This window comes from Sceloporus occidentalis, unplaced genomic scaffold, assembly GCF_023333645.1.
Source record: "Sceloporus occidentalis isolate IW3139 unplaced genomic scaffold, rSceOcc1.0.p SCAF_2, whole genome shotgun sequence".
NCBI classification, from domain to species: Eukaryota; Metazoa; Chordata; class Lepidosauria; order Squamata; family Phrynosomatidae; genus Sceloporus; species Sceloporus occidentalis.
In genome coordinates this window covers 267,408,621-267,523,906 of record NW_028316982.1, presented here as the reverse complement: position 1 = coordinate 267,523,906, position 115,286 = coordinate 267,408,621, and the positions used below count along the sequence as shown (strand labels likewise).

The window sequence follows — 115,286 nt, the reverse complement described above, 5'->3', positions numbered from 1 at the left end:
TCCATCTTCAACATGGTAAATCAGAGATGAGAAACTATAGAAGGCTAGGGACCCACATTAGCGTCTTAGGTAGGGATGCCATATCCTGCCTGCAGGCAGGGCAATCCCACTTTTGGCGGTCCTGGCCCGGTCCCGGTCCGGTTCCCCACCAAAAGCGGGACTGCCCCGCCCACGGCCACCCACCTCCTCCTCCTCCGCCCCCACGTGCGCCCTGTGTATGGCCGCGGCTGCTCATGCAGCCGGCTGGCCATTCACTTCCACCTCCTCCTCCGCGTGCGCCCTGCTTATGGCCGCTTCTGCGCGACCGTGCTGGGTGCTTGCCTTGGCCCCCATCAGCAGGCAGCTCGGGCGGAGGCAGAGGAGGAGGAGGCGGAGGGCCCACCCGAGCTGCCTGTATAGCCCTGCGTGCAGGCGTGCAAGCAGGGGCGAGTGTGCGCTGCCGCCGGCCGGGGCCAAGGCAAGCACCCAGCACAGTCGCGCAGAAGCGCACGAGGTGGAGGTAGAGATGCCTGCCTGCCTTGGCACGCTCCCCGTCCGTGCGCACCAGCAGCAGGCAGGCAGCCACCCACCTCCTCTTCTGCCTCCGCCTCGCACGCTTCTGTGCGACCGCGCTGGGTGCTTGCCTTGGCCCCGGCCGGCGGCAGCGCACACTTGTCCCTGCTTGCGCGCCTGCGCGCAGGGCTATACAGGCAGAGGAGGAGGAGGAGGAGGAGATGACTGCCTGGCTGCCGCTGGAGTGTGCAGAGGAGGAGCGTGCCAAGGTGGAGGAGGAGGATGAGGGATGAAGGAGGAGGAAGGAGAGGAGGAAGGAGGAGGGATGAAGGAGGAGGAAGGAGAGGAGGAGGGATGAAGGAGGAAGAAGAGGAGGAGGAAGAAGGAGGAATTAGGAGGAAGAAGAGGAGGAGGGAGGAAGGAGGAGGGATGAAGGAGGAGGGAGAGGAGGAGGAAGGAGGAGGGATGAAGGAGGAAGAAGAGGAGGAGGGAGGAAGAAGAGGAGGAAGAGGATTTCCATTCCATTTGTACAGGTTTGCTTTGTTTTAACAATGATACTGGTGATGATGATGATGGTGGTGGTGGTGGTGGTATTGATATCAGCAAGCCTCTGAGGTGATTTTTACAAACTCATGCGCAGTGAAGAAAAACCACAGTCCCTTGACCAAGTACACACTTCTGAGAAGTACAGTTGAACCCGAGGGCAAATCACTTCTTGTGAGACCACCTTGACATGTTCAATATGCATAGCCATGTAAACCCATGTTCAGTGTGAAACCCAAAGAGTTTGGTTATGCAATAAACCTCTGAAATATGCAAGAGATGGCCATGTTAAGTAAAGCCATGTTCAATGCCCAAATGTGCTGTTTGGAATGGGGGGAAGGGGTGTTTGGCCAGAAAGGGAAGTACATTTCTGCCATCTGTCTAGGAATAATGCCAAAATGCCCTCCATTTTGATCATGCCTAAGAAACATGCATTTATATTAACGTATTTTTAAAAAATATCAATTTTTTCGTGTGTCCTCCATTAAAAAAAAAATATATGTCCTACATTTGAGAAATTTGTCCTACATTTGTTTTTTGGAGGTCCTGACTTATGGCAACCCTAGTCTTAGGGGACTTTAAACGGCTGAACCTGCTCCAGCTTGGAGTGCTATGGATGAAAAAATATTGTTTGCCCCTGAATGCTACTAGAAAGTACGGGGGGGGGGGGGGGTTCACCATACTTTGGGTTTCAAAGAAAGGCCTCTCCTGGCCCAGGATACTCACAAAATGTGGTGGAAATGAACCCCATGCCCCCAGTGGACATTATGGAGCATTTGGGGACAAAACAGGGCCCAAAACCCCTGGTGGCCTCCAAACATAGTGGGAAAAATTGCATTAAAAATAAAGCCCTTGGGGGACATGGGGGACTACAAAAAGCCCCCCCCCCCCCCGCGGCAATGTGTGGCTGTGGGTCTCACTTTGCCAACCTTGTGGTAAACAAAGCCTTCAAACTAGGACTCCAAGCCAGCCGCATATGAGAAAGGCCTAACCGAAGACTGAGTCTAAATTACTCTTTACCAGCCGTGGTGACTTCCATAAGTACTGCATTACAACTCCCATCAACCCAAATCAGAGTCAAAACCCTGTACACCTGTAGACAAGATGGAACAGTACTGTGCAGAACTAATTTTCAACCTTTGATCCTCTAGATATTTTGGTGTTCAGTTCTCAGAATCTGCAGTTAGCATAGCCAATGGTCAAGGAGATGAAATCCTCAACGTTTGGAGGACCAAAGTAGAAGACCACTGATCTATATTATACTGGTTCCCTTTCCCTTATTTAGACACAGAGAGTTGCTGTAATCTAATGACCAGTGATCAATTAACTACTTCAAGACCTAGATACGTAATTTTTAAATGAAAGTATAGCTGCTTAGACTGCTATCTACCCTAAACATCTACTATCCCAAACCAAAGCAATGAAGTAGCTTAATCTATTCTCTGTCCCTATATGAATGAATATAGGACAAGCACTGCAGGCATCTTCAAAGTGTCTTCAGAAATATATACAGTCCAGTATCTGGTAGTTACTACAGCCATCCCTCCTTATCCACAGATTTTTTATCCACAGATTCAAACATCCATGGCTTGAGAATACTTTAAAAATATAGAAATTCCAAAAAGCAAAGCTTGATTTTGCCGTTTTATATGAGGGACACTATTTAGTATGCTGCTGTATTTAATGGGACTTGAGCATCCATGGATTTTGGTATCCAAGGGGGTCCTGGCACCAAACTGCAGAGGATACCAAGGGCCCACTGTAGTTTGTAGATAAGTAGTAACAAATAACAGATGGTTAGTCAATCATCACTCAAGATATACAAGTCAGATTTTTTCCAGACTGAACTGAGACACTGATCAAGATGGGTATATGACTAGACAGCAGTATGGATAAAAATAATTTTAAAAATTACTGCAAAAAACCAACAACCTATAGTACAGAACTGTCACATAAGAGGACAAATGTGACTGGAAAAGGCAGCACATAAGCAACATACCCAAGACTGAGGAAGAAACAGTAATGGACCATTCAACCCTAACAGGACCCTTCTTGCTGGATTGTAAAAATTCAACTTGTTCAGTGACCATTTAGGCTCTACCGTATCTAATCTTCCAACAAATTAGCCTCCTGAAGCACAGCAGTAATAATTGTCATTGCACATCAAGAACAAGAGTAGATTGTCTGAATCCATTAAGGAAGATGCATGTCGCTCCTCTCTCCCTTCACCACCACCAAGACAAAAGCACTACAAAATGAAGAGAAATATGTGTCATGCTTCCCCTCCTATCATGGCTAGCTAATCCAGGAGAAAGGAGAGCTGTCTAGAAGCTGTCAAGACTAGCAGTGTCACTGAAAACTGGCATTAACAGAGGAGAAATTACTAAAGGGACATCAGGGGTAGCACATATGTCATTCCCCTCCTGCTCCCAAATTTAGACATGTCTCTTCCTTAATGGATTCAGACAATCTACTCTTGTTCTTGAGAGAAAAACAAGAAATTTCCCCCTGAAATCATCCTGAGTTTGAGAGATGTGACATGAGGTCTGGATGAGGGTCCAGTGACAATTAATTTTTGGCTGGCCAGCAAGACATACCTCTAAGGCAGCAATTCCCAGACTTTGGTCCTCCAGAGTTTTGGACTTCAACTCCCAGAATTCCTGACTGTTGACCAAGTTTGCTGGGGCTTCGGGAAGCTGAAGTCCAAAACACCTGGAGGACTAAAGTTTGGGAATCACTGCAAGTCTAGGATCTTGTAAAAGAATGCAATTTGACACCACTAGAATGTATTTTTCTGCTTAGGCTGCATCCACACTGCCATGGCTCAATGCTATGGGATTCTGGGATTTGTAGTTTTTTGAGACATTTAGCCTTCTCTGTCAGAGAGCTATGGTGCCTCAACAAGATACAAATCCCAGAATTCCACAGCACTGAGCCATGGCAGTGTCAAATTATATTATTTCTGAAGTGCAGATCTAGGCTGCATCCACATTGCAGAAATAATCCAATCTGACACCACTTGAACTGCCATGGCTCAATCCTATGGAATTGTAGTTTGTTGTGGCACCAGAGCTCTCTGACAGAGAAGGCGAAATGTCTCACAAAACTACAATTCCCAGAATTCCCAACATTGAGCCATGGCAGTTAAAGTAGGGTCAAATTGGATCATTTCTTCAACGTAGATGCAACTGCAGCCTAAAAGCCCCTCTAACAGCTGAGGAAGAAAAAAATACTAATACAGGTTGAGTAATTGTCTACATAGGTGATTGAGACAGTGACATCTTTCTTTTCTGATGGTTCAATATACACAAACTTTATTTCATGCACAAAATTATTAAAAATATTCAAACTATGTGTATAAGGGATATGTGAAATATAAATTAATTTCATGTTTAGACTTGGGTCCCACCTCCAAGATATCTTGATGTATATGCAAATATTCCAAAATCTGGAGAAAAACCTTGGAATTTGCAGTTTTATAAAGTCTTTAGCCTTCTCTACCAAAGATGCTGATGCTTCACAAAACTGCAAATCCCAGGATTCTGTAAGATGAAACCATGGTAGTTAATGCGGTGCCAAACGGCATTATTTTTGCAGTGTAAGTGCACCGTAAGGCTTGCATAGACTGTATTTTCTCCACTAATTTCAAACATTTGATCCAGGGGGGGAAAGGAAAGTATTTATTTTATGCATTTGTAAAAAAGAAATAGTTTCTTCTCAACAAAATAGATCTCAAATTCTGTTAATTATATATATATATCTTTCTTTAATTAAAAACAGCACCCTGTAAATACAAAACCAACACAAAAAGAGAAAGCCAGGCTAGAACCTTTGCCCTTGATGGATTATTAGCACTTTTTATGTATAAAGAGTGTGGTGGTCTTGTTTTTAATTGGGAACATTCAAAAGTAAAATTCTTCACTGTTGCCTGAAGTGGCACAGTCCGTTCTGTCCGCTTATTCTGTTAGCGGTATAGAGTTGGCCCAATTCACCAGCATGCAGAAGTAGAATAGTTTCCAGTGCCTACCAACCTGCACATATTTAGTGTGATTCAATGTGTATGCCCCACTTGAGAGCATTTCTAATATGAAATGTGCTGACATTAATTATCTATAACTGGAATATATACAAATATATATTTTTGCACCTTTAAACTTTGATGCTTTTGTTTCACTGATGCATGGGATGGGTGTGACTAAGGTAAGAAAACAATGAAATCATTGTTAACAAGATAGTCCCAGGTAACAATTTGCTTAAAACCCTTAATACAACATAATGGCCTGTTTTGATGAAGTGTTTGAAGAAACAAAGGAACAGCTCTTGGAAGACAGACCTTGATGCATTTGTATAATGCTTTTACCAGCTGAATGGTGGAAATGGAGGTTGCCAACAGAGATGGAGGGAGGTTTCTTTGGGCTTTAGCAATTAGGATCAGTGATTTTTCTGAGATGGCCATGAAGGGAGATCTGTTGTATAGTGCCGGCATTCACCAGAGCTGAAATCAGTTGGGCACTTAAAGTGCTTATTGTTTGAAAAATTTTCCTGCTACAGTTAATATGCCTTGCCACCATTTAGAAGTCAATCTATTCCTGCTTTAGGAGTATATCACACGGAACTTTTGGGTGGTTTTGTAGCTCAGTTCCAGCTCACTTCCGAAGTGATTGCACTTCCAACGATGCGGTTTCACCTCATAAAGGGACTGTTTTATCAGACACCATTGATTTCTATGGGAGCCCCTTGCGAATTGCTTCAGCAGCATTTCTGAAGTCACCCCTCATTTTGGTTAAAACGGAAAAAAAGTGACTCCAGAGAATTCGCTTCCTGGCTGCCTTCGAATGCACTGCGATTTGGTCTGGTGTGGAAAAGCACTCCGATGCCACCCCCCTTGGCCCCTGCCTCCTGCTTCGTCTGTCATTCCCCTCCTCCTCCTTCATGCCATCCCCTCCTCTCTGCCAACCAGCCGATCCCATCATCCCCTGCGTCCTCCTAGACCCCGATCTGCTCCACTCCTTCAGCCTCCCACCAATCTCATCATCCCTGCCTTCTCCTAGACCCCCATCTGCTCCTCTCCTTCACCATGACACCTAACCCATCATCCCCTGACTGCTCCTGCATCCCCATCTCGCCCCCTCTCCACCTAACCCATCATCCCCTGACTGCTCCTGCATCCTGATCCTGGCCCCAGCAACCCCCAGCCACCTATCCCATCATCCCCTGCCTTCTTCTAGACCCCGATGAAGGATGACAGCTAAGGAGGGGGCAGGGAAGGAGGACAGCATCCAGAGCCCCACCGAGCATGTGCAAGGGGGCCAATTCGAAGCGTTGACCCCTCACAGTATGCTCTGGTGTGGTAATACAATGTGCACTCACTCCCCTTTGCTTGAGTCCGCATCACGTAACTTGCTTGGAATCGAACTGACCTCTCTTCTCCCTCACTACAGAAGGACAACAGAAAGGTAACCAGGTGTGGAAAAACATGACGTTTTAACCTCAATCTGAATTGCTAGAGAGGAGTGACTCTGGATCTGGTGTGGAAAAACATCACGCTTTGCATTGCTAGAACAGGAGTGACTGCGGATCTAAGCTGCAAACCCCCCTCTCCCCCATGTGTGATAAGGTCCTTACATATCATTGCAACTCTTCCATTTGTTGTAGCGGAAAAGCACTCCTTCCACACTTGCCCTGGATGCTGGCCCATACTGCTAAATGGCTAGACTTGAATGCAGTGCTATATTCATACTTCCAGCCTATTCCACTGGCCTTTCCTTCATCATCTTTCCCTTCTCCAGGGATACTGACACATTCCCAGAGAAATCTATAGACCAGTCAAGTTCACTCACTGTGAGATACTGAAAGGTTGGAAGAGTTTCTGTAAAAGGCAACCAGAGCAGTTCCCTTTCAAGAAGAGGGTATACTATTTGGTTGTTTGGGTTTAGGAGACAAGTGGGACATGATACTGATTTATAAACTCCTACTTCATCTATCAAATTTGGTTTCTCATACTTCATCTATCATCTAAGAAATGTGGGGATGGCCAATAACTTAAATGGTTTTGAAAGGATGGTGACTTTTTTGTGAATGGCATGATCAATGGCTAGTTTATTGTGATGCTTCCCGTTGCATGTCAAACACAAGATGTTTCATGAGAAGTGTAATTTAGGCCGGTGCATTAAAAACCACAGCCTTGTAAATCAAAGGAGACATCTACTGGCAACAAGTGTTGGTGGACAGATCTCTTCATATTTTCTCCTCACAGGTCTGCACTGAAATGCTTACTGTATGTTTTAATTTTTCTTTCAAAATCATGGCTAAATCACAATACAGTCAAAGTTCAGAAGAAAAGAACAAAGTAACTCCTGTGGGATGAAAGCACTAATTGGATAAAAAAAAGTTTGTTCCATGATTATTATTAAGAGTGGTAGATCAATTATCTTCTTGCAAAATAATTTTTGATATAATTTTTAATTTTTTAATTAATTGTACATAATTTTTCTTAACACGACAATGCAAATTACGTATTTTAATTTTCTACTCTAGTCCACTAACCTTCCCTGACGGGGCACCTCAACTGTGGAATTCCTTCCCAAGGGAAGTCAAGCTGGTTCCTTCCCTACTGAAATTCCTATAGCTTGCCAAAAGCCCATATTGTTTGGCACAATCTTTGGTCCTTAATAACAGTTTCAGGATTGGCTTCAGACAGTGTTTTCATTCGTTCTCAAGGAACGCTTGCTTTCTGAAACATTTTTAAAATGATTTTGATCTGTTTTTAACCAATCTTTAATAAAAAAAATTTAAATCCTGGCAGAGTGAGAGTACCAATAATAGTACCAGAAATACACCAAGGTTTGTTTTCATCATCTGGTAGTTCCCCTTTTCTGGCCCCAGCTTTGAACTCCATCAAACCAACTAATTCGTAACATGGTTGTTAACGTTCTTTGCTTCCATAGTCATCACGGGTTTAAATATATCACGATTTTCCTGCTCTAATCATTATATACACAGAGCTCAAGCTATCCTTAGCTTTTAGCTTCAGACATTTCAGAGTAGCCTGTACCAAGAGGACATTTACCAAGATGGAGGAGGCAAAAAACCTAGAAAAATCATGATTTGTGTAGATACTCCCTATGTTAGGTGTGTCTTTTGGCCAATGAGAAAATGGCGGCTGGAAAAAATATCCACCACCTCCGCATGTTATGTTGGCCCCTGGAAATCTGACATATTTATTCATCTGTGACTTGACACAGGCAATACTGCCACTGCTGGTGATTTCATACTTTGTTGTTGCCTGTTGTTTTCTTGGCAAGTTTCTTCATGGCCATTCTCTGAGGCTGAGAGAGTATGACTTGCCCAAGGTCACCCTGCGGGGTTCAAGGCCTGCTCTCCAGTGTCGTAGTCCAATGCTGAATCCACTACACAAACTGGCTCTCGATTTCATACTAGCTCAGCAAAAAGAAAACAGTCACAACAATGCTGCAAATCATCAACCTGAGTTTTCTAAATCCTGCATTGCAACAGGGATTTTAGAGGGAAAATAAACATCACATGTATTGTAGAGCTATTAAGTGAATGTAATGGTTTGAGTGTTACACTAGGATCTGGGAGTCCTTGGTTCAAATATCAGTTTGGTCATGGAAACCCATGGGGGAATCTTGGGCAGGTCATACACTCTCAGCCTAAGAGGAAGAAAACGGCAAACCCCTGAGTAACTCTTGCCAAAAAACTCTATCACAAGGTTACCATAAGTCAGAGTCAACCTGAAGGCACATAATAGTAACCACGAAGTACCATAACAGTATTCTGACCTATGAGACAAATGCTGATTACAATAAATATTTTAAAGTTATAATACAGTCAGCCCGCCCCAATGCAGATGGCCTCACCCCATTCACCCAAAGAGCAAATGGGATCCAGCTGTTTTTGGCATCCACATGGGGGGGGACCAAACCCCCACGGATACAACACACCCACTGTAGTATGATGGGTTGGGGGAAAATTTTTGACTCATTCTTGTAACTGTCAAGAAACCAACCTTGCCATGAAAACCCCATGACAGGTTCACATTAGGGGTGCCCTGAGTCAGAAATAACTTGAAGGTACACATCACCAAATCCTAGAGCTGACCCTAGTCTTGAAAAAGGAACTTCTGTGGTTTTGGTGCTAGGTGTCCTTAAAGTTGGTGGGTGGTTATGTAACCTTTCCATGTTATGTGTAGTTTGCTATATTCCTTACTTTGTGCATGTGGTTCTTACACTTACACTAACACACTCAAGAGTTTTAATGTATAATGCAACCAGAAAGTCCATTGCTGGTCTGTGACTTCAAGTCATTTCTGATTTATGGCAACCCTAAGGCAAACCTATCACAGGGTTTTCTGGAACTGAGAGTGGGTTTCCATGGGTGAGCGGTGAATCAAACCCTGATCTTCAGTCATAGTCCAATGTTCAAACCACTATACCATCCTGGTTCTCCAGTCCTACTTGCCTGAAAAGCCCTCAGAGCAAATATCCTTCTACAAGAGAGATGATATTCTGAGACTGATAAGAAACACGGCAAGAAGAACATGGGGAGATGGCAAGATAAGATCTTCCCAACACACTACCTACCTACCTATTGGTGTCTCTGTATTATAAACTGCCATCAGGCAGCATCTTCAACAAGAAAGGTTGCCCTATCCTCCACTGCACCAGATACGCTGGAAGGAAGTGCTGTATAGGTTTCACTCAGGATGTGGGGACTGAATCAGCAAAAACTTACTGTATCTGACTAGAAAACTGGCATCTACAAATGTGTTCTCTGATCTGATGGTGGCTTGTGGGGAAATCCCAAGTACAAATGATGATTTTTTAAAATTTATTTAGGTATTTATATCCCGCCCTTCAGCCCTAATGGCTATCAGGGCGGCTTACATTTATTATTATTTTTTAACCAGACAGTTCCCTGCCCGCAGGCTTACAATCTAAAAGACAGGACACAAAAGGAGAAGGGAATGGTGAGGGGGGGAGGGGTTCAGGTCCAGCATTCCTCTCTCCCTCTGAGGCCTGGACCAAGGCAGATGGACCGGAGGGAGGGCTCTGCTTCTTCCAGGCAGGCCTGGTGGCTGAAGGGAGGGCTGGTCTTCTTTAAGGAAGGCAGTTGGAGCTTGCCTGCCTCTCTCTCCCCTTCAAGATGGTGGCTGAAGGGAGGGCTGGTCTTCTTTGAAGAAGGCAGTTGGAGCTTGCCTGCCTCTCTCTCCCCTTCCCGATGGTGGCTGAAGGGAGGGCTGGTCTTCTTTGAAGAAGGCAGTTGGAGCTCGCCTGCCTCTCTCTCCAATTATTATCTCTGATAATCCATCAGGTTGCCAAGGTCTACTTCCATTTGTTTTGCACCACAGTGGTGCAACTATTATACTTCATTCTGTGGAGACAAGAGGTTATCTGTGATCTGAGAGTGTTTGGGGAAATATCCCATGTAAAATAAAATCATGTAAAATGTGCAACGATCCATTTATTGGTGGTGGAGGGGGAAAAACAGAGTCTGGATTCTGTTCCTGTTAATCTGGTGGTGTTTTGCAGTGTTCTTGGTCACACGGGGGGAGGAAGGGGCCAAAACCACAAACACTGGTTCTGTCTACCCCTGACAATTACTCTGCCTGATCTTGATCATCCCACCCTTTGCCCCAACCACTGAAATGAGCACCAGCTACCACTTGCCATCCCACAAGACCTGGTCACTGCTATGTGAGAAAAACTCATCAAATGTTCCTTTGGCAAAGTTTCACAACTAAAATTTATTATTATTTATTATTCAGTAAAGCTATATACAGTGGCCCTCACCTTACACAGGGGATCCATTTTTGCGCGTAAGGCAAAAACACGTATGCCGCAGGCACGCACACCGTTCATTTTATTACAGCGTGGCTTCAGTGTAAGCATGGCACAGGCACACTGTATTTTAAGTTTCATAAAGTTAACATGTCTTTCCGAATTGTGGCTCTACCACCCCTAAAAACGCTTCCTATCATGGAGCAGAGTGAAACAATCCGCTTCAGGTAATATCATGCAGGGGACAGATAAAGGCTGTATCTGCACTGCCACTAACTGCCATGACTCAATGCTATGAGATTCTGGGATATATATATGATATTTAGCCTTCTCTGTCAGAGAGCGCTGGTGCCAGACTACAGATCCCGGAATCCCACAAGATGGAGCCATGGTTTTGTCCACAGGCAGCAAAACATCTTCAGATAGCATTGAATGAAAAGTGCAATTCCCCAACTCAGAACGGAAATAGATCTCCTTCTAGCAGTGCAAGTGACAATTTTGTTTTAACCTATGTCTCAAACAAATTTCAAAACAGAAAGAGCTACACTACAATTAAACATAAAACCAATGACATCACCAAGATATAACAGTAAAACATCAAGAATCCAGTTTAATTGTCTACGTCATGGACATCAAAAAGATTTCTAGGGCATTCTTTTATTAGTAGTGGAAAATAACATTAAATTTATTTATCACGGTTGTCACAATTTATTGGTTGACATTCAAGTCTTCACGCAATAGCAAACAAATACACAAACATTAAAAAAGCAGTAGTGGGAACAAATATATTTTGCACCTCCTCGAGAAGGTTGAAAGAGAAGTGCAATTGCAGTTCTCAGGGCAAACCCAAGGAACAGCCTTTAGGAAACTAATGGAAAGGCCTTCCTCTTCACTATCAGAGTCCGTGCTTTGGATGGAATTTTGAATTTTGAACAAGGAAATTGCAGCCGACACAGGGAAAGTGTGGAAGTAAAGGTGCACTCTGAAAATTATGGTGTGATTATGACAATTGCTCTTTAATACTTTTTTCCACTTGAAGTTCTATGAAAATAAAATAATGATGCAAAGGAAAGTAGCCCCAGAGAGTCACAATCACTAGGCGCACCAGGAATGGAGAGGTACGATTCCCCTCTCCACCAGGACACCCCCAAAGTACCCAGACTCTTAAAAAGAAACATTGGGAGGGAGGAAAAATACTCTCATATCATCACAAACTGCAAAAGTACAAACTGTAAAACATTACGTCACATCCAGGTCTCTAAAAACACCCCACTGGGGAGACCAGAGGCAAAAATTACACTCCCCCACACACTTGAAATACAGTTGTCCTTGTTCTACACTGTCTGAATAGATGGCTCGAGATTATAGGTCTCCTTAACTTAGGGTGATGGAAATGTCATGACGTATACGTTTCAAGTAAGTTGACACTGTCAGGACGCCCTTGCGGCACAGTGGTTAAATGCCACTACTGCAGCCACTCACTCACAACCACAAGGTTGTGAGTTTGATTCCAGCCATGGGCTCCAGGGTTGACTCAACCTGGCATCCTTCCAAGGTCATTAAAATTAGTACCCAGCTTGTTGGAGGCAACTAGCTTAAATGATGTAAACCACTTAGAAACTGCTTAGTTCAGTATGAAGTGGTGCAGCAATGTAGCTGCTATTGCTATTGTCACAGTTCAAATGCTCTGTGCAGCAAGGGAGAGAGATCATCAGGCTTCACAGGTTTAATATCAATTAATTTAAAAAATGAACATAAACTATAAGGGTACTTTTCACGGAACAGAAAATATTCAATAATGTTAGGTACAGTGGGCCCTTCCCTTACGTGGAGAATCATTTCCAGACACCCCCTCCCCCCGCATTAGGCAAAAACCGTGTATGTTCAAGCCCCATTGAAAACAGTGGGGCTCATACATGCAGTGTGACATGTCACAGGCACACTCACCGTTCTTTTTAATACAGCACGGCTTCAGCGTAAGCTGAAATCTGCGTATGGTGCACCTGCATATGGCATGGGCGCACTGTATTTACATTATTTAGAAAACCGAAACACACAAACCTAGGTCAAACACTGTGCAACTGCTAGCATTCTTCCCAGCTCTCTCTGCAGTGCTAAAAACCCGGCACTGGAAAATTTCCAGCCCTGTGTGGCAGGTTTTTAAGGCACAAAGGGGGCTGCAGGAGAAAGTAGGATCAGCCCCTTCCTGTCTCCCGCAGCAGAAGTATCCTGTTGGATCCTACCTATAATTAAATAGCAGAGTTATAAAATTGCTATAGTATAAAATATGCAATTGAGAGAAGTTTTTTTCTTGTCGGAGTTTCTTTCGAAATAACTTTATTTTCATTATAAATTATTTATATATCAGTGTAACACAGCACATTATGAAAGAATGCCCTCCCATTAAAGCAGGTTTTAGAAAGAGAACCAGTCCTGTTTTGATGGTGAAATATAAAGCGTATTCAAGCAGAACATGGCTTCGCCATTCAAGACAAAATCATTATAAGCAATTGGAAAACCCAAATTGTTCTATTTCCAGAGATTCTTAAAGGTGTAGAACTATTTAGGATACTTATTAGTCTAGGCCCATACAATGGCTTTAGTACAAGAGCTCTTTGCTACCCTTTTGATTAAATTCCAAACACCCCTTTGCAGCCATTTCCTACATCTTGGTGGAAACATCTAAGGCTTGTCCAAGAGCAGTAATATAAAACCAGTGAGCAGAAGTAGTCTGCATGTCAAACAAAGGGCCTGATTTAAACATCAACTCAGCCATGAAGCTGTTGCGCAGGTAAAGTATGCAAGAATCACACATGTCACCTTAAGCTCATGGGAGAAAGTAAAGGTTTTTTTGTTGGTTTGTTTTAAACAGATTTAAAGCAATTTGAGTTCTCAACACCTAGCTTAGCCAGTTCTAAAACTTCAAATACTAATAGTACAAAACTCTTAGATTTCTCTCTCTTCATTTGTCAAAGGACCACATCAGGAATCACTGCAAGCAATAAAAGAAACTATTCAGGAGAAGAGAACCACTTTGTCCCTTGATGGGAACCTGATTTTGTATAGGCACATCTCCATTTAAAAGGCCCCTGACAATGAAGCTCCTTTTGACAACGAAGCTCCACCTGTACCCTACTCTTCATCTTCATCTTTTGTCTAGCTCAGTGGTTCCCAACCTTTTATGTGCTCCACACCCCCAGGAAATGTTTGATTAATGTTCACATCCTCTATAAAAGTTGTCACATTTGAAGATGCAGAAGTCTAATTTTTAATTTTTAAACCACAAATCGAACCACATGCAATGCTACAAGGGAAGAAATTTAACTTTTAAAAAATGAGCTTTTAATTCCGTGCATAAACTGCACATCTAAGCTGAGCAATTAAATTCTAATTTATTCAGAAAAAAACTGAGCGATGGCTCATGACTCATCATTCCAGGACACAAGCCGCTCTTTGTCGTTCCCCCTGATATTCTCTCTTGCAACCCCTGGGAAACCCCTGGTTTAGCTGGAAGTTGTGCAGGGTGACACTGGACTTTATCACACAGGAGGAAAGTGCCCTCCTCCTGTCATTAAATCGCAGTACTCACAAGATCAGGGGGAAGATTATTACACTCCTGCACACTTATCCCATTCTTGTCCCATCTGTAAACAGTAACGGAAGCATCATTTGGTATTAATGGAAACTCCCATTTTCTGTAGGAATCTTAAGTACTGCAGTGTGACTCTATGGTCAACCTCTGGCAGAGCTGCACTGGAGGACCTAGACATTCTCAAAAGAACATATAAATGAAACCCGTAAATAATCAAATCTGCAAAAGTCAAAGCCACAAAGGTAGGGAGCCAACTATATTGAAGAAAGTCAAGGAAGAAATTGCAAAGGCAGGTTTACAGTTGATGAACACATAGAAATAAATATTTTTTTTATACCTTGGCTCAATCATTAATCAAAATGGAGACTGCCATCAAGGAATCAAAAGGCTAGCATTTGGGAAAGAAAGCTATGCAGGCACTAGACAAGATCCTGAAGTAATTTAGCAAGTTATTATCATTGAATAATAATAATAATAATAATAATAATAATAATAAATGTTATATTTATACCGCTTTTCCAGAAGATGAAAGCGGTGTACACAAAATTTAAAACCAGTTATAAACACATCATGAAATAGATAAAACCAATAACACAATATGCAATATACAAATCTAAAACAATCATTCGAAAGGGTGAGGCAGAAGGTTGATGGAATCAAAATACACAACTTCATTTTCCAGAGGGGAAGGCTTGACAGAAGAGGAAAGTTTTTAGCCTCTTTTTGAATGTTTCTAGGGGGGTGATCAGGCCAAGTTCCTCAGGAAGACTGTTCCAGATTTGTGGGGCCACTACTGAGAAGGCCATCTGGGATATAGTAACATATTTAGAAGGTGGGATTTCCAGCAAGTTCTTCCCGGTTGTTCTGAGTGTGTGGGGCAGATTATATGGGGAGATGCGGTCCCTCAAGTAACTCGGGCCCAAGCCATGTAGGGCTTTATAGGTAATAACCAACACCTCGTATTGTGCTCGGAAGCGAATAGGCAGCCAGTGCAGATCTTTCAGAATAGGTGTTATATGGTCAAACCTGGACGCACCGGTGACCAATCTGGCTGCCATATTTTGTACTAACTGAAGCTTCCGGGCTTGGTACAAGGGTTGCCCCATGTAGAGCGCATTACAGAAATCTAAGCGAGAGGTTACCAGAGCACGTACTACAGTTTCAAGGTCCCTTTGGCCCAGGTAGGGTCGCAGTTGGCGTATCAACCGAAGTTGATAGCAAGCACTTCTGACCGTCGCATCTAATTGAGATGTCAACTGCAGGGACGAATCCAGAAGTACTCCTAGACTGCGAACTTCGTCCTTCAGGGGAAGTGTGACCCCATTCAGAACAGGTGGATAAACTTCCTTCCCCGGGCCTGGGGAATCTATCACCAGTACTTCTGTTTTCTCTGGATTCAAACTGAGTTTGTTTTCCCTCATCCAGCCCATTACCGACTCCAGGCAGGCATTCAGAGGAGAGATCCCATCCTTAGTCACTGAATCAGTTGGAGACACAGAGAAGCATATTTGGGTGACATCGGCGTACTGATATCACCATGCCCCGTGTCTCCGGATGATCTCTCCCAGCGGTTTCATGTAAATGTTAAACAAAGTGGGGGACAAAATAACTCCCCGAAGGACACCAGATGTCAGTTCCCTCTTAGAGGAGCAAATGTCCCCCAACTGCATCATCTGGAATCTGCCCGAGAGGTAGGACCGGAACCACTGGAGCGCAGTGCCCCCAATGCCCAACTCCCTCAGGCATTCCAGAAGGATACTGTGGTCAATGGTATCGAAAGCCACTGAGATGTCCAAGAGCACCAACAAGGTCACACTTCCCCTGTCGATGCCCAGACAGAGATCATCGACTAAAGCAACCATGGCAGTCTCAACTCCATAACTCGCTCTGAAGCCAGTTTGAAATGGGTCCAGATAATCGGTTTCATCCAAGACAGCTTGGAGTTGGAAGGCAACCGCTCTCTTGATCACCTTACCTAAAAATGGCAATAGTGAAACCGGCTTATAGTTGTTTCTTATAATAAAGTAAGGATTGTCCCTGCCATCATACTTCCAATTTCTATGTATGGTTGTGAAAGGAGGACAGTGAAGAAAGCTAAAAAGAAGAAAATAAACTCATTTAAAATGTAGTGTTGCAGAAATGTTCTATAGATTCCATGGACTAATAAAAAGACAAAATGAATGGGTCCTAGAGCAAATCAATCCTAAACTCTCCCTAGAAGCCAAGGCGACTAAACTGAGATTACTTCAGATATATCATGAGAAGCCATGACTCACTAGAAAAGACAACAATGTAAGGACTATGGAGAACAGGGTTTGAACCCCTGCTCAGCCATGGAAACCCTCTGGGTGCAGAGAAGGCAACAGCAAAGAAGGGGGGGGGGAAAACCCACACTCCTCAGAACAAATGTTGCCAATAGAACCTCATGACAGTTTCACTTTAGCGTCATCTTTAGTCGGAAATGACTTGATGACACAAAACAAGGTAGAAATCAGTAGAAAAAGGAGAAAACTGCATTAGAGATGGATGGAGTCAATTGAAGATCTGTGGGATATAAGTAGGGCTGATGATGATAGGGTGGCTTGGAGGTCTCTCATTCATATGGTCACCAGAAGTCAAGTTGACAGCAGTTATCAACAACAAACATAGAGGAGTTCTTGGTGTGCTGAGGGAAAGTATTTATGCTTATTTGGACAGAGACAGTGAGTAGCCCAAGAATTTGTTGTTGCCAGTTTTGAAAAATGACTCAAAGCAATATGAAATAATTACAATATGTTTACCTCAAAAAAATGTAAATGCAGGCAGAAAGGGAAGAGACAACTGGTTGACTGACAAAAGAAAAGTTCATGTAAATAACAAAGATGATACACAGTTCATATAGAATTGCCCTTTGAAATAAAAACATCATCAAGTAGTCAGAAATCTAGAGAATAGATAGAATGGAAATTACAGATACACAGCCCAACAGTTAATCCCACTTTGTCTACCCTTGTTTAGCACCTATGTTGAAATCACATCTAATCAAATTAAAATAAACTGATACATATACATCCCCCTAACTTTATGCAAAGAATTAGCTTACAAATTGTGAACTGCTTAGGGAGTGCTTAAGTGCACTGATAAGCGGTAGAGAAATGTACTGCTATTGCTAATGGAGAACCTAAAAGCAGTGAAATGCTATTTACAAAATTATTGGAAATTGCAGTTATATGCCCGACAATTTATTCAAGCAATTAAAAGAACTATTTTAGGATTTGAATTATTTTGATTATCCATTTTAAAAACCCTGTCATCAAAGAAACTGGCCACTGAGAAATTTCATTCTCATGGAATGTGCCAAGAAAATCCCAGCCAACAAAAGGAAGTTCCCATAATTTAGGGGGAGAAACAGACTGTTAATTTTTGGTGCAGGAGATGTTGTGGGGAAATGTGCCCATCTTTAATAAATCCAATGATCAAGGCTGTTGTTTTTAAAAAGAAAACAGGTTTTTACTCAAAAGAAATAGTAGTGATCAGCTCAAGAAGAACATTTAAAGACAGGATTTCCTTGATTCTTCAGAATGTCTCCCAAAATAAAAAAGTAATGTACCTTCTTAATTTATTCTAAACTCCTCCAACAACTTCACTTTAAAGAAGAAAAGTTTCTTCAAGTTTGGCTGAAGTACCAATCTAAAGGGGGGCTTAACAGCAGATTCTGCTGAGATCTACAGACAACACTGACATGGGATTCCCCAAAATCAGGAGGCTTACATGGGGCTGGGCATTGCAGTATCTCAAAACAGTCAGAGCTATTCTAAGTGGTGGCCTATGGACCAGGACATGAGCTACTGAATGCCACTCCGTGGAGACTTTCCAGGAAAAAAAGATAAGTTGTAGACAATGGGCACAAAAATGTCATGTTGGGGAAAACAACCTTGCCAGTGTCCATATTGGATAGTTTTAGAAGCACTGCTTTGAAGGATGTCATCTCTGTTCATCAGCTGTGATTCCATATATGCAAGTACAGTCGGCCCTTCTTATACACAGATTTAAGCATACACGGTTTGAAAATGTTCCAAAAAAGTATAAATTTACCTTGATGTTCCATTTTTTATTAGGGACACCATTTTGCTATGTCATTATATTTAATGGGACTTGAGCATACACGGATTTTGTTATACACGGGGGATCTTGGAACCAAACCCCAGCATATAACAAGGGTCCACTGTACAGCAACAGATAATGCTCCTCTCTTGGCTACCTCCAAATGAATCATTCATATGCATTAGGAAATTAGTTAAGTGGAAGAGCTATAACCCCCCCCCACACACACACACATACACACACACAACATTCATGGAACTACAGAAATCCAAAAGTGGTATACAAACCAAAGAGAAAGCAAGTCCTTACATGGTCTGCTTTATTTTACTCAGATTTCTTTGCTCTATATCAGGGGTAGGCAACCTTTTTGAGCCGGGGGGCGGGTTGCTGTCCCTCAGACAACTGGGGGGTTGAAGCCAAAAAATACATATTTAAATAATTTAAATTTTTTTAAAATAAATAAATAAACCGGGACAAATGTAGGACAAAATTTTCAAATGGTGGACACTTTTTTTAAAAAAAAAGTGGAGGACATGCAAAAAAATTTGCTGATTTAAAAAAAATGTTAATATAAATGCATGTTTCCGAGGCATCTATAGAAAATTGCCCCCCTTGCCCCTGTGCGCGAGAGGCCAAAGGCCCTGGTGGCAATTGGAGGCAGGACCGGGCTGGGGCCGGTCCCAAGGCCTCGCCAGGCCGCATCCGGCCCGCGGGCCGCAGGTTGCCTACCCCTGCTCTATGTGATTAAAATTTACTCTGAATCTCTTAACAGTTAGGGTACAAATAACTCATTTTGAGGACCACTGAAGACCCTCACTTAAGCAGCACCTAATTGGCTCAAACCTGGAGCCACCTAGTCCAGCTTTCTTTGCAAGATCCCCAGCATCCCAAAGGTACTAGTTGTCCAACCAGAAACTGGACAGTAGTACCCTTCAGCCCCCAGGCATTTTTCAACTCTATAGTGAAAGGATACAAACCAAAGAATATACCAAGGAGAAGGGTGCTATTTCTAAAATCTGCAAAATGTAGTACAGAACCGGGGGGGGGGGGGGGGGGATGTAAGGCAGTGGTTTCCAACCTGTGGGTCAGGACCCCTTTCACAGGGGTCGCCTAATACCATCAGAAAACACATATTTGCATGTAGCTATGAAAATAATTTTATGGTTGGGGGTCACACAACATGAGGAACTGTATTAAAGGGTCGCAGCATTAGGAAGGTTGAGAACCACTGTTCTAAGGCCTCCTCACCTTTTCTACGAAACAGATAAAAAACAGGGAAAAAATGAAAAGCATACCTTCATTGGGAGGAAAAATAGACAACATTCAAGAACCACTGTAGAGACTCAAATAAGAAAGTGTGCAACCAGTGTATATATTCAGGCTCGAACATGTAAGAAAGGCATTGGAGGGAGGCTGGAATCAATAGGAAGAAACCATTCAACACAAAGCAACTGAGAGAGGAATAACCCAACAGAAGAAGGTGGGAAAGACACCCAAAACGTGCTTCGCAGAAGACTGGGTATGTGAGATGAGACACAGCTCTAGAAAGTGACGCCCTTTCACATTGTATAATTAAAATGCTATGATTCTACTTTAACTGTCATGGCAACATCCTGTGAAATCCTAGGATTTGAAGTCTGATGAGGCCCCAGAGCTCTCTGGATCCCAATTCTAAATATCTTTCCCTTAAGAGACCGTTTGGCCTAAAAATCCTAGACATCAGAATCTGTCTGAGGAAGGATCTGGCAAAACCACCTCTGAGTATTCCTTGCCTAAGAAAACCCATCAAATGCATGGGGTCTCCATAATTCAACAGACAACTTGAAGGCAGGCACACACACAAAGTGAAAGTCCCAGGATTCCACAGGATGTTGCCATGGCAGTTAAAGTGGAATCAGAGCACTACAACTGAGTAGTATAAAAGAACTACTGGTAACACTCAAGAATCTTTCTCAGCTTCCCTTGACAGTTTCCATGCTGGCCACATCTTCCATTTCTTTCATTAATTATTGCCACACTTTCCTCCTGATATGGGATCCAAAATGGCTTACAACTAGGTTAAAACAAGAACATGAAGATACAAAAAGTAAAACAAATAAACTACCATATTAAATCATCGTATTAAAACTACCATATTAAAAGTATCTAAGAACGGAAGGAAGACTTATCAAGGAGCAATTAACACAAGAGAATACTTTATTGTTAAAGGAAATTTTATTGTACTTTTTAAATTATACATGAAAATAAAGATTATATTAAAAAATAATAAAACATCAAGGAGCTTAAAAGTTATAAAAATATTTAAAAACATATCAATAAAATACAATATGCATGCACACATTAAAAGACTCACTGACTCGGGACAGACCACCCCAAAAAGGCGGCCTGCCGGCAGCCTATTTTCCTCCGAAGGGAAGCCGCAGCCGCCAAACCACACGGCTCCCCTACGGAAGAAAAAGAACCTTTTTGAGCCGCAGGGGCGGTGTAACAAGTGCACCACTGGTGCACCCGTTATGTAAGCGCCACGCAGCAACGTGCAGATGGTGTGTGGCGCTTACATAACAATGGCAGTGTGCGTGTACACAGGGCACCACCATTGTGACGCCGTCCGTATGTAGTAGGGTTAGGGACTGTGCGGTTGCCGCGCAGTCCCTAACCTTAAAATCGGCGCCGGTACGCCGCATGTTGGTGATCTGTACTGCGCCTCAGTCTCCTGTCTAAATACTAAAGTCTCTGCCTGACAAAGGAAGGAGAGCAGAACAGCTTGGCTCGTGGTGAGGCATGATGGGAATGGTAGTTCATCAGAACCTGGAGGGCTGTAGGTTCCCCACCCCTGCCACAGAAGGAAGTTCCACAACCTAGGACAGTGGTGGCTAATCTATGGCATGGGTGCCCTCCCTGGCACGCGAAGCCATTTCTGAGAGCACGCAGAGACGGGAGGGCGGGGAAGAGGAGGAACAAGTGTGAGCCTGTTCCTCCTCTTTCCCCACCCTCTCAGGTCTTCAGCTGTCTCCGAGGAAGTCCTGCCCCGGAAAGCAGAGGTCCCATCCCCGGGTGCCCCCCCCCGCAGGAATGCCTTTGAGTTTGGGCACTCAGACGCTAAAAGGTTTGCCATCCCTGGGCTAGGAGCTGCCACCAAAGCGGCCCTCACCAGATGAGCCTGTGACAATGATGGGACAAACACCTGGGGATCTTAAGACTCAGGGAGGCTCATATGGGAAGATACAGTACAGTGGTACCCCGGGATACGAATGCGCCGCCTTACGAAATTCCCGGGTTACGAAAAAAAATTATTTAAAAAAACTGTTCCACGTTACGAAAGTTTTTTCGGGTTACGAAAAAACTTTTGGTGCTTTTCGGCGCTATTTCACACCAAATCGCGGCTTTCCCCCATTAGCGCCTATGGCAATTCGGCTTGCGAAAGCCTTCCGGGTTACGAAAAGGGCAGCGGAACGAATTAATTTCGTAACCCGGGGGACCACTGTATACAAAAGAATCTTGTAGCTCCTTTGAGATTAACTGAGTAAAAGATGTTGTAGCATAAACTTTCCTAGACTTAGTCTATGCCCTCATATGCAGTCTGAGATAGAGAGATGCAGTCTTTCAGAGATGTTTTATAGACCGTGGGGCATGGGAGAAAGGGCCACTCACCAGATTATACAGCGTCAGGGTAGGGTGAAATTTGCAAAGTTCCCAACAAAAATTAGATAAAGGGGTTTAGGATTCTTTAGGGCAGGGGTAGGCAACATGCGGCCCGCGGGCCGGATGCAGCCCGGCAAGGCCTTGGGACCGGCCCCCGCCCGGTCCTGCCGCCAGAGCCTTTGGCCTCTCACGTGAGGGCGTGGGGCCTTTGGCCTATCAGGAGGAGGCGGGCAAGGCGGGGCAAGAGGCAGGCAAGGGGGGCAATTGTCTATAGAAGCCTCCGAAACATGCATTTATGTTAACTTTTTTTTAAAAATCAGCAAAATTTTTTGTGTGTCATCCATTTTGTAAAAAAGTGTCCTCCATTTGAAATTTTTGTCCTACATTTGTCCCGGTTTATTTATTTAATTGTTATTTTAAAAAATTATTTCATTATTTATTTTTTGGCTTCGGCCCCCCAGTTGTCTGAGGGTAAGCAACCCAGCCCCTGGCTCAAAAAGATTGCCTACCCCTGCCTTAGGGAAATCAGCCCTTCTTTCCAAATAGAAACAACAGCCCAACTGGAGGCAAGTGATTGAGATGCATGCCTCTTTCGCTCCTTTCCCATCTGAATTTAGCCGCAATCTTCTGGGGCAGAGACCTTTCTGCCTTTTTGTAAGGGAAGGGAGGGCAGGGAAGCTCTCATTGATCTGAAGAGCACCACAGACAACCCAAGTGCTTTCCAAACCAACAACAAATCCCCTCTCTTTTTCTCTATACACACACAGAGAGGTGAGCAACAAGGCCTACACCTTCCTGATCTGGGTGGGTGGGGAGGTATGGGGAGGAGGAGCAGGGAAAGGTAGGGGACAAAGCAAAGGAGGAGGTGGGGCCATCACAAAAACTAGATGAGGAAGAAAAGTAACAGGTGATGCCTCCCCACTCCCCTCTTTGCTCTTTAATTGGGGAAGGAGGAGGAAGAGAAGGGCCCCCCATGTCTGCTATTTATTATTATTATTATTATTATTGATTTCAGTAAGGCCTTTGACAAGGTTTCCCATGACATTCTTGCAAACAAGCTTGTAAAATGTGGGCTAGACAAAGTAACTGTTAAATGGATCTGTAATTGGTTGACCGGCCGAACCCAAAGGGTGCTCAACAATGGCTCCTTTTCATCCTGGAGAGAAGTGACCAGTGGGGTCCCACAGGGCTCTGTCCTGGGCCCAGTGCTGTTCAACATCTTTATCAATGACTTGGATGACAGAATTGGGAGCACACTTATCAAATTTGCAGATGACACCAAATTAGGAGGAATAGTTAATACTCCAGAGGACAGGACCAACATTCAAAATGATCTGAATAGACTAGAAAGCTGGGCCAAAGCTAACAAAATGAAATTCAACACAGAGAAATGTAAGGTATTGCACTTGGGGCGGAAAAATGAAATGCACAGATATAGGATGGGAGACACATTGCTGAATGAAAGTACATGTGAAAGAGATCTAGGAGTCCAAGTAGACCATAAGTTGAACATGAGTCAACTGTGATGCGGCAGCTAAAAAGGCCAATGCTATTTTAGGCTGCATCAATGGAGGTATAGTGTCTAGATCAAGAGAAGTAATAGTGCCACTGTATTCTGCTCTGGTCAGGCCCCACCTAGAATATTGTGTCCAGTTCTGGGCACCACAATTCAGAAAGGACATTGAGAAACTGGAGCCATGTGTCCAAAGGAGGGCGACTAAAATGGTGAAAGGTCTGGAAACCTTGCCCTATGAGGAACGACTCAGGGAGCTGGGGATGTTTAGCCTGGAGAAGAGAAGGCTAAGAGGTGATATGATAGCCCTGTTTAAATATTTGAAAGGATGTCATATTGAGGAGGGAGCAAGCTTGTTTTCTGCTGCTCCAGAGAACAAGACCTGGAACAATGGATGCAAGCTCCAGGAAAAGTCCCCAGCCCCAGGAAAAGCAGAGGAGGAAGAAGAGAAACACATGCCTCCATTCCCCTCTTCATAAAGCAATTCCCTTTTTATTTGGAAAAGGAAGAGACGAGAGCCCCCCCAAATAGAGTGTGCCACCATCATCACCATCATCATCATCACCATCATCATCATCACCACCACCATAATCTTGAGGTGAAGAAAAGACCCCCCCCGCCCCCCAGGAGAACTAGATGAGGAAGAAAAGCAACACATCCCCCCAAACTCCCCTCTCCCTAACAAATCCCCTTTTTATTTGGGGGAGGAGGAAGAGAGGAGAGCCCCTTATAAGATAGATAGATAGATAGATAGATAGATAGATAGATAGATAGACAGCTATGCCTATGATGAGGAAGGGGCCTCCAACTGGGGTCCGAGCGGGGCCTGGCCTCCCTCCCTCCGAGGCGAAGGGGGAGGGACCGTCGGGCAAGGAAGGCCTCTCCAGCGGGGCTCCTTCGAGGCCAGGGCCCGGGCCTCTCTGCCGAGGAGGAAGGAAGAGGCCCAGGCCAGGCTTACCCTGCTGCTGCTGCTGCTGCTGCTGCTGCTGCTGCTCCTGAGGCGCCTGCAAGACCCGCTCCAGCTCCGGGAAAGGCAGCTCCGGGAGGTCGAGGAGGGCTCCGTACCTCTCCAGGAAGGAGCAGACCACGGCGAAGTTGGGACAAGAGCCCGGGAATGGAGGGCTCCCCGACGGAGGAGCTGCAGGAGGCGGCGACGGAGGAGGAGGGGGAGGAGGAGGCTCCGCCGCCGCCGATGCAACCTCCGCCGCTGCTGCTGCCGCAGCCGCCATCTTGGAACCTGAGAGGATGGATGGATGGATAGAGAAGGAGGAGGAGCAGGGATGCAACGACGTGGAGCGCCGCAAGTGGCGCTGTGGCGCACAGCGGCGCACTATCCCGGCATGCAACGCGAAGAGGAGGCGAGATGCTCCCTCAGAGAACGGGACTGGAAAGAGGAAAGAGCGGCCCCCGCTTGGACGCTCTAGGAACACGCCTCGGTTCGCTTTGGTTGTGATTGACACAGGAACCGAACCGAAGGGAGCAAGGATAGGGAGAAGAGAGGGGCGGGATCAGGGAGGGTTCTCAACCAATCAGGGCGGAGGCTGAGAGGGGGGGGAAAGGTGTGTAATCATAATAGAGAGACAGGGAGAGCAGGGAAATGGGGGGCGATGAAAGGGGCGTGGCCACCGAAGAGGGAGGAAGGGAGGTTTGTTAGTGGGCGAGGGAGGTGTCGGTTTGTAGGCGGCGACCAATCAGAGGCGTGGAGGGGCGTGCCTTAGCGGAAAAGGAGGGATCACGCAGGTAAAGTGGGGAGAAGTAGTCAGTTGGTGTCAGCGCTCGAGGAAGGTGAGTCGGGAGGGAAGAGGAAAGGAAGCGGCGCCGTTTTTGGGGCTCAAGGGAAGGGAATGGTTTTGATCTGAGGAGAGTTAATAAGGTAAAAGAATAGTAAATTAAAACAATTAAAATAAATAAAATAATTATCTTTAAGAAATAATAAATTACAATAAATAAATCTTTTAAAAATAACGAATTAAAATAATGTTAAATTAAAACAATTAAAATAAGCAAATAAAATAATTATTTTTAAAATAATAAGTTCAAATAATATTAAATTGAAATAATATAAATAAAATTCTTTTTTAAAAATTAAAATAATATTAAAATAAAATAAATTTTAAAAAATAACGAATTAAAATAATATTAAATTAAAACAATTAAATAAAATAATTAAAATAATTGTTTTTTAAAAATAATAAAGTAAAATATCAAATTTAAATAAGTAAAATAATTCATTTTTAATAATAATAATAATAATAATGGGGGCTGAAAACAATTTCAGAGGGGAAAAAACGAATTTAATACCATAATAATATTCAAATAGAATCTATAGAGCACTTCATGGGATTAAGCCATAGATAGGGTCCGCTTCCTTTCATTTCTTTTGTCCTAACACCAAAGGAGGGCAAGGTGCTGTGAAATGTAGGACATTTGAGGAGAAATGTAGGGCATGAGCAACTAAGAGCTAAAAAACCCCACTTGTATAAATAGAAATCCCTGCTTCTTTATGCTGTGTCCGTGCTGCGGAAATAACCCAGTATGGCACCACTTTAACTGCCGTGGCTCAGTGCTGTGGAATTCTGGGAATTGTAAGGTTTTTCATTGACCGTTTTAAACATAAAAAACACAACACATTCATACACGAATATTTACACAAACGTTCTATTCTAAATCCTCCATCACAGCGAAATGACATGGCCATCTGTCAATGGGGATGCTTTGACTGAGAGTCCCTGCATGGCAGAATGGGGTTGGGCTGGGTCAGGGCCCTTCTTGGGGTCTCCTCCAACTCTAGGATGCTGTGATTCTAGCCCCAACACCCCTGTGGCCTCGTTGGGCTACAGCTCCTGGGACAAGAAGACCCAGCACAACGGTGTCCTGAGAAACTGCACTCCCAAACGTACTGTGATTTTTCAACAATGATAATGTGAGTGGCGTCAGTCTTGCGCTCTGGAAATGTAGCACCTTCACATTATTATTAAGCCTTATTTACAAATGCTGTAAATTTACACAGCACTGTACATACAAGCAGTTAAAATAGATAAAATAAACCTGCCTGTGGCTATTCTATTTTTATTCTGTAAAATAATGAAACACAATACATGTCAATACATCTTATAAGGGACACCATTTTACTAGAGCCAGCGTGGCGTAGTGGCTTGAGCGTTGGACTGTGACTCTGGAGACAGGGTTTGAATCCTGGCACAGACATGGAAACCCATTGGGTGACCTTGGGCAAGTCACACTCTCTCAGCCTCAGAAGATGGCAATAGCAAACCTCCTCTGAAGAAACTTACCAAGAAAACACATGATATGTTCGTCTTAGGGTCTCCATACATTGGGAACGACTTGAAAGGTCACAGCAACAACTTTACTATGCCGTTTTATTTAATGGTACACAACCATCCGTGGATTACAGTATCCACAGGGGGTCCTGGAACCAAGCCCAGCAAATACAAAGATGCCACTGTACTTGGTCTGTTTTGTCAGATTCATGGAGAGATGTGTCTGAGGAAGTATAATATATATGTCAGTAAAATTGATATAAGATTTGATTCATTGGTTTTGCAGCTACTTGCTTCACTGATTGCAAGTAGCTGCAAAATCAATCAATCGAATCTTCTATCAATTTGTTTTAAAAATACATAGTTTCCAAGCTGGGCTGCCGCTTGCGTCACTGATGATGCACAAATGATTGACATGCATTTTGAAGCGGTGCAAACTAGTGGGGACGACAGTCGTGCCAAGAAAGAAGCGATAATGAGAAGATCCACTTTCATAGTTGGAATGATGGACCTTTTGGAATCGGTTTACCAACACGGAGTGAAGGCAAATCACACACGGGTTTAAATGTAAGTGGGAATGAGCCCCAGTTATACCAGAGAGAAAATTGTGTGGAACTTCAGTAGCACGTTTTGACTAAGCCTCTTCAAGATGGCATGATGCGCCGTTTATAGCAAGCAAATATTTTATTAGAGTCATAGTCCTATGGCATCTTTTAAAGATTAACAGATTTACTGTAGTATACACTTTCAGAGTCCAGAGTCCGTTTCATCAGCTGCATGAAGTATTATCCACCGTTGGCAAGTGTGTGTATATAACACATATTAGCTGAAGAATGCACTCCGTACACCTGAAGAAGTAGGAAAGATGATGACCAGTCTGGAACAGTTGATAATCCAGAAAATTAACACTTCTTGTTGTGTGCCTTCAGGTCATTTCCAGTTTACAGTGATCCTAAGGTGAACTTGCCATAAGGCTTTCTTGGCATGATTTGTTCAGAAGAGGTTTGTCATTGCCTTCCCCTGAGGCTGAGAGTGTGTGACTTGGCCAAGATCACCCAGTGGGTTTCATGACCAAGCTGGAAATCAAACCCAGGGTCTCCAGAGTCATATTTAACACAAGGGAACCAAAAAGGAAGAAGAATGGAGGCAGGAGGAGAATCGAAGCAAACCACAGTTCCCTGTGAGATTCAAACTTTGATAGTGTGGGTTTGTTTAAACCAGGATTAGGCAAGTTACAAACCTCGAAATGTTTTTGTACAGAAAGTCACACTCTCTCAGCCTCAGAGGATGCACATGGCAAACCCCTTCTGAAGAAACCTGCCAAGGAAATCCCGTTATAGGGTCTCCTTAAGGTTGTCATAAGTCAGAAATGATGTAAAAGCACACAACAACAACCATTCAGGTCTAACCAACACAAACAGCAGTAAGGGATGATGTGAATTGTGTCCAACACCTCTAGGGCCACATGTCCCTCCATTTTTTTAACTATTGAGAGTTAAACCAAGATCAGCTCACCGTTTGCGGACTTGGTTTGTTCCCAATAAACAAACTATGGCGCGTTACAGACCGCCAGATTGCGGCGGTCTGCTGTCGCTGCTGGTTGCTGCGTCCGGAAACCGCAGCAGCCAAACGGAGCGGTTCCCAGACGCAGCAAAGAAGGAGCGCGAAAATCGCGCTCCTTGCAGCCCGGAAGAGACGCCGCGAGGCGCTAGTCGCGCACTCACGGCGTCACTTCCGCCACACGACATGTGGACGCAGAGAGTCCGTTACGTCAAAATGGCGGCGGCCGTGTGGAGCGGCTGCCGCCATTTGTTACGGACTCAGTCCGTGCTAGGGTTAGAGGCGTCTGAAAGAGATGCCCCTTTCTAACCCTAGCACGGACTGAGTCGGTCCTAGGGTGCCCGTTTGTAATGGGCCCCAAATTCCTATGCTTGGATATCACAGGGAACAGTGATTGGTTTAACATTAAAACTGGAAACTTGCAGGCACTTCAGTGCTGATGTGAAGCAGGATGAAGGGGATGATTTATGAGCATGAAGTTTGCTGTAGAGCAGGAGACCATAGTTCCCAATTATATCTGAACCAGTGTCAGAAAAAGAGAAGTATTTCTTTTTCTTGAGCTTAATGTACCAATTCACACTATGGGTTGTGATCCAATTTGCTTGAAGTGTAACTGACATCATTATGAAAAATCCCATACATTAATTCTGAATGGTTATGGTCTTCTTTTTTTTTCCTTTATTTTTTTTTTTTTGGGGGGGGGGTTGGTATGACACACAACATGCAAAGACATAAAAAATGTAATTCACATGAAATTTAATGCATGAAAATTGACAGGGTTGCACACAAGAGATGTTTAGGACAGCCGCACATGTGAAAGAATGCTTCATTCAACACAAAATGCACACAACATGGTCAGGAACATCACTGCTAGCCCAAAACCTGACTCACAATATCTTTTACTACGGCTGGAATCGTATTCAAATAAAAGTCTGTGAAGTAAGCCAATACTTCATAAGCTATCTGGTTCAGGAAACTGGCAACTTAAAAAATAATAATAAGCAGAGACCAGACCATATTTGTGTTCATTGGAAACAGTTGTTTATTTGGACAGGGAGCAGCACCAAACCACAAACTGCTACTTTGAGTAGTACTGAACTATGCTGATCTTCAGGGCATGTCTATAAGGTGTCTTTGTTGTTTGTTATTGTGTGCCTTCACGTCACTTCCAATTTATGGCGACCCTAAGGCAGTTGGGCCTGTCAAGGGGCTTTCTTGGCAAGAGGAGGTTTGCCATTGTCTTCTACGGAGGCTGAGAGAGCGTGACTTGCCCAAGGTCACCTAATGTTTTCATGGCTGAGGTAGGAATTGAACCCTGGTCTCCAGAGTCGTAGTCCAGCATTCAAACCACTACACCACACTGGCTCTCATAAGGCGTATACAAAACATTAATGAATTTCAGATCTAGATTTGGATCCCATCTCCCAAGATATCTCAATCTATATATACAAATATTTTTAAAAGTCCAAAACACGTCTGATCCCAAGCATTTTGGATTAGGGAGACTCAACCTGTATGTGGAATTATAGAAGGTAGCACTGCACTGATATACTCTTTTATCACACCTAAAGAGGAAACATCTGACCCTCCAGATGTTTTGGACTGCTGCTTTTGCAGTCTCTTATCATTAGCCATGTTGGATGGGGATGATAGGAGCTACAAGCGAAAATATCAGAGGTGGAAAGGTTTCCAAACTCTACATTACATAATAGCCCGCTTTTAGTACAGGATGGAGCCATGGCAGTTAAAGCAATGTCAAATGGGATTTTTAGATTGTATGCCATTGGAAGGCTTTATGTTGTTTTATGATTTTGTAAAGTGCCGTGCAAAACCTATGGCGCTTCATAAATAAAAACTTGTTGTTGTTTCTGCAATGCAGATGTAGGTTGTAACATTCATGGGGTCACCAGAAATCAAGAGACAACTTGAAGCCATATACACAGTATTCCAATCCATCTTTTTGCCTCTGATTCAAAGTGAGCACATTGTCTCCACCAGTCAATGGATGTGCCACATATACATGCCTGACTCATCATGAGCATATGGAGCCAGTCATAAGGTGTTGCTGTTAAAATAACTACATATGAATTCTTTCTGTTTATCACTATTGTTTTCCTGGTTTCAACCAGCTATTCAATAATACTCTATGAGAAAAAACAGAATCATTCTGTCCTGTTGTTGTCATCAACACACAGGATACCAAGACTATGAATAGATATATCCATTCCTCGTCCAATTCCTTACTTTCTTTTACTTCTTGCTGGTATTTAATAAAAATTTCCCCCCTTGTATGAATCCCATACAGCATCAGTTCTCTTGCTGCAATTGCTTGAAAGTATATGGAAACAAAGAGCCAGCATGATGTAGTGGTTTGAGTGTTGGACTACGACTCTGGAGATCATGGTTCGAATCCTGGTTCAACTGTGTAAACCCGCTGGGTGGCTTAGGGCAAGTCACAGTCTTTCGGCCTCAGGATGGCAGTGGCAAACCCACTCTGAAAAAACGTGCCAAGAAAACCCCATGATAGGTTCATCTTAGAGTCGGCATAAGTTGGAAATGTCTGAATTGTACCCCTTTGAGTATGCCTATTGACTCATGATAAATTTCTCTGTTGAAGGAGTAAATGTGTGTGAGGAAGACACATCCTCTGATGTCTAGTGTTGTCATTAGGGAAGTGGACTGGAGCTCTCTAGCTGAGATTTCTAAATACCACCCAAAAGTACAGATCCCAGGATTTTATTGGACTGAGCTGTGATAGGTAAAGTAGGATCAGATATTTGTGAAGATGGATTCAGAGTGCATTGTGAAAGTTGTAAAAAGAGAAATAGGCAGATTGCTGGTGGTCTGTCCTACAGAGTTAATCCTGCATCACATCCCAGAATGAAATTTCTATGGACAAATTTTCTTTCCGATTGGACTGGATAGCCCTTGTGGTCCCTTCTAACTCTATGATTCTATGAAATTGCTAGATTTGTTTCTGGCAATATAACCGCAGCACATATGTGAACACGTATAGCCACTGAATATACTGTAGTTAAGGAAGAAATAATGGGGATTATACCGTTAGTATAGTGTGAATTCGCCTTTCCATGGTGAGCTGTCATACCCAGGCAGTTATAGTTCTAGCTGTAGTTGCAGAAGCCAAATTTTAGTCACCTCTAAATTATTTTAATGAAATGTGTTATTGTTTTATCACTGTATTGTTTGATTGCTTAATTCTTTTAAACTGTACTTCACAGGTTGTTATATTGCAATAATGGCCTTGTTCCCACTATGTTTAAATCGGGATCAGGATGCAGGTTAAACAGGCATGGTTCCCACTGAAACTGATTTTAGAAATTGATTCAGAAAGGGGGGGGGCATGCTTTTTGACCATTTTTACCCATTTAACCTGTGTTAAAAAGACGCTGGTAAAATGGGGTGTTTTTTGGGCTGAATCGGTTTATTTATAAATAAATCAATTCAGCCCAAGTGGGAACCAGGTGGATTTGAATCAGATCCCTGGTTCCCACTGGCAGCCTGGCCCAGGGGGGCAGCTGGCATGGCCCGGCCTCTCCTGGCCTCAGAATCCTTACCGGCAGCTTTGGCCACTGACTGGTTTCCCTGTGCCTTTTTAAAAAGTTCCCATGGCCAGGAAGGCCGGAAGGAGGTAGCAGAGAAGCCGGAAGCCTTGCAACCTCTTTCCCGGCTTTCTCCCGGTTTCTTCTCTGCAACCTCCTAACGGCCTCCCTGACCATGGGAAATTTTTTTAAAGGTGCAGGAAAACCAGTCAGCCAAAGAAGCCGGTGAGGAGGCTGGGCTGGGGATTTGGGGGCCAGGAGAGGCCAGAGACGGGCCGGGCAATCAAGCTGCCCCCCGCCACTTGCTGATTCCTGATCCAATTCCCGAAACCAGCGCAAACATAGTGGGAACTACGGTTTTTCAGAACCGATTTCAGGAAACGGATTTTCCAGTAAGTGGGAATGTGCCCATTGTAAACTACTGTTGTTGGATTAGTACAGAATAGTCTAAATGAATAAATAAAAATTGCAAGAAGGGAGACTGTGACTAAAAGTTAGGAAGAGTTTCCAGACAGTAAGAGCTGTGAATCAGATAGCTAGTGAAAGTGGAGGGGAGACTGGATGACCACCTCTCAGGGATATGTGTCTGTGAATTCCTCCATTGGCAGTTGGACTATATGGCCCTTGGGATAGAAACATAGATGGAAGATCCATCCAGTCCAACCCCCTGCCATGCAGGAATAAACCACCCAAGCATCCCGGCAGATGGCCATCCAGCCTCTGTTTAAAGACCTCCAAAGAAGGAGACTCTACCACACTTCAAGTCAGCAGCATATTCCACTATCAAACAGTGGATGTTCTTCATAATGTTCAGGTTGGATCGCTTTTCCTGTAGCTTGAATCCATTGTTCCGTGTCCTATTCTTTGGAGCCGCAGAACACAAACTTGCTGCTTCTTCACTGTGCCATCCTTTGTTAATTTGTTATATAATTCAAACTATATTCAAGCATGGCTTTCATGTACAAGTCTATGTTTTTTAGCTTTCTTCTTGTACGACATATTTGTGAAGATCAGAGTATCTGCATGTTCAAGCTGTAATGTCATGTGCACATTATAATCTTTTGATAAATAAATACAGTGGTCTCCACATTCGGTGGGGTTAGGGGTGAGAAGACACCTCTAGGAATCTCCAGGTCCTCAGTGCAACTTTGTGGTCAACATTTGCCAGAACATGATCACAGAATCATATTGGAGGACCTACAAATGCCTAGAGAAGTTTTTTCTTTAGGAACGTATAGGTTCTCCAGCACATCTTTATTGTCAACTTCTGGAAGACCTGTGCTGGAGGACCTAGAAATTTCTAGAGGGAACATATTGATCAAAACTGCAAATAATCAAAGCCGCAAATGCGAAGTGCCAACTCTAAATAATTTGGGCACCTCTTGGAAATAAGTTGACTGTTCCAAGTGATGCACCTTTGACTTATGTAAGGGTAACTCTTCAGATACCATCTTCAAGCCACGTTCCAGACATCACAACCATGTCCAGATTGCAAATACTGTCTCTTATCGCATCTATCACCAGATAAATATGCCTTAAATTTGATGAGAGATTCATTTCCCATTTGAACAGGTCCAACTTCTAATGTATTTTAAAAATGAACCAAATTAACTAGGGCTTCAGTATGGGCTGAAGGCTGAATTCAAGACTTCTAGAAGAATGAGCAAACTGACATGTGGCCCCATGACATTCCCCAATATCCCATTCAGTATATTGAACATCCCATTCATTATTTAGTGTAAGGGATTTTTTTCACAATTTTTCAAAGCTGGGAATAGCTTTTTTTTAAAGCCCCTCCTGAGTCTAAAACAAAAAGGAGGTTGAAAATATGAATAAAGTACCCCTGCAACCCCTGGATGTGGAAAGTGTGGACATTGGAACACATAGAATCTTCACGCCAATTTTAAGCTTGCAAGGGAACAAAAATATTGCACCCAAATTCCCCCACTGTTTCCAAGACGGTATGTGGGCAGTTTATCCACATTTTTACCCCACTCCAGGTTGTTTTAGGCTCAGGAAAGGTAGCTTTTTTCCCAACAGGACCAGAGTACTGACGCGTGTATTGCTTCTTGTTGGGGAGGAAAAACATCTCTCCTGAGCTTGAAAATGGTCCAACTGTAGAGTTCAATGGGCCTGTTTAAAGTCCAAACAATATTTTACGATTGTGTTAGGGAGGTGCATGCAACCCTCTGAGATTCGGAGAGAGGCATGCGGGACCTCTTTAAGAATTGCCTGCATGTTATCTAGAGGAACTTTGCTGATTTATATTCCTGTACAGTTGCCCCTCCTAACTCATGGATCTGAGATCCGCGACCTCGAATATCTGCGGAGGGGCGACCTGTGCTATTTTCAGTGACACGCGCACCCAGGGCATGGGCACGGAGGCATGTCCCATGCAAACCTATGAGGCTTGAATGTGCACAAGCCTCTGTTTTTGCGCGTGGGGGGGTTTTCTGGAACAGATCCCCTGTGAAAACGGAAGGCCAACTGTATTATTAAATATTTATTTAGTTTATGGTATATGTTCTTATCCCTACCCCCTTTCTTTTTTTGACTACTAGACACCATACCATCCTATTTGGCAAGGACAATGCTACTTAATTCTCTGCTGTCTCACTTTTTCAGCTATTTGTAAAATGTCCCAGCTTCCCTCTCCTCCTCCTACTTTCCCCCTTTATCCTCAGGTAACTTCAGTTGCTTCAAATGGAGTTAAGAACGTAAAAGTATTTTGTACTCTGTTAACTCAGCAGGAGAAGAGAAGGTGGAATCCTGCCCTTTCCAGTAGGCTCAAGCAAAAGCAAACTACTGCAGCCCCTCCTACCTTGTCTGCTCTTCCTCACTTTTAACTTTTGTCATCTTGACCACATTCTGATGCTGCTTGTGTGTGTGTGTGTGTGTGTGTGTGTGTGTGTGTGTGTATAAAATGTATGGAGATAGATAGAGTTAGATTTAGCAATTCTCACAATTCTTGCATTATTGTTAGCAATTTTATTTTGCGGAATTTGTTTAAATGTGTATTTTGATTGAATGTGTAAATTTTGGGTCTATGGATCATAATAAATTATGACAGATTAGCTTGGCCACACATGTCCAGGTTTTCCTTTGTGAAATGTTGGAGGATATGGGACAGGATATTATTATTATTAAGTGGAATTCTGGTTTTACATTGAGGAAACCCTGCATCACCCTAGGCCCCCTCTTATAGGGACAGCAGTGGGTCATTTTATTAATCTGGTTCAGGGAGAGGATAAGTAGCCCCTTTTTTCTTCCACTGCAAGAGTTGAGACTCTTGGACATGTTCAGAGCCTGTTGCTCTTGGTTTGACATTTTGAAGCGGCATATTGAAGTCCACTCTTGGCAAGTCAAGGAAGAGTATATCTACTGCCAAGGAGCCTGCTTCTGTGCCTTACTCCAGAGCGAAGTTGAAAGGTCTGTCTTGCGTTATTTGATCCTTTGTGTAGCTGTCAGCAGGCATTCCTTATGGCTTTCCAGCAGGACAAGAAAATCTCTTAATCCAGAGATTGCTTTTATATGAATATCTGTATCTGAATAGAGAAAAAAGACAGAGGAGTGAGTGGTTTTTTGTTTTTTTTTAAAGAAGGTGTTTGTAGTTCTCTCTTTGCAAAGGATTTACTGGGAAAGGTGAACCATTTAAAAAGAACTACAAAGGTGTGTGATACACATCTCAAAAACCGAAATATTAGTTAGACCAAGGGAGGGAAACAGTGGAGTTGAGCTATTAACGGAATTGAATTCTGTGGCGTGAAAGGGCTGGAAGGCTCTTGCTGTTTGCCATTGAAGAGGAATTGTTGTTTGGGATTTAGCAACTGGGAAAGAACAGCTGGTGATTCTTGAGCAGCTGCTTACATTCAGTGGAAGTTGGTTTTGTCAAAATCAAAGGCAGAATCTGCTTGCAAACAGTGAGTATAAAGTGAGATGGATTTTATTCAGAAGAATGAGCATTTGAACTTGTCGCCTATATGGAGCTCTCTTTCTTTTTACAACCTATTCATTTACGAAGCAAAAATTGACTTCGAAACTTGCGGCCAGATATTAAATACTGTGGCCTCAATCCAGCATAAATATTTGCATGCGGAGCTATGCCATGGCAGCACTATGTAACACCAATGCAACATAGCAACATTGCACAATACATGCCACTGGCAGGGTGCCATTGCAGGATGCTCTATGTACAACTGCAGTGCAAAGTCTAGGATGCACAGTCACAATGCTTAATGTGCAACTTGGAAAGACGAGGCACAGACGAACATATTGTCTGTGCAACTCGGCTTCTGCCACTATCCACAGAATATGCCCATTGCATAATGGTGATTTTTGCAGTCTGCATGTATAATGTGCCTTATGCATGTGTTCTTAAGTGAATTCCATGCTGTGTGTGTCGATGTGTTGAGTTTTCTGTGATTCTGCTCTTCTTCCCTCTCCCAAGCTTCTGCCACACTGCAAAAATAAGGCAGTTTGACACCACTTCCACGGCGCCATCCTTTGGAATCCTGGGATTTGTAGTTTATTGTGGCATCAGAGCTTTCTGACAGAGAAGTTAAATATCTCACAAAAGTACAGATTCCATAGCACTGAGTCATGGCAGTTAAAGTGGTGTCAAATTCTTTGTTTCAGCCGTGTAGAGACACACACATGCCAGTTATCTGCATACTCATACATCCTTTGGGTCTTAATTCTTTCTCTCATATTCTCCTGAATGAAGGCCTGCATATTCACATGGGTGAAGGTTGACAAGTGTATACTGCTCCAGTTGTAGAACTCCTGTGTTATTTACCAATTCACTTCCAGGCTTGATTTCAAATGATAATGTTTGACATTACATGATCTGAGCCCAGCAGAGTCTCTTGGGGCACCTTTGGGTTTTAGATTCTGCTGATAGGGTTCAGTTTCAACTTCCATGTTCTCTGGATCGAAGTTGGTCATCTACCAGGAGCAAGGGCTTTTCTGTGGTAGCACCAGAATTATGGAGCAAGCTGCAAAATCACAGAATAAAACATGTGTCTTTGCTGAGAGGTAGGTGGACTTATTTTCATTCTGCAAAGTGCATAGGAACCAGCTCTAGATTTTGTTTGCAGAAGATCCCATATTCAAGTTCTGGGGGTTTTTCCCCCGTTATTTTTTAAAATTATTATTTACAAATCTCATTAATCCAGAGATTCCCAACCTTTGGTCCGCCAGATGTTTTGGGCTTCAGCTCTCAGAGACCCCAGCCATCTTAGTCAACAGTCAGGAATTCTGGGAGCTGAAGTCCAAAACACCTAAAGGATCCAAGTTTGGGAACCATTGCATTAACCCACCTGGTGAAGGTTCTTGTTGGAAGATGGTATAGAAATATAATTTAAAAGTGTGTGTGTGTGTGTGTGTGTGTTGTGTGCCTTCAAGTCATTTCCAATTTATGGTGACCCTATCATGGGGGGTTTTCTTTGCAAGGATTGCTCGGAAGCAGTTTACCATTGCCTTCCTCTGAGGCTGAGAGTGTGTACCTTGCCCAAGGTCACCCAGTGGGTTTCAGGGTTGAGCTGGGAATTGAACCCTGGTCTCCACAGATGTCCAACACTCAAACCACTATACCACACTTTTGCTTGCTTATACTATTTTCCAAGTCTCTCCTATTACTCTTCCTTATGAGATTTTTCTCTGTGTCTTGTACAATCATTATTATCCAGTTCATGAAACTGAACATTAAATATCCACAATTAAACTGTGACTTGTAAATGATGGATTTTAGATGTGGATTGTTTTAATGTGTGTACATTTTGCTTGGCCTTTTAGATTGATGTGTTTTAACTGATGTATTGTAATGGACGTTAGTTTGTGTGTTGTTGTTCCTCCGCCTTGATGCATGGGCAGAGGTGGATAAGAAATTATTATTATTATTATTATTATTATTATTATTATTGTGGTTGTGGTTGCTTACCATTCCTAAACCAACTCCTCTAAATATTCACATTGACCAGCTCCCTTGAGAAGATGACTCCTTTTAGAACAGCTGAGGAGGATTGAACATAAAATAAATAACTTAAGTTTTTTTGTGGGTTTCTCATGCTATGTGACCATGTTCTGGAAGAGTTTATTCCCAGCTCTTCCAGAACCCGGTCACATAGCCCGAAAAACCCACAAAAAACTATGGACACCATCCGTGAAAGCCTTTGACTTCACAAATAAACTTGGTGGCCATGATCCCTAGTGATCTTACCACTAATGTGTAAATTAATACGACTGAATCTTTCTGCTTCTGTAATGTTTTGGCTCCCAAGGATACCTCCTCTTTAAATTCTTCTCCTTTGTTCTTATCTTTCAGATATTTAACCTCCCTCTAACAATGTCTTCTCCTGAAATTGCTTCTCTTTCATGGGGCCGGATGACAGTGAAAGGTTGTTCCACGACATACAAAGACTGCAAAGTGTGGCCAGGAGGCAGCCGCACGTGGGATTGGAGAGAAACAGGAACTGATGTAAGTCTCAGATACTTATTTGTGGCCTCTGGAAAGTAATTCCTTTCCCAATAACCAAGCTATAACTCCATTACATGATAGTAGTACAGGGCGCCCGCATTATACGTGGGCGCGCTTTACGCAGACTTGAGCATATGTGCTCAAGCCGCGGGGAGTGCGTGGGGCGCAAGGGGCAGCGCGTCCCATTCAACTGAATGGGGTGCGCGCCCATGGCGCCTCGCACGCTCCCACGCCACCGCGCACGAGCCCCATGCAAATGAATGGGGCTTGAGCATAGGCAGAATTTGCCTTATGCAGGGGGGCCGGAACGGATCCCCCGCGTAAGGCAAGGGCCCACTGTAACTCAACAAGGGATAACTTCATTTGTTTTGCAGTGCAACGTTTTCAAGTTAATTGTGTAGCTATGATGAGGAGATCTCACTAAATGGTAGAGGAGGAATATCGTATGACTCAAATGCCATCTTGTCCTGATGGATGAAAGCATTCAATTTTTTAAAAAATAACATGTTTGAGAAAGAGGAAAATAAACATTTTTTTTTAAAAAAAAAATGTGTAACCGACAAATTAACTACAGGTCGAGTCTATCTTGTACAAAATACTCCAAAACCCAAAACCTATTCTATGGATGACTGAGATAGTGATACCTTTGCTTTCTGATGGTCCCATGCACACAAACTTTGGCCTGTTACAGACAGCCAAAATAAAGCTGCTTCGAGTCACAGTGGAGGTATGGTGTTTCACTGATGCATGCGTCCTAAGAGTCCAGAAGCCACACCAAAGCCACTCTCCAGTCCTTAGGGCTGGAGCGTGGCTTTGGTGTGACTTCTGGACTCTTAGGACGCATGCATCATTGAATCACCATACCTCCACTGTGACTCGAAGCAGCTTTATTTTGGCTGTCTGTAACAGGCCTTTGTTTCATGCACAAAATTACTTAAAATATTGCATACAGTTACCTTCAGGCTATGTGCATATGGTGCATGCAAAACATATTACTTTTGTGTTTAGACTTGGGTCTCTAAGATTATCTCTTCAAAATGAAAATGTAATTTTCACTCAGCTAACTCAGAGAATCTTGCCCTTCCCAGTGGTTTCATTTGCTGTTTGGTTTTCAGCCCTTCCTGAACATATTATCAGCAATTCCAGGGTTTCTCTGCTCAAAACAATAATTTTGTGTGTTCTTGCTCACTAAGGACTTTTGCCATCTTGTTGCCTTCTGACCACATTGCGCTGTTGCTCAGCCACTTGTGTCACATTTTTCATCTACGAAATGTTGGAGCGTGAGACAGCATGGCATAGCGGTTTGAGCCCTGGACTGCGACTCTCAAGACCAGGGTTCGATTCACCACTGGGCCATGGAACACAGTTGGTGACTTTGAGCAAGTCACACGCTCTCAGCCTCAGAGGATAGCAATGGCAAACTTCCTCTGAACAAGTCTTGCCAAGCAAACCCCTTAGGGTCTCCATAAGTTGGAAATGACTTGAAGGCACACAACAATAACAGCAAATGTAAACAAAGAGAAAGAGAGAGAAAAGCCATTTTGGCTCAGGCCTAGCTTCTGTGCAGAACACTCGGCTAAGTATTTTTTGATTTTCTTTCCTCCATCTCTTTCAAACAGAGATTGAAAGAGAGGGAGCGCTTTGCTTCACGCTTAGCATCTGTCCAAAGCACTCACCTGACTATTCTTTGGTTTCCATCTCCCCTCTCTTCCAGAGAGAACTGTGCTGCAGAGAAAGAGGTATTAGCCCTCATAATACCAGGGCAAGCCTTTTGTGTCGCTTGGAAATATAATCTTCTTTTTTATTCTTTCACGACATCGCTTTCTCCAGAGTGCTGCTTAGAGGCAGTGAAACTTTCCCCGGGCTAATTACTGTAATTACTGTAAACCTGAACCTTTTTCTTTTTGTCTGGGAACTGCCATGTGACTGCCATTAAAGTACATCAAGTTTTTTAGATATAGGAAAGGGGGGAAACTATCCCTCCTGTACAGGATTTTGTATGTGTGTGTTTGTGTTGGAAATTTTTTTTTTCTCCAGCCGGGTTAAACCATGTCAGTTTACTGCTTTTACAACCGGGGCATCACCTCAGACTGGTAGCAGAAAGCACTAACTCTTGCAAGGACTGCAAAAAGTCTTACCAACCCCTGCAAGATGAGCGATATGTCAGATGTGCCTGTTTTCACCTTGAGTAAAGCTGCCAATTTGCCTCCAAACCTGACATTTTAGGCTGTAGGATGGTTATGGTAAAATGCTTCTGTTGAAAAGTTAAAAATAGATAATTGCAAATGCTTGAAGTCTGTTGAGAACAGCTGCGTTCTGCGCACAGGCTTCTTGTCTGCAAAGGAGGATTGTCGGCAATACCCTATTATGCAAACGTTGTTACAAATGGCAATTTGAGTTTACAAGGAGAAACAAACAAGCTGAGAAGAGGACATCTGCTTCAGTAAGCCATCATTAGCGGCATTTTGTTCGAATAGATATGTCAGTCTAGAAACCATGTGTGCTGCTGATACTCCAAAGGAAACCAAATATACAAATGTAAAGGGGTATGTGTGTAGTTTTGTCCGGTAGAGAAAATTGCCATACAGGATGCCAACCAGTAATTTAAACCAGAGCTCATACACATCCTGAGACCCATGGAAATTACATGCTGAATCTCCATCAGCAGAGGAAAAGGCATTTGTTGTGGATAATGTGAGCAATGCTGTGAAAGAGGACATACAAAGCACAATAAGTCTCAGTATGTATCTGCAAAGCAGTCGAGGTTCACTCACATTACCTGCACTATGTGCTAGGACACTTCGAAAGTGTGCTGGGACACTTTGAAAGATTCGGACCCTGGAAAAGGAGTATTTATATGCACAGAATCAAGTGTGTTCCACACAAACAGCCATAAGCACAAATAGTCATGGAATAAAAGTAAAATAAATCCAGAGACAATAGATCTTACCTGTCTTGCATTGTGATGAATTTTCTGTGTCCCTCCTCTTATCCTTTGCTGAAAGAAATTTCAGTTTGCCCTCTTTAAGCCCTCAGATAATCAGAATATTCCACACTAGTTTCACTGCATAGTTCACTGAGAAACAGTGTGGAATTTTTGTTGTTCCAGGTTGTTAAATTAGCTGAGATAAAATTAGCCAGCGTTAAAAAAAACACCAGTGTGTTAATTTGAAGGGCTTTTGTCTATTGTAGTTCAGTATTACTGAAAAAAAGTACAGAATGCTTATAAAATATACATTACAGTATTAGCTTAATTTGTCAAAAAGGTTTATTTCTCCCCTGTCCCCCTTCCAAAATACAGCATGTCCCTGGTGTCCAGCCTGCAGATGTGGAAGAAGTCGTTCAGAAAGGTGCCAAAACATTAGTGATTGGCCGTGGCATGAGTGAGGCCTTGCAGGTAAGGTTTACCAGGTACCTTTTCCACTGGAGTTGTGAGGTTCAGACTCTAGCCAATAGCTAGGATATTTGTTTTCCACTAAGACAAGGAGGGGGAAGATGATAGTCCCTCCAGTCCATCTCCCCTGATCCAGGCCTCGGAGGTAGAGAAGAACTGCTGGACCTCATCCCCTTCCCCACCACCACTCCCTTCTCCTTTTGTGTCATGTCTTTTTAGATTGTAAGCCTGAGGGCAGGGAGCCGTCTAATTAAAAGATTGTATGTACAGCGCTGTGTAAATTTACAGCGCTTTATAAATAAAGGTTAATAATAATAATAATAATAATCAACATTATTCCAGGTTGCTATTGCATCTCTTGCTGGACAGCTGTTTGGTATGCTGCCATAAGCCCATATTTTATCTAGAATGTCAGGTATGTAGGGAAAGCCACTCCCAGGCAGCCTGTTACCTACCTTAGGCTTGGCTCAGTTAAAACCATTCTCACCTTGATCAGGATTGTGAAGGTGTTGAGAAGCTTTACCCTTACCTCCAATGAATCTGATGAAGACTAGAATCATAAAAAAGATTCTTGTGGGTTTTTCGGGCTATGTGGCCATGTTCTAGAAGAGTTTATTCTTGATGTTTCATCAGCATCTGTGGCTGGCATCTTCAGAGATTCTGGTGAAACGTCAGGAATAAACGCTTCTAGAACATGGTCACATAGACCGAAAAACCCACAAAAAATCTATGGATGCCAGCCATGAAAGCCTTTGACTTCACACTAGAATCATAAGAGTTGGAAGGGATCCTAAGAGTAATTTAACTTCCTGTCATGCAGGAATAGACAACTAAACTACTTCTGAGAAATAGCCATCCAGTCACTGTCTAAAGACCTCCTCTTAAGAAGCGTCCACTGCTCTCCAAGGCAATTTATTCCAGCTCTTACCATCAGAAAGTTCTCCTTAAGGTTTGGAGGGAATCTCTTTTCTAGCAGCCTCTTATTAAAGCCTCTTTTGCCCCATCCGCATGCACAAGTATCTCCCAAAAACCTTTGCATGTGCCGGTGTGCTCCCCGTATCCACTCTTGAGAGGGAGAGACAGGCCGCTTTTCCAAGGGATTTACAATCAAACCTTTCAGATGGTGTGAACCATAGAGACGGAAGGAATGGGAGAGGTAAAAAAGGGATTGCAAGTTTTGTCATTAACGTGAAGGACAGAGGGAGAGGAGGAAAACTGACACCATGTGACTGCCCAATATTGGAAATGCTGTGTGAACTTAGTGCACCTGAGGAGTAATGCTACAGCAATGTTTGGGGCCTTGCTGACAGGTTTTCCTCATCAATGACAAGGTACACTTAGAGGGCAAGACAGCAACGAGACTGAGATGGCATTGTGCAATACGTATTGCCGAAGGAGCTATTTTCCTACTTTAATGGCGGTTTAAAAGCTGCGTGAGATAAAGTCACAAGCATTTGTGATATTGCATCACTTCCCAGCTAACCCCTGGATAAGATGATGGAACCCAGTTGCATGAAGAGGAAAGTCTTCAGCTACCTGTGTGTTCAGATGATTAGTGGAAATTCTCCCATTTCCAGCTTGAGATACAGTGATTAAGTCTGTAGGACAGGTCCTCCCCAGTGAGTGGAATTCACTGCCATAGAGTTTTCAGATTTGCAGAATATTTTTTTACAAAAACATTGTGACCTATCAACTGGAGCCTACTTCAGAAGGTAAATGCTTGGATTTCAAGAACTCTAGGCATAGGCAGTGATTTGGGACACTAGAACTAAACTGAATTTGCAGTTCCTCCCCCTAAAATCCATGGCTAGCTACGTCAGGTTCTTTCATTTAAGCAATATAACTTACAGTGGGAGACATTTTATTGCTGATGTTCTTAAGTAATTTAGAGTCAAAAATCCCAGCCAGTTCATTGAAAACACAAGTGACATACCAGATCCAGCCTTTATTCTGTCCACCCAATGTCCTGGGATAGCCAGTTTATTACCTCCCACCTAGCTTTTTAATGCCAACTTAAAATGGTGCTATTCTAATCTGCTTTTGACCTAAGTGATAATTAGATTTTTATCTGGGCCTCTCCTATGCCCCTGTTGAAGGTTTAGTTTTGGTGGTACAGTACATTTTTATTTGTTTCAGAAGATAATATGAAATATTTTAATAGATGAAATTCCTGTGGGATGGGTAGTGTGCTAGGAGAGATCTCACTGTTTCCATGTATTTTCTCTACCTGTTTCTTCAAGGTGCCATCATCCACCGTGGACTACCTTAAAAAACATGGGATTGACGTGCTTGTTTTGCAGACAGAGAAAGCGGTGAAAGAATACAATAATCTAGCCTCCAAAGGGGTCAAAGTGGGGGGTGTCTTCCACTCCACCTGCTAGAGTATAGGGGTAGCTCCCCCATTTCCCACCCTCTTGTGCCTTTTGGTGGACGGGGAAAAACAGCTGCTTTTTATTAACACAGGAGCCTTGTCTTGCCGCTTGCCTCAATCCTTGAAAACGTTGAAGAAACAAAAACAAATAGCAGAGGTGAAAAGTGCCATAGCATCATGGAATGCAAAGGAAACAAGAGCATCTGCAGAACTAAGATATCACAAGATTAAAAGCGGGAAGGTTCCAGATGGGTCCTGCATCATATATTCATTCAGGAGCATAAGTCGCAATGGAAGAATCAATGGAATCATTGGAAGTTTGGTTGTGAGGGAAATCCAGCTAGGGAGACAGAGAATCTTGAGTTCTTTCAAACCACATTTCAAACCCCTATACATGGGTACCATCATTTCTTCCTCCCTCAAGCCCTGGACGCCCAGAAAGATGGAGGTAGTGACGAAAACACTCACACTGTTATTCACTTCTTCAAGATGGTTCTTCTCACAATTACAAGTTTTCCACTGAGGTATCTAGGACATGGAAGTCCTAGTCTAGGATTTGGAAGTTCCTAGCCAGAAAAAGATGCTCTGTGCCATCTTGGTGAGCTTCTGCTTCCACTTTCTCCTTTTCCAACATGAGGTTGTTTTTTTAAACATAGTGGACACGAAGAGACAGAAGCTGTTGGCATTTTCCATTTGGAACGTTCCACGTACTTTTTGAGCAAATGGGAAAAGTGACTACCCAATCTCCAGATCCAGCTTTCAGTGACAAAAAGAGATGGAGAAAACAGCCGATTTGAAAGTATATCAAGTAGTCTTATATTGCATCAGTGTATTTTGTCCCAGTATAAACTGCTGGCTGGCTGCCGCTGACCTCAGTTTCAGGCAGTTTTCCTAATCCCACCTGAAGATGCAAGGTGGGGTAGGGTTTGAACCAGGATCTTCTGCAAGCATCTTCTACACATCTTGCATATGGGCCAAGTAACAAACTCTCAAGTCCTAGGCAAAATGTGGCTGATTTTTTATCTTGTGACTACTTCAGTCTCTCTGGACTATCCTTTCTCTGGCTGAAAAAACAATGAATTGCTTTTCCTGGAAGCCTCCAGGAAATGAACTTTGCATTTTATGTAAGTTGTGAATATACACATCCATTTAATGTTTTTAAAGTCTATTTTTCTAAAGTGGAAAATTGCTTTTCCCTCATTTTTTTGGCACTTAGTGCACACACCTCATGCCTTTCACGGATGCCTACTCCTCCCCTAAGCTCATACTGTACAAGCCTTTAGGTAACAATAATAATAGTGTTTATTTACAGTGTCCTTTTCATTTCCCCTTACACTGAGATGTTGACTTGCATTATGCTGTCCAAGTGAGGCTCTGCCTAGATGTGGCAGTGTTACTCTTCTGCACTTTTCATCAGAGGATCTTGGTGTATTCTGCCTCCCTCCTTAGCAAAAACTGATGTCCTAATAAATCTGTTGTAAAGGTATCGTCTCTTGGTTGCTTCTGGATTTGTACTTGCTAATATAGCTTGGTGGGGTGGAGCGACTGTTGCATGCACAAACACAACCTAATGCTTTGGAGATACAGTTTAACTCCGTGTATACCACAACCAAATACCTTTCTCCATAGTTTGGAAATGACCACCATGTCATGTTGGCTCTAAAAATGCACCTGATTGCAACGTTCCCAGGACAGACCACCACAAAGATCACAATGGAGACAAGTTGGAGCAGATTCAGGGAAGGGCAAGAAGGATCGGTAGAGAACAAAACACGAGGAAAGGTTGATCAACTTTCTGAAGAGAAGACAGATGGGATGACTGGACTCTTTAAATATGTCAAGGGAAAAGGATGCAGGAGGATAGGACTGATCTAAATCGTTTTAAATTGCAACATAAGGAATTTCAATAAGAGTGGTTTGATAATGGAACCAATTACCTAGAAGGATGGTGGTGCCTCTTTCTCTGGACATCTTCAAAAGAGTTAGAGAGGTATCTGCTGGGGATGCTCTAGCTGGATCCAATGATTAGAATTGGCATCTTAACCACTGAGTCACTGCATCTCTGCAACCACTAAGCCACTGCATTATCTCTGGGATAATGTCATGAAGGAAATAAAAATCCAAGAAGTAAAACGGAGGAGTAATGAAAGGAGAGTGGCAAACAGCACTGGTTTCAGGGTGTGGGTTAAGGGGTTTCTAGGCCTTTCAAAGGTGTGATTCAGCTAGTTCTTTATGAAGTATGCAGAGCTAGTACTAAGAATTGCACAACAAATAAAACCAAGGGTACAAGCTTCCAAATGAAAGAAATACAAAAACATGCAAACTAAGGCACCTGCTCTTCAAATTATGTAATTCTTGCAATGACCAGTTAACACAATAGATAACTGAAAAGAGGACTGGTTGGTCTTTTAGTCAATGGCTGGAGCAGGCACCACCTTCCCATTTCTTCTCTGTCAGCCAGCTGGAATTGTAATTCTTGAAGGGAAACTACTGCGTCTCAAATCTCTCTTAGGCTCGTAACCCAAGGCAATGAAAACGAAGATGCCAAGATTTGAACTGGGCTGGGGAATAAGCAAGAAATGCATGCAGTCTTAATGAAGAATATGATCTCTTTTCACAGGAGATTTCCTGATGCAACCCTGCCCCCCAGCTCAGGCTGCAGAAAATCAAACATAGCAGCTCCTCCTGCTCCTTTATCCAGCTGCACCCAGCAACAAGAAAGAGAGAAGTCACATCAGACAACACAAGAGCCAGCCCGGCAAATTCTATTAAGGGTGCAGAGCCGTTTCTGGGCTCGGAGCCAAAAATGTCACCCCTTCTACTGCCAGACAAACACGCCTTGGCCTATACTGCTTATCTCTATGTGGCAGGGTCTGTAGGAGGAGCAGACAGCAAGCTGAGAAACTTGGAGATATTGCACATGCATGCCAGATACACAAATACTGAGTCGGTATTCTTACTCCATACCATTGAGAGAATTCTCTCCTCCCCTGAGCAAGAAAGCCTCCGATAAATGTTCAGTGTTAGGCTGGGTCATCTCTTGAGTAGTCTGCATTGTGGGTGTAGTCAACTCAGTGCCCCAAGCACCAGCGTTGCATGCATCTCAAATCTGTACATTCAACACACGTTTTCATACTGGCACTCATAAACAAGAATTTTAAGCAACAAATTATTTTTCCTCTACCATTTTACTGTAGAAAGCCAACACAACAAAGTGTACTCTTCTGTGCAAATTTATTTAATTTCTAACAAATGAAAATATTTTCCCCTGTTTTGGCTCCAAATGTGTAGCTTTCCACACAAAAAGAAAAGGTAGTAACAGCTGCCCTGAAAACCACGGCAGGCACATAGACACTGTCCTCCCCTAAAAACACCCAAGACTTCCTTTGTCAAGAGGGTCTCTGCTCCAAGTGTAATGTCAAGCTCCAGGGATGTACAAGGTGATCCTTTCTCTAAAATGTAGAACAGGGCAGCCAAAAATGCATAGCTGGATCCAGCTGCCATACAAGATGAAGTTCACCTGCTTAAACTAGAGCTAGACAATGGGACAAGGACCATTTTCCCACCCCACACCCACCGGGTGGGTTGCACCACGCAGTTTCAGCACACCTGAAGTGATGTGATGTCACTCCCAGCCACAATTTTGGCTTATTTTTGGACTTTTTCTTTAAAGGTTTGGAGGACTAGGGAAACCCTACTTCTGTCGTTTTGACCCATTCTGAGTGGCTTTTGGGCAACAAATTGCCCCAAATTGTTGAGGCTGGGAGGCTTCAGTCACACTTGGTGGTCCCAAGGGCTACTTGTGGTCTGCAGGCGGCACTTTGCCAACCCCTGGTGAGCTGGAATACAGATAAAGATACAGATGAAATCACCAAAATTACAGGGATAAATCAAGGAGTATGGCTTGCAGTACACCCCAAACACACTGGAAGACACACTGATGTCATGCTAAAAAGAAAAGAACCTGGAATAAATGTGTTGGTTCATAAATAAGACATGAAATTAAAAAATACCAAAAAAGAAAGTTGGGATCTGAAGAAGCCGGTGGGTAAGGAAGTGTCTCTCCTAGTTTATAAAACACAGTATCTCTTCTGATTTTTCAAATGGTGAACACAATTGATTGACAACAAGGTCAGCAAATGCCAAGTTCTTAGAATAAAAACACTGGGCCATACAGCCATCACATGGAGGGTACATATTCAAAAGTCTTGTCTGTATTCCAGAGGCAATCCATCGCCTGCAATTGTGCTTAAGGCTGTGAAAGCCCACATGAAACAATACAACACGCACTAGCATCTCAGTCCCGTGAAAAGAAACCAAGCCAGGAGATTTGGGCCTTCAGCCTGTAAAAGGACAATTTGTTGATGAAGTTGGTTACTATAGCACACATCCCTTCTCTGCTTTTCAATGTTTCATGCCAACACATAGCTTTTGACTAAGGGGAAGACCCTAACACTGTATAAAGTTGCAGATGTTGCACCATCATCTAATACTCTTAAATTCTCTTAGAGAAAACTGCTTTCTTTAAGGTGATGTGTGTGGTGTTTGGAAACATATGTCCCAATGAAGTATCACAGCATGTGTCTCCTGTTCTAGGTTTTAAGTATCTCCAATTACTTTGAGAAAGCACACCAGCAGCATAAAATATGCTGGTTCCACAACAAGGTGTCACCGTCTGGCAGGCTTGGGCATGATATAGACTTTGACGGGTTTGCTGAAAGGGATAGTTCCTTCGATGGCATTCTCAGACTGAGGGAGAAGGTCAAAGCTATCTCCCCACATGGACCGTGGAAGCCTCGTGGACGCCTTGTTTCTGTCCGAACTGTATGCCAGCAACAGCCGTACTTCAATCTGACAAGGCTCTGAAGAGGAAATAATACATGAATAGTTAGGTAGGTAGGTAGGTGGATGGAGACAGACAGACAGGGCTGAGATTCTAGATCACTGTCTACGGTTGCTTTCACACTGCAGAATTAATGCAGTTTGACACCACTTCAACTGCCATGACTCCATCCTATGGAATCCTGGGATTTGTAGTTTGTTGCAGTACCAGTGTTCTCTGAGAGAAGGCCCAATATCTCATAAAACTATGGTACAAATATCAGAATTCAACAGCACTCAGCCATGGCAGTTAAAGTGGTGTCAACTGGCACTAATTCTGCAGTGAAGATCCAGCCTAGGTTGTGTAACTTTATGCATACATAGTGATGTAGCAGAAGCACTAAAGAACCAGCCATATGAACTGTGAAGTTGCAAAACTGTTCAGTTCTACTTTCCACACACAGTAGTACACTTAAGAAAGCGTAAATCCATTACTGAATTCTACTCTCGGTCATGGGGTTGGTTTTTGTTTGTTTGTTTGCTGTTGCCAAACATCAGCTAACAAAGAATCATGAATCACAGATGCTGATGGCTGAGAGAGGTGCTGAAGTGGACCCAAAGGTTGGAAAATTGACTTTTAGACTACAACATTTCATCCAGCTACAAGCTTCATAATGCTGATTGGGGATTCAGGAGATCATAGCTGGCTGGAGGATTTTTGGGAGCTGTGGTCAGAAATGCAACTGTCCCAAACTGTGGGTAGAGGTAAATTGATAAAGATTGACCCATAGAATTATATTATTCCCAACCATGAAGGACTTCTCAGTCAACAGCAGCCTGACCCAGATGGCAACCTGACACGGGGGGGGGGGGGGGAGATACTGATAGATTTGCACAAGATTCAAAGGATGCTGTACTCATATAATAGACACTGCATCTCTTACAATCCACACACACCAGAAACTACATTGGGAGATGGCTTCTCTCCCTGTTCCTGCTCTTCCACATGTGGAGTTTGTAAGGAAAGTAACAGCATACAGAAACCAATTTTAACATTTAGGATTGATGTCTTGCAATGCATGCTTCTTTGCTACAGGTGTAAATTGTTGCTTATTTCATTCTCACATGCAAGAAGAATTATTTCAAAAGCTATGGAGTCCTACTCCATGAAGTTGGGTGGATGGGAAGACATAGGGATTCCATTGTGGCTTTAGTGAGTTTAACAATCCTCCCCTCACATTTAAACACCTTGTCAAAGTAGTAAGGTTTGCAGCAGGGGCCAAGTGCTTCATCAGTTCTCCTGGGCTTTGATTCTGTGTTTGTCATTTTATTCTGCTGATTACTTCGTAATATCTGCTGAGTATACTCCACTATATTTTACCTATTTTTTTTAATTCTGGTGCTTTAATACTGTAATTTCTGTTTGTTTTTTCCTAGTGTAAAATACTCTGGATTTTTTTTTTAAATGTTTCAAAAATAAACAAATACTTAACGTATTAAAAACTAGACCGAATAGGTTACTTTAGGGCTAGAAAAGCTTATTAAAGCATACAAAGGGGAGGGGGTTTAAACATTTCTAGTAATAACTGGCAACTTAAAAATTGGTCCTGGCAACTATTTCAGAGGGGGCTAAAGAAAGCAGGCAGCAAAAAATGCGGAGGTTGGCAGCACATGATTGGAGACCTCCTTGCAATGTTAGAATTAGTTATGAGTTGCAAAAATTAACATTAAAAAAACAAAACAACAAAATTGCTGCAAGCATTTATGGATGTTATCTGTGATTGACTGGAAAGGCTACTTATCTAGTATCTGTCACCGTATAAAATATTGTTTTCAATTTTATTTTTCCAAGGTTCCACAGCAATTTTTTAGTTGAAAAAGAACAGATACAATTCTGTAGGGCCACCAACAAACCTTTTATCCATATGATTTAAATTACCCTGTGTTAAGCCTGCAGAGCAATCTTTTCCCAGCACTTAACATGTGGTATTTTCTAAATGGCTGTCACATGTGCAGCAAGTAATATATTCATGTTGGGGAGGGGGGGATTTCAGCTACTCTCTTGCTTCATCACTGAAGAAAAAACCTACACTATAGAGGTTGGGCATTACTCAAATGCAATGTATGCTGTCCAGAGTTTCCAATACATTAAAGACAACATTTTCTTTACCTGTCCAAGCAGTATGTGAAAGGTAAACCTGAGTAATTAATCGGTGCCTTCCTGGCCCAGGGTTTCTAAAATCTGCAGGTTTTGGATGGATTATTTGCGCCTGACCATCAGGATAGAGTACCTGGAAAAGAAGAATAGTATTTGTCAGTATCAAGGGATGATGGACAGGAGCAGAATAGAGGGAAAGATCCCAGCACAATGAGACTTGAACTGGAAGGTATAAAAAAGTCAAACTGGGCAGATGTAACAGCGGGCCTGAGGAAGAGACAACAGACCTGGGAATAGTTTTTTGTGGGTTTTTCAGGCTATGTGGCCATGTTCTAGAAGAGTTTATTTCTGACATTTCACCAGCATCTGTGGCTGGCATCTATTATCAATATACTGATAGTGTTCACTCTCATTGGCGCTTTACAGACCACCGAAAAGGGCGGTCTGGAAAGCGCCTTCATTTGCAGCGCGGAGGAGCCCCAGCGGCCAAACCACGCGACTCCTCCGCACCGCAAAAAAGAAGCGGCAAAATGCAGCTTCTTGCGGCACGCTAATGACGCCGTGAGGCGCCAATGGCGCACTCGCGATGTCATTAGCACCACATGACGTGCGGACGCTAAGCGTCCGCTACATCAAGATGGCAGTGCCCATGTAGAACGGGTGCCGCCATTTAGTACGTGCCGAGTGCGTACTAGGGTTAGGGGCGTCCGAAAAGGATGCCCCTTTCTAACCCTAGTACATGCGCGGCATGCACAAAATATGAAATATGTATGAAATAATAGATTTAAAAAACACAGAGCCAGTGGAAAGTGCACCACACACAAATACACAACTGCCACACAAACTGGCTGCCCTATGATTGGATCAAAAGGATTTTAGTCATACATTAGTAAAAGAATGTGCCTCCAAGTCCCCCGTTGCCTTATGTTGCTGTTGTTGTACACCTTCAAATCATTACCAACTTATGGCAACTCTAAGGTGAACCTCTCATGGGATTGTCTTGGTGAGATGCATTCAGAGAGTATTTGCCTTTGTCTCCCTCTAAGGCTGAGTGTGTGTGACTTGCCCGAGGTCACCCAGTCAACCTCCATGGCTGAGCAGGAAGTTTACCCCTTATATCCAGAATTGTTGTCAATGCTTAAACCACTATACCACACTGACTTACGACAATCCTATAAATTTAATAGAGTTTTCTTAGGCACAGAATACTGAAGAGGTGGTTTGCCATTGCCTTACTCTGAATATAGCTTACAGTAGTCAGTCTTCCCTGGTAGTGGCTCATCCAAGCACTAACCAGTCCTACTTAGTTTCCAGGTTCAGACAAGATCTGGTGCCTTCAAGTTAATTTTAGTAATACAAGCTCTTAGGTGATTTCAATAGGTATCAGCCCCAAGAGCTAAGAGGCAACTTCCATGTTCAGAATCAGTGTATCTGTCAGTTCTAGGGAGTGGGCAGGAAGAAACAGGGAGATTATCCCATCAGGCCACTACTGCCATGCCTGGTTTATGAGTGCCCAGAGGTGTCTGGATGACCAGTGCTGGAGACAAAATGCTAGGCTAAGCAGACCCTAGGTCTGACCAGTGATTTATGTTCTTATTCATATTACCTGAACTTTCACTGTGCCCTGTGGATCCTGCACATGTTCTAGAGTTGCATCAACATCCAAGGCAACAACTAATCCTGACGTGAAGCGCAGTGGGTTATCGGATTCACCCGTTGGCTCAATAATGGTGGCACTTGCCCTGTGAATCTGGGACATGAAAGAAGCAAATCAGCATATCCTTTGTGACAAATTGACTCTCCATACATATTCCTTCCCTTTCTTTTTTGGAACTCGGGATTCATACTGCCCTTGGGAGGTTATTACTCCAGTACCAACATGTATGATCTGCAGCATGTATGAAAAAATCTCTTCCAAGTGGATCAAACCAGGATTCCTGCAGGACTCTTACACTAAAGAAAAATGCCCTTGTCTTGCAGCTTTAGTGGCAGCTTTAAGGAAGCTATTAATGAAAGGCGCCATCCATGGGAAATACAAAATAAAACAAAAAAGAGCCAAATGTTCTATTTGGTAATTGTTAGGTGTCACTACACCTAACTAGGGAATGGTAACTGCTGAGGAACAGTGTCAATTTGATGCAGAAAACTGTCCAAATATCAGAACCAAAAGCAATCAGAGTTTTTGCTTTAATTTCAATAGCTGTAAATATGATGCTGGTCTCTGGCACACTGAGGAAAAGAAAATGGCCAGTTCTCCACACCAGAAAATTTGAAAAGCAGTGGGTTTGAATATTCACAAGGCCCTTTGCCCACCAACACACAGTTTCCTCACTTCTCATTCTGTAGTGGAAATAATCCAGCCAGCAAGTTTCTCATAAATCATAATTTCCCATTTCATCTAAACTGGGAAACTGATTAGCAGCTATAGAACAAGGCAGGATATTAAACTAACTTCAAATCATGGTTTGGACTGTTCTGAAGCTAGTAAACACTGTTTCTTGGTTTAAATAAAAGAAGGAATTGTGGTTAATTAGAGATTATTCTTTTCTTGTACCACAAACGGAACAAGCAAAGGACTGCATACCTGGGCAAAAAAAGCATTTCTTACTGTGGCTTATGCAACTGAGAAACTGATCATCCAGCCATTGCTGTGAATAAAATCATCCCACTACACAAAACCTTAGATAATTATCTATTAAAAAATGATGGTATCAACAAAATCTTCTTAAAATAGTAATGAGAAAGGCCATTTAATTTGTGGAAATGACATTAATCCTGGGGTCTCGAGTTCTGGTTGGGAGGGAAATTATGGTTGCAGGTACTGCAATATAGTTGACTTACAAACAGAAATGCTGAGCTATAGAATAGCTATCCTACCAAACCAGGGCTACTGAAAAACAAGAAGCATCAGTATGCACTGCATGATGGGGGGGAATCTCAGGGGAATATAGCTGAGAGCAAATGAACACAGAAATAGCTTAATGGGGACTGAACAGGCTCAGGGTCACAGAATGCTGAATATCTGTTTGTGACATGAAGATGGGAATAAAATGGGGGCGGGGGGGGGGGGGATAAGACCCAGGAGTGGGAATCATGTGGCCCTCCAGATGCTGGACTGTAAGAGCCAGCAGCCTTAGCCAGGATAACCAATAGAGAGGAATACTGGGAGCTGAAGTCTGACAATTGGAAGGCTGCATAATCACCAACATGAAACAGAATATCCAGGAAAGAAGGCACTGCTGAACAGGGATGCAGCACACTGTAACTTCTACTAATGCTTGGCTATAGATGAATTCAGCAAATCATTTTTAATGATTTGATCATATGTATGTACAGCACTGTGTACATTTACAGTGCTATAAAAATAAACTATCATCATCATCATCATCATCATCATCATCATCATCATCATCATCATCATCTTAAAAGCAACTTTTTAAGTTTCACCAAGTCACAACAGTCTTGCTGCAACATCTGTATGAAACCAGAGTCCCAGAGTGCTTCTGAGACTAATTTCAAGAGTGCCCACCTGTGAGATACTCACCTTCTCTGGGAGAGGAAGGCTAAGGAAACTACTCTGTCGCAATGTTGTCTGTAGGATCTTGACAACTTCTGAAGGTTTGGAGGTTACCAGTCTGGGCATTAGGTCCAGGAGTTTGTCAACAAAACTGTCTTGCATGTGAGGAAGCTCAGCAATGAAGCACCTGTGGTGTAGCAAAAGAAAGAGGTGGCTGAAAGAGAAGGCCAAAGCACTTTGTCACAAGCAGATGTGCCTGGGGGTAGGATCAGAATCTTTGCCATTACTGATAGGAATCTGTGGTGCCTTCTACAAACTGATCCATTCATGAGAACTCACTATCATTGGAGTATCAAACAATTATTATTATTATTATTATTATTATTATTATTATTATTATTTCTATCCCACCTTTTTCCCAGTTTGGGACTCAAAGCCGCTTAAAGGGATTCAGAAGGAGGAAGGAAAGGGGGATTCAAATACTTGTGCTAAGTTAAAAAGTTCTTATAATGGCCAGCTTTGTTACTAGTGTTCATGTAGAATCAAACAACTACTGTAGTATAAATGCACACTCTTCTTTCCAAGCATGTCATAGTTTTCATTGCACTTGTGTGATGGAGCAAAATATGCAGTTATAATACTGTCCTCTTTGGCCAGATGTTGCAAGGAAAACCTGCAGAGAAGCTAGAACCTCTTTAAATGGGGGCAATGGAACCCAAGTCAGAATAACTGCCTAGGATTGAGGTGGAATACTACACCAGCCATTTTTATGCCTTGCGTTTTAATATTAGAGGGTGAGAGTATATAAACATGTGGTACAGTCACTCCCAGAGCCCACAGGAAAAGCTATGGATCTGGTCTGGAGGACTGTTTTAACACTACATGGCACAGCATTTTAATAATTAGTACAGAATGTGAAGCCTTTTGTGGAATTCTGAAAGACCCAGGTTTTAACGTGAAGAAATCCAAGAGGAAGAAAATCAACTCCTTTGAGATGTGGTGCTTGAGAAGAATGTTGAGGATACTGTGGAAAGCCAAATAAATAAAAAAATAATAAAATAAAATAAAAAGACAAATAAATGGGTCCCTGAACAGATTAAACCTGAACTCTCCCTGGAAGCCAAGATGACAAAACTAAAGCTGTCGTACTTTGGCCACATCATGAGAAGGCACAACTTGCTGGAAAAAGTGATAATCTTAGTGAAGTGGAAGGCAGGAGAAAGAGAGGAAGACTATAAGGCAGGTGGATAGACTCAGTCGGGGAGACCATGGGCCTGAATCTACAAGACTACAGTGAAGGATAGGGGGGCTTGGAGATCTCTCATCAACAGGGTCGCCATGAATTGGGGCTAACCTGATGTAGTTAAAAAACAACAACAGCAGGAATAAAGAAATGAAAATACATCTCCACTTCCAACCTAAGTTCTGAAACATGTTTTAAACTAAAATGTTCAGAATAATAAAAAAAATCAATTCTGGGAGCTGAGATCAAAAGCTCTAAATTTTCCAGGTTTTGTCTAATTAGAATATTTTGGCTATGAGAGGAAATGGGAGGAGTGATCCATTCAAGGAAAGACATTTCAGGAAAAGAAAAGAAAACACATTCCTATGTCTCTAATCCTTCATGGATGAGAGAACACAATATTTGTGCAATTTCTGAAACGATTATGAGCGGGCATGCTGTGAATCTTTTCTGCTTTATTCTTTTGCTGCCACAGGTTCCAACATCAATTGCTCAAACACTTTCTAAACTGGTTCAAAACCTTCCCTAAACCAAGATAATGCTGTCACAAAGCAAGGAGGTGGTGGTAAACTAGTGTTTGAACTGCACCCATTCAAAAGAAGGTGGAGTTCATATGTCTGAGAGTTCCCCTGTTTAAAACAAAGACTAATAGAAAACTCCACACAGACAGAAAACTAGCATGTTAGAGATAAGGTTCTACTTGGTAGTTTGGGGTGTAAAAGGATTTATTTATTGTACTGCCCCCAAAACAGTCTGACGTGGTACAATCTAGATCTGGATTTTTCATCTAATTTATAGATTGGGTATCCCTTATTCAAAATTCTGAAATCTGAAATACTCTAAAATCATCCACATGGGTGGCTGAGATAGTGACACTTTTGCTGCCTGATGGTTCAGTGTACACAAACTTTGTTTCATGCACAAAATTATTAAAAATATTATGCATAAAATTATTTTCAGGCTATATAAAGTGTATATGAACAAAACATAACTGAATTTCATGTTTAGATTTGGTTCCCATCTACAAGATATCTCATTATGTATATGCAAATATTCCAAAATACTGCTGGTCCGAAGCATTTAGTAGAAACGAGATTCAACCTGTACAGTTCATGACAATTTGGCAAGAGACATGAGCACACAAGGGTCAAAGTGAAACATACCTTTGAAAAGAGTCCACTTCCTGTAAAAACTTCTCACAAATTCCAAAGAGAGGTTCTACTCTGTAATTAAAATACAGAAACCCATTTTATGTATGCAATGTGTTTTTCTTTCATTCTAAAATAAGGGTGGGCAAAATGCAGCCCATGAGCTGCATGTGGCCACCTGGGGCCATTTTTGTGGCCCTCATGGCCTCCCAGAGGTCCATTATTATTATTATTATTATTATTATTATTATTATTATTATTATTATTATTATTATTTGCCTGCAGGGGGTAGGGGGACATTTTTGCCACATTTCAGAGCCTAGGCCATTTTAGGCCTAGAAAAGGCCTTTTTAAAAATGGCAAATAAGCTTGAAGGGACTTATTAGTTGCTTCCTTCTTTTCTCCCAAGTCAAGTAGGCTAGCCTCTGCATGCCTGAAACCAGGATGGGGTTACTGCATTGCTTTTTGTCTTGCTTCCACACTCCCTCCCTCCAGCAGCTCAGGCAAACTATCGACAGCAGTCGCCCCAGATCAGGTGGAGAGAGGAATGTGGAAGTGGGTTATCAGAAAGCAATCTTTCAATCTCAACCCAGTTTAAGGTACACAGAGGCCAGCCAGCCTTGCTGGGAAGATAAAGAAGAAAAAGACCAAGCTCCTGAAAAGGGCGTACAGCTGCGTACAGCCCACAGAGCAATACACTTCGGGAGGTAGTTGGTGCTGCTGCTTCACCCTCCCCAACCCCATGTACTTGGGTGAATGTGCACACAGCAGCGTTGGGCTTGGGGAGGGCAGAGAACCAGGGATGACCACCGCCAACTGCCTTCTAAAATGGGCTGTGATAATAATAATAATAATAATAATATAATAATAAATTTTTATTTATATACCGCCCTGTGGCGAACCAATCCGGGCGGTTTACAACATTAAAATAACATACAGCATAAAAACAATATATTTCCCCCCCCCCTTAAAAAGTTATTAAACAACATATCTAATTTAGTGATCGCTCATCATCAACATCATCATCACTTCCTCTCAAAGTGCAGGATTGCTCTTTTAATGCACACACGGCAGCCCTAAGCCTGGCCACCAGGCGCACTTTCTTCATACTCCCTTCTCCAGGGAGCCTCCCAGCTGCCCATTTCACAAGCCTGAGAAGCCTTCTTGGCAGAGAACCTCTCCCTTGCTTCCACTGTATTCACTCCCCCCCCCCCCACTTTCATGAAGGTCCTGTACGCCTAACCCCCGCGAATGTGGAGAGCTGACTGTACTCTGAGGTGGTTTTCCTATTCATCCTCTGAAATATAGCCTACAGCACTTGGTATTCCCTGGCCGCTTCCCCACCAAGTACTAACAAGGGGTGACCCTGCTTAGCTTCAGAAAGAATATCTGAAAGAATCTGATGCCTTTAGGGTACTTAGATATGTTACTAGTTATGGTTGTAGCCATTCTTAATTTCAGATGGGACGCTTGGCTTACCCTCTCGTTGTCCGCACAGTTACTATCAGCTGCAATGCTTTTGCCTGCAGCCTCATGTGGTGGATGATGACCACTTGCTGGTATTCCACGCCGCTGTACATGAACTCCATCTTGTATGTTTCTTCCATGATCTAGGCAAGAAGAAACATGATGATTTCAATTCTGGCAGATTTCCCACAGTGTTTGGGCTACTGTCCTGTAACTACTCTACTTGAGGTTGCCTTTGAAAAGTGTTCAGAAACTTCAGCTGGTCCAAACAGCTGCAGCCAGAGTGGATGCAGAGACCATACTATGTCCTTATTAAAACAGCTCCGCTGGCTGACAGTGGATTTACACAGGCACAATTTGAAATGCTGGCTATGATCCATAAAATCCTAAATGACCCAGGCTATATGGCAGACTGTATCTCCCTTATGAGCCAGCCTGAGTCCTGAGATCATCAGGAGAGGCCCTTCTCTCAAGGAAGTTGGGGACATGAGAGAGGGCCTTTTCGATGGCTGCTCCTGGAATCAAACTCCCTTTCAATGGAGGCAAGATGGCCCCCTTCTTTCTGTGCTTCCATTGGTAGGCTAAATTATTTTTTTCTGACAGGCTTTTAAAACAACGTTTTTAAAGTACAGGCAAGAGGGTGCTGTATTGTTTTAACTGACCTGTTTTAATAGCTTTTTATGTTTCTTTTAATTGCATTTCATTTTGAGGTCTGAACTGTTTTAATACTGTGAATAATTCAATTCTATTTTAATTTTCAATTTTTGTATGTTTTTGTGTTGTTGTTTTTAATTGTGAGCTGCTATGAGTCCTAATTTTGGGGGAAACCAGGACACATGTGGCCAAGCAACAGCAGTGTCTGGTCAAGATGGTAAAAGTTATTAAGGAAGACACACAGGCTAGGAGAAGCTGCAGCAGTTAGCATTTGACTGAGCCTCCTGGGAAGGGCAAGATTCTGCCCCTCCTCTCTTGTCCTTCCTGCTGAGTTTGTACTTTAGCAACAGCAAGTACATTTCTATACTGCTTACTGGTGCACTAGGCGGTTTACAAAGTGTAAGCTAATTACCCCAAACAAGCTGGGTACTCATTTTAGCAGCCTACGGAAGGATACCCGGCTGAGTCGACCTGGAGCCCCTGACTGGAATTGAACTTACAACCTTGTGGTTTGTGAGAGAGTGGCTGCAGTAATGGCATTTAACCGCTGTGCCACCAGGGCTCCTTTGTACTTTAAACTCAGCTTGCAGTAACTGAAGTAAGTTGGGGGCAAATAAGTAAAGTGGTGTAGTAGCATGGTTAAAATTCAGAATTTTACTTGCTCAGGAGCTAAAATTATAGTGCTGAAATGACAGCAAAAGTTGTTATTCCAAGTCATGTCAAATGTTCTGTTTTGGAATGTAAAAGGAAGTACTGCATAGAGTTTGGGGACAGTGAAACAAAACATGAAGATAATAGATTGATTGATGGCTAACCCACGTGGGATAGAGACGTATGCTAGGATATCCAATGAATATACAGGGGTGTAAATGTTTAATTCAATGTAACCAATGAAATGTGATTTGTAGTTTCCTTTGTTCAAAATACTATAAAAACTTGGTTCATTTTAGAACTGAGGTCCCAGTAATTTGTAAAAATTTTCTGCTGGGAACAACAGCTGCAGCTAAAAATAACATTTTTCCTTTCCAATCGACTCTTTGGTCTCCCTGCTGATTTCTGGTTAAAATTCTAGTTTTAAGATAATCAGTAATCAGCAATCTATAACAGTAGGAGAAACTGGGACATTTTAAAAGCAGTTGAAAAAAATGGGATGACAGAATTAATCAGGACTGTCCCTGACAAACGGGAACAGTTGGAGGGTATGGTTCCCATGGGAGGCCATTGTGCCTCACAACCCCTTACCATTGTCCAATCCTGGATGAAATGCAATAACTTTTCAAATAGTTGAAAGGTTCAATTCCACATCCTGTATACATTATAGAAATAAGCCACTCAGTCTCCTTCCCCCACCACATCTCAAACTCTTGAAAAGGCTTGAAAAGTTACTTTTGGACTACAACACTGAGGATTAACTAGCTGGAGTGGAACTGTGGGAGTGGCGGCCTACAATCATAGAGTTGGAAGAGATAACATGGGCCATCCAGTCCAACCCCTGCCATGAAGGAATTCACAATCAAAGCACCCCTGACAGATGGCTATCTAGCCTCTGTTTAAAGACCTCCAAAGAAGGAGACTCCACTACACTCCGAGGGAAAGTGTTCCACTGCTGAACAGCTTTCACTGTCGGGACGTTCCTCCTAATGTTGACGTAGAATGTCTTTTCCTGGAGCCTGCATCCATTGTTCTGGTTCTTATTGTCTGAAACAGCAGAAAACAAGCTTGCTCCATCCTCAATATGACATCCCTTCAAATATTTAAACAAGGCTATCATACCATCTCTTAACATAGCTCCCTAAGTCTACGGCATGGTTTCCAGAACCTTCACCATCCGGGTGGCCCTCCTCTGGGAATGCTCCAGCTTGTCAACATGCTTTTTGAATTGTGGTGCCCAGAACTGGACACAGTATTCTAGGTGAGTTACTTTTTCTAAGGGAGTTACTTTTTCCAAGCTCTGTTTAGGTATCATTCTATCCTGAGATTTCATTTGGCATTGCCCAGATACATACTTCAAAAATATTAGTGCATAAGGGTTAGAAGGTTCTGCTACCGCTTTTAATAAAGGTACTAAGACTGTGAATTCATGCCCCTTGTTGAGCATTTTGTTTGTTTCTTATAACCCAGGCCAGGTCACAGAGATGCTGTGCAGGCAAATCAAAGTGACAAGAGCTACCATTCCTTCCTTAGCAACAGGTTCCACCAGGTAAAATTTTATACTGAATGAACAAAGGAACTTGGAAAGTGACTCTCAGACCATGGAGCTCAGCTCCTAAGGAAGTGGCTGCAGTTAATAATGTTGAGATCTGGAAGCAAAAAATGGCATCTCCCCCGAATCTCTAGCAACATACCAAATATGAACCAACAGAGTATAGCAGACATTGACAAATGCTATGGTGCCATTCTTTGGATTCACTGGGGACTCATTCACAGAATTGCACCATAACCATTTCTTTTCTCCCTGTTAAATTTGGACTCTGTGGTTCCAGAGCTTGGAAGGTTATACATCTTCTTGTCATCAGCAGGCCAACATAATAGAGGGAAGAAATCACACACTCTCTTCGCAGTTCAAAGAGTTCTGTCTCGTTGAAATAAGGGCTGTTCTTCATTCCTTCCCCCTGCACACATTACTCTACCTGCTTTGCTGCAGCGGATGCCAGGGCATTCTGTTTCAAATACAGGGGCGCAGCTACATTCCACATTTTTTCCTGAAGAGCCTGTTGGAGATAACCAAAGCATCCACACAAAAAAGTAACCAATAATCTGCTGGAACTTTCTGGCCAAGAACACAAATTTAGAAGATGTTTCCCTGCCCTCTACCCCACTTTCATCTTTTGTACATTTAGAGCAGCCTCCCAGATTGGTCCAAAAGGCTTAACTAGTCTAACATCATTCTTCTCCCAGTGGTCAATCAGATGCCGCTGGGAAGCCCATAAGAAGGTTGTGAACCAGGACTGTCTCACTGTTGCTGTTTAGTGACTAGGGGTGCTTCTACACTATAGAATTAATGCAGCTTGACACTACTTTAACTGCCCTGGTTCCATCCTACAGAATCCTGGGAGTTGTAGTTTTGTGAGGCACCCGCACTCTTTGGCAGAGAAGGCTACAGACCTTGTAAATCTGCAAATCCCAGGATTCCACTGAAAGGAGCTAGAGCACTTATAATGGTGTCAAAATGCATTATTTACTGTGTAGATGCCCCCTAGGATTCTGAGATATGCTCATTCTGATCCTACAGGACCTTCTTAGCTAGCCTGTCCCAGTATATTGCCCTCCAGGTGTGTGTGGCTGCAACCCATCCATACTGGTCAGGGTTGATGGGAGTTGCAACCAAGCTGGGTGGGAAGCTGTTACTAGACACCAGTGGCTAACAGCCATTAAACAAGCTTCTCCACCCCCATCAATGTGCCTAATGAAATGGCACTGAAACTTGGGGGTCAAGTTGGGAGCAAGTAAATCCTATGAGCCAGCCTTCCTTAATTTTGAGCCACCCAGATACTGTAGAATATTTTCCCCTCAGTCCTAAATCAAGAGCCATTCTGTTTTCCTGGGCAACTTCTGACATGGAGTCATGCAGCTCCTTGTTTTGTGAGCACAAATTGCTCTCTTGCTGGTAACACCCTGGAACTGGACTCCTAAGATTCATTTGCACAAAGCTAGTTACCACATCCAGCTCCCTCCTCCCATGCCAATTCTCTCCAGTAGTGACAGGCTGTCATACTTTGGACACATCATGAGAAGGCACAACTCACTGGAAAACCCACTAATGCTAGGAAAGGTGGAGGAAAGCAGAGAGAAAGGAAGGCCACATGCTAGATGGATGGATTCTATTAAAGAGGTCACAGGTATGACTTTGCAAGAACTATGCAGAACAATGGAACACAGGGCATCTTGGGAGATATCTCATCCACAGAGTTGCCATGGGCCAACTTGAGGGTGCCTACCAAAACAAAAAAGTGTCAAAAAAGTTTGGAAAAGTGTGTCTTGGAGACACCAGCTCCGAGAATTCCGCAGTCCACATGGTTATGCAGGCCAAGGGATTCCAGAAGATGTAGTCCCAAAGAATCACTTTTCCAAGCTTTGCATGTGATGAGAATAGCTAACAAAGATTGTTTGTTTAGAACAGTGGTCCCCAAAATGTGCCCTTTAAGAGATTTTGGAGTTCAGCTCTCAGAAACTAGACTATTGGCCAACATGGCTGAGGCTTCTTGGTGCTGAAGTCCAAAATTTCTTAAAGGGCACAGTTCAGAAGCTCTCCTACCAGCTAAAGTTTTGGAGAGTACAAGAACAGGATGGGACCCTCTTCACAGACCGCCCCAAGCCCCACTGTGAATCATTTGGAATCCAGGGAGAGCAATGCACATCTTTTATGAGCATCAGTCTAACCAAGTTCCTTGGTTCTCCTTTAAGCAAGTATTTGAAGGGATGTCATATTGAGGATGGAGCAAGTTTGCTTTCTGCTGGTCCAGAAACTAGCACACAGGTCAAAGGATTCAAGCTACAGGAAAAGATTCCACCTAGGAATCCTTCACCTAGAAAGAACCTCCTAACACTAAGACCTGTTCAATAGTGGAGTGTGGTGGAGTCCTTCTTCTTTGCAGGTTTTTAAACAGAGGCTGGATGACCATCTGTCAGGAGTGCTTGGATTGTGTCTTCCTGCATAGCTGAAGGGTTGGACTGGAAGGCCCTTGTCTCTTCCAACTCTATGGTTCTATTATTCCCTGTTGCAATGCTGTCCAGCTCCATGTTGCAGAAAGAAGTATTACAATGCAAGGTCTGTCAGTGGAACCAGAACATTAGCTATTTACAGATCATTTCCCTTATTTGAGAACAGTGGGCATGGACAGCGTTCTAATAAAATTACACACAACATGAAAGCAGGGAAACAGTTCTCTACCACCTGCATGATCCAAGGAGTCACCCAAGCAAACTCATTGGTAATGAACTCAGAGAGGTTTTAAGGTTGTTTAAAACCATTAAACGTAGAAGAAATGCCTATTTTAAAGAAATGGCTACAGATTAAAACCCAGCTGAATCCAACCATCATGTCAAAATCAAAAAGCTATGAACACAGCTTTTAAAAACTGAAGGCCTACAAACTCTGGGAAAATAAAGTTCCCCAGAGTGCTTTGTTTACATCTGCTGAGCTACGCCCACAGAACATGCCCTAACCAGAGCCCGGAAAAGTTATGGCGAGGGAACAGGACAGGATGGAGAATACAACTCCTAGTGGCCATGCAGGTTGGAGGATTCTGGGATTTATAGTCCTCAAAAGTACCTTTTCAAGATATACCCGTAACAGTGAAATTAACAGAATAGTCCTTCACCTAGTGAGGCTACAAAGCTGCACCTGAGCTGCTCCGTCAGCTGCCCTTGGTGATACCCAAGAAAATGATGAGGCCATGACTACATCTACATCTACTTCGTTACAATTTCTACAATGTTATAGACTGCAACACCCAATTTAGTGCATGAGAGGTGGCACTAAAGGAAGCTATTTTTTTTCTTGCAGAGCAAAGAACAACCATAACACACCAGAAGCTGCTGAGCCAAGCTCCTCACTAATGCACTCAGTCCCTATGCTGTTTACCTAATCTTTTGTCTGTGAGCCCCAAACCTTGTGTGCTGTTGTCAGTGGAAGTTCACACTGAGTAAGTGAAGAAGTTTCCTCACCGGGGGGGGGGGGGGGTGTGTGTACACAAACAGACTAGTTTTAGTTTAACTGTCTTTGAGCCACATAAGGATTATTCAACTCTCTTGCTTGATTTTAAAGGGCAAAATCTCTCCCTAAAGTGGAATGTACAGCAACGTAGTTGGGGCTCGATGTAAAGTGAAAAGCATACCTTTATCAGGAGCAGTTGGCATCGGAGGTAAGCAGCACAGAAGTCAGCCATCCCAGCCAAGTCAGACTGGAGTTCTCCAAACCTTTGAAGGTCTCTTGAGGAAAGAAAGGAAGCGGTGGGGAGAACAGAATGTATTTAATTAGCAGGAGCTGGTTTATTTTATTTGTTATTTGTTTATTTAATTTATACCCCCCACCTTCCATCCAGCATGGAATTCAAAGCATTTTACCACCTTTAAAAGCACAGTACAACTAAAAAAGCTCTTGTTACAAAAGTTAAAACACCATTAAAACAGATTTCTATTTAAAAAGCAAGTTTAAAAACACATATTAAAGGCAACTGTAGACACATTTTTAATACAACACAGATGGATCTTTATTAAAAGTTCCATCTGCCGCAATGTATTAAAAACCTAATGCCTGCCTAAATAAAAAGGTTGTTACCTGCCAGATGAAAGACAGGAGGGAAGGGGTGAACTGGACCTCCCAGGAAAGGGAGTTCCATACCTTGGGAGCAACTACCAACAAGACTCTCCCATGCCATTACCAAATGTGTCTAATAAGGTGGTGGGGCCAATAAAAAACTCCCCTCTGCAGTTCTTAAAGTTTAGCCAGGCTCATATAGGGAGATGCAGTCTTTCAGATAATCTGGACCCAAGCTAGGTAAAGGGCAGAACCAGCACTTCATATACTCTAATATACTTTTTCAAGTTAGCAATTCCCCATGTCCAACTTGTTCATTCATTCCACCTCAACATTAGGAGGAACTTCCTGACAGTAAGGGCTGTTCGACAGTGGAACAAACTCCCTCGGAGTGTAGTGGAGACTCCCTCCTTGGAGGTCTTTAAGCAGAGGCTGGATGGCCATCTGTCAGGGATGCTTTGATTGAGAGTTCCTGCATGGCAGGAGGTTGGACTGGATGGCCCTTGCAGTCTCTTCCAACTCTATGATTCTATAATTCTATGATTCCCACAGATGAATCAAGAGACTGAACTGCAAGCAAGACAAACATTTTCTTGATCTTACAAAAGAGTGATTGGATATCACTTTTGTTATATTGCTGAGCTTCTTCAAGGTCTGATCTATTTGAAAGGATGGGATCTATTTCATACAGTCTCTTAATGTGAGTCTGTAAGTTCACTCTGTAACTTGACTTCCAAAAAAATAATCAGATATCTTAGAGTTGACTTAACAAAAGATCAAGAGATCAAAACTCACCTTTTATTCAGTTAGAGTTTTATTCAAGACTGTGTATATACCCAGATTCTTGCAGAAGGACATAAAAAGAACCAATTCAAAAAAGATGTTGCTGGCCTTCATACACTAAATTTGTTGCAGACTGGGAATTGATGTTGCAGATTGGCTAGCAAAGCTTTCCCACAGGTAGACCAACCAGGGGAAGTATTAACATGTGGGAATGGAAATTGTGCTGGACCTTCTAAGTATCTTTTCTTGTACAAGAAAGCAGGAGGGGAATCTATAAAAACCTACAATTGTAAGAGGACCCAGCCTTTCTTCTGTAGAAGAAACAGAAAAAGAAAGGACCCAACACAACCAAGATATTCCGTCTAAGTCTTTGCTTCACTCCGGGTACATCTACTCTGTAGAAATAATGCAGCTTGACACCACTTTTACTGCCATGGCTCCATCCTACAGAATCACGGAATTTTTAGTTTTGTGAGGCACTAGCACCCTTTGGCAAAGAAGGGCTGAGATCTTGCAAAACTACAAATCCCAGGATTCCATAGGATGGAGCTTCAGCACATACGTTATTTCAAAGTGCATTATTTCTATAGTGTAAATGCACCCTCCATCAAGCCCTACACCAAAGTTAATATTTATAGCAGTGTAAAGAACTCATCTAAATGAAATCTCAGGGTGATTAGTACAAGCCATGGTTTACTGTGATGTACAAGCTCACAAAATACAAAAGAAGCACAAAAGGAAGGGGGTCCTTAAGAGAAGTTCAAAACTAAGGGGCAAGGACTAAAGAACAAAAAGCAAAATACAAAATCATAAACATATACAACCAGCCTGCTCCATATGTGGGCTTGCTGTATGTGGATTTAAGCTTCCATGCACGGCAAGTCTGGGGACTTAAAATGGTGCACACAACCATAGAAATCAACAGTACTTGAGGTCTAAGTTTTTTGCCATGCGCGGGGGGGGGGGGGTATCCAGAACAGATCCCCTGCATATATAAAGGGCCCACTGTATAATGTTAATAGACAGGATGCTATATATTTCCTTATGTATAGAAAGGCAAACAGATGCATATGCACTGAGAGATTTGTTGATTTGCTTATATATTCATATTTATTAATACATATTTTAAATTACATTATTATATTATATATAATATAATTAAATTATATGCACACTTTTAGAATTATGTATATGATTGTTTACAATTTTGACTTTGGTTTTTACACTGTAATCTGTTATTTTCCACCTACAGCAGATGCCTTAAAGCGAGAAAAGAAGGTTTGGGACAATTACCGGATGGTAAACTCAAGCAGCTCCTGAATGCCCTGTGGGTCTAGATGCTGAAGATTGAACACTCGTTCCAAGCTCTGTTTGAGAAATTCCTGGGAAGGATCTTCTTGGAGGGCAAGGCTGGCAGACACAGGCAAAGATGCTAGCTTTTTCCCAGGCAACTAAGCAAAAGACAGAAGGGAGTGGAAAATGAAGAGCCAAATTCAGCAGTTTGCATTCTGTCCAACTCACATGTATGGTACTGTACTTGCTAACATTGGGTTTCCCGCCTTCTAGCCACATTTTTACTATAAAACCCAACATTCTTCACTACAGTGACTTTTTTCTCCAGGGAACCATTGAGAATGGGAACTCTTCCATTAGAAATCCATGATGATAATGACAAAAAGAAGTCAACTCTAAGATATCTGATTATTTTTCTGGAAGTCAAGTTGCAGAGTGAACTTACAGACTCACATTAAGAGACTGTGTGAAATAGATCCCATCCTTTCAAATAGATCAGACCTTGAAGAAACTCAATAATATAACAAAAGTGATATCCAATCCCTCTAAAAACAGTAAAACAATATGCCTTCCTGATCTTCTGTTCTAAGAGGAAGGCAAAACCCCCTCCAGTCACTGGAACTCAGTAGCTGCCAACTCTGGGTCTGGAAGCAATACACTGAGCTCTCTGTGTTCACAGATTCTGCATCCATGGGTTCAACCTTCCACAATTTGAGACTATTTAAAAAAATAATTCCAAAAAACAAACCTTGATTTTGCCATTGTATATAAGGAACACTATTTTACTATGCCATTGAGCATCCATGGATTTTGGTATCCACAGGGGGTCCTGGATCCAAATCCCAGAAGATACCAAGGACTCACTGTATATAACCACCATGAGTAACAAACACAGGTAGCCTTCTCCTCCATGAATGTCTAAGCCCTCTTTAAAGCCATCCAACAAAATGACCCAATCTTACAGCAGCAAATTCCATACATGAATTATATGTTGCCTGAAGAAGTTAAGTCATATTAGGCTAAATAGGTGGACTGTGTGTGTGCACATTCATGAATGCATGCATGTGTATATGTATATGAATTTGCATAGAGATTTCATATGTACAGTTGAATACTAGTCCAAAAGGCACTGCCCTACTTGCAACAGTTTCCCACTTCATATGAAGACATAAGAAGTCTGTTCCAACTAGATCAGCTGTTTTAGAATGCATGTCTGCAAAAATAGATATGTCTGTCCAGAATTAAGAAACTAGGGTTGACCTTTCTACTATTCCAGTAGAGATGTTCTATTACAAAATGTCGTGCTTGCATTACTTTTTTAAAGCCATGAGAGAAACAAAAGGCATGGATGTATCCCATCGCAGAGTCAAATAGTGTTTGGTTACTCCGACGTAAAAAAATACTCAACTTACTCTCAAGGGAGGGACGAGGTGAGAAAGACTGTCCCGAAGGTAAGCATAGTGCCTGAAGGTGTGGTCCGAGAATAAAGCGGACATGGTTGGACATGATTTGGCAGCATTGAAAATGAAAACCAGGACTGCAATGTCTAGTTGCCCCTTGGGTTAAGGAAAAAGATAGATCTGTAATTCTAGAATGATTGAATGAATGTCTGCAAGTACAGAGAAAAAGTACAGTTAGAATATTGTAGAATATGGGTGAAGGAGTAGTACAAAGAAATTGCTGCTAGAAGATTCTTTAAACTACCAATTTTATAGTATCTTAGTACTTTAAAGTATTTTAACACATCCTGTATCAAATCCTCATCATCTTACAGCGGTGGTTCTCAAACAGTGGAGTGTGAGGCTTGAGAGTTGCTCAAGGGGGGCACAAGACTTGGATGCTCTGATCCCTCCTTCTCCTCCTCTCAAACTTTTTATGTGAAAAACTGACATATGTGTTGAGTTAAATATTGATTTTACTTAAATAAAACTGTTCTAATCTGATGTTATTTCTTTATAAAATGTTAAAATATGAATATGCATGATTGTGCAAATGAAAATACAAACACTAACTAAATAAAATATTTTTATTCATATACTATGTCATGGAGATGTAAAGGGTTGTCCCAAGGGCTAAACGTCTGAACATCACTACCCTACAGACATATTTTCAAACTCAAATGCAGTTACTAATTACAGTTTGCAGATACAGGAATGAGCAATATAAAAAAAATAAGTAATTAAAAATAATTAACTCAACATAGAAAACTGTGAACTTTAACTGCTGTGGCACAGCAAGTAGGAGTAGAAACAAAATCAGAAAACTCCCTGCAATTGTCAGGAAAAACACTTTGAAATACTCATAAAACCAAAGTTTTGACTGGAAACTACTGTTAGACGCTCTCTTTTTAGCAGTTTCCATTCAGATTTGATAACTGACAAGGTAATTGACACTATTAGTTAACTGCATTGTGTCAGGACGTTTAACCAGTTTTGATTTTTTAAAGATGTATATCACACAAAGTACTGGTTAAAACTGTCTGCTTCTGTTTTTAATGCTTGCTTAGAGGCCCACTTTTTAGGTAGATTGGCCTGCAGAGGTGAATCACAATCCCAGCTTTGCAAAATCATTCAATCCAAGGCTTGCTAGCCAAATGCAAACCAAGTGGTCTTTAACCACGGTTTGATGTGATATCTAAATTTATCCTGCGTATTACTCAGACATACAGACAGAATAAAAAGGATACAAGCTGGGTCATCCATATCAGGTTCTGGAGTGTCAAAGAAAGGGTGGGTACCCAACAGTTCAGGAACAAGTGGAAGCACAAGGGTGGGATGTCTGCCTCCCAGGAACTTTAAGCATCTGCAAGGCATGGATTCAAAGTTGTGAGCATGTAAAACACTGCACAGTCCCTCTTTAATGTGAACTCCAATCACAAAGATGTCTGAAAACCCTAGAAATACACGAGCCTCTTTCTGTGAGCTGCCTTGCCCCCCTCCCCACTCCTGAAGAAAGGTTACACATAAATGGAATAAATAAAATGAAATAATGGAAATTGTGAGTCACTTATGATTTTAAGGCATGCTCTTTATGCTTCCAGAATTCATAATCCTTGACATGGATCTTTGAGATGTAAAATTGCAGTCTGTTTTTAAAATAAATAACTAAAGTTAAATCGAGTGTGGTGTAGTGGTTTAAGCATTGGACTATAACACTGGAGACCAGGGTTTGAATCCCCACTCAGCCATAGAAACACACTGGGTGACCTTGTGCATGTCACACTATCTCAGCCTCAGAAGAAGACAATGGCAAACTGCTTCTGAATAAATCTTGCCCAGTAGAACCCATTATAGGTTTGCCTTAGGATCACAATAAGTCAGAAATAACTTGAAGGCACACAACAGCTAAGAAGGTTGTCTTTCCCACAACCTTCAGTTGTGATGGTCTATAATTCCAACCATCCCCAGCCAAAATGGCCAATGGCTAATTCAGCACTATGCTTCTTTTATCCTGAAACCTGGTTGAAAATCTTTCATTCCAAATATTAACCTTGCACATCAACTAAATGAACGTACTGTTCAGATGTGCTTCGTAAATAGGCTATTCAGCAAGTTGCAGCCCTGCAAGCCATTATTATATCTACGTCAAAGGAAGAGAGACAACAGCACTTACTTCCAGATGGAATCCCTGTCTGTAGGATACTTGGTCAGATTCTTCAGGAGCTCAACCAGAGCAAGATGGATGCCTTCTTTTGTCGAGACATTGGTGCAGCACAGCAGCTCGTGGAGAGCTTCCCGTATATCTCGAGAAGAATCCTGAACCAATACTTAAAAAGCTTAGAATAATGACAAGTAATGAAGATTAATTTTTGTATAGTCATAAACCTATTTGGATATTCCTCCATGGCTCAGAGGAATACAAGGAATCCATGAGACTATGACTAAGATTTTATATCAAACTTGCATCCTGTAAATATGCAATCATGTAATTATATGATGGTTGCTTTACACCACTTTCCTTCTGAATATCAACCTTGTCCAACTGATATATATATATATATCTGCCAATTAGCCTGCTTCTTGCCCAACTGTGCAATGGGGAATGCACAGTGGCTGCTTCTGCAACCCCAGTGAATCAAGTGGTACACTGAAGATACTAACAAATAGTTACAGACCATCCAAGCTTGTGTGGTTGGAATCCTATTGATTAGTCTCAACTAAAGTAGACCAATTCAGTCAATTGTTGAATGGTGAATCAATTCATTCTCTGCTTGGGGAAAACAATGGCATTTAAGCTCATGTGAAAGGGTCACATTTGAGAAATTCCTCTTACGCAACCATGAACTGAATATGCCTAAATGATTAAGAAGGGACAAGAATGAGTATGAGGGCATGGCACATTCCCAATGTTGTTTGGAGGCTTAGTAAAACTGAAAGATTGTATGAACTAGCCTGTAATAGTGCTGCTGAAAAAAATATGATCCAAAATGTACACTAAGGACTCTCATTAGGATAACATGAAAAACTAATACAGGTTGAGTCTCCCTTATCCAAAATGTTTGGGACTAGAAGTGTTTTGGATTTCAGAGTTTTTCAGGTGTTGGAGTATTTGCATACACATAATGAGATATCTTAGAGATGGGACCCAAGTCTAAACATGAAATTCATTTCTGTTTTGTATACACCTTATGCATATAATAATAAATACTCAAATAATAACAAATATAGCCTGAAGGTAACTTTATACCCAGTATTTTTAATAATATTTTTATTTCATTTTATATATAAATACAAATATTGGACATACAACACTAATAATTTAATAATTTAAAATTATTCAGTGTACAAGTTTGTGTACACTGAATGCAAAGATGTCACTATCAGAATGCAAAGGTGTCACTATCTCAGCACCCCATGTGGGTGAATTTAGAATATTTTGGATTTCAGAATTCTGAATAAGGGAGACTCAACCTGTAACAGGAAGTTCTTCCAAGAGGTTGGTGTGTGTGTGTGTGTGTGAGAGAGAGAAGAAACTTGCCTCCAAAACACCTAGCACAGTGTCCAATTGGTCTTCTCGCAGGGTTATGTTATTGGAAATCTTTCTCATGGTGTGAATTGACTGCAGCCTCACTTCTTCTATCTCATCATTGAACATGTCAACCAGAAAATCAAGGCACTTCTCTGCAAAGGAGGGTGAGGATTGGGCCAGCATGCAGAGGGCCTCGACTGCAGCAATTCGAACCTCTGAAAATGGAAAGAGGGAGAGGGAGAAGCATGTAATAGAACATCTCTACTGGAATAGTAGAAAGGTCAACCCCAGTTTTTTAATTCTGGACAAACATATCTATTTTTGCAGACATACATTCTAAAACAGCTGATCTAGTTGGAACAGACTTCTTATGTCTTCATATGAAGACACAGCAGAAAAAAGTTATTAAGTAGATGACAAATCCTCAAAAGGACACTGAAAACCTTGGCAATACTCCCTCTACTCACCATACATTTCATCTTCCAGGCCATGAACGAAAGCCCCACAGGCACCGGATTCAATTAAGTTGACTGCTCCAGTGTCTACCTCTTCTTTAGGAGCATCATCTCCCCACTTTCTGCCGCTTGAGAACTCCCCAGAGCTGTAGAGCTCTTTTGCTCGTTCATGGGCTGTTCGTTTTCGCTGTAGGTGGAACAGATGTGAAAGTTACGTGCCAGGCTTGGCAAACGAAGGCAACCGTTTCTCTCAACGCCTGGGTAAAATGTACTCAGCCAGCATGGTGTAATGGTTTGAGTGCTGGACTATGATTCTGGAGACCAGGGTTTTAATTCCCACTCAACTATGGAAACCCACTGGGTGACATTAGGCAAGTCACACTCTCTCAGCCTCAGAAAGTGGCAAAGGCCCCCTCTGAACAAATCTTACCTAGAAAACCCTGAGATAGTGTCACCTTGATCACCATAAGTTGTAAACAGCTTGAAGGCCACACAACAACGAAGTCCAACACATTTATTCCTCATTATGCAACATCAAGTTTCATGACTTATTAACTGCCACTGGCTTGATTGTTCAAGGATCTCCTCCAGATGTGGGACCTCCATTCCACAGATTTCTTACATAGGTGCTTTGCGAGTGAAGAATTTGTGTGAGGAAGCCATTTTTGTAGTTTTATTTGAAAACCTAGAACAAATTACGTGAATAAGGCAAACATGCATGTTTACTATGTGTGTCTTTAGCTTGATACGAATCTTTAATTTTCTTGTTCTCCAGAACTTGGATTCATTCATTTATTGTTCAGTTCCAGAGGTAGTAGATAAGGAGAAAGATGGTGCAAGGAGTGCAAAAGGGAAAGAGGATGAAGAATTTCATTAGGGAGCTGCTCAAAGCCAATGGCCCGATGATCATTTTTAGTTTTTCACTCACATTTCTAAATGACCTCTTCTGTTGTTGTGTGCCTTTGTTTCCAACTTATGGCCACCCTAAGGCAAACCTATAATGCGGTTTTCTGGGACTGAGAATGTGTGACTCGCCCAGGGCCACCCAGTAGGTTTCCATGGCTGAACAGGGAATTCAAACCCTGGTCTCTGGAATTATAGTCCAACGTTCAAACCACTACACCCTCACACACAACTGACCTCCATAGGTAAACACAAAATACAAACACAGTCACAATGCACGGTGGTTGGCTTTCATGTCAGTAGGGCAGTGCATTTGCTATGGCTTTTAGTCCAAACTTTAAAAGGCCAATCCAAGATACTCTCAAACAGGATCAGCACCCCCAAGTATGCATTCAATTCCAGAGGAGACTGTCCATCCTGCTGACACAGAAGTCACGAGGCACTGTTCACAGATAGAATATTTTGCCAGGGAAAGTTCAATTAAGTTAGATTTTATTTATTTAATTTACATTCCACCTTTCTCCCATTAATTAATGAAAATGTATTAATTTATTAAAATTAGTTAACTGATAAGACTTTGTAACCAGTTAAATCAGCACTACTCTAAGCAGGAGGGGTGAAACTTTTTACCACCAAAGGCCACATCACTTCAAGGACAATCTGTTGAGGGCTGCATGGCAGGAGTAAGTTGGTGAATCCCTTTCTTTCTTTCTTTCTTTCTTTCTTTCTTTCTTTCTTTCTCCCCCTCCCTTTCATAGTTCCTCTGCATTCCCAGGAGACTACTGGGGAAAGTCAGATGCCCTTTCTATAGATAGAATCATAGAGTTGGAAGAGACCACAAGGGCCTATGATCTGATTGCTTGCAGATGGCTTTTGAAATGAGACCAAGAGTTACAGCTGCCTATTCCTTCTGGACAGTATGGATGTGATCTTTTGTAATTCCTGTTCAGATCTTGGAAAGTTATTTTAAGACTACAACTCCAAAAATTCTCCAGCCAGTGTGAGCAAAGAGTACTGTTAAAGTGGCTGAAATACTGTACTTAAGTTGATAACTGAACAGTGCCACCAAGACAGTTATCAGAGTGTGGAAAAGTTACTAGCCAGGATTACAATTCCCAGAACCCGCTGACTGCAGGATTCTGGGAGCTTTGTTGTTGTTATGTGTCTCCAAGTCATTTTTGACTTATGCCAACTCTAAGACAACCCTATCATAGCATTTTCTTGGAAAGTTTCTTAGAGGGGGTTTTCCATTGCCATCCTCTGAGGCGGAGATAATGTGACTTGTCTAAAGTCACTCAACGGGTTTTTATGCTCAAGCGGGGAATCAAACCCTAATCTCCAGTCACAATCCAACACTCAAACCATTACACCAGGGGAGCAGCAGATCCACAAAGTAACTCCCTAAAGTTCTGTTCCTGTTACTTTCAGTAGAGTTGGTAAAGGAACAGTTATTGGTGTTTGGTGACCATGGTCTCTGAAGTCATGTTTTTAAATAATGGAAACATGCCCAACATCGTTAGTGCAGTCCATAGCAGAAGCCAGGGTCACAGAGGGATGCAAAATTCGCTCTTCATCTACCACTCAATTGAAACAGATGTCAGAGGTGCACACATTCTTGAAAATATTTATGAACTTCAGTAAATAGAGGAGAAAACTTTTGAGTCTAAATGCTGTCACTTAGATGAACAATTGCACCATACCCAATCAAACCAGAACAACCAAATGTTAGTGTGTGTGTCATTTCTTTTTAAATCATTATATTTTTTTGGCAAGAACACAAAGGCTGAACCAAAGGATTTGTGGTTCAGATTTCTCTGGCATTAAACTACCATAAAGCCTGCCAGGAAAAAAAAAGAAAAGAAAAGACTACACAACAGAGAAAGTCAGCAAGAAAAAAAAACCTGTTGTGCAACTTCAAACATGCCAAATGCAAGATAAATATCTGTTAAGCCAAAGGACTTTTCCTTTCTATTAAGCAAGAGGAGAAACTGAAAACAGAAAAAGCCAAGTTTCTGTACCCTCAGGTCCGACATCAGCTTCTTGTCCAGGGTCTGTTCTAAAAAATGAGAACTAACTTGTAGCATAGATCCCTGGAAGAAAAGAGGAGGAAAAGGAAAAAGTTAGTAGCAAGGTCATTTTGGACACAGTACAGGTGAGGTTAGCAACGTAACCACAGCCCTGCCTGACATGGAGGCAGGCGATGCTATACTTTGTCTAGATAGGATGACAGATAGTGCTGGTGCAGAGTCAGTAAGTGGTGCATGTCAGCACCAGTGATGTGAAGAATGCTATTCAGTGCTCCTGTAATTACATATTTATGCTGATTTTTAAAAATAGAATAGTCCCCCATTTATTCAACAGTTTAGGGACCAAAGCACTGTCAAAAAAGTGGAAACCATTGTAATGAAGACCCCATATTACTGCATATTAGATTATATTACTCAAACCATTACATCACAGGAGCTGCAGAGCCACAAAGTAACTGTTCTGTTCCTATTACTTTCAGTAGAGTTAGTACAGGAACTGTTATTGGTATTTGGTGATCATGGTCTCTGCAGTCATGTTTTTAAATAATGGAAACACACCTAACATAATAAATGCAGTCCACAGCAGAAGCCAGGGTCACAGAGGGATGCAAAATACTCTCTTCATCTACCACTCAATTGAAAATAATAATAATAATAATAGTTGTTGTTGTTGTTGTTGTTGTTTCTTACAGCCTCTCCCCAAAGCTCGAGGCAGATTAAAACACAGAAAACCAGACCTTCTTTCTCCTCACCTTCCCACCAGGGCCCTCCGTTCTGGTAGTCAAGGTCTGCTGTCCCAGCCCAGGATTTCCTCTGCCCCATCCCAGATTCGCCCCTTTTCACTTGCTGCCCCTCACTCCTGGAACCTTCTTCCCCCACAAGCAAGAGCCATCACTTCTTTAACCAGCTTCAAACCGAGTTGAAAACCATCCTGTTCAGAGAAGCCTTCCCAGGCACTGCATAATTGTCGCTTACTATTTGATGTTCTTTTGGTGCCTGTTTATCAAACCATTTCCTGTATTGCTATGTACTGTATATGCATTATCCTACTTGAGAGTATGTATTTTCCCTGGAAAATGATTAATCATCCATTGTGAAGCCAAGCCCTCCCTCCAGTCCATCTGCCTTGGTCCAGGCCTTGGAAGTAGAGAGGAACTGCTGGACCTCTTACCCTTCCCCTCCACCACTCCCTTCTCCTTTTGTGTCATGTCTTTTTAGATTGTAAGCCCGAGGGCAGGGATCTGTCTAACTAAAAAGATTGCATGTACAGCGCTGTGTAAATTTACAGCGCTTCATAAATAAAGGTTAATAATAATAATAATAATAATAATAATATCATTTTAACACACTGTGAAAACACACAAACATACGAAACATTAAAACTATACAGTATAACAATTTAAAAGATACCAATTTAAAATTCATAGATTAAAATCAACTGTTTTAAATTCAGACAGCATGTTTAGCTGTCAAATCTCTTCATTCCACAGGCAGCCAAGGAAAACGTCCTCTAGATGACAGTTGCCAGTTCAGTTTTGGCCAGTAAGCACAAATATAAGTATGGATACTTGTACAGTGCTGTATTATAAGCATGCGACAACACCACAAACAACTTGTAGAAGTTTTGAACTTCAGCTTCCAGAATTCCTGACTGTTGGCCAAGCTGACTGGGGCTTCTGGAGTTGAAGTCCAAAACACCTAGAGGACCAAATTTTGAGAATCTCTGATTCTAGTCCAACCCTAGTGCAGACATCCTCAGCTAAACTAATCTTAACTATCCAACCACCATTTAAATACCTCAAACATATTCCAAGCTAATCTATTTCACTACTAAAGATCTCTCACTATCAAGAAATTCTTTCTAATGCTTAGCTGGACTCTCTTTTCTTGTAATTTGAATCAAGTGATTTGGATCCTACTCTTTGGAGCAGCAGAAAAGAAACTCGCTCCATTTCCATGGAACAACCCTTCAAATATTTGAAGACGTCTATCAAATCAGCTCTCGGTTTTTTTTCTCCTCCAGGCTAAAGAGCTGCTGCCAGGCTGTTAACAGGCGCCAATTACAGAGCCCATACAACTCCCCTGTTGAAACAGCTTCATTGGCTGCCAGTTCATTCCCAGGCACAATTCAAGGTACTGGTTATATCCTACAAAGCCCTACATGGCTCAGGTCCACATTATTTGGCAGACCTTTTCTCCTGGTATGAACCGGCCCGGACTCTGAGATCCTCTGGAGAAGCCCTTCTCTCCATCCCAACACCTTCACAAACACGTTTGGTGGGGACACGAGAGAGGGCCTTCTCAGTGGCTGCCCCTAGACTCTGGAGCTCCCTGCCCAGGGAGATAAGAACGGCTCCCTCCTTGATGGCTTTCCGACGGCAGGTGAAGACCTACCTGTTCACACAGGCATTTAAGGAATCACTATAAGAACAGGCAGGAATGTTGGACTAGTTTAATCATTCTGTTTAATGCATGTCATTTACCTATTTATTTTAAAAATGTTTTAATTGTACTTTTTGTTTGTTTGTTTTTTAATTGCTGTGAAGCCGCTCTGAGTCCCAGTCCTGGGAAAAGAGCGGGATGGGGGGAGATAGATAGATATATATATAGATATATATATATAGATATATATATATATATATATATATATATATATATATATATATATATATATAAATGTACTCAGTTCCATACATGGTTTCTCACAGGGCTTGGTTTCCAGACCCTCCGATTTTTTGGTCACCTCCCTGTGGACAGGCTCTAACTGCCTGATATCCTTCTTAAACCCAGATATAACATAATACTCCAAGTAAGGTCTGACCAGAGCAGAATATAATGTTCCTATGAGAACCTTTGATCTGATCACTGAACATTTATTGGTGCAATCTAGAATTACATCAGGCTTTTTTTTTTTTGTCATTCCATCAGAGTGTTGACAATATATGAAAGGGAAGGGCACCACTTGACTGCCACAATAATAAAGCAGATGAAGGCCTAAAATGGCCTTTGGTGTGATCCAGCTATTGTGGATCATAAATAGGCCAAATGTCTATCTGACCCCAGAAACTACTTCCTACACCTTCTGGCCAGATCCTTCAAGGAAGTGCAGAAACAGGGCATCAAAACAACCATACTGTCAGCAGCACCAATATATTCTGAAATATATACTGCCATCTTCTTATGGAAGTTTTATTTAGCCAACATGCTCCTTTTCTTCATGAAAATCCTTAGTCCCATTTTAAAGTATCTGAGTTGTGGCTCTGTCATAGCGTGTGACAGTGACTTCCTTAAGTTAATTGTGCCTCAAACGTGAGACATCTTCTCTTGTTTGCTGTTAGTCGGTACACTGCCAAAATACACAAACAGGGTTTTTAGCCCTGACATTTAGAAAAAGATCAAGCAACACATGGCCCTCACTTCTTATTCTGACCTAAAATACCAAGTAGTAGGTCTGAACAAAGAAGTTCCACTGTGCAAGGAAAGTCCTATTTCCCTGGCATCTCTTATCATTAAACTGGTTGCATTCAATGGGAAATAAAACTGCCTTTCAAATTACACAGGCACAGGAACATCTTTTACCCACAGTATTTTTAAAACTTGGGGTATTGTAGCCAGTACTGATTCCATGTATTAAAATATATCAGTTTTGCCCTGTAGCACCAGAGCTCAGGGTAAGGAACAGATAAAATCAATTTAGAACATTTTAAATATAGAACAAAGAGGAATAATTTAAATGGTCTCAATACTTATTAAACAATTTTACAATTAATGCATTCAATTTAACGGCTATAACAGATTATGCAGATTTGGGCAAACTGTTAGATTCCCAAAGGCTTTGACTTAAAAAGCCATGTTTTAACTCAGTAATGGAAAGAAAGCAGCACTGGTATTCATTGGGCCTGCAAGGGAAGAGCATTTCATAGCAAGGAAACACCCAAAGCAATGATCCTCATTGTTTGGTATTCCAGAGGTTTTGGACTTCACATCCCAGAATCATTGATTATTGGTCATGCCAGGTGAAGTTTTTGGGAGTTGAGTTTTACAACACTCTTGTTGCTGTTGTGTGCCTCCAAGTCATTTTTGACTTGGAGCCAGTGTGGTATAATGACTTAAGCGTTGGACAATTTGCAAAGTAGAGGCTTTGCAAAGTACAACTCTGGAGACCAGGATTCGATTCCTCACTTGAGTATAAAAACCCACTGGGTGTCCTTGGGCAAGTCACACTCTCTCAGCCTCAGATAATGGCAATGGTAAACCTCCTCTGAAGAAACCTGCCAAGAAAACCTATGATACATTCACCTCAGGGTCTCTATGATTAAAAAATGACTTGGAGGCACACAGCAACAACAAAGGCAAACCTATCATGGGACCAAAATATTGAGAGCCACTGATCTGGACAGAAAACAGTAATCCCACTACTTTTCTCATGGGCTCACGATGGCAAACATTTTAAAATTTAGGCTAAGTAGAGGCTATGCAAAGTACAACCAGAATGAGTGACAAGATAATTGCACATGCAACTAAGAGAGCTAGAAACTCCAATAGGACTCTACTGGGTTTCCGGATTCTGCAGCCTATGGTGAGATCACCATGATACAGCACACAAGGACACAATTTCCATATAAATTACACAAGTTTAGCAGCTTTTCTTCTCATCCCAACTATTCCCCTCCAACCTTCAGCTCAATCAAGCCATACGTTTCCACCAGGTAGATTTATTATACCTGCTTTCTAACCACTTAAGAATAAAGAGAAGAGCACTTACCAACAATTTAGCAGCTTGGACTCTGACCACCCAGGAGCCATCACTGACCATGTGACAAATTTTTCCAAAAGCATCATCAACTAGACGGATTTCTTCATTGGAGGAGGGAATTGGGACAATGCTAGGAGAGAGAGCAACAAAGTATTACATATATACTATTGTATCACGATTTCATCTTATTATCTGCCATGAATAACTTGCTGGGAGCTTTAAAATTACAGAAAAATTAATTATCTGGGATAAAACACACAATAGCTTCTGTAAAGCGTGCCCCAGATTTTGTATGAATTATTAATTCCAAACAGGTAGAATTCAAAGATATAGCCATGTTAGTCTGTGAAATCAGTATGTAAAGAGAACTTGTAGCACCTTTAAGACTAAATGAAAGAAAGAAATTGGCAGCATGAGTTTTCATAGACTTAGGTCTACATTAGTCTCCCCTGGACATGTCACAGCCTGCATATCTCTCCAAATGAAAGCAGAAGTGGCTGGAACCCCACTTCTGATTTCTCCCTTTTTAAAATAATAATAATAATAATAATAATAATAATAATAATAATTACTATTATTTATATCCCACCTCTTCCATTTTGAGGATCGAGGCGGGTAACAGCAAAGTTTATAAAATATACAACAATAAAAACAACAAGCACAAGACCCCAGCCTAACCCTCCCTCCCAAGTATAAAATTAAACAATAAAACATTGTTAAAAATACATAACAATATGACAAAGTTATTAGACAAACCACAAATAAGAAAAATAATAAAAGGAGGGGGATTCAGTTGGTTCTGGACATTATCAATCGGGGAAGGCCTGCTAGAAGAGAAAAGTTTTTGTTGCCTTTTTGAAAGCCTCAAGCGAGGATAATTGGTGAATCTCTTCGGGCAGGTCATTCCACGTTTTTGGAGCGGTGACAGAGAAGGACCTCCGGGAGAAAGACTATTTGGAGACAAAGTAAGTTGTAGGATAGCACTGCCTTTTGTTTTAAAGGAACACTGTTACTCTTGAAGTCTACCAGGCATATCAAGTCTCCTACTTTAACATTAACAGTCATTGACTGTAAATATAAAGATTACTTAACTCTCCCTTTTTAATTTTTTCAGTGAAGGGAATCCAGGATCATCTGGGGTCCAGCAAAAATTGTTGGAGGCCACACACACAGTCCAAGGGTCACATATTCTTAGTAGCTTATGCTGTCCACCTTCCCCTATACCTTCTCAAAATATTGGCCTAACACATGATCAGCTTAAACTGTAGAATCTGCTTCCTCACCTTCACATCCTTCTTTTGTGGCTAGTCTAGTATTCCATACCTACCTTTCTGGATAAAGCTGACTGAGAACCCATGTGAGCTGAACCGCAACACTGCGAACCTGTTCATAGTCATCTGTTAAAAGTTTGCACGCCTGAAATGGAAGGTTTCCAAGCAGCCATTAGTCAGAAGCCCTTTTATCAACATTTATATTTCATGCTCCACTTCATGGAGCATGAAGTTTATTTCGTTTGCAATTTATGAGATACAAATTGAGAAAATTCATAAACAAAATTACCAAATAGAAACCCATCTCTCTGTTGGCACCTTTCTATTAAAAGACAAGCCAGTTTAACAGTGGTTGGGAACCAAACATTATGTAGAATTTGTTCAGCCTCTTGTACCTCAGAAAAAGACCTGCAAAACTCCTCAGCTTCTCAAAATGATTTGCTGTTGTTGTAGTCTGCCTTCAAGTCATTTCCTACTTATAATGACCCTAAGGCAAACCTATGATGGGTTTTTCTTGGCAAGATTTATTCAGAGGCGGTTTGCCACTGTCTTCCCCTGAGGCTGAGAGTCTGTGACTTGCCCCAGGTCACTCAGTGGCTTTCTATGGCCAAGAAGGGAATCAAACCCTGGTCTCCAGAGTCACAGTCCAACACTCAAACCACACTGGCTCTCCTTCAGAATGGTACCCCATATTATTTCTATTTATTAAATTGATATTCCTCCCTCTTTTCATGAATGGGGCTCAAGGCAATTCACAATCGGATAGTGCAAAAACAACTAAAATATGAAATGAATAAAAGCATTAAACATTGACAGTTAAAAAAAACATGCACATGACAGAAAATGCAATATCCACTTAACTAAAAGACTCCTTGCTGCAACTGTGGCTAGTTGCCAGAGACCTGCCTTAATAGATATTGTTGCCGGCTATGGGCAGAAAAATAACAAGGAAGGAGCCATCCTAATCCTCCTCAGAAAAGAGTTCCAGAACCTCCTTAGAATGCAGAGGCTGCATCCTGTGCCACACAATCAGTTCCACTCATGCAACCGGAATCCCTCTCCTCTCGCTCTCCATGCACTTTCCATATATTTTCTCCAGAGCAGCAGGGAAGAGAATTGGCTATGGCTTATACCATCCCCTCCTTACAGCAGACAAAAATCAGTCTCAGACAACATATCAAACACTAACTTGTATTTTGTTTTTTAAATGTAAGTTCCCAGGACTTCAGAAAGCAAACTGCTGGAAAACATCCAAGCACATTACTTTCTGAAGTTTGCAGTATGACCCACTCTACCATTAGGGTCCTTTACTGAACACATATAACATAGTGAATTACCTGACTGTAAATGGTTTGCTGCAGCTTCAATCCTCTTTCATGGAGCTGGAGCTACAGGGGAAAAAATAAAAAATACACCAGTTTGTTACTTCCCGAAGGAAAAAAAGTTATTCATAATAGAAGATGAACCATCAAAGATAATAAAGAGTGGAAAGACTCAAATCAGATCTTTTGAGATTACTTTTATTTCTGCTCCAAGGTGCATTACAAACATCCAAACTCAACAATGTGTATATAGTATATATTTAAAAGCTGCAACCTTATCCCTGCTTTCCTGGTTGTAAGCCTCAGTAAACACTGTGGATGTGGAGCATGCATCTCGGTTAAACACACACAGGAGTTTCTCAGTACTGTGGGCCCTTCACATTTGCTGGGATTAGGAGTGCAAGACCCCCATAAAAGTGGAAAAACCATGAACAAAAAACACACTATTTTTTTAACCTCAGTGAACACCTCTCTAGGACTCTCTAGATCCTCTACTGTGACTCAGTGGTCAACAGAGGACCTACAAATGACTAGAGAAGTATTCTTTCTAGGAATCTCTATGTCCTCCTGCATGACTCTATGGTAAAGTTCTGGAAGAAATTGACCATAAAGTCAAATCTGCAAAAGTCAAAGCCACAAATGTGGAGGGCCGACTGTAGTTCTTTTCTAGGTTATGTTTCCACATGAAGTAGAGCATGGGAGGAATCACTCATTTTGGCCACGTCTTTCCTTACAACCTACCAATAACCAAATATTTTGGCAATTTGGCACACATAAAAGCCAAGTGAACAACTAATTTTGCCAGAGGACAACTCCAAAAAGTGACATGGGGTCATCCCACCTCCTCAAATGGATACAGCTTCAATACCCACTGGCACAATTGCTGGCTGTTCACACCTCTAATTCATTGTGTGAAATGGTGAAAGACAGCCTGGGCACCAGATTCAGTCCATAAGCCACTAGTTACTAACTTAGCATGCAGATACTTCAGTTGTTATCTCTTGCCAAAAAAAAACCAGTATTTAACCTTGAGATCTGAGCAGAGCAACTCCTGTCTTGCTTCAAGGACCTTGGAAAGCTGAATTCTCATTTTTAAAAAACTTTTTGCTCCCAAAATTACACACACACACACACACACACACACACACACACACACACACACTCCCACCATGACTGGAGGAGTGATGAGAGGAATTTCACCATGTTTTTGGCTCTCTCTGGACCATTTTAGGTTCAGAAGAAGCTTCCCCCTCTCTCCCCATAGTAAGTGAATTGGGGTGCACCTACATCGTAGAAATAAGGTAGTTTGACACCACTTTAATTGCTATAGTTCCATCCTACAGAATTCTGGGATTTGTAATTTTGTAATGCACCAGTGCTCTTTGCCAGAGAAGGCTAAAGGCCTTGTAAAACTACTTAGTGGGAAAATGCCCAAATTGGTAGCAACTACCATTCTTACTCTTCACCCTGCTTCCACCTCCCACCCACCAACCCATCCCCATTTTGGTCCCACCTACTGTTGCGATTTGTACAGGTTGAGTCTTCCTTATCCAGAATTCCAAAATATTCCAGAAACCAAAACATTTGCATGGGTGGCTGAGGTAGTGATGCCTTTGCTTTCTGGAAGTTCAATGTGCACAAATTTTGTTTCATGCATAAAATTATGAGAAAATATTGCATAAAATTACCTTCAGGCTTTGTGTATAAGGCGTGCATGAAACATAAATGAATTTTGTGTTTAGACCTGGGTTTCATCTCCAAGGTATATCATTATGTATATATATGCAAATACAAGTATTCCAAAATTCCCCCAAAAATCTGAAATCCAAAACACCTCTGGTCCTAAGCATTTCAGATAACGGAGACCCAACCTAAATCCTCTCTCTGAGACCTTTCCAATTAGAATTCCACCCAAGCCAAAATAGCTTCCTAACCCTTGCTCTAATGCACAACCCATCCACTCCCCTGTTCCCCACACACATTCATGATTTCTCAAGAAAGCTGGCCTCATAAAGCACATGGCCCCTTTCTAGCTCATGCACACCTACCATAGCTTTTATAGCTGCAGTTCTAACCCGAGGGTCCTGGTCATTGAAGTAATCCCCTATTATCTTCTGGACATCTTTGGGAGGCTGACCTTCTGATTCTTTCAAGGAGCCTTTTTCAACCGTTCCAAGACAGCCGATCAGCAAGAGGCATTTGTTCCTTACACCATGGGAGGAATCACTCAAATGCTATGGAAGAAAAGGGATGCACCATTTATTTATTTGTAAAAAAGTGGAATTTCAAAAGGTGTTGCTTATCATGCAACCAGGTAAGAAGCAAGATCTGTTGAAATTGCCTCTGTTATACAACCATTGAAGGTATACAAAACATCTCCAGTTCTCACTCTGGCAACCCTGTCAAATACATTCTTTCCCCTCCATCTCTCCTTCAAAATGACAACCAGAAGTGACATAATGTCATTGTTACATGCCATTTTGAAGGAGAAACAGCAAAAAGAAAGTATTTTGGCATGCTCAGGAGTGTGTATGTGGAAAACTAGTCTCTAGCCTTTCTGCAATCGCCTACCCTTAATTTAGATCCTGGACCCTCCCGTCTGAATATCCTAAGGGCACCAGATCCTGTCTGATCATGGAAACTAAGCAGGATCAGCCCTGGTTAGGGAGACCACCAAGGAATACCAGGTACTGGAGCCTATATTTCGGGGGGGGGGGGGGGGCACCCAAGTATTCCTTGCCTAAGAAAACCCTGGGAATTCATGGGGTCACCAAAAATCGACAGGTGCCGTGAAGCCATACACGTACCCTCCAGTCTCCAACTACTCCCACAAAGATAGCAGCCTGGCTGCCCTTACCGGTTCCTCTGGAAGGACAGTTAGCCACTGCTTTGTTCATTTCATCAGAGCTTTGTATTATTATTAATATTTAAATAAATTATCCGGTATGAAGGATTTGGCTTTTGAAGCCAGTGAGTGAAGAAAACAAAGGTGGCAGTGATGATATGAGGAAGCAGGCAAAGCCAGAAAGGAACTAGGTATATCCAACAGTGCTCTGAAGTACTCTGTCAATATTACATAGTCCTTTTTTTAAAAAAACATTATCCCTAGAAACTTTTTTATGGACTCCCCTTTAATTCACAATAGGTAGGTGCCATCTGTATCCCTATGATCAGTACTCTAAGAATTTTTCCACTGGTTCACAGTTCTAGTTACCTTGCAAGCGATGTCCACCAGGCGCACACAAACTGCTAGGCTGTCTTGGAGCTTCTTCCCAATCACCAGCAAGGTCTCCAGCAACTGAGCAAGAACCTGGTGGGACTCTAAAAACAACAATAAATACTGTCATTATGGTTTACATTCACTCATTTCCCAGAGCAAGTTCCTTGAGATATATAATGTAGAAATCCTGTGGAAGCTAAACCAGTCTGAGTTTGATCAGTGCATGGAAATCCAAATGTATAATGCCTTAAGCTATAAATAAGGTATGAATAAATTAAATAGTAACTAGTGAGGGGCAGAAAGGCGAGGAAAGAAATGTACTGTATTATTCTCCTTCTGATGAGTATGAGATGAAGATACAGGTTGAGTATTTCTTAAAATACTTGAGATAAGAAGTGCTTTGGATTTTTCAGATTTTGGAATATTTTCATATATGTAATGAGATATCTTAGACACATCACCCAAGTCTAAACATTAAATTCATGTATTTTTTGTATATACCTAGACACATAACCTGAAGCTAATTTTATACAATACTTTAAATAATTTGTGCATGAAGCTTAATTTGTCTACACTGAAAACAAAAGTATTGCTATTTCAGTCACCAATGTGGATAATTTTGGAGTATTTCTGATTTCAGAATTCCAGATAAGAAATACTCAATCTGTATTTATATTCTGCCTTTTCCCCAGTCTGGGACTCAAGGCAGCTTACACAGGTTAAAAACAGATAAAGCTAAAAAATGTGAATGGTATAAAAGATAAAAAAATACAATTAAATTATCAATAAATTTAAAAGCTGTTAAAAACAGGCCAATAAAAACAAGAATTTAAAAAACACAGCACATGAAAGTCCCTGTCTCCATGAGCAGTCAACCCACAAAGGACTGCTGACATGACAAGATCGTCACCTTCCTACAGAGGGCTAGCAAAGAAGGCACCAGTATAATTACTTTATAAAGGGAATCACAGAACCTGGGAGCAGCCACCAAGAAGGTCTCCTCCAGTGTTCCCACCTGATGTATCTATGAGGGTGGTGGACAGAAATAAGCTGTATAGGGCCTTGTAGGTCACAGCCAACATATTGAATTGTGTCCAGAAACAGACCAGCAGCCCGTAGAGCTGTTGCACAAGGGGAGTGGGTGCTCCCTGTAGCCTGCCTTTATTTCTTGTCTTTCCTCTCCAATATATTCAAGGCTCTCCTCCTCTCTGAGGTGATCATCACAACAAACCCGTGGGAACCATCAAGCTGAGAAGAAAGAGACTGGCTGAAGTGAATTTCACTGCTCAGTGAGAACTTGAATTTCCTGCATCCCAGCCCCTTTTCTCATAAGCAAGTTGCTTGCTCCAGCCTTTTGATCATTTTGGTTGCCCTTTTCGGCACTATTCCCAAGGATGGGGATTGGAACTGTTCACAGTATTCCTTGTGGAGTGATATATTATATAATGGCTGTACAGAAAAACGGGGGGGGGGGATCTGTACTGCACCCCAGGACTGGAAACAGTCATCTGAAAATGAAATAGAGAACCTTTGTCTCAATCTAGCAGGCAGGAAAAGATTATTATCGTCATCATCTTCATCATCATCCCACTTTCCCAAAAAAATTAGGACTCAAAGAGGCTCACAATTTAAAAGAATGCAATTAAAAACATACAAAAAGGGAGCATTAAATGTCAGGAAATGACACTGGTGTGGCCACTAGGGGGAGCTGTTGTGCAGATAATTTACAGCTCCAGTGGCAGCTAATGTGGCAGCATTCAAACAGTTCATCATCGGAATGTTGATGCAACTGTCAACTGTCAGTTCTCAACTGTCACTGAGAGGAGAGTGAGACAATTGGTGCCTCAGTGTGGGCTGTGTCTGTTACAGAGAGACAGTTGGTGCCTCAGAGAGTGGGCTGTGTCTGTTACTGAGAGACAGTTGGTGCCTATGAGTAGGCTGTGTCTGTTACTGGGAGGCAGTGAGATGGTTCTGTGTTAATGTGGCTGCCTCAGAGGTTGTTATTATTGTTGGCTGGTGTAAATAGTGTGTATTAGAGACGGATGTCCAATACACTGTGTATATCTATGTTGTAAATACTGCAAAGGAAGATTAAAGCCCTCGTTTAGAGTGAAGACTTGTAAGAGTCGTCATTAGTTGAAGACATCTTCACAGATTCCTTCTTCTTGGCGTCCTGTCGACATGGTTGAACTCTGCAGGTGGTCGTGGTGGACACTGCACATCATTTCCATAGGTCCCAACAAGGGTTATGGGAGCAGCACACGAGCCACAACATTAATATAGTGAGCAGAATTAAACCTGAGGGGGGGAAATGGAACCAGGGCACAAGAGAAAAGTACCTAAAGTTCAACAGAGCTCAGACAGCAGGGCCCTGCCTCCTGCCAGTCAGAGCAGACAATACCAGGTTAGACAGATGAGCAATCTGACTTTGTACAGAGCAGTTTCATGCACACATGATGAAAGCACCCAACACAAAACTGACTCCAAGTGGAGCTTCGACAGTAGCCAATGTTTTGTCAAAAATATTGCATACTTTCATTTTGGAGTGTGTTAATGGCATCATCCAGAATGGAGTCAGGAGAAAATCCAGGAGTCTTTGACAGCAAACCCAACAGGGAAGCAATCTTCAGTCTGACAGAAGGATCATTCTCCTACAGTGATTAAAAAGAAAAGGAAAAAAAGGAAATCAGAATTATATCCTTTCTTCTCACTGCCAGCCTGAATGTGGTTCTTTTTTGTTCCCAGTTTGGCTTTGTTTACAATATTTATATACCACATTTCCATAAATGCCACCAAAGTAATATATAACAACTCAACTAAATCAGTAAAACAAAATCAGATGAACTAAATCAATACAACCGTATTGAACAATTGAAACCCTATGAAAATCACTACTACCATTTCAAAATGTCAGTTAGAAAGAATTATGTCCTAAGTTCTTTTTTAAAAAAGATATCAATCTTATTTATTTATTTATTCTAACGTAATTTACAAACAAGTTCCACTCCACCAGAAAAGTCAGGGAGGGAGCTAGTCAAGCCTCACGTAGAAAGAAGTTCCCTAATCTAGCTGCAGCCACCAAGAATCTTGGCTCTAAAAGGAAGACACAGAGCTTGGAAATGTTATTTTTGGACTACAACTCCCAGAATCCCACATGAACACTAGCCACTGTAGCTGGGGGATTTGAGAGTTATTTAAAAAACTAACTTTTTAAAAAGCTCTAAGAAAACATTTCACAATGTGCAAACAAAATTTGAGAAAGCACTACCTCATATATCTGTAGAAAAGGTATCTGAAGTCTCAAAGGAGTCTCTTCTGGGACCATGACAAGAAACTTCACAAAGGTTTTGATCAAGGTCACTCATCTTAAAGGTAAAGGTAAGTGGTTAAGAAGCTGATTCTGTTGATTGCACAATTAGCAGGTTGGCAGTTCGAGGCCCGGGTGCTGCATGATGGGGTGAGCTCTTGTCACTGTTCCCAGCTTCTGCCAACCTAGCACTTGGAAAGCATGCAAATGCAAGTAGATAAATAGGTACCACTTCGCAGTGGGAAGGTAACAGCCTTGGTGGAGTCATGCTGGCCACATGACCGCCAGAGCAGTCATCGGACAATGCTGGCTTTTTGGCTTAGTAACAGAGATGAGCACCGCCCCCTACAGTCGGTTATGACTAGACATTCATGTCAAGGGACTACCTTAAACATAGTCCCTTGACATGAATATCTAGTCACAACTGACTGTAGGGGGTGGTGCTCATCTCTGTTACTAAGCCAAAAAGCCAGCACTATCCAAAAACAACCCTGGTGGGCATGTGGCCAGCATGACTGCACCAAATGCTGTTACCTTCTCACTAAAGTGGTACCTATTTGTCTACTTGCATTTGTATGCTTTCCAGCTGCTAGGTCGGCAGAAGCTGGGACTAGTGACTGGAGCTCCCCCCATCATGTGGCACCTGGGCCTTGAACTGCCAAACCTCCGATTTTCTGATCGTCAGAACTGGCATCTGAACCACTAAAGCCACCGCATCCTATCTTATAATACTCATCTTACCTTATAATAATGTTCCAGCAAGATTCGGACAACTCCTTCCACGCTTTCGGCTTCCACCGGCTTCCTGGCAAATTGAAGCAGGTACTGGAGAGCATCTGCTGGCGAGGTTGCCTTGCATAGATCCACATGGAGCGCTGCTGACTTGCTCGGTTTGGTCAGTCGGAGCTTCTTTGCAGAAATCTCTTCATGCTGCTGTTGCTGTAACAGTACATTGTGTTAGGCTGTGTTTGCTCAAAGAAAGGAGACAGACAACACAATATGATTCTTCACCAGTTATTCTGCAAGAATCTCCTTATTATTATTTCCATCCTGGTTCTACTACATTTGTTGGTGTTGTTAACTGCCATCAAGTCGACTTACACTTATGGCGACTCTATGAATAAGAGACCTCCAAGTCACCCTATCCTCAACAGCGCTGCTCAAGTTTGGCAAACCTTGGCCTCCTTGACTGAGTCTATGCATCTGAAATGCAATCTTCCTCTTTTCCTCTTACCTTCTACCTTACCAAGCATTACCTGTCTTTTCTAGTAAGTCATGTCTTCTCATGATATGGCCAAAGTACAACAAGCTCTATTTAATCATCTTGGCTTCTAGGGAGAGTTCAGCTTGATTTGCTCTAGAACCCATTTATTTGTATTTGTAGCAGTCCACCTATGCACTACAGCATCTATAGGACCATACCATGAATTTCCCACGCAAGCAAAATTATGCTTAAAAGCTCTGCAACCCTATGAAATTCATGGAATCACCATAAGTCGGCAGGAGAAAATTCTTGTCAAAAGGCCTATGGTCTCATCCCAACTCCTCTTGCCTTCCACTCCGTAAATTAGAGAAATGCAGATATTGTTCGGTAGTAACAGGCTATTCCGATCTGATCTTGAAAGCTAGGCAAGGTCAGCCCTGGCCAGTACTTGGATGGAAGACCGCTAATAAATACCAGTAGGTTGTAGGCTGTATTTCAGAGGAAGAAACTGGCAAAATCACTTCTGAGCGTTCATTGCCTTAAAAAAACCCTAAGAAATTCATGGGGTCGGCAGGCAGCTGAAAGAGAGACAGACACATGTGAGAACAAGAGGAAAGCCCTAACCAAATCCCTCTGCAGAAGGGATGGGTTCAAACCCCTGCCTGCCTGCAAAGGATAGGCAAGAAACTATAAAAACAATGGGGTTTTCTTTTTTGGTTCGCCTTGGAAGATGGGTGTCAATGCATCCGCTGACTCTGGGTTACAGTCGTCCCCCCACATTTCCAGCTTTGACTTTTGTGGATCTGGTTATTTGCAGTTTTGATTCATAGGTTTTCTCTAGGAATCTCTAGGTCCTCCAGCCCAACTCTGCCAGACGCTGACCATGGAGTCGTACTGGAGGACCTAGAAGTTCCTAAACACTTCCCTAGGCATTTGTAGGTCCTCCAGCAGGATTCTATGGTCAACTTCTGTCAGATGTTGACCACAGAGTTGCCCTGGAGGACCTAGATATCCCTAGAGAGGGGTTCTCTCAGGTAAAACCATGGCGTTTTTGTTATTTGCATTTTCTCCACATTCATGGGGGTCCTGTGCCCTTAACCCCAGCAAATGAGGAGGGATGAGCATACGATATACCAATTTACATAACAAGGTATTATCCTTATTAATAATATGATTAATATTATTCTCGAATAGTGAACTCGGCCCCCCATTGAATCGACCACTACATTGAACATCTTGTAACCCTTGTGGTCATCTCTGATTGCTTTAATGTATCGCTTTAATGTTTAATGTTATTTAAATGGCATGGTTTTAAGCGAGAGAGGGAGGGAATAACTGGGACTGCTGTGAAGTCGAAGGATTTCATGACCTCCATCCACAGTTTCTAGTGGGTTTGGGGGGCTCTGTGGCCCTTATGTTCTAGAAGAGCTTATTCCTGACGTTTCGCCAGCATCTGTGGCTATGGGCATCTTCAGAGAAATTGGGATCACCGTTTTATTGTATGGCTTTTTATTGTAAGCCGCCTCGATCCTGATGGAGAGGCGGGGTAAAAATAAAGTATTCATTATGATGATGATGAAGATGATGATGCAGAGCTGGTTTGGAGGCTTGGGTTCGAATCCTGGCTCTGCCATGAAAACCCATTGAGTGACCTTGGGGCAAGTCACACTCTCTCAGCCTCAGAGGAAGGCAATGGCAGACCCCCCCCTCTGAAAGAACCTTGCCAAGAAAACCCTATGATAGGCACCTTAAGGTCGCCATAAGTTGGAAATGACTTGAAGGCACACAACAACAACAACAACAACAACAACATTTATCATCCTCATAATCATCTGGATTCGTCTGTTTCAGGGCCTTCCAGGCGCCCTAAATCCCAGCAGAACTAGAACCCTGGTCCCTCCACCAAGTAGGCCGCAAAGCCTGGCTCGGTTACCTGGACAACCACTTTGCTGAACTCTTCGTACACTCGCTTCTTCAAGTGCGCCGCCATCTTGGGTAGGGACCATGAGCCCCCTCCGTTGCGCTTTCCGGCAATGAAAGGCCTTTCCCGGCCACCGTCGCCGCCATCTTGGGTAGGGAAAGTGAGCGCTTTTCGGCAATGAAAGGCCTTTCCCGGCCACCGTCGCCGCCATCTTGGGTAGGGAAAGTGAGCGCTTTTCGGCAATGAAAGGCCTTTCCCGGCCACCGTCGCCGCCATCTTGGGTAGGGAAAGTGAGCGCTTTTCGGCAATGAAAGGCCTTTCCCGGCCACTGTAGCTGCCTTTTCTGTGACTGAACCCCAAAGAGTTGTGGTTTATGTTGAGGAATTCCGCCCAACCGTGACTTCAGGCTCCCAAGAGAAGGGCTTAGATTCATCTATAGAGCAATGGTCCCCAAACTGTGCCCTTTGGACTTCAGCTCCCAGAATCCTAGGCTGTTGGCCAACATGACAGCGGCTTCTGGGAGCTGAAGTCCAAAACTCTCTTAAAGGGCACCGTCTGGGGAACGTCTGATGTTAGAGTAAAACACAGGTCCAGTCCAAAACCACACACTGCAGCAATAATCCAGTTCGAGACTGCTTTCCCTGCCCTGGCTCAGTGCCAGGGAATCCTGGGAGTTGTAGTTTATTCCTGGCAGCACAAAACTGCAAATCCCAGACAAATCTCCATCTACACTGCAGAAATAATGCAGCTGGACACCTCTTTAACTGCCAAGGCTCCATTCTCAGAATCTTGGGATGCTGCTTTATTATTTTTCTGCTATAGTCGATTGTCTGTTTTATTGAGGATCTGGGTGGATTTTATTTTATTATGTATTCATTTATGTATTTATTTGCATTGTAGTTTGCTTTTGCATTTTACTATCGCATTCTTCACCTTTTGGCATTGTGTCGCAGTATGTAAAGTGTTTCAGCATTCTCATTGAATTTTTCTTTGAATTGAAGTGGTTCTAAAGGTTGTACTCTGCTGTCAAGTGCCACAAACATGCAGAGATAGATGATGATGATGATGATGATGATGATGATGATGATGATGATGATTTGTTGTGCCTTCAAGTTGTTTCTGACTCAAGGAGAACCTCTCACAGGGTTTTCTTGGCAAGATTTGTTGCCATTGCCTTCTTCTGAGGCTGAGAGAGTGTGACTTCTTGCCCAAAGTCACCCATCGGGTTTCATAACTAAGCCAGGATTCGAACCCTGGTCTCCAGAGTCGTAGTCCAACACTCAAAGCACTTTGCCACACTGGCTGTCACTAAACTGATAGCACCCATTAATGTTCTCATCTCTTTTGAACACAAATGTCAATGTCTTGAACATGGGAGCTATTTGAATTTTAGCCCAGGCAAGTATGCCCCAGTACATTGAAAGAAGTCTAGAAATACATTGAAAACAAAACCTTGAGACTCCCACCGGAGTCAAAAAGGAAAGGCAAAGGCCCTGGTATACTCCATTGCCATGCGCTTTTCATCAGCAGCGAACTGAAGGGCCGCCATATTGTGGGTAGAGGCCCAGGGCTATTTGAGACTAAAGATAGCCTTGGGTCATTTAGAGCCAGGATGGTGTAGTGGTTTGGGATGTTGGACTACAACTCTGTAGACCAGGGTTCGAATCCACAATCAGCCATGTAGAAGCCCACTGGATGACCATGGGAAAGTGATACTCACTCAGCCTCAGAGGATGGCAGTGGCAGCACCCTCCTCCCAAAGAAGCTTGCCAAGAAAACCCTGGAATAGGTTTGCCTTGGGGTCACCATAAGCCAAAAAAGACTTGAAGTACAGTGGACCCTTGTTATCCGCTGGGGTTTGGTTCCAAGATCCCCCGCCGTGGATAACAAAATCCGTGGACGCTCAAGTCCCATTAAATACAATGGCATAGCAAAATGGTGTCCCTTATAAAAAATGGAAAATCAAGGTTTGATATTTGGAATTTATTCGTTTTTTGAACTTTTTCAAACCATGGATGCTTGAATCCATGTATAAAAAATCAGTGTATAAGAAGGGCCTACTGTACTATAATTTTGACATAAGTGTGGTGATCTGAGTGTTGGACTATGACTCTGAAGACCAGGGTTTTTCCCAGCTGAGCCATGAAATCCACAGAGTGAGTGTGGGCAAGTTCACACTCTCTCAGCCTCAGTGGAAGGCAATGACAAACCTCCTCTGAACAAATCTTGCCAAGAAAACCCCCTGATAGGTTTGCCTTAGGGTCACCACACGGTGTAGTTTAGCCCCAGACCTTGTTTCCATTCTCAAGTTTCGACCCTAAAATAATAATAATAGTGAAGAGAAGAGATGTTGGACCACAACTCCTAGCATTTCTCATCATTGGTTATATTGGCTAGGGCTGATGCGTCTCTGTAGTCCTGCAACATCTGGAGGGTTACAAGTTTTTGTTACAGATTTTGTTCTCCATGAGGGATCTTGGAACCAAACCCCAGTGTATAACAAGGGTCCACTGTATTTAGCTAGTCTCTAACCAATAACGTTGTATTTTGTCTATTACTTTGGATAACAGATATCTTCTGTCCTAGATGTCCTTCTTATTTCTTCAGTTTGGCATGGATGAAAAACTGGATTAAAATATTAGTCTACTCCAGGTCTTTGGATGAAAACAGAAATTCCAGTTTAGCTTAAGAGGCACGACACACTTCAGTGGAAGGCAATAGTCACGGCATAGCTTAAAAGTAAACACTAGCTCACCCAAGACATGTGATTTGTTCAAATACTAGGTGGAAAAGGATGCTAAACATACAGCTGCTTTGAGTATCTAAAATAAGTATGTAGGCTGCAGTCCAATACAGGTTTACCTGGGAGTAAGTCCCATTGAAGAGTCTGAACTCAGTAGGATGTGTAAGTAATATATACACCTAGGAATACATGGTCAAGGTTACCATTAAAGATTGATGATTCAGTAAAAGTGCAAGGGTGTGGAACCATACCACAAAGATAAGTGAGAAGGGTGGTAAGAGCCTGGCTGTGATCAGGTATAGACGGTATCTGCAAAATCAGTATCCAGTGAGGCAAGGCAAGGAAACATTTGGTCATCTTGACGTTTTGGATTACTACAGCCTCCAAAATCTCTGATCATTGCCCTTGTCAGGTGGAGGTGATGGGAGGTGTAGGCCAAACAATCTGCTGGATAGTGGGTTGCAGTAAGTAGAACAAGAATTTGGAAACACATTCCTACAAAGGGGCCAGAATATGGGACCCTCTGGATGTTGTTAGACTGCAACTCCCAGCAGCCCTATGCAGCATAGCAAGTAGTGGGGGACATCCTCTGGAGGGCCAAATGATCCCTCATCCATGTGTAGAGAGTAGATTTGCATTGGAATTTCAGTTGTTCAGGACTGAAATGTATTGAGAGCAAAGGTTGCCAGGAAGGTGGAACTCAGGTCATGTCAAATCCTCTTCTGGAATGTAAAACAATTTGTAAAGAGCTCCTAATTTAAGATTTTAAACCCAAATAAAGGAAGTACTGCAAGAGACCGTTTGGAGACAATAAAACTAAATATATAGATAACAGTTTGATTGATGGATACCCCACGAGGGATAGAGATGTATGTTTGAATATTCAATAAGGGTGAAGGGGTGTATATGTTTAAATTCATATGTAACCAGTGAAGTGTGATTTGTAGTTTTCTTTGTTCAGAGTACTATAAAAGCTTGGTTCACTTTGAAATCTGGGACACAGTAATTTGGATGTATATCCTCTGGGAATACTGCAGCAATAAACTACGCTTTCCTTTCCAATCGGCTCTAGTTTTCCTTAGTAAATCTGGTTATAATTCTGGCTTTTAAATTAATTTGCTGCATATGCACTGTAGCAATGATGGGCAATGATGGATGGCAAGGGGTCTGCATTAGTCCTCCAGGAGACATTGGACTTTATCACACATAGGTCCCCTTCCACACTGCACCAACTCCTGCAAAAGATTTTTTTAAAGCCCCTCAAATGTCCTTAAACACACTCTAAAGGACATGGGGGCATTCTCAACATGTTTTGGATCTTTCTTAGGACCCTAAAGGGCATTTGTGGGCAAATACATATATAATATATTGATCAGAGAGATTCCAGATGTGGTGGAAATACCCTACATGCCCCCCTAAAAGTGATTTTTGGGGATCAGGGAGCAAAAAAAATAAGGTTTTTTTTTACCCCTGGCCCTGAGCATCCCTGGCAAGACATAAAATCACCCTGCATGTGGGTGGGGGACAATTTGCTCACCCACATTGAAGAGCTCTTCAAACTAAAAATATTTTTGAACTTCCCAAATAATACATTCAGCCCATGAAAGATATAAGCTGTATATGTGATATGTGATCAAAAAGTCTGTGTGAATACCATCCATGTCTTCTCAAGCATACTGGCCATTCTCCTCCTCTTAACAATGCAACTCATGCAGAGTAGTGGGAGAAGATCATAGTATTTATGATCATATTTGATTAATATTTGGACTAGCAGCAATACAGGCAACCAAAACTTTGTCCCCCTCCTTAGAATGATTTTTTGCAACAGAGATAGAGTCTGCAGAATAAGTAGCTCAGGAGAAACACAATATTTCTCAAAGGAAGTCAAATGGATAGTGTAGATATCTCTGTTCCCCAGATTTGACAAGTCTTCCTATCAAGTCAGTTTCCAAGTGGAGTTAGAACAGTGTCTAGGAAGACGACATTATATTTGACTTAAGAAAGCCAAAATCTTGGCTTTCTGCTACCACCAAGTGAAGATAAATTTGTAGAAGAAGTCATTGGATTTGAAGCGAAAGCCTTTCTCCATAATGTAGGGCTGGATAGAAATCCTGTAACCTTTGGCATCTATGTCCATTTTGATGCTGTCCAGTAAGTCAGAGATGCTTGGTGATGCCTTCCAGGGACCAAATGTGACCACTGATTTCTTGTATGTGTCCAAAGTGTTGAGGGTGTCGACACACCTGGCAATATCCTCCTCGGTCTTCACCACGCACACTATCACGCTGGACTGACGGGCGGCCACCGCTTCAGCCCTGGCGATGCGGATCATCAGCTCAATGTTCTCAGTATAGCTGGGAACTCGGGCTAGGAACTGTTTTCTGGCCACAAGCTCACCAAAGATCTGAGGCGAATCCTCCAGCTGTTTGATCAATGGCTCAATGTCATAAAAGAGGGCTTCTTTGTACACATCCTGGACACATTGTTTGGGCACCTGGTTGCTGCGCAGGTATTCCAAAATGTATTTAAAATAAGTGCCAGGCCGGTCAATGAAGTACCTCCCTTCTGAGTCCGTCCGCAGTTTGGACTGTCCACTGGCGAACATCTCAGCCAACTTGGAACCGGGATGTTTCTTCAAGGTGCTCAATGTGGTCATGAACATCTCCCCACCAACATTCAACTCTATGACTTCTGATTGCTGATGAGAGAGAAAGGAAAGAGTGTCATAGTTTACATATCTACCTTATGTAGAATATCAAAATCCAAAACTTGTTTCACGAGGAGCTGAGATGTGACACTTTTGTTTTCTGATGGTTCTATGTTTCATGCACAAACTTATTTTAACATACTGTAAAGGCTATGTGTATATGGTGCATTTGAAATACATTAATTTTGTGTTTAGACTTGGATCCCATCTCCAAGAGATCTTATTATGTATGCACGATTGGCCCTCCTCATTTGGCTATTGCAGATTTGATTATTTGCAGACATTAATATGTTCTCTCTAGGAATCTTTAGGTCCTTCAGTGTGACTCTGCCAGACGCTGACCAGAGTCACACTGGAAGTCCTAGATTCCTAAAGGAAACAACTAGGCATTTGTAGGTCCTCCAGTGTAATTCTATGGTCAATATCTGCCACATGTTGGCCACAGAGTTGCACTGGAGGGCTAGAGATTCCTAGAAAGGTCTTCCCTCAGTTTTAAAAAAATGTGTTTTTTTATTTGTATTTTTTTCACTTTCACAGGGGTCCTGCACCCCTAACCCCAGAGAATCTGGAAGACCCATTGTATATGCAAATACTGTTATTCCAAAATCCCCCAAAATCTAAAATATCAAATGCTTCTGATCCCAAGCATTTTGGACAAGGGAGACTCCACATGTATAGAGAGGACAGGGAGGATTCTACCCTGAGACAAAATGGCACAACGACGTTGAGTGGCAAATTCCTTTAGTATCATAAGTTGCCATTTGGGCAAAACATCTGAATGAAGCCATGATAGGTAGGATCCCAATAGCACAATTATAAAAGTGACACCACTTGGAAAATGTTACTCTATTGGACAATGCCTCATTCATTCATAGATTCTTGGACAAAATCCAAACAACTTTTGTTCAGAATTCCAGCCGATTATGTTTGGTAGATTGTGAAACTGAAAATAATAACTCAATAGTACTCATTCATCACAGTAGTTCACCATCAATTTGGCCAGATGTCTCTCCCTATCACCCACTCAGTGAGTGTTTTAACTTGAGACGACAGAGACTGGATACACCAGTCAGACTTAAAGACAAAGCATTTATTCTTGCTGATAAACCACACTCCCGATGGGTGTAGCTATTTTGGGGGGGGGGGGGGGGGTGGACAGCAAAATGAAGGCAATGCACCTACAAATAAAAATTATTGTCTGCAAAATTGAATTTTCCATTGCAATAATGTAAAGTTTCAGCTGAGCATGGTACAGTGGTTTCAGCATTGGACTACAGCTCTGGAAACCAGCATTCAAAGCCATGGAAACTCACTGGGTAACATTGGTTAAGTCAAACTGTCTCAGTCTTAGAGGAAGGCTAAATCCTATAGGCTCACTTTTGGGTCACCATAAATCAGAAACAACTTGAAGGTGCACAACAACAATTTATTCATACAGTTTAGACATCTCCCCAAAAGTGGACAGGCAAAGGGTGCATTTACACTGTCTGAATGATGCAGTTTGACACCTGTAGCTCCATCCTATGGAATCCTGTGATTCATAGTTTTATGAAGTCTTTAACTTTCTTTAACTTTATCTGCCAAAGAGTGCTGGTGAACCACAGAACTATAAATCCCAGGATTAAGTAGGATAGAACCATGGCGGTTAAAGTGGTGTCAAACTGCATTACTTAGCCAGCCACAGATGCTAGCGAAACGTCAGGAAGAAAATTTTCTAGAACATGGCCACATAGCCTGAAAAACCCACAAAAAAACATGCATTACTTCTAAGTTTTATTTTATTTTTTATTGGATTTATCTCCCACCTTTCTCCCAAAGTAGGATTCAAGGAGGCTTACCAAAATTTTAAAGAATAAAACTAAGACATCAATTATAGAAGTTTTTAAAAATTCAGTCATACTAATATTAAAACATCAGTTAAAAACATCATAGTTCAAAACATTTCAAAGTAAAAACTATTTAAACTTTAAAACGTTTCTACAGTGTAGAGGTACCAAAAGTTACCTTTGGAACACAAAGGCAGCAAATAAAAGGGTTCTAGGTGGGAACACTTTCTAGTGCCTCACTCTCTGCAATGCTAGACATTTGGGGACTGAAGGGACATTTTATAGGGGGCAGGATTCTTATTTGGAAGGGACAATGCCCTAATGCCCTTTCCTTTGCTGTTGCATCCTTGCTCTCACTCCAGCAAACTGGCCTTCTTTCAACCCTGACATACCTGTTCCTTTTTCCTCACTCACCGTTTGGAGATTGTTCATGTTTTGTTTCTCAAAGGATTTCGGTTCTGAAGAAATGCTCATCCTTCTCTCTGCTCCTCCAGAAAGGCAGCCAAAGAAATCCACAAATTTGTGGATATAGTGGTGGTGACGGAGACTTGTAAAGTTGCCTTTTCCCCTTTCTCTGAACAGGTAGTAACTCACACACCTGGAGATGCTGGCCTCCTGGCACTCTGCTGCCCTCCTTTCAGATTTGGCCACAGGTTGCAAATCTATGAGAGACTCTGCAGGCGGAAGTATTATGCACTCTGCCCTTTCCTAACAATGAGCCGTTTTGGACAGAGAAGGCACTCTAGATGTGGGAGGGAAAGTGGCAGTCCCAGTATTTTCAATATTCCTTTCTCTCAGCCACCTGACACACACTTGTCAATTGTGACTAACACCCCGTCCAAGAAATCAGTTCCTCCCATTCTCTGCTTTCTACCCTGCCTTTGGCTCACAACTCGGTTGCACATTCCCTTTGTGTGACTGTCATTTGCTGAACAGGTTACACCCTGATGTGACTTTTGTCCCTTCTTTTTTTAAAGGGACAGTATGCTCCCTTGTTAAAGAGCCATAACACAGTAGAATTAAAGACTACAAGGAATTTTACAGGCATGCCCCAGGGGGGTGTCCACACTATAAAATCATAGCAGTTTGATACAGCTTTAACCTCCATGGGTTCCATCCAAAATTAAAAATTAATTTCCACAGGGAGGATATAAGGTGCTCCGCATCAGGGAAAGGCAATGGTCAATCTCCTCTGAACAAATCTTGCCAAGAAAACCCCATGATAGGTTTGTCCTAGGGTCATCATAAGTCGGATGTGACTTGAAGGCACAACAACAACAACAACAACCTTCAGATATTTATTTGAAAATGGCTATCATATCACTTTTCAGTCTTTTCTTCCCCAGGAAGAACATAAGCAGTTCCCTTCATCGTTCTTCATGCAGCTTGGTCTCTAGACCTTTTACCAATGTACTTGCCCTTATCTAGACATGGTCCAGATTCCAAAATGTCTCCGACCATCTCTGGATATCTTAGATCTGACCTATGACACATCCAAAGGTGGCAACTATGACAGCCAGGTGTGGAATGGTTTTGGCTTTGTTTGTCAAGGCTGGTACTTGCTCACCTTGCCAAGACGCTGATAACACATCTTTCTACAAGGGAAGGAAACATCTTGGATTCCTCACTTTTATTGTAGTAGAAAAATCTCAGTAAGAAACCCTGGTCCAGAGCCAAGGGGGAAAATGTGCTGTAGTCCACAAACACAAGGGTGACTGTGTACCTTATTCTCAAGTGGCAAACCCAACCACACCCTTCCTTGTACTCTATGTTATATTGATTTACTCTGTGTGAGAGCTGGACAATTAAGAAACAAGATAGGAAGAAAATCAATTCATTTGACATGTGGTGATGAAGAAAAGTGCTGAAAATCCCATGGACAGGCAAAAAGACAAATAACTGGGTCCTAGAGCAGATCCAGCCAGAAATCTCCTTGGAAGCCAAGATGACAAAACTGAGTCTGTCGTATGTCCAACACATCAAGAGAAGACACCATTCACTGGAAAAAACAATAATGCTAGGAAAGGTGGAAGGAAGTAGAAAGAGAGGAAAGCTACATGCTAGATGGATGGACTCTATGGAGATTATCACACCACCCTTTCCTCCTGCAGTAGACATGGGATGCAAATTTTAATAGGTGGATTTTAACGCACACCTCTGTGCCCAGGCAGGAGGCATCCCGTACCTGATCCAGTCATCTGCTGCACCTTGCAATGAATGGGAAAATCCCATTCTTTGCAAGGTGCAGGAGAAGCCTGAATCAGGCATGGGATGCCTGGATCGGTACAGGATACCTCCTGCTTGGGCACAGAGGCGTGTGATAAAATCTGCTTATTGAAGTTTACATCCCACGTCTAGCACAGGAGAAAAGGGTGATGTGATAATCTCCTATTAAGGAGGTCACAGGTTTGCAGGAACTAAGCAGAACAGTGCAGGGCAGGGAGTCTTGGAGAGGTTTCATCCACAGGGTCGCCATGAGTCAAGATCAACTCGATGGCAGTTAACAACAACAACAGCAGCAACAAAGTAAAGCCTGTCCCAACTTTTGAAGCAAAGGGTATTCTTAAAATGGATCTTCACAATGTGCATTAAGGAGGAAGGATACACAAGCTAGGAGTGACTGCAGCAGCTTGCTTTTGTCTGTATCTGCAGGGAAGAGCAATATTCCATTTCCTTTTCTCCTGTCTCTTCTCCTCACCGAGTTAATTGAGTGTAAATCACTTTGGCATTTGAACTCAGTTTGCAGCAGTTCAAGTAGGCTGAGGGCAAAGGGAGGAAGAGAGAGAAACAGGGCCATTTGAAAAGCAGCTAAAAAGTGGTATGACGGAAGATTACCTGGGACTGTCCTTGCCAAACTGGGACAGTTGGGAGGTATACTGTATTCACACAGGCTGAAGCTAACTTCTCCTGTTTGATTTTTAACTCCTTTGTGTGATGAGGAAGCCAGTGGAGCTTTGAAAGCTTGTGTCATGTATTTTGTGCATTTTGTACAATAATCACATCACTGTTCTGTGGATTTGGGATGTTTCTGTACTTTTCTGATAAGTAAGGTCAACGTCTTTTGCTGGGAATCACAAGCTTCTGATCTCTCTTCTTTGCCAGAGGAGGATATAAGGATGCCTCCTGCTGAGTTGAAGTGAGTGAAAAGTCATTAGTAGCTTTCAGTTGTTTAGAAAAAAGATGCAGCTTTTTTAATGTCTAAAAACTAGGAACTCAGGAATACAAAAAGGCAGTTGTCTCAAGTAATCCAAAGCTATTGGAGGCTATGCAATTAGTTAGCTGAAATAACTTTAAATGTTTGTAACTGTCTCATCTAATAGATCCTAGGGTGCTGAATAGCAAACGTAACAACCAAGGCCAGCATCCTGTTGGTGACTTATGCAGATCTGTGCTACATACACAGAGTGATACTCTATTTTTTTGGACAATGCATAACATTGCATAATATTCAGCTGACAATAGAGTGAGCAGAGTTGCACTTTCAGGACTGTTGCACATGTTCGTTTCACACTGAAACTTCACTGTGTGTTATCAGCCATGCTCATTGACCAGTGATTCACATATATTTCACTTTGTTGATATTCAGTATGAGGGTGCATAAAAATAATTCCCGCCAGTGGGTGTTTGTGCTATGCTGAAATAATGTAGGTTCTCAGCCTAAAAGTGAAAAATTGTCCCTCCAGGTATCAGCCTAACTGCTCAGCATGGTGTAATATTTGAGTTCTGGACTATGACTCTGTAGACCAGGGTTCGAATCTCTGCTCAGCCATGAAAACCCACTGGGTAACCATGGAAAGTCACATTCTCTCAGAGTGGATCTACACTGTAAAAATAATGTAGTTTGACACCACTTTAGGTACTGTAGCTCCAGGCTATGGAATCTTAGGATTTGTAGTTTTACAAGGTATTTAGCCTTCTCTGGCAAAGAATGCTGGTGTCTCACCAAACTTGAAATCCCAGGATTCTGTAGAGTGGAAGCATGCCAGTTAAAGTGCTGTCAGACTGAATTATTTCTGCAGTGCAGATGCACTCTCAGCCTTAAAAAAAGGCACAGGCAAACCTGCTCAGAACAAATCTTGCCAAGAAAACCTTGTTATGGGTTTACCTTAGGGTCACCATAAATCAGAAACGACTTGTAGGCACACAACAACAAACCACATATTATAAGACAAGCAGTGAGCAGTGGAATTAGAAAATAAGATGGGTCAATAGGATGTACAGGTGTGTGTTTCTTTTAAATAGTGTTTTATTGACAGTGCGTTTGTCAACTCCAAATTCAATTTAATGTAAAAGAATAAAATAACAACTGCCGTTCTGAAACTTAGTTACAAGTACTGGACAGCCATAGGCAAGCAACAATCAAAGTGTGGACTGTTCTAAAATATATAAAATAAGACTCTAGTAATCATTTGCTCAGAGACATAAATAATAATTCAAGGTGGGATGCCCTTGAGTTTTCTCACTAATCAATATCATTAGCTGATGAAAAATCTTCTAATGGTTTTAAGTTACAGGATAGTAGATTTCAATGAAATATTAGAAGGAACTTCTTGACAGTGAAAGTAGTCTGGCAATGGAAACAATTGTTGAGAGAGATGGTGAGGTCTCCTTTAGGCACCTTCAAAAAAAGGCTGGACAGCTATCTGCTGGGGCTGTTCTAGCTGGAGATCTTACAGTGAGCAAGGAGTTGGTCTGAGTGGCCCATGGGGCCTCTTCCAACTATGATTCTCTGCTTCCATGATTCTATGATTCAAGTATTTTTATTATTATCACAAGAGCATAATGGCTGCCACACCAAAACAAGTCCTCTGGAGCAAAGTACAGCAGAACGTCAACACCATCCATGCAGCCTCCTGGTGGCAGTGGAGGAGTGACCCTGTGGAAGACATTGGAGAGAAAATTAACGTTTAAAAAAAATCTTCTTACCAACCAGAGTAGCCCACAAAATTATCCAAGCTTTATCTTTTGTTAACTTTATCTTTTATAAACACCATATCATGTCAACATATTGACAAGCTGGAGCATGTCTGGAAGAGAGAGATCAAAATGGTGAAAGGTCTGGAAACCATGTCGTATGAGGAGAGACTTAGGGAGCTGGGTGTGTTTAGCCTCGACAAGAGACAGTTAAGAGGTGACACAATAGCCATGTTTAAATATTTGAAGGGATGTCATATTGAACATGGAGCAAGCTGGTGTTCTGCAGCTCCAGAGACTAGGACACAGAGCAATGATGCAAATTAAAGGAAAAGAGATTCCACCTAACCATTAGGAAGAACCTATTGATGGTAAGAGTTGTTCTACAGCGGAATACGCTGCCTCAAAGAGTGATGGAATCTCCTTCTTTGGAGATTTTCAAACAGAGGGTAGATGGCCATCAGTTGGGAGTGTTTTGATTGTGTCTTCCTGCATGGCAGAATGGGGTTGGACTGGATGCCCTTGGGGTATCTTCCAACTGTAGGGTTCTGTAATCCTATGGAAAAAGAATGGCCTGTGTCCTATATTAAGTAAGTAACCTCTTCTGGCCTGATCCTTCCCCTCACCCATCTGACAATAATATCATTTGCTTGTGCTCCATTTGTCAAAAAACAGATCTTCCTCAAATAGGTTGGGGAAAGGTTATGATCATGACTACAGTGTCACAATCACGACTAACTAGCAATCAAGAATACAGAACACTTATGGATGAGTAAATCTAGTTTTTTGTTGTTGTGTGCGTTCAAGTCGTTTCTGACTTATGGTTCCCCCAAGGCGAACCTTTCATGGGGTTTTCTTGGCAAGATTTGTTCAGAAGAAGTTTGCCATTGCCTTCCCCTGAGGCTGAAAGAATATGACTTGCCCAAGGTCACCCAGTGGGTTTCATGGTCAAGCTTGGAATCGCACCCTGGTCTCCAGAGTTATAGCCCAACACTCAAACCACTATGCTTCACTGGCTCTCATGTAAATCCAGGTAACTGTTCTATATTCGCAATAGCGAATAAGTCACAATTGTGACACTATTGCCATGATCATAACCATAGCAGTTGAAATGGAATAATAGCACTATAACTGTAGTATGATATTGACCATAGCACTATAATTGAATATTGTGAAAGGCCCTCTTGGGCAGATCCAAGAAATTGCTACAAACAACTCCCCCAAAAAGAATGGAACAAGTGGACGCAAAGGTGACAACTACCAGAAAAATACAAGATGTTATATCAGAGAACTCATACTTCTTTATATCAGTCTGGAAGAACTTTACGTTTTTGATCTTACAGAGATCTCATTGAGAAGAAGTTCTCATGAACTTACTTTCTGAGTCATTATGCCTACCTTTGAGCTGCAAAGACATCTTACCTTTAGCTGTTTTGACTGTGCTTTTCTCAGAAGCTGAGCCTCTTTTCGTTCCCGTTAATCTGACCCATAATTTCATTGTATTTGGAGGTCACAGCATTGGCTCTCCTGGTTAGCTGGGTGAGGATATGGTACAAACTGGACACATGGTAATAAAAGAAACCTTCCAAATCTTCTTCCTTGATCTCCTGTTCTTTCCCTCGGATGACAATGGGAGGCTTCTGGTGGTCAAGAGGCACTAGGCCACCTTCCACAACCAGTTTGATGGATTTCAATAACATATAATATTCATATAGGTCTTTTCCACCAGAGCCAGAATTAAACACATCATCCTGCGATTCCAAAGAGACCTCTTGCAGAAGGCTAGGAAACAGGACTGTTTGTTCCATTTTGTGGACGGCAGAAAAATATTCTTCCATGGTTCTGGGGGAAGATTTTGTTTCAGATTCTGGAACTTGCTGGTTTATTAAGCTGTCAGTTGAGTCTCATGAAAGGTGGTTTGCTGTTACTGGTCTACTACCCACTCAATCGGTGGCAATTTATGAGCCACAGAGGAGGTGATTCGGGATATATTCCACTCAAGTGGCAAATGACACTCCTCTTTTTCCAGCAAATAGCATCCCTTCTTGAACACCCGAGCAAATGGTCAGTTTATCTTTCTTTCTTTTTTTCATTTTATTTACAGGTTGGAATGCTCTCAAACAAACATTGGACAGAATCAGGATGTTTGACCCCAGCAGAGGACAGAATATGCTGATCAATTCCGGCTCAGTCACTCTGTTCCTTGCATCAGATGCTGAGTGGAAAATTCCTAGCATTTCTGAGAAAGTCATTCCACTCCCCCATCATGTAAATCTGATAGTTTGAGTTCAGATTTACATTATATACAGTATATGTGTGTGTGTGTGTGCGTGCGTGCGTGCGTGCGTGCGCACGCAACCCAGTCAGTTGTGGGCGGCATAACCTATGGCAAGGATCCCAAAGTCAAGATTATAACTGAAACAAATCAGACAGTTTATTGATTTTCAGAGATAGACATACCGGTATTTGTCCTTTTCATTTTTTCCACATTAGGTTTTTTAAATCTCATAAGATAATTCAGTAAAATGTATGGATACATACGCAAAAACAAAACAGCTAGTTCTTAGCTAGTGCTACTGACTACATTGCCATGTAATGGGGAGACTATCAGGGGGAAAAGGTTGTTATTGTGTGTCTTCAAGTCCTTTCCAACTTATGGTGGCCCTAAGGCAGGGGTAGGCAACCTGCAGCCCGCGGGCCGGATGCGGCCCAGCAAGGCCTTGGGACCGGCCCCAGCCCAGTCCTGCCGCTGATTGCCACCGGGGCCTTTGGGGGGCAATTGTCTATAGAAGCCTCAGAAACATGCATTTATATTAACATTTTTTTAAAAATCAGCAAATTTTTTCGCTTGTCCTCCATTTTTAAAAAAAAAGTGTCTTCCATTTGAAAATTTTGTCCCACATTTATCCTGGTTTATTTATATATTTAATTTTTTTAAAAAATTAATTATTTATTTTTTGGCTTCGGCCCCCCAGTTGTCTGAGGGACAGCAACCCGGCCCCCAGCTCAAAAAGATTGCCTACCCCTGCCCTAAGGTGAACCTATCATGGGATTTACTGGGTTGAGAGTGTGTATGAAGAGCCATATAAAGATGAACCTCAAATTCTTAAAAGTGAGTTGGAAGCTGCAATAAAGGAAATGGCAAAAAAAAAAAAAGTCTCCAGGAACAGATGATATTCCAATTGAATTGCTGCAATCCACATTGACAGAGTCAACTCTAGTGCTAACCAACATATGTCAACATATATGGAAAACAAAAAGATGGCCATCAGACTGGAAGTAATCAATACACATCCCCATCCACAAAAAAGGAGACACAAGAGAATGCAGCAACTATAGGACCATAGCACTGATCTCCCCCACAAGCAAAATCATGCTTAAAATTCTGCAATGTAGGCTCCATCCGTACATGGAAAGAGAGATCTCAGAGGTTCAAGCAAGGTTCAGGAAAGGTAGAGGCACTACCGTTCCTGCAAACACACAATTGCTAATGGAGCGCGCCAAGGAATTCCAAATGAAAATCAGCATGTGTTTTCTAGCAACCCTAATTCTGCGCCATAAAACTGGTTAAATAATCAAGGGTTCAAACCCACACTTTTAAACGGTAAATTAAGCACTCAGCCTCATGGGCTGTACCCATTAGTTTTGCCTTCACCCATATATGATATTCAAAAATCTCAAGTTCTTTCTGGATAATATCTGAAGAAATCTGCAAATTTTGGAAAGTTCTTGAAAATAAATGAACTAAATTCCTGCTCTTATTCAGTTCTTGACACTACAGATAAAATAATAATAATAATAATAATAATAATAATAATAATATAATAATAATAATAATAATAATAATAATAATAATAAAAAATTTATATCCTGCCTCTTCCCGTAGGATTGAGGCGGCTTACACTCACACCAAAATACAAGACAGTCACACAATAATAAAATCCAATACGCAAATAAAATACAATGCAACTCTAATAAATTCATACAATATAAATAAATCCCCCCTCCCCTCCCTATATATATATATATATATATATATATATATATATATATATAAAAATATAATTTCTAAATATAACAATGATAAAATATAAAATAAATTGTTAAGAACATTAGTTAAAATAATCGAGACAGGAAGGAGCGGAGATGTTAGATAACCAATAGGGAGTGTTCAAAATGATGGTCAATATCAGTGGGGCAACCGAGTGCATTATCCAGGTCAGGCCTGTCGGATGAGATCCGTCTCGATGGCCTTTTTTAAAGCCATCAAGCATAGTAATGTGTTGGATCTCCTCCGACAGGTCATTCCATAGTTTGGGAGCGGCAGATGAAAATCAGTTGATAAATCCAAACAGAGCGAGTTCTTATGACGCGGTTGCCTTTTTTTGGTGAACCAGGATGGTGGAAAGTGAAGATGGGCGGAAAGGTTTCCTCGTCTTTCCCACCAGCAAGAGCCACGCTTCGAGTCAGAAGGGGAGGAAGGGAGTGCTGAAGGGCAACAGGAAGCAAATTGACTATATGCTTTACACAGAAGAAGGACTTTATCTCAAGTGGAAAGTGGTTAGATGCATCTGTCCAGACTTGTGTGGAACACACTGCAGTTTTTTTCTGCATGCAAACCGTTGTTTTGTGTTGCACTGGGAGGTGTTGTTGACTTATACTGGCATAAACACTATTGTAGACAAGACTGTACTGTATACAACACTGAAGTCTCCTAATCTGAGTTGTGCAACCAGCGCTACACTGCTTATGTTCATTGAGAAGATAATACAGTTGACCCTCCATATCCACGGATTCAAGCATCCACAGTATGAAAATATTATATCCATCTATTCTATATAGTCATCCCTCGCAATTCGCAGGGGATCTTTTCTAATCCCCCTCTGCGAATAGGAAAAACCGCAAATATCCAAACTTCATTGGATATAATGGCTGTGTGCTCCTGTGCGTGGCCCCGCATGTGTAGTGCGGGTGCTGATGCCTTTTTGTTCCACCTGGCTTCCCATCCATGGAAATTCAAAACTGTGAACAAGAAGTCCGCAAAGTAGAAGGGACGACTCTGTGTGCGTCTATATGTGTATAAATTCCAAAAAAAAACAAACCTTGATGTTGCTATTTTATATAAGTGACATTGCATTTAATGGGCCCTGAGCATCCATGGATTTTGGTATCCGCAGGTGTGCTGGAACCAAACCCCAAGCAGTTGCCAAGGGTCCATTGTATTATCAACATGAAACCAAAAAGCCAGGTTTGGGAAGCATTGATTGGGGGTCATGATTCTTCATATCCGCTCAGCAATGCCAACAAAACAGCACAAACAGTTCCTCTTTGGTTGCACAGCCTGGCAACACTGACCTGCAAACCCAGTATTGCTATCATGTTTTTCTCATTGACTGTGCACAAGGAAATTTGTTGTTGTTGTTACTGTTGTTGTTGTGGACCTTCAAGTCATTTCCGACTTATGGCAACCCTAAGGCAAACCTATCATGGGGTTTTCTTGGCAACAGTTGTTCAGGGGAAGTTTGCCATGGCCTTCCTCTGAGGCTGAGAGAGTGTGACTTGCCCAAGGTCACCCAATGGGTTTTCATGGCCAAGCTGGGGAACTGAACCCTGGTCTCCAGGAAATGCAAAAGGAAATACACAACATCAATTCCCATTCAACAACCAATGTATTTGCGAGCCAAGACTGGCCCATAATATTTTCCTGCCTGAGAAAAAAGCACAAAGTGGCAACCCTCATATTCTATACATAAACTGTCAAGAGTGCTACTTTTATCTTTCTTTATCCAGGCTGATAGGACACTATTTCCCTCTATACTTGAGGAGAGGAAGCTAGTTTGGAGGAGAAGCAGTGTGGCACCCAACACTCTCCCTTAGCACCCCATTTTCACCACTTGACTCCCAGCATCTGCCTCCAGAGATAAACAGTGCACCCTGTCTAATAGTGGGGCTGACCCTGGTAGGAGTGAGTAACAAGAAGAAATCAGGCATGTGTGATGCAGCAGCTAAAAAGGCCAATGCGATTCTAGGCTGCATTAATAGAAGTATAGTGTCTAGATCAAAGGAAGTAATACTCAGTGGGTTTCCATGGCCAAGCAGAGAATCAAACCCTGGTCTCCAGAGGTATAGTCCAGTGTTCAAACTACTACACCATGCTGGCTCTCCAAGAATGGATTCGAACCCACACCTCCAGAGAGCCTGGATCCCCAACTGCTTTGCTCGGCCACACTACCTCCTTACTGGCTTACTGTGTTCTTGTATGTGTTTTGTGCCTTGAAGTTGTTTTTGTCTTATGCGGCAACCCTAAAGTGATCCTATCATGAGTTTTTCTTGTTCAGAGGAGGTTTGCCATTGCCTTCCCTTGAGGCTGAGAGCCTGTGACTTGCCCAAGGTCACCCAGTGGGTTTCATGGCCATGCTGGGAATCCAACCCTGTTCTTACTGGCTTCAAAATGGCTTGCTTCAAAATGTAGTACACTAGCCGAGTGGCATTAGGGAATGGTAGCTGTCTTTATTCTGCTGCGTAAGAGCTTTAACACCTACCCCAAAAGTCCTACTCTTATGTCACCACTGCTTGGTAGAGTTCTGGCAAGTAGGTGAGCAAGAGACCAACCCTTCCAACAAGTGCCAAATATGTAGAATATTTTGCAAAACTGCTTTGAAAACATACAAACCCGCTAAATTTCAATTGTGGAGGCTGCTTTAAATCATGATACTAGAGACTGTGCATCATAATTGTCTACAATGTGTAGTTATAGTGATGGAGCTACATCACTGACACAATATGCAACCATAGCTGCTGTCACACTGCAGAAATAAAACAGTTTGACACCACTTTAAATTCCGTGGCTCGATGCTATGGAATTCTGGGATATGTTTGAGGGTTGGCCTGTTCTGTGGTATAGGGTTATCTCCATGTATGAGGACTCCCCTCTCCTTGAAATAAAGCCCCCTTTGGTGGGTCTATTGCTATGTCAACAGATCTGTCTTCTGGGTTTGTATGCTGAACAACATATTTTTTTTCTCTGTAGCTGCTATCATTATTTCCCACAATGCCCGCAAAACATGTAGCCTTCCAGATTTTATGGGATTGCAACTCCCATCCACCCCAGCCAAGATATCCAATGGAGCTGAATATTAAAATTGGTAGTCAGGTTCTATCTAGAGGACTACACTTTCCCTGTCTCTGGTGCTGCATGATATTGGACTAACTGGAAGGATGGTCTTATATGAGACAGCGTTGTATGATAGGAATTACTTTATTTCCCTAAAGCATTAGCAAATTTCAAATATCAGAAAGCAACAGTGCTGAACATTTGCTGTTGAGTTCATAGATATCTCTTTGGTCAACAAAGATCAGTGCAAAAGTCATTCAAGTATAGTTGATGCAGCAGTACTCCATGGAATAGATGTTGCGTTGAAGATCTTTCGGTATCAGCTAAGCGACTTCTTCTCAAGTAAAAGACTGGAGCTGCACACATGTCCAAGTTACAAAATGTATTTTGTCCTGCAAAACTGAAAAGGAAAAAGGTGTTCACAAAGGGGATTGAGACCTAATACCATTAACATAAGGCTATTTAGGGGGTGCTACTAGGAAATCTAGTCTAAGCTTTGCAAAGACTGAATACTCTAAAGGAATATTTTCACTCCAAAGTAAAGACTTGGGATATAGCAAGTAATGACAAGAAAGAGTGCCTCTGAGAAATCACAGAAGCGTCAATCCTCACCAACAACTGATCCTTATTTAGGACTAAAGGATGGTGCTCCTGAGGCAGGAGATGACATTCTATTGCTGTAACACTTCTATACAAATAAATCACCAAAAAGGGCTAGAAGTGCTAACAAATTCCTTTCTTTAACTAGACTATTAGTCAAATAATTAGTAAACTATCAGTAAGTAATGCAGCATCAAACAGACTATGTGGCACAGGCCCAAATCATTTTGCTGCCAGCAAATAATTCCTGAATGCCCACCCCAAAACCAAGTCGATAATCCTAATGTTAGCCCCAAATAAAGTAGACCCATGGAATCAATGAGATTTGTTTACATATTCAGCAATTGCTCAGCAATTGATTCAATGCATCTGCTTTTTAGCTGGAATTATCAGAAGGATTCAGTCCTTTGTATTCAAAGCTACCAGAAAATTCTGCAAGCCTATTTCCAGGCTGCTGCTGTACTGCAGAAATAAAGCAGTTTGACACCCCTCCAACTTGCCTAGCTCAGTGCTATGGAATCCTGGGATCTGTAGTGTGATGGGGCACAAGAGCTCTTGGACAGGGAATAGCTCACAAAACTACAAACCCCAGAATTCCATAGCATTGAGTTAAAGTGGTGTCAAACGGCTTTACTGTTTGCACTGTGGGCAGTCTGAGTTAAAATAATGCCATAACAAAAGAAATATTGAAGAATTGTCTGCACTTGATTGATGCTCAAAAACCACTGCTGAGGTGGTGGCAACATTGGCTGCTGGCTATGAGGCCAGTGGGGCATTGAATCCGCTTTGGGTTTCAGTCTGAACTGTAAGTGAGCTAGCTCTAAAACCCAATGTAGATTCAGTTCCCCATGGGCACCAGAGCCACCAGTTTCCCAAGCAGCTGCCTCACTTTACCTAATGGTAAGGCCGGCACCTATGCTGCAAAATCACCCTTGTTGCTCCAGCTTCTACTGGTCAATGATGGCCAAGGAAATTAAAAATAGAAAATCAGGCCACAACAAGAAAGAAGCAGAGAAAGTTGGGTGCATAAGAGTACACATAGTAAATATCTCACCTTTGTTGTTCCTGGCCCTTGGTTTCACCCCTGGAGATAAATTTGGTTCTGGCTGATCTGCCCCATGATTTCGTTGTATTTGGATGTTACGGTGTTGGCTCTCCTGGTCAACTGCGTGAGGACGTGGTGCAAACCAGACACGTGGAAATGAAAGAGTCCTTCAAGGTCTGCCTCCTCTTTGCCTTCTTCTAAACCAATGCTGAGCTTCTTCTCTTTGAGAGGCGCCAGCCCACCTTCGGCCGTCGACTTGATGGATTTTAGGAGCATGTAGTATTCGTACAAGTCTCTGTCACCAGAGTTTGCGTTGTTGTTGTTGTTGGCTTGGAACGTGCCATCCTGATCTTCTAAGGAGACCCCCAAGAGAAGACTGGGGAACATCACTGTTTGTTCCATCTTGCGGACGGCAGAGAAGTAGCTTTCCATGGTAAAGAATAGAGATGCTCTGGGGCTGAAGTTTGCCTCGATTTCAGTGTCCCAGGAAGGCTGCAAGAAAGACTAGTGAAGCCAGCTTCGAGCAGTCATAGCTCTGAGTCTCATGGTCTCAGTTTATAAAGCAAAATCCAGTCCTCCTGCCACGTGTTGGAGAGCATGATTGGGATGGTCCCATGAGAAATCTGGGCACTCCTCTTCCAGCTGCTGAGCTGAATAGGCATTGATTTGTTCATGGTTGGCAATGTGAGTTTATTTACAGTCTGGATTCGTTCCCAGGTTCTTTTGCCTAAATTGGTGACTTGCCACCAATGAGGAGTTTGAGAGCTCAGGTCATCTCTACCAAAGGAGAAAGAAAGAGGGACATATTGAGTCCTCAAGGCTGAAAGTGCATGGAAATCTCCAAATGCTGTTTGGCAAGACATGTGCCTAGTGGGTGGGAAGCCGAGCCAAGGCTGCGAAGGGGGCCAAGGAGACTGTTTCATCACTTGCCCTCAGTTTGCGAAACTGGTTCTCGCCACCGCTTTGACAAGCGTTTTGAGACTGGACAAAAAGCTATTTTCGGAACAGATCTCTAACCACAAGACATTTGGCAATGACTTAAGTCTGGTAACCTAGGTCTCCTCCAAATATATCTTTACAAGTGTCAACGGCAGGGTGATACTGGGAAAAGACATAGCAAGTGGCCATATATTAAGCCACTCTGTCTGTCCTTTAGCCTGGTATTGTGAATCCTGTGACAAGCTTTAGGGGTATAGTGAATCTGCACTGGGTTTTATGCCAGACTTTAGAAGGACTGTTCAAGGTGCTGAACCTTATTTTCCCCTAGTAGGTTCAACAACTTCATTCATGTCTTTATGGTTGTTGTTGTTGTAGTGTGCCTTCAAGTCATTTCC

The 115,286-nt window shown here is 42.2% G+C and overlaps 5 protein-coding genes across 12 annotated transcripts; 1 reads left to right on the top strand and 4 right to left on the bottom strand.

Moving 5' to 3' along the window:
• The first annotated feature begins 25,296 nt into the window (after positions 1-25,296).
• Positions 25,297-45,792, top strand: AAMDC (adipogenesis associated Mth938 domain containing). Of its 5 annotated transcripts, none has more exons than XM_089512971.1 (4): positions 25,297-25,405; positions 38,389-38,541; positions 41,843-41,938; positions 44,176-45,792. In XM_089512971.1, exons 2-4 carry the CDS (start codon positions 38,410-38,412, stop codon positions 44,314-44,316), a joined length of 369 nt encoding a protein of 122 aa, XP_089369097.1. In that variant the 5' UTR covers positions 25,297-25,405; positions 38,389-38,409; the 3' UTR covers positions 44,317-45,792. The 5 variants fall into 5 exon arrangements, with proteins under 5 accessions (XP_089369097.1, XP_089369093.1, XP_089369094.1 ...); XM_089512967.1 differs by having other exon boundaries at positions 25,405-25,450; XM_089512968.1 differs by lacking the exon at positions 25,297-25,405 and adding an exon at positions 25,459-25,538.
• A 1,731-nt stretch (positions 45,793-47,523) lies between these two features.
• Positions 47,524-93,089, bottom strand: INTS4 (integrator complex subunit 4). Of its 4 annotated transcripts, none has more exons than XM_089512962.1 (23): positions 93,016-93,089; positions 90,620-90,817; positions 89,105-89,222; positions 86,566-86,672; positions 85,400-85,585; positions 83,367-83,417; positions 82,086-82,174; positions 80,768-80,888; positions 75,994-76,065; positions 73,085-73,259; positions 72,627-72,832; positions 71,262-71,404; positions 70,336-70,451; positions 69,062-69,195; positions 67,650-67,807; positions 65,152-65,245; positions 61,945-62,025; positions 58,673-58,803; positions 57,209-57,268; positions 54,815-54,989; positions 52,892-53,035; positions 51,298-51,418; positions 47,524-49,168 (listed from the first exon to the last, which is right to left on the bottom strand). In XM_089512962.1, exons 1-23 carry the CDS (start codon positions 93,070-93,072, stop codon positions 48,975-48,977), a joined length of 2,931 nt encoding a protein of 976 aa, XP_089369088.1. In that variant the 5' UTR covers positions 93,073-93,089; the 3' UTR covers positions 47,524-48,974. The 4 variants fall into 4 exon arrangements, with proteins under 4 accessions (XP_089369088.1, XP_089369089.1, XP_089369090.1 ...); XM_089512963.1 differs by having other exon boundaries at positions 54,830-54,989; XM_089512964.1 differs by lacking the exon at positions 61,945-62,025.
• Positions 93,090-97,471: 4,382 nt separating this feature from the next.
• LOC149320116 (BTB/POZ domain-containing protein KCTD14-like) lies at positions 97,472-101,075 on the bottom strand. Its single transcript, XM_089508277.1, has 2 exons — positions 100,694-101,075; positions 97,472-98,444 (listed from the first exon to the last, which is right to left on the bottom strand). Exons 1-2 carry the CDS (start codon positions 100,751-100,753, stop codon positions 97,770-97,772), a joined length of 735 nt encoding a protein of 244 aa, XP_089364403.1. The 5' UTR covers positions 100,754-101,075; the 3' UTR covers positions 97,472-97,769.
• Positions 101,076-104,539: 3,464 nt separating this feature from the next.
• On the bottom strand, positions 104,540-107,230 carry LOC149320115 (thyroid hormone-inducible hepatic protein-like). The gene is made up of 2 exons (XM_089508276.1): positions 106,616-107,230; positions 104,540-105,155 (listed from the first exon to the last, which is right to left on the bottom strand). The coding sequence occupies exon 1, from the start codon at positions 107,029-107,031 to the stop codon at positions 106,642-106,644; it is 390 nt and encodes a 129-aa protein (XP_089364402.1). The 5' UTR covers positions 107,032-107,230; the 3' UTR covers positions 104,540-105,155; positions 106,616-106,641.
• A 5,289-nt stretch (positions 107,231-112,519) lies between these two features.
• Positions 112,520-114,507, bottom strand: LOC149320114 (thyroid hormone-inducible hepatic protein-like). The gene is made up of 2 exons (XM_089508275.1): positions 113,962-114,507; positions 112,520-112,707 (listed from the first exon to the last, which is right to left on the bottom strand). Exon 1 carries the CDS (start codon positions 114,382-114,384, stop codon positions 113,986-113,988), a length of 399 nt encoding a protein of 132 aa, XP_089364401.1. The 5' UTR covers positions 114,385-114,507; the 3' UTR covers positions 112,520-112,707; positions 113,962-113,985.
• Positions 114,508-115,286: the final 779 nt, after the last annotated feature.

Bases quoted from the DNA above. Each gene is read 5' to 3' on its own strand.
- LOC149320116 (XM_089508277.1), bottom strand. From the start codon at position 100,753: ATGAGCATTTCTTCAGAACCGAAATCCTTTGAGAAACAAAACATGAAC. The intron at 98,445-100,693 runs GTGAGTGAGGAA...CTCTCTCATCAG, and splicing joins ACATGAACAATCTCCAAACG to CAATCAGAAGTCATAGAGTT.
- LOC149320115 (XM_089508276.1), bottom strand. From the start codon at position 107,031: ATGGAAGAATATTTTTCTGCCGTCCACAAAATGGAACAAACAGTCCTG.
- AAMDC (XM_089512971.1), top strand. From the start codon at position 38,410: ATGTCTTCTCCTGAAATTGCTTCTCTTTCATGGGGCCGGATGACAGTG. The intron at 38,542-41,842 runs GTAAGTCTCAGA...TCCAAAATACAG, and splicing joins GGAGAGAAACAGGAACTGAT to CATGTCCCTGGTGTCCAGCC. The intron at 41,939-44,175 runs GTAAGGTTTACC...TGTTTCTTCAAG, and splicing joins GCATGAGTGAGGCCTTGCAG to GTGCCATCATCCACCGTGGA.
- INTS4 (XM_089512962.1), bottom strand. From the start codon at position 93,072: ATGGCGGCGCACTTGAAGAAGCGAGTGTACGAAGAGTTCAGCAAAGTG. The intron at 73,260-75,993 runs GTACAGAAACTT...TTCCACCTACAG, and splicing joins AGCTGATGTCGGACCTGAGG to CGAAAACGAACAGCCCATGA. The intron at 49,169-51,297 runs GTAAAGAAAATG...TTTCCTCTTCAG, and splicing joins TTCACATACTGCTTGGACAG to AGCCTTGTCAGATTGAAGTA.
- LOC149320114 (XM_089508275.1), bottom strand. From the start codon at position 114,384: ATGGAAAGCTACTTCTCTGCCGTCCGCAAGATGGAACAAACAGTGATG.